The sequence below is a fragment of the Camelus dromedarius genome, chromosome 15 (assembly GCF_036321535.1).
Source record: "Camelus dromedarius isolate mCamDro1 chromosome 15, mCamDro1.pat, whole genome shotgun sequence".
NCBI classification, from domain to species: domain Eukaryota; kingdom Metazoa; phylum Chordata; class Mammalia; order Artiodactyla; family Camelidae; genus Camelus; species Camelus dromedarius.
In genome coordinates this window covers 57,543,743-57,684,815 of record NC_087450.1, presented here as the reverse complement: position 1 = coordinate 57,684,815, position 141,073 = coordinate 57,543,743, and the positions used below count along the sequence as shown (strand labels likewise).

At 51.4% G+C, this 141,073-nt stretch overlaps 2 protein-coding genes and 1 non-coding gene across 6 annotated transcripts; 1 reads left to right on the top strand and 2 right to left on the bottom strand.

Moving 5' to 3' along the window:
• The first annotated feature begins 27,040 nt into the window (after nt 1-27,040).
• HPCAL1 (hippocalcin like 1) lies at nt 27,041-123,431 on the top strand. Of its 4 annotated transcripts, XM_010982694.3 has the most exons (5): nt 27,042-27,333; nt 101,190-101,275; nt 117,125-117,520; nt 119,706-119,811; nt 122,561-123,431. In XM_010982694.3, exons 3-5 carry the CDS (start codon nt 117,143-117,145, stop codon nt 122,656-122,658), a joined length of 582 nt encoding a protein of 193 aa, XP_010980996.1. In that variant the 5' UTR covers nt 27,042-27,333; nt 101,190-101,275; nt 117,125-117,142; the 3' UTR covers nt 122,659-123,431. The 4 variants fall into 4 exon arrangements, with proteins under 4 accessions (XP_064350804.1, XP_010980996.1, XP_064350806.1 ...); XM_064494734.1 differs by lacking the exon at nt 101,190-101,275 and having other exon boundaries at nt 27,041-27,333; XM_064494736.1 differs by lacking the exons at nt 27,042-27,333; nt 101,190-101,275 and adding an exon at nt 103,175-103,315.
• An 8,088-nt stretch (nt 123,432-131,519) lies between these two features.
• ODC1 (ornithine decarboxylase 1) lies at nt 131,520-138,418 on the bottom strand. The gene is made up of 12 exons (XM_031466566.2): nt 138,274-138,418; nt 135,754-135,896; nt 135,529-135,662; nt 135,082-135,255; nt 134,745-134,917; nt 134,360-134,494; nt 134,152-134,233; nt 133,892-133,975; nt 132,989-133,151; nt 132,801-132,913; nt 132,499-132,713; nt 131,520-132,001 (listed from the first exon to the last, which is right to left on the bottom strand). The coding sequence occupies exons 3-12, from the start codon at nt 135,628-135,630 to the stop codon at nt 131,857-131,859; spliced, it is 1,386 nt and encodes a 461-aa protein (XP_031322426.1). The 5' UTR covers nt 135,631-135,662; nt 135,754-135,896; nt 138,274-138,418; the 3' UTR covers nt 131,520-131,856.
• On the bottom strand, nt 136,795-136,928 carry LOC116157596 (small nucleolar RNA SNORA42/SNORA80 family). Its single transcript, XR_004141722.1, has one exon. It is a non-coding gene; the product is annotated as a small nucleolar RNA SNORA42/SNORA80 family (small nucleolar RNA).
• Nucleotides 138,419-141,073: the final 2,655 nt, after the last annotated feature.

The following is a 141,073-nucleotide window of genomic DNA, read 5'->3' as shown; positions in this document are numbered from 1 at the left end:
TGGAGACATCACGGGAGGAGCTGTGACTGACCGGCCAAGTGATCTTGGGCACATCCTTTCTTCTTTCACGGCCTCAGCCCACCAGCTGTGAAATGAGAGGGCTGGAGTCTGCTCCAGGGTCTGGAGCCTTCCACTGGAGCAGCAGGGGCTGGGGGGTGCTCACCCGGGTTTCTAAGGGTTTCTCCAGGAGGACGGTGCCCAGAGACCAAGCCCACAAGGGCTGCCTGGCTCTACCAGGCAGATGGGCCAAGGGTGTTAACCAGGCCAGCCCACCCCACCTGGTACCAATCCCCTTCCTCGGGCCAGCAAGGAGCCTTATCAGGCCAGCCCTACCCAAGACACCCCATGCCAGATCTTGTAAACCTGGCATCCCAGGCTGAGTGTGAAGTGTGTGTTCGTGTGTGTGTGTGTGTGTGTGTGTGTGTGTGTGTGAGTGCGCGCGTGGGTGTATCTGGCTCTATTTACACTAGAAGGACTTATCTAATTGGCTCCTCCTTGACCTCAGGAAAAGGGCAGAGCCAGCCCCTCCCAACAGCTCATCAGCCACACACCCGGGAGGAGGGCTCACCCTGAGACCTGGCAGGATGGTTGGGTGAAGGGAGGTGCTTCTTCAAAGCCCTGAATGCCAGGCAGGGGGTGCGGGCTCTAGGTGTTGTGACCATGATCTCTACAAGAAAGAGGTTTTGAGCCCGCACCCTACTGTGTACTGTTAATTCATTCACATTGTGCACAAGTGTTCTTGTACTGATGTGTGAAGGAAATTATGAAACAGCTCCCAGACAGAAACTTTAAATGAATGAATCAAACTGTACTGAGGAGTGGCACTTTCTAACAACCAATAAGTTGTCCCCCCACAGCCCCAGTGGGTCCATCCTCTGCTTAGACCTTTGGAGGGATCCATCCTTTTAGGACCCCTGAGCCCAATCTGTTTGGTGATTCGGGCTTTGCCTCTCCGGCAGTGCAGGGTCAGTCCTTACCTGGCCTGTTGTCCCCTGAGGGCTGTCCCCTGAGGTTGGCAGTCTGCCAGGAATTCCCCATCCTGAAGGACCCCCGGAGTCAGGTTTTAATGGTCTGGCTCCACTTTAGAGGTAGGGGGCCTGGAACACAGAGAATGCGCTAATTTAGGGGAAATTGACCAGACCCGTGGTACTCTGAACCCATTCCTGTGTGTGTGTGTGTGTGTGTGTGCGTGCACTACCTCTGCTTCTTGTGAGCATTTCCTTCCATTGTGAGGCTTACATCAGGAGAAGGAGCACATATGACCCGCCTTCTCCTTCCCAAGAATTGGAGTCAAACATCCAACTGCAGCAAAGCTGGGAAGAGGAGACCACTGCCTGATGGGGAAGGTTCTTTCAAAGGGGGATGTCGTCCCACAGGGCCAGACCCTGCACACCCACACCCCCGCACCCCCACCCCCAGGACTGCACACACAGGCAGGGGAGGGACTTGCCAGCTCTGCTTTTCTCTTCTTCCTTCAGACCGTCTGGCCGATTCATATTTTCCAAAAGGCCTAGTGACCTCACCATCTCTTTATCACTGCTGTGGTTGTAGCTGAGTCAAAAATTTTTTTCCAACTTCCTTTTACTCTTTCCAGCTGATTTAACTTTCCACATTCAAGGCCAAATTACACACCAGTGACTCCCTCCAGGTAGCTGTGACAACACTGCTTCAGGCCTTGGGGTGTGGGCTGGACCCTGCTGGGGGACCTCCCAATCCTCCCTTCCTAGAGGCTGGAGCTGAGCGCTGAGGAGAAGGCAAGGTGCGGGGAAGGGACCCAGGTACCCCTCATTCCACACTGAAGGGCTGTGATCTCCTCCCCTCCCACTGCTCACTCAGAGCCCCCCACCCCACCCTCTCTCTGCCAGGAAAACTCCTGTTCACCCGTCAGGACTCAGCTGAGGCAGTGCCTGCTCTCGAAGCCCAGTGGGATCTCCCCGTTTAGAGTGGATATCCTTCCTTTCCTGTTAGGGTTGAACTGTGTCCCCTCCAAACTTCTACAGTGAAGTCCCAACCCCCAGTAACTCAGAATGACTGAATTTGGAGAAAGGGCCTGAAAGAGGTCATCAGGGCGAAATGAGGTCATGTGAATGGGCCCTGATCCGACATGACTAGTATCCTTATAAGCAGAGGAGATGAAGACACAGAGAACTCAGAAGAACGGCCATGTGAGGACACGGGGAGAAGACGGCCACCTGCAAGCCGAGGAGGGAGGCCTCAGGAGAAGTCATGTCTGTGGACACCTCCCTCCCAGCCTCCCAGCCTCCAGCACTGAGAGAGAAGACATTTCTGTCATCAAGCCCTGCAACCTGTGGCATTTGCTACAGCAGCTGCAGTGGACTAGTGCGCCCCCCCACCCCACGCAATGCCCTCCGCCAGCAAGCTCCTTGTTGAAAAGCTCTCTTTACCTGGATGTCTCCTCCACTGGACGGTGACTTCCCTGGAGAAGAATTCATCTCCACATCAGTGCCTGGATGTTTGGGTGTTCCGGGAATGCTTATTGGAGTGAATTAAGCTTCTCTTAAACCAGATGTACACACTTTGGACAGCTCCTAGGTTCACAGAGGAGGTGAATAGTGGGCCTGGGCACACAGACTCTTCAACCCTCTCGAGGGTTCTGGGCCCTGACGGCACACTAGGCCCCATGTAACTGATGCTCTGTGGTCCCATTAGTGCCTCCTACTCTTGGCCGCGGGCCCTCCCAGGTACGCCCTTGGCATGGGGCTGCTCCCGCTGCTGGCACCTGTCCACCTGTCAGTCTAGCCTATTCTCAAACCCACTTACATTAGTTATGCTTGTCATTAAAATGACATTGTGTATTAGATACACGTAAAATGATAAAAAGTGAATTTATTTATTTTTTGTTTGTTTTGTTTTGGTGGGAGGAGTTAATTAGGTTTATTTATTGATTTATTCTTAGAGGAGGCACTGGGGATTGACCCCAGGACCTCGTGCACGCTAAGCATGCGCTCTACCACTTGAGCTACACCCTTCCCCAAAATGTGAATTTAAAGAGGTGTTTCAACAAGTTTCTACTGTGTAGCACAGGGAACTATATTCAATATCTTGTAGTAGCCTATAATAAAAAAGAATATGAAAATGAATACATGTATGTACACGTATGACTGAAACATGACGCAGTACACCAGAAACTGACACAACATTGTAAACTGACTATACTTCAGTTTAAAAAAATTTTTTTTAATTAAAGAGCTGCCTCTCTGAATGCTAAATTAAATGCTTTGGAAAAGATTGATTATAGGTAAATTGCTTTAAATATGTTGCTGTTGAACGAAGCTGGGTGCCATAGCCAGTCTCCATGAGGGACCCCCGCGATTCTCACCTTTCGGTGTTCACCCTTGTGAAGCCCTCTCCCTCAGTGACTCAGGACGGCTCTGTGGGGCCGAGAGAACACAGTGTAAACGACACTGAGTGTCCTCCTGCTCTGGAGGAAGCTGTCATACCTTAAGGACACGCAAGCCTCTTGGAGAGGCCCACGCAGAGGGGAGCTGAGGCTTCCCATCACCTGCCGGCACCAGCCCGGTGAGGGAGCAGATGTGGAAGTGGACCCTGCAGTGACCCCCATCCTTCACCTGTCATCCGGCTGCAGCCTTATGAGAAACCCTGAGCAGACCTGTGTGGACGAAAAAAATGTCACCTGCCATCCCAGTAAACAAGGAATGTTGCTTTCCATTAAGTTATTAGCCACGGCAGCCCCCACTCCCCCATCGGTGCACCCTCATGGAAATTCAGGATGGAGAAAAACAGGAGACTAGTCCCAGATAGTTAAGATGAGTATCAAAGGAATAATTTCTATGAGCCCAGACTCTTGCATCTTCCCATACATAGAAAAGCATTAAAATCATTAACCTGAGATGTCTGTTTTTCACAATTAGCAGCAATCTTTTAATTACGTGGGTTTTTGTTTTATTTTGGCTTGTTTTTGTTTTTTCCAGCAAAAACTATATATCCTGGTCCCTATCTTACCTCTTTGGAACAGTCCCTCAGAGCAATCTGAGAGGCCGCCTCCCAGGCTATGGTCCTCAGTAGGGTCTTTAAATAAAATGTGACTTGAAACTTTTGGTTGTGTGTGGTTTTTAATTTTTTTTTTTCAGCCAACACCTGTACTGGCCGGTTTTTTCCTGAATTCCTGGCTACAGACACTGAGAGAATGAACGATCTCATTGCTTCCAGGCACTGAGTACTGAAGGGATTTGTTACACAGCAACGGATAACCGGCACGCAGGGTAAGGCCTTCCTAAAAGAACCACAGAAAAAAGAATAACAATCTAAAAGGAGCCTGCACTCGGGTTGTTTCACAAGTGTGTTTTTTTTTTCTTGTGTGTGTATATATATATATTTTGTATTGAAGTATAGTCAGCTTATAATGTTGTTTCAATTTCAAGTGCTTTTATTTTATTTTATTTTTAACTTTTTAGGTTTTTTTGTGGGGGTGGGTAATTAGATTTATACAATTTTTTAGAGGAGGTACTGGGCATTGAACCCAGGACCTCATGCATGCTAAGCATGTGCTCTACCACTTGAGCTATACCCTCTCCCTGTTTTATTTTTTTAAAGTATTCTTTAAAAAAATTTTTTTTCTGAGGGGAGGTAATTAGGTTTATTTACTTATTTATTTTTAATGGAGGCACTGGGGATTGAACCTAGGACCTGTGCATGCTAGGCATGCGCTCTACCACTAAGCTGTTCCCTCCCCCTCACAAGTGCTTTTAAATGCTCTTCAGATTTTAAAGAAGTAGGAAATAGGAGTCAAGGAGTATGATGTGGGCGCTGCTGATGTAAGACTAGCTGGTGCTCCAGCCACGTGACCTGCACTCAGCGAAGGCTTTGCTCCGACACCAAAGTTGACTGATGGATGTAGTTGTATATAATTTAAGTTAAAGATTAAAATTTTAACATGTTTTGAGTTTTTAAAAATAATTTTCCACTTCAACCAAATTTTTGATGAACTAAGTCAACACCAGTCCAGAAAGCCTGGGGAAAGAGGGTTTGTAAGGGATTCTCTGTATACAAGTGGATGGTCCTTTGTGCAGTGACCTGGAAGGCTGAATGTCAATCAAACTGTAAAACAGTTAAATTCTATTTTAAATGTCTCATTAGATAGCCTTACAGAGAAAGGGCCCATAATGATTTCTTCAACTTAATCTGGTTTCAGGTCCTGAAATAGCTTAAAAGGGTAAATTCCTAACACAGGTGGGCCAGACCAGAAATAAGAGAATTCCCATGGCGAGCTGTTTTCTGCGGGTGCTGCGGCCCCTGCCTGCCCTTCAGCTCTCCTGTTGGCTTGAAGAGAACAGCAAGTTTCTTTTCTTCAGTTTTCACAAACTGAAAGGGGATTGAGAAAAGGCCTGGCTGCTCCCCCAGCCCTGGAAGGTGGCTGTCACTGGTTTCACAGGCTCAAAGCTTGTCTCTGTTTCCCTCTCACATCGTCCCTGGTGCTTCTCCTCACCAGGCTCAATCACCTCCTCCTGGCTGTCCCCCTGGATTGCCCCTCACCCAGCCCTGTTCTTGTATAACCAGCCTCGTGGATGCCCATGGCTCACCATGACCTTCTCTCCCCTCTGCAGCCTTCACCCTCCAGTGCTCAGACAATGGTGCTCCTGTCCACCCAACACCTGAGCCAGGAGCCTGAGTTTCTCGCCTCTTCTCTCCCCTGCTCCCCTCACCCACAAATCCCACGTAGTCCTTCAGATCCCCCACCCGCTCCCTCCTCTCTCTTTCTGCTCTCAGGGCCCGAGGACCCACAAATAGTGACTGCCTCGGGGGCAGGAGACCTGGATCCCCGTCCCGGTTCTGCTGAGCACCGACTCTGGGACCTCAGGCTGACTGCTTCCTCTTTCAGACCTTCAATTTCCCTATATTTAAAAATGCTTTCACACCTTCATGCCTTCAGCGAACACTTGTGTACCAGGCATTGTTCTAAGGCATTGTCCCCGCCTGACGAAGCTCACCGCTGGTCAGGGAGGTGGATGTTAATCAGATAAGCACACACCTGGTTAACTGGTCACAATTGCCAGGGATGCTATTGACAGGTGAAAGGGGGGTTCTTACCTGCTGGAATGAGGTTCTGGGCAGGCTGCCTGACAAGTGACATCCAAGTTGGGACCTTAAGAAGGAGCAAGGGCCGGGAAAGAGGAGCCTGGGGGGCCAGAGTATTTCAGCAGAGACCGCAGTGCCTGTGGACAACCTGGGGCTGAGTGTGGGGTTTTGGAGGAACAGGAAGGGATGAGGCTGGTGAGGTCACGGTGGGCATCAGGCAATGCCCCGTTGGTCAGACTCCTGAGAGCAGTGAGGGGCTTTGAGGGGAGCAGCGAGGGGCTTTGAGGGGAGCAGCACGATCTATTCACGATCGAAGAGCTGATCTGTTCTGCGGGTGGTGAGGAAAGAGTGGTCACCAGAACGAGAGAGAAGCTCTTCCTGAAGGCCAAGTGTGAGATGCTGGCAGTGGTCAGGGAGATGGAGAGGAGCAGACAGATGTCAGGAATATTCTGGAAGTAGGACCATGGGGACTTGGTGGTGGGTTGGATGGAGGAGGAGGGAGAAAGGGTTGGGTCACAGGTGAGGTCCACTTTCTGGCAGGAGTCCTCGGGCGGCCAGCTTGACCCAAGAACAAATGGAAGGCATGTGAGAAGAGGTCATGAGTCCTTTCAAATCATCAGGCATTTAAGAAAGAAAGGGAAGAGGAAGAGGGCAGCAAATGGAGAGGAGCATGGAATTCTGGGAAGGATGTGTTGTTACTATTTTTTCAGGTGGGGGACAGCAGAGGGTGCGTAACCACTACAGCTGGGTTTTCCTGTGAGCTTGTAATGGACTGAATGCCTGTGAGACAGGAGGGAAGGGGGCAGGGCACAACCACTGAAGGAGTGACACAGCCATTGAGGACAGGTTAACAGGTTGGAACCAAAATGGCGGGAGATTCGACTTCCAGGAGACCTTGAGCCCCATGGAACACCCACAGGCGCCATGACAGTTCCATGCTGACCATAAAAGGTCAAAAAGTAGATGGGGGCCCAATTCCTGGAAATCTCCACCCCTTTCCCCAAATAGTTGGAATAATCCTCTTACTCATTAGCATATCAAATTACTGAGCCCACAAAAACGAACAGCCCTGCACCTCGTGGTCGCAGTCTCTCTTGCCTTCTGAGATGGTCCCCATTCTGTGTGAGTGTGTATTTACTTTTACTTTGAACTAAACACCCCCACACCTCTCTGTCTCTGTCCCTCTCGCCTTTGGAGATGGCCCACATTCGCCTATGGAAGGTGTATCTCCCAAGCTGCCTTCCCTTCTGGGTGAGAGACCCCACTCTGTCTATGGAGTGTGTATCTTTTTAAATAAACTTGCTTTCACTTAAAAAAAAAAAAACTCTACTGTCTATTGTGCTGTGGTGGTTTGTTACAGCAGCCCAAACTGACTACGTCAGCGACGGACCACAGAGTCTCAGACTCACGAGAGGTTGTTCCATCAGGCAAGCGGTTTAGAGGTGGGCTGTGCAGGGTGGGAGTGGCAGCGGCCCCCTCACATCTGCCCTCGTGCCAGGAAAGCCCCCTGGACACTTCCCACACCCAGCTCAGCAGTGTCACCACCTCCTGATGCCCTCCCGCCCTCGGACACAAGACCAGGAAGAGCACGTGCCTTGGCCGCAGCCCTCCTGAGTTCTAAACTCAGGGCACCAGGCAAAGAGTCAAGAGCTGCCTCTCTGCTGGGGCAGTGGAAGCCCAGGGCCGTGAGGATGACACAACACCGGGAGTGAGAGCCCCTCTTCCCCAGGGAGCAGCCGGGAGGCAGCAGGGCTCCCCAGGCTCCCGGGCACCTTACGACAGCCCGAGAGAGGAAGGAAGGAGTCACGCCTGCCCACTTTGTCACCTCCTGTTGGTCCAGTTCACCCCCAGGGGGCTCCCCTGACCGGGGTGTTGGAGGGAGGGGGGCATTCTCTGGTCCCTTGGGAAGCTTCAGGGACAGCTTCCTCACTGCAACCACATCTTCCAGCACCTTGATCTCAGGCTTCCTGTCCCCAGAATTGTGAGGAGTTAATGTCTGCTGTTTAAGTCACCCAGTCTGTAGTTTTTTTTTTTTAATTGACGTGTAGTCGGTTTACTATGTGTTAATTTCTGGTGTACAGCATAGTGATTCAGGTATACATACATATACATATTCCTTCTCAGAGTCTTTTTCATTACAGGCTATTCCAAGGTATTGAATATAGTTCCCTGTGCTGCACAGTAGGACTTTGCTGTTTATCAACTTTGTATATAGTAGTGCGTATCCACAAATCCCAAACTCCCAATTTATGCCGCCACCTCCCCTCTTTCCCCCTGTAACCATAATTTTGTTTTCTATGACTGTGAGTTTCTGTTTTGTAAATAAGTTCGTTTGTGTCATTTTTTTCAGTTCCACATATAAGTGATCATATGGTATTTTTCTTTCTCTTTCTGGCTTATGTCACATAGTATGACAATCTCCAGGTCCATCCATGTTGCTGCAGATGGCATTATTTTATTTTTTTATTGCTGAGTATTATTCCATTGTGTATATATTTATATACACACTTTATCCAGTCATCTGTCAATGGATGTTTAGGTTGCTTCCATGTGTTGGCTATTGTAAATAGTGCTGCTATGAACATTGGGGTGCATGAATCTTTTCAAATTAGAGTTTCCTCTGGATATATGCCCAGGAGTGGGATTGCTGCATCATATAGTACGTCTATCTTTAGTTTTTTAAGGGATATACATACTGCTTTCCGTAATGGCTGCACCAAACTACATTCCCATCAACAGTGTAGCAAGGTTCCCTTTTCTCTACCCTCTCCAGCATTTATTGTTTGTGGATGTTTTAATGATGGCCATTCTGACTGGTGTGAGGTGATACCTCACTGTAATTTTAATTTGCATTTCTACTAATTAGCAATATTGAGCATTTTTTCATGTGCCTATTGGCCATTTGTATGTCTTCATTGGAGAAATGTTTGTTTAGGTCTTCTGCTCATTTTTTCATTGGGTTGTTTGTTTCTTTGTTATTGAGTTGTATGAGCTGTTTGTATATTTTGTAAATTAAGACCTTGTCAGTTGCATCGTCTGCAAATATTTTCTCCCAGTCCATAGGCTGTCTTTTCATTTTGTTTATAGTTTCCTTTGCTATGTGTAGTATTTTATTACAGCAACTTGTGATTTTGTGATTTTTAAATAAGAAATATATATTTGATCTTCCTCCTCCCACCCCACCCCACCCCACCCCCACTTCCTGCCACAGAGCTCTTAAAACCCTTGGAATTTCCTAACTGGTAAGAGAGATAAAGGTGTCTTTTGTTATTCATAACAAGCCACTTTCAGCCACCAGAGTTTATGCTAATGAGGCGACTTTTTGGAAAACCCCCAGGGAAGGGGCTAGTTGACCTGGAAAACAACTGAGTGATTGGAGGGTTGGAAATTTCTGTCCCACCCCCCTGACCTGAGGGGAGTTGGGGTGGAGACTGAGCTCAGTCACTGATGGGCAATGATTTAATCAGGCGTGCCTGTGTAATGGAGATCTGTAACAATCCCCAAAGTGCAGGGTTTGGAGAGCTTCGGAAGGGAGGTGCTGGGCGTGTGGCGCACCTAGCCAGGGCGTGGAAGCTCCTCCCCGCCTCCCACACACCTTGCCCTAGGCATCTGGTACATCTGTCTCTTCCTGAGTTCTGTCCTTGTAAGATGAGCTGATAATTTAGTAACTAACTAAACTGTTTTCCTGAGTTCTGTGAGCTGCTTAAGCAAATTAGTCAAACCCGAGGAGAGGTCACGGGACCCTCCAATCTCTAGCTGGTTGGTCAGAAGCACAGGTGACAACCTGGACTTGGGGTTGGCATCTGAAGGGGGTGGGGGGTAGTCTTGTGGGATGGAACACTTACCCTGTGGGATCTGCCACTCTCTCCAGGTAGATGGGGTTGGAACTGAATTGTAGGGCACCCAGCTGGGCTCGTAGAATTGCTCGATGTGGCGAAACCAGCGTACCTGGGGCTCAGAGTTTTCTGTGAGTAGGCAGAACCCAGGAGGAGTTTTCCTAGCGCAGCTAGGATTAGGCTAACACATGGGGTTTGTGCCCCAAAACCAAGAGCAGCAATTCGAATTTACCTCTGCCTCCTGCATAGCCCCTGACTAGATGCCTGGCCCCAAAGCCCACAGCGTAAGCGTCCCAAGGAGGTGAGTGTTGGCCAGCAGCTTCCTGCAGGGTTGGAGTGGCAGGGTTGGAGTGGCAGGGTTGAAGTGGCAGGGGAGGAGGGAGCTATCTGTGTGCATTGAGGGCTCATGGCCTCTTTTCTCTGTGGGGTCTCAACCAGCACACCCAGTGGGGGAGGCTCTCGGGCCCAGATGGGTTTGGCAGAGGAGCTGGGAGAGGTTGGGAAAGATGGGGGTGTCATGGCTGTGGCCTTGAAGGCAACAGGGCCTTGGGCTGCCCTCCAAGGGCTAGCATGTCCACCCCTCTACGCTGCCCTTTCCTCATCGATGCAGGGATTCCAGGGTGCTACCAAGCTCCACCAGCTATCATCCACCCACCCCTGCTGGCCCCGCAGGCCCCATCTATGGCTGCTGGTGTCCTGAGCATCATGGGGAGGCTTCCAGCCTTTGGAGCGGGGCTTGTTCAGTGAGGGTCCACTCCATGGCTGGCTGCGGGATCGCCCCAATTTGGCCCCCCAAGTGGTCCTTCTCAAGGCCCACCCACATCCCCTTCCAAGCAGCCCCTCACCCCCACTCACCCCTCCAAAATGGGACCTCTCTGGTGGGATCAGCTCCCAGCTTGAGGAGCTGGGGGCGAGGCAGCCCTCTCTCCTCTTTCACCCTCACCTTCTCTATTCTTCCGCCCCCAAAGCGCTATCTCTTTTTCCTTCATGTTAGATCCTTTCTGCAAAGGCCAGGCTAGCTTAACTTCCAGATACTTCCTAGATGTAAAGGAAAATATTTGCATTTTCTCCTGGGAGGTGTGTTCAGTGCTGGAATGTGTTGGAATCTTTTCCTGCAACAGAGAAAATGAAGAGGAAAAAAACCTTAGTTTCCAGATCAAACCAAGTTGTCCATTTATTTCCTGGCTCACCTCATGCAGACATTGTCTGGGCCCCAACCATAAGTCTGGGATGAAGAGGGGAATTTGAGGGTTCCTGCCCTCAGCGCTCCTTGGGCGGAATGAGAGCAAAGACGCTAGTCTTTGAGCAGGAATAGCGCTGGCTAGAAGGGTGCTCGGAGCCCCAGTGACTCTGGAACCAGGGCAGTGGCTGGCTGTGCAGGGAAGTGGGGAAGGCTCCCCAGGCAAGCTCCATGGGACTTTGAGGTGTGGAAGCAGAGTAGGGGCGCGGGGGGTGCTTCAGCACTTAGGGAGAAGGGAGAGCTTGGAGATATAAGACGCCACCTAGGCATCCCCTTCAGGAAGACCCGGGGCTCCCACATCTCTGGAGCTCCGATACGTGGGGCTGTAAACGAGATGCCCCCCAGTGCTCCAGACCCTCTGCTGTCAGGGTGCAGGGACCCGAGGTCTCGTCGGAGGCCGCAGATGCCAGATTGGTTACAAAGCCACACCGTGTCCTCTGGCAGGCGCTAAGGGACGCTACTCAGCCAGCCCAAAACAAGTGCAGCTCTGGAGGGAACTGGCACCCAGTGGATGATGCCTCCCCAGCCCACCGCCTCCCCCAGAACCTCCGCCTGGCAGACACACCCAGGGCGGCCCTGGGACCCGGGTCTCCAGGTCCAGCATCCTTCTCGCCCTCAGTGTGAGTGTCCTGAGCTGGGGTTTGGAAAATACTGCCACCGACCCCATGCCAGCATGTCCCCCAGACGTCTGCGGGGAAGCAGCTCGTGTGTGATCTTCATGCCCTGCCCCATCCCAGCTGCGCTAACATCTAGAAGCTTCTGTTATACAGAGCACTTCCCACCAACAGACTCACTCACTCCCCCACGACACACCCACATGAGCGGGCACCCAGAGGAGTGAAAGCTGCCTCAGGGCCCGCAGCACAGCAGGGATGTGTTGCTGTCTGAAGCTCAGGCGGGACCCTGCGGTCCATTGCTTTTCCTCCACCACCACCATGGTGCTTCTCTTGTGAGAAGGAAAACTTGCAGAGTGCCTCCGTGGGCCATTTAAGGGGACCCTGCAAGGACCTCACAGGGCAGAAAGGAGAGAGGGCACAGAGAGCCACTTGCTGGCTTAAGTGCTGTCACAGAGAGGCGTGCAAAGTGCTTCAGGCCCGACCTCCTCCTGTGGGGACCTTGAGCCAAGGGGAGGTGTCTGGAGCAGGAGGGGCTGCCTCGAGAGGTGACAACAGGAACAATTCTGAGAGGGAAGGGAGGGCAGCACCTGCAGACAGCGGACAGGACGTTTGGGGAGGTGGGGGTCACTTTATTTAATTCTTGAATCAGCTTTGGGAGGAATAGGCTGAGTTCCTATTCCTGCTTCTCAGAGATAAGGAAACCCAGGCTCAGAGAGGTTGTGCGACATGCCCAAGGCCACACAGCTGTGAATGGATTATTGGAAGCCCAAGTCCGAAAGTCTGACCCCTGGTCCGAAGGGAATGGCATCTCAGAAAGGCAGGCCCCAGGCCCTGGCAGGCGCCAAGCTCCTGCTGGCTGGCTGCTTGGGGAAGTGGTGGCTCTCAGCAGGAAGCCGGCTTCCAGTGCTGAGTCACTCTGGCCCCTGGCTGGTGTGGGCAGGAGGAAGGTGGTTGCCCAGGCTGTGATGACCACTCAGCCCTTTGCTCCCTAGGGCTCTCAGCGGCCCCACATGTCCTGTCCAGCTGCAGAAGAGGCAATCCACTGACCCTGCAGGGCCTGGCGGGGCCCCGACCATCCCTCATCCGTGGTGTGTTGACTGGGCTGGGGCTGCCCAGGGCGAGGTGGAGCCCCCCTCAGTGTGCTGTCAGATGGGGAGGTGCCGGCAGGCAACAAACCCATCCTCTTGGAGCCCGGTCCTTGTGCTGTGCGGAAGGAATACAGGCCCTGGTGGGGCAGGACCAAGGATCTGGGGGAGCCGGTGCTGGCTGCCAGAGGGTGCTTAGGGAGGTGACATTTGAAATTTGAGATGAGTTCTGAGGGGTGAAGGTGCTTGATAAGCGGAGACAGGTGAGAAGGGCCCTCCCAGCAGGGGCACGTGTGGGGCAGGCAGGCCGGCAGGAGACAGAAGGAATTGCAGGGTGGCGGGTGCAGCCTGGCCGGCAGGGGAGGCCGGGGCGAGGGGAGGCCCACTTCTGCTGTCAGAGCTGCCAGCTTGCGGCAGGCCCTGATTTCTCAGCAGACTCCACTGTGATCAGGTTCTCGGCGGGCTCTTGGGCAGGGAAGGCTGGCCGGGCTGGTAGAAGGGTCCTGCCTTAGGAGCAGCTGGTGGTGAGGACACCTGAAAGGCCTCAGTGTCTTATGTCTTCATGTCAGAAGATGGAGGTCTTGGGTGTAAATCCTGTGGGAAGGTTCCTACCCCAGACATTCCTACCCAAATGTACAGCTCTGATGGGGGGACCCTTCCAGAGAGCAGGCCTTTTGTGGGAGAGAGGGGGCGCTGGCCTCACCTGACTCCCCGCAGGCAGGGCCTGGCCCTCACTTGCCTCTGCCCTCAGCGTGAGCAGCCAGGCCTGGGGCTGCAGAGGGCTAGTGGGCACCGTGTCCTGCTCCCTCTGAACTGATGCCTTCTCTGGCAAACCAGGACAGCCGGGGCCTCCCAAGAAGACGGTCAAGGTGGGAACAGCATCTACCTAAGCCCACGCCCCTCCAGCCCACCCACACACTTGCAGTCTCAACCCTGAAAAGAGAAACCACAAAGCCAAGTGCTTTACTACCTGCAGAGCGCTTTGAGGCTCCCTTTCTTACTGGTGCCCTGTCCACCCTCGACCTGAAGACAGTGATGGGGGGAGCTTCTGCCCCAGTGGCTTCCAGGCAAAGCAAAGGAGGGAGGGGCAGCCCAGTGTGGGTGGGACCAAAAGAGGGTGGGTTGAGGTCCCCAAACCAAGGTTCTGGAGCTGCCAGAAGCTCACAGTGTGGTCCAGGTGTGACCTTGCCTCCCTCTACCTGCAACTGACGCATAGCCGGGATATTTCAAACCCTGACCCTCTGGAGCCTCCTGGAAGCCTCTAGACCACAGTGCCTGAGAGGTTCAGGATAGCTTGGGGGTTCTGTAGACAGTGGGTCTGAACTCAGGGATGGTGGGCATAGAAGGGAGCATCTTCACCCCAAGTCAGGACAGGATGCTGCCTGTTCAGCCCAGGTGGGCTCTGAGGATAAACCCAGGCCTGCCAAGAATCTCAGACCCCAAACATCTTTCCCTGGGAGATAAAATGCACTGACGTTTCTTCTCTGTCTTACTCGCCAAGAAGGGGAAGGGCTCAGGCAGGGGGACTGGGTCTTGGGGCTCGGTTCTTCTAGTGTAGAAGGAAGACACAGAGAATAGTCATGGACCCCCAGATCATTAACCCAGCCAGTGTTTGTGACAGCCTGCCTCTGTTTCTGCCTGAAAACAAGTCCCTGCTGTCAGGGAGCTCACATTTTGTGGTGAAGACAGGCACATAGTCAGTTTTTAACGGTGGGAGCAGACACTGGAGGAGCACGGAGTGGCTCAGAGGGCAACTTCAGCAGCCCGAGGTCAGGGCGAGGAGGGTGAGGCACTCACTGCCTCCACTAAAGGAACCAAAACGCCATCATCAAGACAAATTTTATTTTAATGCAGTGTTTTGAAAACTCAAAATTAATGTAAAAAAAAATCCACTATGAACAACACATCAAAAACTTAAATGGAGACTGGCTCTTTGTGCAATGGAACAAGGGTTTCCAATCTGCCCAAGTTCTCGGTCACATGGCTTGATTGCCCTGAATGGGTTTGATGGGCACAGAGGGGTGACCATGACCTGTGAACAGAGTAAGTGACTCAGGGCCGCCATGAAGTCATGGCTTTTGATTGTAGAGCTTCTGCTCACCTTTCCTCTTGGTTCAGGTATGGGAGGTATTTTGGTAAGCGGACAGAGGAACGCACACTTTTCTTTCAGCCTAAGTCTCAAGTGTGGCTTGGGGAGTCCGAGGGGCTCTTAAGGCTAAAGGGCTTCCCGCTGGAGGAGAGCATGGAGTGTCCCAGGCAATTCAAAAGCCTGGAAGCAGGAGTGCTGTTCAGTGGACTCGCCAAGGGGATACAGGAAAATGAAATCCTTTTTGTGTGTGTGTGTATGTAGTTACAGCTCTACTGAGATACTGTTCACATACTGTGCAATTCACCCATTTCAAGTGCACAGTTATGGTCTTATGTTTACTCACAGAGTTATGCAACTATCACCATGACCAATTTTATTTTATTTTCTTCTTTTTATTGAAGTATAGTCAGTTTACAACGTTTTGTCAATTTCTGGTGTACAGAATATTTGTTTCAGTCATATATATATATTTTCCTTTTTACATTCTTTTTCATTATAGGTTACTACAAAACATTGAATATAGTTGCCTGTGCTTTACAGTGTAAACTTGATGTTTATCTATTTTATATATAATAGTTTTATATATATATATAGCAATGAACCTTAGACTAGGCAACTTTTTTTGCTCAAGGGCAAATCTTGAACTTCCATTTCATCTCTTCCCCCCCCACCCCGCCTTTCCCCTCCCAGTACCCATGAGTTTGTTTTCTATGACCATGACCAATTTTAGAATGTCTTTATCACCCCAAAAAGAAACTCGTTAGCAGACAACCCCCTCCTGGCCCCCAGATTCACTCCAATCACTGCCTAGGAAATCATGAGTCTACGAAGAAAATAAAATGATTTTTACATTGGATGTTAGACCTTAGCAGATCCTACACCTGTCTCAATAGTGTAGATATGGATATGTGCTAACGTTTTGATCCAGCACCTTCACTGGGAAAGCCCTAAGACCACCTTAGTCAGTGTTCCAGCTTGAGGCTGTCCCTTTAAAGTATACAAAGTGTAGTTTATTTCAATTACTTTTTCATGGAAATATTTCTAAGATATTGTGAGATTTGCCCCAAAAGTTATTCTCCTCCTGTTCCTTAACAGGATCCCAAATTTATTTGGAACTGCAAAGATCTCATTTAAGGACTACACATTTTCGAGCTTCCTTATTGGAAGGTGTAGCTATATAAATAAGTTCTGGCTAATCAGATGTGAGCAGAAGTGTTGTGCAGCACATACTTTCTCTTTAGAAAGGGGGGATATGGCTCTTTTCCTTTTTTCATCCTTTTGCCTAGAAAAAGTATATAAGTGCTGGAGCTTTTGCAGCCTTTCTGGACCATGAGGCAATTTTGAGACTAAAGATGATACAAGAAGGAGAAATATATGAAAAGAAGACTGAATCTCTGTCGCCTGGGACAATTTTAATCCCAGACTTCCTGTCTCTGGGCTACTTAAAAAAAAAAGTTTTAAAATCAACTTTGAGTTATAATTTATATTAAAAGCACCCATTTTAAGTGTATAGTTCAATGAGGTTTGGCAAATGTATATATCCAAGCAACCACCATCCCAATAAAGATACAAAACATTCCTGTCACCAGCCAAAGTTTCCTTGTACCTTTTTGTAGTCAATCTCCGCACTCCCCCTCCCCACCATATACTTGCCCTATTTACATTCCATCCTATAGATTAGTTTTGCCCTGGGCTACTTTTATATGAGAAAGAACTAAACATCTATTTTGCTGAAGCCAATATGTTGGGGGCCTTTATTATTTGTAGCTGTTTCTAATGCAGAACTAAATATAGACATATTACACATACTCAAATAGAGGCTCCTAAACACACTGTAATATGTTTTTGATAACTTGAGACTGTTGTTAGATGTCCTGTGTCTTTGATTGTTCCCCGGGAAACAGATTTGGAGATGAGATTTCCAGGCAGGAGCTTTATTAGGGAGTGTCCTTGGGGACACACCTCTGCAGTACGTAAGAGACACAGAATGAGGCAGCTACAACAGAGCCTCAGCCATCCTCACAGGGAGCTTTGAGGCTGGGTAGACCTTCCAAGATGTCCTGGGTTGGGTCGCCAACTTAGCAGTTACTGAATGTGGGCTGTCCCTGGGGAGCAATGAACCTTAGACCAGGGAACTCTTTTCGGTCAAGGGCAATTCCCAGGGAGGGATCAGGCCATTAGTAGCCAATACTCCCAGCAGCTGAAGTGTGCGTGTCTTGGGTCTGATGGCGAACCTGGGAGGCTCATCAGAGCAGCCATGACTCCATGAGCTCTGGGTGGTGTCCTCAGGGCTACTCATCGGTATGGGAATAGTTTGTATCTGCCCGGCAAGACCTCGTGTTCCTCATGGGGCAGATGCCTGGCTCTGTGGGCCCTGAAGCTCTCAAAACAGCAGAGGCCGGCTCTTGGGGGCGGGGCCGTGATTGTCAAAGAAGCCGCGCCCCTCCAAAGCTGTCTGCTCAGTTTCTGCTGAACCTTCTGTGTGCTCCTCCTGGATTCTTTCTGGACAGCATCCCCCTCCCCACCCACCCTGCATACCTGAGAGGCTGAGAGGTGTCAGACACCTTCTCCTCTGTCTCTCAAGCTGCTCTTCCCAGGGGCTGTCTTGGCACACCTTGGCTTGGGCAGCGCCTCCCCTTTTCCTGGCCCTTCCTTAATTTTGAGCTTTATGGTGACTTCACTGACCCTGATTGAAAGACACGAAATTTCACATCCTTCTGAGCCACTCACATTCCTCCGCTGTGAGAACGGTCCACTATTTCTAATATTCTGCCTTATTTTACCAACTAAGGCTGCAGCTTCTACAGAATTCAGTACCTAGGCTTTCTAACAACTGTCTCCTCTGCGCCAAGAGATTTGGCTTGAAGGCTGCATTCCAAAAGGCTGAGGTTCCTGGCACTTTGACTTTTAGATTAGCTGGGCATTACCATAAATCAGAATGGAGACAACAATAGATTAAAACGAGGGTCAAGGGATACTCTTCGGGTTACTTTTTAATGAGAACCATTTTAAAATACAAGTAAGTACAGAGAACATCAGATACATATGCATCCACAGCACGGTGGCTATCAGGACATAGTGGCTTCACAGTTTTAGAAATAATGCATGTCAGGTCTAGGTGAAGCCCCCTTCCATCACTCCAGTCTTTTCCCCACCTGCCCTGTCCCAGAGCAATCCTTAACACGAATTAGTGGCTGTTCTCTTTCAGCCCATTTTGATACTTTTGCTATATTTGTACATATTTATGCAAATGTACATTGTATTGTATGTTTTAAATAAACCTCAACAGTGTCATACCATACAGTTTCCATTCCTTGCCTTTTTAAAAAAATCATTGCTATTTTGGAGATCTAGCCATGTTAATTCAGATCTATCTAACATCAACAAAAGAAAGGACAAAAATCACATGATCATCTCAATAGATGCAGAAAAAGCACTTGATAAAATTCAACACCCATTTAGGAAAAAAACCTCTTATCAAAATGGGTATAGAGGGAACATATCTCAACATAGTAAAAGCTATTTATGACAAAGCCACAGACAGCATAATACTCAAAAGTGAAAAACTGAAATCCTTCCCACTGAAGTCTGGAACAAGAGGAAGATGCCCACTCTCACCACTTCTATTCAATATAGTTTTGGAAGTACTAGCCACAACAATCAGGCAAGAAAAAGAAATAAAAGGGATCCAAATTGGAAGAGAAAAGGTAAAATTGTCACTATATGCAGATGACATGATACTATACATAGAAAACCCTAAAAACTCCACACAAAACTAGAGTTGCTAAAAGAATTCAGCAAGGTAGCAAGATACAAGATTAATATACAGAAATCAGTTGCATTTCTTTACACTAACAATGAAATATCAGAAAAAGAGAGTAAAGAAACAATCCCTTTAAAAATCACATCCAAAACAATAAAATAGTTAGAAATAAATCTGACCAAGGAGGTGAAAGACTTATACACAGAGAACTACAAAAGGCTGATTAAGGAAATTAAAGCTGACTTAAAGAAATGGAAAGATATCCCATGCTCTTGGATTGGAATATATCCAGTTAACTTGATTTTTTAAAAAAAGTTTTTATTGAAGAGTACTTGACTTACCGTGTTAGTTTCAGGTGTACAGCAAAGTGATTCAGTTATACATATACATACACACATATATTCTTTTTTAGATTCTTTTCCATTATATGTTATTACAAGAAATTGAATATGGTTCCCTGTGCTATCCAGTAGGTTAGTTACTTATTTTAACTGCTGTTTATAGGAGTCCATTGTATGAATAGAACTTGATTTATTTACTCCTTTCTTGAATGCTGTACATTGAGGCTGCTTTCAATTTTCACTCCTATGCTGCAGTGATGTCTTGCACGTGGCTTTTTGGCTTCTGCACGGAGGTTTTCTTGGGGTAATAACCGGGGTGAGGGTGCAATTGTTGGGCTAAAGGATATTCATCTCCTCATCTGTACTAGATATCACCAAATTGTCCTCCAAAGTGATTATTTCAATTTAGTCCCCCCTTCCCTCTGTATATGTGGGTCCCCCTTATTTACCCACATCCTCTTCATTACTTGTGCTGGTGAGGAGGAAAAACTCCCTTGTGGTTGTTTTATTTTGTCTCATCTGCCGATGAGGTGAACATCTTTCATGTTCATTGGCCACCTGGATTCTTTCTTCTGTGAAACTCCTTTTTCACGCTATAAAAGGATTTTGCCCTCTCAAGTTTCTTTTAAGGTCTTGTTCTTGCAATACTAAAAAAAAAAGTGTAGTCCCACAAATCAGGAGAGGCTGGGGAGAAAAAAATCTTACATAGGAGTCTAATCCAGGGCCCAGCTCCCAATCTGGTGTTATTACCTATACGACTTGGGGGCAGATAGCTTCCTCTCTGGTTTTTAAAGGTTCATTGATTTATTTTTCAAGTGTACAATCAGTGGCTGTCAGTATGTTCACAAGGCTGCACAACCATCATCTCTATCTAATTCTGAAAAGAAACGCCCTCCCCACTAGCAGTCTCTCTCCTTCTATTTTCCTCAATTCCCAGACTCTGTCAACCACCAATCTACTGTCAGCCTCTATGGATTCGCTTATTCTGTACATTTCATATAGCTTCTTTCACTCGGTGAGATGTTTTCAAGGTTCAATATGCTGTCACATGTAGAAGCACTTCATCTCTTTTTAGGGCTGAATAATGTTCCATTGTATGGACAGACCAGATTTTGTTTCTCTGTTCCTCAGCAGATGGACTTTGGAGTTGTTTCTACTTTGTAGCTGTTAAGCATGGTGCTACTGTCAACATTCCTGCACAAGTTTTGAGGGAGACACCTATTGTCAATTCTCTCAGGCATATACCTGGGAGTAGAATTTCCAGGTCATATGGTAACTCTATTTTTAACTTTTTGAAGAACTGCCAAATCTTCTCCATAGCCATCACAGTAGTTTTATATTCCTCCCTGCAGTGGACAGATCCACATTCCCAGCAATACTGTTATTGTCCATCTTTTTTATTATAGCAACGCTAGTGGGTGTGGAGTAATCCTACTGAGGTTTTTGATTTGTAATCCCCTGATGACTAATACTGCTGATCATCTTTTCTTGGTGTGTGCTTATTGGCCATGTGTATATTTTCTTTGGAGAAATGTCTACTCAAGACCTTTTCCATTTTTAAATTGGGTTGCCTTTTTATCATTGAGTTCTAAGAGTTCTTTATGTATCCTAAATAGAAGTTCCTTATCAGATATTTCATTCGCAAATAGTTTGTTCCATGTGTGAGTTGTCTTTTCATGTTCTTGACAGTGTCCTTTGAAGTACAAACGTTTTTAGTTTTGATGCAGTCTGACTTGTCGACTTTTTCTTTGGTTGCTTGTGTTTTGATGTCATATCTAAGAAACCATTGCCTGATCCATAGTCAAAAAGATTTATGCTTATGATTCCTTCTGAGAGTTTTATAGTTTTAGCTCTTACATTTAGGCCTTTGATCCATTTTGAGTTAACTTTTTGTAAATGGTGTGAGGTAGGGGCCCAACTTCATTCTTTTATAAGTGACTGTCCAGTTGTTCCAGCACCACTTGTCAAAAAGACACATCTTTCTCCCATTGAATTTTCACAGCACCCTTGTCCAAAACCATAAATGTGAGGGTTTATTTCTGGACTTCTGATTTTATTCCATTAGTCTATGTATCTATCCTTACGCCAGTACCACACTGTCTTGATTACTGCAGCTTAGAGGTAATGACATAGTTCCCAGATGTAAATTAGAAAGCACATTTCCTGGTTGCCTCAGAGGAGTGTCTAGGCCAGTGGTTTTCAAAGTGTGGTCTCTAGTTAGAGATGCAAATTCTGGGGGAAAGGAGTAGCTCAGAGGTAGAGCACATGCTTAGCATGCTCATGGGCCTGAGTTCAATCCCCAATACCTCCATTAAACAGACAAAAAACTCAAAACAAGAGAAGGAAATGCAAATTCTCAGGTAACACCCCTTTGTGAATCAGAATCTCTGTGGGGTGGGACCTGGCAGTCTATGTTTCTACAAACTCTTTTCGGGATTCTGATATGCATTAACGTTTGGCATCCACTGGTCTATATCTGCACCATCCACATGATAACCACCAGCCACACACTGCACTTGAATTGCAGCCAGTCCAAACTGAGATGTACTGTTAAGTATAGAACACACACTGAATTTCAAAGACTTAGTGTAAAAAAAAGAACGCAAAATATGTCATTCATAATTTTTAGATTGATTACAGGTTGAAGTAATATTTTCTATAGATTGCATTAAAGAAAATGTATCATTAAGATTAATTTCATCTGTGCCTCTTTACTTTTAAAAATGTGCCTACATATGTGGGTTGTGCTTTCTTTTTGTTGGAATTTGGACAGTGTTGGGGGGAAGAAGAAATGAGAGACACGCAGGGCTGTGGGGGTGTCATTCCACCCTAGGTTAGTTGTCGAACTGTTTCAGGCAGACACTCTCAGATCGTCCTGTTCAGGGCATGTACCAATTTCTCAGGCACCAGGAACTCTATTTCCCAGTAAAGAATCCATTGGGAGCAGAGCTGGAAAAACAAGCAGCCTTTTCTGGTTCAAAATGGTTTGAAACAGAGGTCCAAGCCGTTGTTTGTTTGGCTTTGGGTTTTGTGCTTTCTAGGGAGTGCTATGCAGCCAAACAGACTCTGGGCTGCTCCCGCATCCTTCACTGACATGGAAAAGGTGTTAGGCCGGGTGGGCAGAGCCCTGGGCTGGGGCTTCGGCCTTACCAGTGGCTGCTGCCCTGGTGCCCCCTCCAGCACGGGGTAACCCCGTTATCCGTGGGCCATCTAGTGCATGGATACAGCCCTCTTCCATTCCGCTCTGCAAACCAATGACGAGCGTCTGCCCTGGGGGCCCTGGTGCAAATCTCCCACCTCTCTTTGTGGAGCAACGGCTTCAAGATCAACACTCCAAAGTCCCCAGCCTGCATGGCAACAGGGAACAAAGCCATTTCCTATTTTCTGGGGCATTTGACCCCCTCTCCCTGCAACCACTTGAGGGCAGAGCACCTGTGAGGAAAGGAGCTCAGAGAGGGCAGGCGTCTTGATCAGGTGGCACAGCTAAAATATGTCAGAGCCAGGACTGGAACCCAGGTCTCCTGGCAGACTCACCGGGGTGGGTTTCTTTCTGTGTTGGTACTGAGTCAGCCAGCCTCCCATGATGTGGAGGAGGCCGATGAAGGTGACATACTGACCTTTTACTGAGTCTCTCCCATACTATGGGCCCTGTACATACATGGCCTCTTTTAGTCCAAGGGAGATATTAATATCCACACTTTACAGATTAGGGAATTAGAACCCTGGATTAGGGGTCTGGTAGTGTTGCTGAAGAGAATGTTCTAGGCTTGCTAAAGGAGAGAGAAGGAAGAGGGAGGAGTGAAGGAGGGAAAACTTAGTTTTTTTTTTGAGAACACCCAGTGTTGCTCATTTAAGCATCTCCACCACCCCATGAAGCAGGTTAAGAGGTTCAGTGAGTTTCAGGGACCTCTCCACGGTCCTGATGCGAGTGACTGCAGGAGCTGGAAGTTGCCTCCAGGTCTGCCTGACCTGGAATCCTGCCCAATTTCCTCTGCACCTCAGAGCGGGAAGCTTTGGTGATGATGGGCGAGGTACCGGGCTCCTGAGCCCTCACCGGCAGCCAGGCTCCCTGCCACACCCTCACCCTGCTCCCTGGAAGCCAGGCTTGGAGAGGGGTCAGGGAGCAGGGGCCAGAGGGCAATGCACTGCTCAGGGAACAATTCAGTCCATAGCAGGGCGGTTTCTCTAGGAGGAGGGACACTCTAGTTTGTCTTGATCCCCTGGAGCTTGTAAGGATGCAGGGGAAAGGGGAATCCATCAGAATGTGCCCTGAGTCACATTCTCTGGGTGACAGCCTCTGCTTCAGGGGCCGTCACGAACACTTTGGACCTCAGGGATAAGCAAGATGGCCTAGTAATTCACTGTCCCCACCCCTGATCATCTACTGACCAGGGGCAGGAGCCAGTGATTCTTATTGCTGGTGCTGTCAGCGAGTTTTCCGCTTGTTTCCTCGGCCTTGAGCTTCTGGGGTCAGGAGGAGGGCGGGCAGCCTGAGGATCCATCTCTGGTCTAAGGGAGCATCGCCCATTCTATTCCTGGCAGCCACACTGTAATTGCAAATAAAACAGTGAAAGAACCAAAGAGGACGTGGAGACAACTGGCCTCCACTTCCTCAAACATTCAAGAGCAGAAGTTTGTGAGGCAGAACCTCATTTCTTTGAAGGACCTCCCTAGTAGGGTACCCACTCAAGTTCATCACAATACTACAAATCATTGTTTGTTTGTTTGTTTGTCTTTTTAAGCAGTATTTTTTCCAGTGCCTGTGTGGACCCAGCATAGTGACATTAAGTCTGGCTTTAAACCTGGCTGTCACTGATTCTATTGTGCAAACTTGGACATTGCATTTCTTTAAGCAGAGGTGTCCTCATCTGTAAAATGTGGAAATAAGCTCAATAATGTTAGCGATAACATATGTAAAAGTGTTTCAAAAACATCCGTAAAACTAAGTCAGATATTATCAAGAATAATCAGTCATTCCTGCCTTTAAGTGTTTACAGCCATCATATGGAAGACAAACTGTATGGCACCTGTGAGGTGTTGAATTGTTCCCCCATAAAAACTTTGAAGTCCTAGCCCCCGACACCTGTGAAGATGATGTTATTTAGAAATAAGGTCTTAGTGGCTGATAAAGTGAGGTCATTAGGGTGAACTCTAATCCAATGTGACTGGTATCCTTATAAAAAGGGAAAATTTGGACACAGAGACAGATACACACAGAGGGAAGATGAGGTGAAGATACAGGGAGAAGACAGCCACCTAAAAGCCAAGAAACCCCCAAGGCTGCAGAAGTTGTGGGAGCAGCCTGAATCAGATTCTCCCCCTTAGCCCTCAGAAAGAACCAGCTCTGCTGACACCTTGATCTTGGACACTCAGCGTCCAGAACTCTGAGACAATAAATGTCTATCTTTTAAGCACCCCAGTTTGTGGCATTTTGTTATGGCAGCCCCAGGACACTAATGTCACACCTTACCCTAGATTTGCTTTCTTATGTTACATGTTTGAGTTTATTAAATCCGCAAGTATTTGTTGAGTGACTCGTATGTGCTCTCCTCCCACTAAGCTGCATAAGGGGTACTGAGGGAGCAGCAGACACAGAAAGGAAGGTTCCAGGTTGTATCTCACCTCAGGGAGAACACGTCTTCCTTAGAAGTTCAGAGAGGGAAGAAGTCTACCTGAGCTGAGGGATGGAGGGCCAGCGGGAGCTAAACTGAGCCTGGAGGGACAGGAAGGTTCCAGATTGGTGGGCAGACAGGGGAAGCGATGCTGGGTGAGAGAAGAGCCCAGGCAAAGGCAGGAGGTCCACAGGAGAGGTGGGGCCCGGGGACCCGCCCCCTTGGCTTTTGTGCTTTCCCAGGCTTTCCAGTCCTCCACTCTGCCTCTCCCCAGTGTCTACCATGCTGTCCCCTCCTCCTTATCTTTCCAGGCTTAGCAAGATTGTCACCTGCTCTGTGAGCCTCTTCTGAGCCGGTTTTCCATGTGAGCACGGCTGGTCATAGCTCAGCCCTTGATGACAGCGACTCTTGTGCTTTTGTGGGCGTCTGTGGCCCTGTGACGGAGCTTCGGAGAAATATTCTGATTTTGTAGCAGAGACTTTGCCATGAGCTTACCAAAGTGACTGTTTTCTCCTGAGCACACAGGAAGACGAATTCCCAGACCCCTTGCATTCAGGTGGGACCCTGGGGCTAATGCTGGTCAGTGAATGTGGCGGATGTGATGTGTGCCTCACGCTGCCCTGGCTCCTAGGATCCCTGAGACTCCCAGCTGGCGCTCCCTTCCTCTCTCCTTTCTGGCTGGTAGTGGGGGTGGGGTGGGCAGTGGAAGCTTCAGAGGCCCTGAAAGGAGGGTGGTGGAATCTCTAGATGGAAGAGGCTGGGGTTCCTGAATGCCTGTACGGAGTCCTCCCTATACCCTCCGACCTGCATTGAACTGCACCTGAGTGCGGAGTGGGATCGTTAAGTGTGACCACAGCAGACCATAATCTGCCCTGACTAACCCAGGCTGATAGGCCTGGGCTGGGCTTCTGACTGAGGGCACCTCACCTGTACCACAACCCTCTACGTGGAAATGCTACCAGATGCCTGTGCGATGACCTTGGCTACTGTCTCTGCTGCGAAGGAAAGATGGAACCCCTGGGTACCAGAGCTGGTCCATATGACATCACACCAACACAGTCCTGTCTTGCTCACAGTCATTGGAACATTTAACACTTGATGCAGGGCTGCCGAGGAGACTAACTCCTTCTCGGTTTAGTTTTGTCACTTGCCTGAGGGAGGGGTCTGGGCTCAGACCACCTTGCCTGCCAGCCCCCAGCCAATTCCCCCCAAAGCCGCCCTCCTCCATTCTCTCTGCAGCATCCTGTGTAGTGGGAGTTCACTCACTGCTTTTGTGGAGGAGGATTTGACGGAGGATTTGAGTTTTCCCCTGGAGACGCTAGAAAGACAGTTTGTCGCAGCCTAACACTAACGCCCAGCTCCACATTTATGGCTGTTTCTGTGGTTACCTTTCTTCGGGGATGTTTGGGGTGGGTGGTGATGGTAGTGGTGGGGGTGTGTACATATTTGCTCTTCTAGGACCCAGATTTTCTGGGGCTGCTGGCAGGGGCCCTGGGAAGCACAGACCGATTCTTGTCTGCTAGCTGCCCATGCAAGTGCCATCACAGGGGGATTGAAAGAAGTCGGCAGGATACACTGGCCCGCCTCCCGCTGAGACCCAGGACACGGTTCCCAGGGACTGAGATGTCAACAAAGTCCCTTCCTCAGCAGAGACTAAACTCCCACGGCACGTTATGGAGGGAAGGGCCCAAAGAAGCCCGTTCCTCCTCCCATCCATTATACAGGTGGGGAAACTGAAGGCCAAGGGAGGCTGAGGGATTTGTCAAAATGGCCTAGAGTTAGCAAGAGCCACCAGAGGTGGAACCCAGGCCGCCCTCCTTTCGGCCCGGGCTCCTCTCCGGAACGAGGTGCAGGAAGGCTGGTGAGATCTGCTCATGGGACGGGCCGTGCAGACATCAGAGGGGCTTAGCAGGCGGCCTGGGGCGACTCCGGCCTCTTCCTCTTCTGGGCCACCCGGGCCGCACTTCCTGCGGAGGACTCGGGAGGCGGGGAAGAGGGTGCGGGGCCGGCCCTTCCCGGGCACCGCCTCCAGGCCTCTCCCACACCCTCAGACCAGAGGCCAAAGGTTAGAAGAGGCGGAACCGGTGCTTGGCACCGCCCCTGCCCCGAAATCCCCTCGGGGCAGGGACCGGGACCGGGTCTAGGCCTCCGCTGGGCGGAGAGGCGCGAGAGAGGAGCAAGGAGCCAGGGTGGAAACTGCCGATGCCGGGCGCAGTGAGAGCCAGAAAGGGGCGTGGTTAGGGATGGGGGCGTGGCCGGAGCGGGGGGTCTGCAGGCGGAGCTAAATTTGGGGGCGTGGTCGACGCGGGGGCGGGTCCACAGGAAATGTAAGCGCCCGCCCCGGCGGTGCACCCCGCCTCCAGCCCCCGCCTCCGGGCCCCGCCTTCGCGTCCCTTCCTTCCCCCGGCTGGCAGGCGGGCCGCGGCGACTGCAGGCGGCGGACTGGCGGACCAGCGGACAGGCGGGCGCCTCCACCTCGCTCCCTCCCTCACTGACGGCTTCCTTTTGTCTTTCTGGGAGGCGATGAGCACAGGGCCGGCGCGGCGGCTGCGGGCGCACGGAGGCCAGCGCTCCTAGCCACCCTTCCCGGACTCGACGCGCTAGTCCCTGGCAGCGGCCCGCGCTCGCCCCAGCGCCGGCGGCGCGGAACTTGGGCTCGGGGAGCCGGCGGATCACGTCCTGCTCCGGAGCAGGTAGGGAAGGGGCGGGCTACTGGGCTTGTGCACCGGCGTGCGCTGCGATCGGGCTCTCTGCGTGTGTATGTGCGTGTATGTTGAGGGGGATACTGTGTTTCCCTGCGCGATGGAGTTGTGAGTGACCGAGTACGTGGTATGTCTCTGGAATGGCGTGTCCTCGTGGGGATCCGTGTGTGCAGTTGAATGTACACATTTTGGGTTGCGTTTGTGGAATTGTGTGTCGGGGCGCAGTTGCTGGTGGGGACTGGTAAGGGGAGGGTGTCGTGTGTGAACGGCTCTGCGTGGGGTGCGGGTGGCAGGGTGGGCGTGGGCGGTCCAGCCCTGAGCGCGGAGCCCCAGGTCCCAGCCGGCCGGCGCAGTGCGGAGCTCCAGAGCCTGGGAGGACAGCTAGGATCCGAGGGGGCTAGCTCGGGTTTCAGGGGCAGCTCGGGATAGCCCCTCCGGGAGACAGGTCAGTGCGGCCCAAGTGAGTCTCCTGTGCGCTCTGGCCAGGGGAGGGGGCCCGCGCGGCAGCCATCTGCTCCCTCTTCCCCAGGCCGAGGGGCGACGGACAGAGCCCTGCTGCGGAGTTAGGAGCCTTGGCATCACCGTGACCGCACTGCGACCTGGACCCGACACGCCACCTTCCCGGGCCGCGGTTTTCCTCTCTATCAGATGGGGACAGTTCCTCCCTTGGGGTCTGTCGTGACAGTTAAAAATGAGAACCACTAAAGATAGCTCTGGGCCCAGTGCCTGGCACATAGTAGGTGTTATGTTAATTGGATTAGCGTCTTTGTTTTTTAAAATGTTTTTTTCCTTTATCGTGAGCGGAACTCTTGCGCCACACCACACCCTCGCCCTTCGCGCGTGTTTTGTGTTTCTCTCACCGCCCTAACTTAACCGCGAAGCACCGAGATTCAAGAAAGTTTAGGCTGCCGAGTGCGTCTCCTCCGCGGCACCTCCCGGGCGCCGCCGCCACGAATGTGTAGGAGCGCGCAGCGCTGGCCGCCGGCCCTGCTCCAGCCCTGAAGGCTCCCGCGCCCGAGCCGGGGTCCCTCTCCTGGCCGAAGGCAGAGGCTGCGGGAGGCGGGAGCCCTTTTGTTCAACAAGTGCCTAGTCCCCGGGGTGTGCAGCTCTGCTGAGAGCCACGGTGTGAAAGTGACACTCCCCACAGAGACAAACCTCGGGCTCCCAGGGCACCCCGCCGGACCTGGTCACGCTGAAGGCTGCCCCCTTTTCTCACGGCCACCACCGATTACCCTCTAGGAGCATGTTTGCTAGGATAGCACGTCCTGCCTTGGGCCTTGAGATTTAACACCCTCCCCTCCTACCCCCGCCTCCCCACAGTCATCCTCCACCCCCTTGATCAGCCTTACATCAGGAGACTAGTCCCACGCCTTAATTTTTAAAATATTTAGTTTCAAACCTACTACTCATTGAACTGCAGTGAATGTGCACACAGCTCTAACCACGATTCACTCTCAGGCAGAGCCCTGCCAGCTGCACCATAGCGCTTGGCCCCAGCAGGGCCAGCTGGCCAGGGCTGCCCTGTTGCCGTCTGCCACAGCTAGTGATTCCTTCCCTCCCTCTCTGATTTCTTCCTCTCGGGACTCTTCCCATTTCCGGGGCTGGGGTGTGGGGGCCGGGGCGGTGTAGGGGCCGGGGCGGGGTTGGGGGGGTGAGGGGGACCTTCACCAAGGGAGCAGCTGACCTCATGGTACATGAGGTTCTCAAAATGAAGCTCTGGCATGGAATGGACAGGGATGTTAGGAACATTGAGGGGCTGCGTTTGGGTCTGGGGTGCCTTTCCAAGTATGAGGTATTCCAGGTGGGTATTCTCAAGGAAGCTGGAATCCTGTGCAGGCTTTGATGACACAGGAGCAGAGAAACCTCCGGTTTGGATCCTTTGGTTTGTCTTCAGCCAGGACCAAAGCCCTGAGATCTCAACAGTGATGGCAGGGGAACCGAATAAGCTAATTTGTCATCCTGATTTGGTGTTAGGGGCACATTTAGAATGCAACCTGCTTTTCCTGTTTCATAAAATGATTTTATATCCCAGAGGAATAAAGGGCTTTTGATCTGAATCCTATTCTCTTCCCCGTAATCAGATTCAATAATGATATTAAAAAAAATCAGTCTGGCTTTCTCTGCTGAGAAGACAGACCAAAAGCTGTTTTATCCCCCTAGTTAAAACCAGCCCTTTGTCTCAAGGAAACCAATGTTTCGGCCCTAGATCGATTTATGTTTCACTTTTGAAAGCGCCTGTAATTACCAAACTCTTGAGGTTTTATTGGATAATATGCCAGAGGGAAGGGCCAGGGGCTCTGCCTCCCGCTTGCCATGGGACGTGATGCCACATTCCAGCGTTGCCTGCTCCCTTTGGGTTCCGATTTTGTAACATGGAAAATAGACGTCAACGTTCGACAGTAACTTGGGAAACTTGGCTTTGGGAATCAGATGCCAAGAATAAGAATAAGTCAAAACCCCAGGAGAACAGAGATTTGCCCCAACTGTAGCCACTAACCCATTCATTTCCAGCGAGCCCTTCGAGAAAGAGAGACCCTAAGAGAAATAAAAAGCTTGGACAAATTCCTCTAGAATTTATCCTCATGTCCCTTTCTGGCCACAGGGCTGTGCAGAATTAGGGATACAAGCGACAGATGAGCGAGGAGTGGGCTCTCCTTGGCACACACTCCCCAGTCTGGGCCTCGTACTCACCAAGCCCCATTTCTACCTAGAGCTGCTGTGGAGTGTCATCTGGGGAAGAGGTAGTGCCATCATCTGGGGCTCACACCTCCTTCCATCAGGGATCCGCATGCACAGTTCCAAGGGTCACCATTCACATAAAATACCAAGGTGGGTGTTTGTGCATCGAGGTAGTCTGTCTCCTGTAACTCAGCAGGACTTCCCCCCAAACTTAATTCTAAGACCATGCGTTGCCACTTGTAAGTGGTGATGTGCCAAGGTCTGATCATCCAGGATAGTAATAAGGAGCCCCAGAATTTTTTGGCATCAAAAAGTAAGCTCTTTGGCAGCTGAAATTTTCTCTAGGTTGGGGATCGGGTTTGTGTGAGAACTTAACACTCCAGCAAGCCCTAAACCATGCTTGTTTGCTTGAGATAATGCTTCCAACGTATGAGTTGCCAGCCCAGGCTTGATGGGGGATTATGTGTATTTTGCTAGTTTGTCAGCCCTGATGTCATTGTGCTTGGGGTAGAGGGCACTTGTAGACTCTAATTATGCTCTGCTCTGATATTTACCGTTCTCCCACATTCTCACTGGGTTTCTTCCACGCGTTCATGCACACACGCAAGGCTGTGCATCCCTGCTTCTCACTCTTGTCCTCTTCCCTTTGAGTTGAATTTCTAATTAAGGGATGACGGAGAGTAATTGTATATGGAGATAGCAGAGTGGGCTTAGGGGCTCTTGGTGCCACTTGCCCCACAGAAAAGGACGTTTCAAATCACTTTCTACCAAAAAAAAAAAATCCGCTGGAATATAGTGGTGTGGGTTTAATGTAACTTCAGGTAATCAATACAGTTTGTCAGGTGGAACACTTCTTAGGCACTGAGCAAGGTGCACGTCTAGAGAATTAAAAAAAAATCTCCTGAAAAGCACAGTAAATCCTTTAAGAGAGCCCTATCTTGGTCATGTCGTTTCAAGTAAAACTGAATGTTAGAGGCAGGTCTGCATATCTTTGTGTTTATGAGGTGTGATTAACTAAAGACACTATCTGAGAGACCTCAGGCTCCTTCCCCTGCCTGCATCAGGGCAGCAAAGATGCTTTCTTTTACCGTTTCTTTTTTTTTTTTTTAATAAGCCCAGTGCATCCCCTGCGTTTGCTAATCCAGCGGCTGTGTTTTCCGGGTGTTTTGTTTCTTTTTAGAATTTGATATACAGCCCAGATTGGCAGGAAGCCAGGAGACTGGGGTGGGGGTTCTGGCATCAGCCCCACCTGCTTCATTAGATGAGAAGTCTTCTTGGAGGACCTAGTGATGGATCTCTGACCCTTGGCTAAGAAACATTCAGGATTGTTCAATTCTTATTCCTTGGATAAAGCAGCCATGATCCTGAAGACAGGAAAAAAGCTTTTGAAGGTGTGTAATTCCCCTCTCAGAAGTCCTCACCGATTGCCAGAATACCCTGTTGCCCTAGCCGAAGTCTTCCCTTGCTCTGTGTCCCCTTCAGCAAGGGAGACCTACCCTTGGTCAGGCACCTGCTCTCATGTCTGTGTGACGGCAGTGGCTCTCCCACAGCTCAGACCCAGTGCAGTTCGTTGTGTGGGCTCCACATCACTACACATCAAAGCAGAGCCCAGAGAGCCCCCTCCGCCTCACAGGGTTTCTGGCCCTTCCCCCTTCTTTCTCCATCAGTCCTCTGTGGCCCTGGTATTCCTCCTTATCTCCACGCCACCTCTTCCTGACGCCCAGCAAAGCCCCATCCCTTAGCCTAGAGCTTGGCTTCCAGTTCCTTCTCTGCTGTCATCCTGTTGTCAGGTCAGTGTTTAAAACAGCTTTCATCATCTCCTTTTCCACCCCCGCCACCCGCTGGTTCATTCTCTTCCTCAGTAAGTTCTTCTGGAACACCTGCTGTGGCCTTGCTCCAAGCTGGGCCCTTAATGCTGGACACAGGCTTCATCCCCGCCCCCTCGAGCTTGGTCTTGGGCTGGTGGTGGGGAACCATTAAACAAGTTGACACTTGCCCAGGAGGGCAGCTCTCACCCTGGGCTAGAGCCCCCTGGGCTAGAGCTGGCCTCCAGGAGAAGCATGTCTAAGCTTCTAAGCCGGCCTGGGAGGGGGTGCGGGCCTCTGGAGGGAGGCGGGGGCGTGGAGCGGCTGGAGGGTGAGACCAGGCGGGTGGACACAGCGTCTGTCTGCTCTCCCACCCAGACTTAATTCACTAAACTACTCAATCTGTAAAAAAACTTTTTTTAATTAACAGCTTTATTGGGGTATAATTTACATATCATAAAGTGTACCCATTTAAAGTGTACTGTTCGATACTTTTCAGTAAGCTTACAGAGTTGCGCAGCCGTCACCGCAGTCCCGCTTTAGAGCGGTTTATCCCCTTGCTGGGAAGCTCCCGTAACTGTCACTCCCTGTTGCCCCTTGGGCTGAGGAAGTAGCCAGTGCTAGCGCGTGTGTGCGTGTGTGCGTGTGTGCGGCGAGCTCTGACACAGCCCATAGGCCTTACTGGCCTCTCGCAGCACCTGGGATACACCCGGAGCACACTGGCTGCACTAACTAAAGTTGCCTCCCTTGTGTTTCTCCGGTGAGCTCCTGAGTATCCAGTCAAATGCTGGAATTTCAAGTACAGGTTATGTAATTGTGTTGTGAGGCCTCGCTCCGAATCTTATTTCAGCGGGAACACTTCAGGCACATGGGATCAAAGCCATCTTTTTAAATGAAAATGTCGCAGATGCCCAGAGCCAAATAAGTAGCCGAAAGCCATGGACAGAAAGTAGAGGCACCAAGAAGTAAACCACGTGGCTTTCTCTTCCACCACTATTTGACTGTAAGGATGTGCCCCTCTGTGACTTTTCCTGCCGTTGGCCCCCAAGCAGGCCCCCCTTTTTGGGGCATGAGTGGTTCACGACACAGCTTCATTTGCCCCTGTACCTGGCTCACAGCTGACCAGGTAGGAGCAACAGTTTAAGCGTGTGACCTGCAGAGAGGCAAATAGATGAAGGCCCTGAGGGAGGGAGGGGGTGAGCGCACTTCTAGGCCTCGTGTGTTTCCGAAGCCTCTTGCGTCATTTTTGTTCTTTGAGGAAAGAACAGAGGAGGAGAACTCATTTTACAAGCATGCCACCTGAGACTTGGAAATTGTATACCTAGTGTGTACTGGTTGCTCTGGGCCGGGTGTGCAGACCACTAGATCATGAATAGGCTCTCTCCCATGGATGCAGAGAACTTTCTCGGTGGACAGTGAGAGCATCTTGTATCTTTCTGAAGGTTCATGGTTGTTAGAACCTGTTTTGCAGAATTTCCCAGAGGAAAGACCAAGGCTGGGGCCAGGCAGCCTGGGGTTCCGGGAGGTCTCTGCTCTGTTGTTTATTGGCTGAGTGATGCTTGCTGAGCCTGAGTTTGCGCATGCGCACAAAGGGGTTCCAGGCCCCCTCAGTCTCATGAAACCTGGATGTGGAGGACCCGGTTAAGTCTGGCTGGTCACATGTGGGCGGAAATGGAGGCGGCTGCAGTGTTTCTTCCACCACTGAGCATTTCTTTTCAGATTTACGTTGTTGCGCATATTTCAACCCAGACTGTACTAGCACGGCACGTAACATGAGAGCCTGTGAACGTGTGTGTGCCAAGGGTCCTGGAAGGGACCCGGTGAGGGTCATGACTTGGAGTTTGGGGAGCTGCCATGTCGGATGCCCCAGCTTCCTCTTCCGCAGAGCATCTCTCAGGCTCCCTGACGCAGCCACAGTGACCCTGAACTTGGGGGAGGTCTGCACAAAGAGATCTGCAGGTTATTCCTCGGACACAGGGGGGCCCAGACCTCTCAGTCCCCTCCCACCTCGGGCGCTTGGAAAGCATTTATTGAATTTGGATGCGTGCGTGCCCGTGGGCTGAGGGGGACTCGTGGGAACGTTGGCAGAATGATGGTTCTGAGCAGCCGTATGTGTTCATCACAGCGCCGTTTTCCCTCCAGCAGTAGAATGCTCAGGTCTCTGCTTCCTTCCTGTGCAGTTAACAGACGTTTCCAGAAAACAGAATTGACGAGAGCTCCCCACCCTTCCCTGTCACTCCCGTCCTTTCTCTTTGCTGTGCTGTAATCCACTTTTAGAGGGACAAGAGAATCTCTCAAAATCAATCACTTGGGTTTAAAGACAGTCATTACCAATGTCATGCAATTTTCCGTATTTCCATGTGGGTGTCCAGAAAAGCCGAGGGACTGGGCTGTCTCCCCCTCACTCAGCTCTCGCTGGATCGTGGGGCGGCGGTGGCAGGAGTGAGGCTTTATTAAAAATCCTTCAGTCATGTGGTGCCAATACCATGCCTGGTGACTCAGCCTGGGCAGTCGGGCTCACTTCCAGGGGTGGGAGATGGGGCACACTCAGTGGCTGCTCTGATTTGTTTGGGTGTCTTGCTTCTTCCTGGTAAATAAAGGTAGAAACAGGCTTCAGACAGATGCTAAGGTACGGCTTTCCTTTATGCCGGAACTTTGGCATTTCTTATTCTCTGGGGATTGCTTTTTCTTCTTTCTTTCTAAAGACGGTATAAAGAATTGCTGCTTTTATTAGCCTGTGTTCTTGGTGATATGCTCTTAGCTGACTGAAAAACAATATGGCCTGGCTGATTGTTCTCAGAGCTAGCTATAAAGTCAATGCTTATGCGCTGGCGTATTATTTTTGCCATTGTTGGTGGGAGTGGGGTGGGAGAGGGGACGTATAGCACAGGTAAAGAATTCCAGGTTCTCTGGGCCAGGGGCCCTCAAGCTGTGTAAAGATTTCCCTGTTTCTCTGACTCCTTCCCTCTATGTGTTGTCCGGGACTAGTTGCTGGCTTCCCAGTACAACCACATCATCCTCATCTTCATCCTCATTCTCACCATTATCATCATCATCACTATCGTCATCACCACCACCATCGTTATCCTCACCAACACCCATCACTGTTACCATTATTGTCAGCATCATCAGCATCACTGCCGTCACTATAGCCGTCATCATGATCATCATCATTGTCATTCAGTCTCAGCACTGCTTCCCAAGCTTTGGGCCACTGCATCACATAACCCGTTTCTGTTGAATTAGCTGTTCTTTTCGGGGGATGCCCTCGACTGTTGGGGGCACTGAGGAGGAGTTACAACAGGATGGTGGTAGGCATAGAGAACCCAAATGCGGGTGGGTGATGGAATGTTACTCTGAAGGTAGCCTCATGACAATAACTAATCTGAAAGATTCTTGGAAACATCCCACCTGTGATGGTTAATTTCATGGGTCAGCCTGACAATTTTATGCCGAGGTAGCTGTTAAAACATCATGTATGGGTGTGTCTATGAGGGTGTCTCTGGTAGAAATGCGCATTTTATTGGCCTCAGTAGACCGAGTAAAGAAGATCACCCTCACCAACGTGGGTGGGTGTCACCCAGTCCAGTGAGGGCCCAAATAGAGCAAAAAGGTGAAGGAAGAAGCTCTTGAGCTGGGACATCCATCTTCTCCTGTCCTTGGACATCAGTGCTCCTGGTTCTTAAGCCTTTGGACGTGGACTGGGACTTACACCACTGGTCTTCTTGGTTCTCTAGTTTGTACATGGCAGATTGTGGGACTTCTTGGTCTCCAAAATTGCGTGAGCTAATCCCTGTAATACATTTATCTATCTATATATTTATAGTCGTCTCCCTTTATCCATGGTTCCACTTTTTATGGTTTCAGTTACCTGCGGTCAGCCATGGTCCAAAAATATTAAATGGAAAATTCTAGAAATAAACATGTGTAAGTTTTAAATCCGGTGCCATCCTGAGAAGCATGATGAAATCTTGTGCTGTCCCACTCCGTTCCCCCGGGATCCCTTTACCCATTGACATCATCTGCTCGTGACATCCAACCACCAGCATCTCGATGGTGCAGTGAGTGATCCAGGATGAGCTGAGGCAGACGCCCCTCCTTCTGATGTGTCACTGGAAGGTCAGCAGCAGCCTAATACTACGTCACAGTGCCTGCGTCACTCACCACACTCTGTCTCCTCACGTGGGAGTTGTATCATCTCACATCATTGCAAGGGAGAAGGGTGAGTACAGTACAATATTTTGAGATAGAGAGAGCATACTCACGCTTACTACAGCATTTCATTATAACTGTTCTATTTCATTAGGAGTGATTGTTGTTAATCTCTTCCTGTGCCTAATTTGTAAATTAGGCTTTATCATGGGTGTGTGTATAGGAAAAAAACAGCAAAATAAGGTTCAGTACTGCCTGCAGTTTCAGGCATCCACTGGGGGTCTTGGGATGTATCCCCCTCGGAGAAGGGAGGACTACATAAGATGGAAGCTGTATGCATCTCTTGTATTGCAGCTGCCTGTCTATCTGGGGAACCCTGGCCCATTCACCACCTGTCTGTTCAGGCCCAAGAGAGAGCCAGTGTCACGTGTTCTGCTAAGCTCCCCTTCGCCCCTCCAGGGAGGACAAATTGGGCTCTCAGCTGGGTTCTCCAGGCCCTTTGCTGCTGCGGCTCTCCAGGGCCTGACCTGGCAGGTTGGGGACCAAGCCTGTCCACTTCTCCCAGGGCAGTGGGCATCTTTGCATGCCTGGGACACAGTAGATGTCCAGATGTATGGCCCAACCACCATCCTCTTCTTTCAACTATAGGATGGTGGGTGAGTTGAATTATTTAAAACGTGACACCTCAGCTAAGGGGCTTGCTTGGCAAGCCTGAGCGTGTGATTGGGCAGTTCAGGGCTCTAGTACTGTTTTCTGTGCTGTTGCTGATGGCAAGTGTTTTACACACTCATCGCAGTTGCAGGACAGAGGGCAGGATGTAGGTCAGTGTTAGAGTGCATGCCTAGCATGCACAAGGTCCTGGGTTCAATCTCTAGTACCTCCATTAAAAAAAAAAAAAAATATATATATATATATATATATATATAAAATAAGTAAATAAACCTAATTACCTGCCCCTCCCTGGCAAAAAACAGTTGCGGGACAGTGGTCAGGAAGCCATCTTGGCTTTATGGCTTGCAGAAGTCATTAATGCCTAGCTTTCCCTCTCCAGCTCTCAGTTTCCTCCTTTGTCAGGTGCAGCACGGGACTGGATAACCTCTTCTCTCTCAACTCCGCCACTCAGGAAAAATGCTCAAAAGCGTAAACTTGAGTTGTAGGGCGTATCCAACATAAAGCGCAGAGAGACTTCTCACGGTGAAACTGACTGCAGCAAAAAATGAGCCCCTCAGGAAACACAGACACCTTAGCAAATGCCGTCTGAAGAGCTGGCATCACAGTTCAGAAGAAACCGGTAATACTGAGGAACAGACTTGTAGAGCACAGACTGGAAGGAAGGGGTCGGGCCAGGGGGTCCTGAAGGTAGGGAGATGAACTCTGTGTATTTCACCCACCCATCTGTCCATTCAGTGCCTTCCTCTAACTTCCTGTGCTGGGAATGGTGCTGTGTCTTAAGGAAGCTGAGACTGAGAAGGAGAGTGATTTCAGTGGGATATTCGCTGTGGGAGCACGGAAGAAGGTTGGCAGTTGAGCTGATATCTTAGGCTTTAGATTCAGGGCTTTACTTAGAAATCGTTAACGATTCCTTTAAGAGAAAACTCGGGCAAGAAGCACCAGAGCTTAGGATGTGGACGGTACTCTCTTCTGTGTGATGGTGCACTTCTGTTCTTTCCAGGAGGTTATACCTCTCACGATCTAAGAAACTGTGGACTCAACTTCTTGTTTTGACTAATTGTGAATTAGAGAAAAGTCAGAATCAGGGAGTACTGTAGAAGATAAATAACTGTATTCTTTTCAGACAAAAGTATACATATCGATGCAAACTCCTGACCAGCTTTTACCTCAAGCTGGTCTTTCTAATGAATTACTAAGCGTTCTTTGAAGTTAGCATTTGTGGTAGTAAGCTAGTAGGTATTTGCTAAAGGGGTTAAAAATAAGCAGTTTAAACATCTCCTAAATATGGACCTGGGAAGTAAGATGTAGAGCCATATAGACAGTTTCATTTCATTTACTTTTGGGAGGAAAAAAAGTCAGAGAAAATAGATGGGGCGGAAATATACCAGACTGTTAACAGCAGTCGAATCTCATGGGATCTGAGTGTTATTTCTTTTATGCTTTTAAAATATTTTCTCTACATTCTAAATTTTCATCAATGAGCATGTATTAGTTTTGCAATTAGGGGAAAAAAAGTGTTTTAAAAAGGAACCCCAAGAATGCATTCCTCTGATAACCTTGTTTATTCTCTTAATTTGCTTACCAAATTATCTTTATAGTCAGACTGGCTGGAACCCACAAATTCCATACTTGGGATGATTTGAATTAATGCAAGTTCATCATACTACATTATCAGAATTTGTTAGTCTCATCTAAAGTCAATACTGAGTAATTCTATTAACTTGGATATAAAGAAAAATATTCTGACTCTTCCAAGAAATTCACCATTTCCACATGGCAAGGATCAGAATTTGTTTGTGATCTAGAACGTGTTTCTCCTTTTTTGCTTGCTTGAATTTGGGTGTGCACTTTGCTTCTTGACCTGGAAGGAGACTTCGAGGCTCCTGCCATGTTGATGTTGGGTTTTTTGATGAGATGGTTTGATGTCCTCACACCACCTGTCCCGACTTTCCCTTCTCCGTTCTCATCACCAAATGTTCGCACAGTGGCCCTCTTCCAGGAATGATCTCCTTCCTGTTTGTCTATCAGCCTGATGTTTTTCAGCTCCCTTTTTGAAAATAACTTTTTGGTTTCACGGTCCCTAACCTTCCGTCCTGACTCCCCCGAGTGAAACTGCTGGTCTTCAGCTCCTGTGAATTGGAGGATTCCTGGGGGTGATCCTTCCCCACCGCCTGTGCTGTTCCTGCCTTGGGACCGTGGGTTGATGTTGGGCCGACTTGGGTTGACTTTGGGTTGATCGTGGGCTCACGCTGGGTTGACTGTCCCTGCTTACTGGCTGGTGAGCAGGGCCATCTCAGCCCTGGTCAGGGCCATGCCTGGTTTTTGGTGGCATCCCTCCAGAGGCTTCTTAGGCTGTCATCCCTGTCATTTTGCAGAGGGTTAATCTGTCTGAGCCCAGGATATTGAGTCAGCAATGGAAAGTTATGAAGGCGAAGCCAGCCATCAGAGAAATTGGCTAATATGAAAGATTAATTTCAGAGCAAATGAAGGATGCCTGGGGGCTGGGCTGTCTCTCCAGGCAAATAATATTGCTATAAAATGTGAGAAGCCAGAGGTTGCCTTTGCTACTGGCTCAGTGCCTGCTTATAGTTTCTTGGATTAAATTCTTTAAAAATCGTATGTTTATAGTCTGATGTCCATATTTATGATGTTAGAAAGAAAATATAATTGTCAGCAAAATTACATACACATCAGGTAAATATTTTGGGATCTTCACCATGAGGAAACCGTATTTAAAAAAAAAAATTAGTATGGCACCCGTGTTCAGAAATTGTTATTTTTGAAAGCTGGGTCCTTAGGTTTTTGTAAGATTCCACATGGAGGCAGGAAGTAAGCTCTCCTATCACTGGAAACAGGTAGGTTACCATGGAGACCAGGTGTGTCCCACTGGTTTCCTGGGTATCCCAGTTGTCCTGGGGATGGAAAGAATAAACCTCACTTTCTGTGATATTTCTGAAATTGTGTATGTGAATTAAGTTTTTCTAAACAAAGGGCCTACGTTTTGTTGACTTACACAGAGATTTCTGACGTAATTTTGCCCTCCGTTCTGTTTGCTTAGTCATTAACGCTGTGGAGCCCTAACTTTCCTGCCAAAACACTTAAAATACATCAAAGGAACACCTATCCCCAAACAACAACCAGAACAAAGTCTTTTAATAAAGCCAGGAATGCTTTCTTTAGTGTGAATGAAGATTACCCTGTACAATTCTACAAATTAGTTCAATAATTGTATATCGTATGCCAAGCCCGGCTCTGGGCCTGGGGATACAAAGATGACCAGGATGTTGTGGAGCTGATATTGTGGTTGTGACCCAAGACAGCAGGAAGCCGAGGAGGGGCCTTGGGCTGACCTGCCCTGGCTTGCACCGTCGTCGGCCCCTGCCAAACAGTGTGGCCTTGAACCCGTCTCACTGCCCTGGGGGGTGAGTGGGCCTGCCTGTTGGAGGGATGACAACTGTAACCGATTTGTCTGACCTGTTCTTACTCACAGGCCTTCTCCAGAATGTAGAGCAGTGCTTTATCAATCTGCTTATCATAATTTTACACACTAGAAAAAATCCTGTTCATGCCCATTCGTGTGTCCTCTGCCTAATAATTTCAGAGGGCAACCTGTTGCTGTTAACTGCTCCGAATGCTCTTTGTACTTCCTGGGTCTTGCTCAAACACCGGGCAGTTTCCTTTCTCCTTTCATCCAGTTCAGTTTCAGCATCCTCCGCCCCCATGGAGACAGAGCCTCCCCCAGCACCAGCAGCTGGAGGCCCCGGTGGGCGTCCCTGCCTCTCTCTCCCACCGTGTGCTTCTCTGCAGTCACTTCATCAGCAAAAGGCACGTCCACTCATTTCCTTCCCTTCCTCGGGTTGGTAGTAATAAGCAAAGGCCTCCTGCAGCCCCACCGCTGGACAGCCTGCGTTGCACAAGCTTGTTAACTCGTGGGGACCTTGAGTGGGCTTGTCACAGCCTGAAGAGGCTGCATGTGGGCATGGAACAGAGTCAGTAGCTGTGTTGGATGTCAGTGATACTGAGCAAGTGGCAAACTTCAGCCTCTGTGTTCACCGTGATTTGACTGGAGAGCATAGTCTTACAACCATAGAGGATGCTGTGGACTGAACAAGAGAACAACCCTCAGGCTCCAGGTGCCCTGGGCTTAGGGACTTCTTGCCTTGTTGAACTCCAGTTTTAAGGTTGCTGCAGACTGGAGATATCGCTTCCTGATATTGCACTGACTTCCTTACAACTAATGGACAGTGAACAGACCATTCTTTTTAAAGGAAAAAAGGCACATCTATCACTCTGTCCCTATCCTGCTCTCTCTGAGGCTCAAACAGCACCCACCTTTCTCTTCTCCATGCAGGTCCCTTGGGTCTCCTAAGCATCTGTTTCCTCATCTGTGAGATGGGAATTACAATACCTCCCTCCCAGTATTGTAAAAATGGCCATTAGACTTCTTGTGAATTATAACATGCTTTATAAATGTAAGGACCATCATCATCAGCATTGTGATCATCACCATCATCATCATTATCATCATCACCATCATCATTATCATCACCAGCATCATGATCATCATCATCATCATCATCACCATTATCACCATTGTCATCACCATCATCACCATTGTCATCACCATCATCATCATTATCATCACCACCATCGTCACCATCACCATCATCATCACCATCACCACCAACAATCTTTTTCTTCACATCCAGCTGCCCCTGACACATGATTGTCTAAAACAATAGGGTCTTTGTGGCTCCCTTTGTGGAATCTGAGTCCCCAGTCTTCTGCCCTTTTCCTTTATCTGGTCTGGGGTCAACCTGTCATTTTCATTTTCCTCCTGCAAGATGTTAGCCCACAGAAGAGGCCCAGTGAAAGTATTGTCCAAGCCTCACAAAGGACGTGGAAATTCGTGTGTGCTCCTCCGTCTTCCTGGGACATCAGCTCCGCTCCATCTTTCCATCTGCCAGGCAGGGGAGTCATTGTGTGTGTGCTGGGACCTTACCACTTAAATTAAAGACACTTGTGTGGATACGGACAGTCAGCTTGGCTCAAATTGGAGCATATATTTAGCAAGCAGCTCCCGTTAAACCTGCTTCTGGATTACAACCAGCTATGTGGTCACCTTTGTCAGGGACAGAGGGGCAGGGTAGGGTGGGGACTTGGTGTCAAACTCTCAGGGAAGTTTTTCCCATCTGGCTTTTGCCTTGCTAAGGGAGGCAGTCCTGGCGGCTCCCCATTGTGGGCCCTGGGTCTTGGATTATGATGCTCAGCACATCATTTGAGGAGAGGACCACTAGCCACATGCTAACCCTCCTGCCTGGGGTACTCTCTTGCTCCTTGCACCCTCCCAGAGCACCCTGACAGCTCCCAGCCTTGCTCAGGAATCACCTCCTCCAAGAAGCCTCCTGGGCCTGCTCAGGTGCCTCACTCTTCCTGAAGTGCTGCTACTCCGGCTCCCATGGCCCTGCCACCTGCAAGGTTCTGGTCCTGGCTGGTCACCTCCCAAACGTGTGTCTCATCTTTCCTCCAGGGCAGGGGCTTCAGAAAGCGGGGGCCGGGTACTGAGTAGTTTCCCTTTAAGCAGAGACTGGGCCTGGGAAGAACCCCTAGGTAGGGGAAAGGTGCCTTCTTACTAGCTGGCCCTCATTCATTCATTCATTCATTCACATAGCTCCTTCTGTGTGCCAGATTCCGCACAGGAGAATATCCAGCAGAAGTCCTGACCTCTCAGAGCTGATGTTCCCAGCTGGGAGCGACAAGCAGTAAACGAAATAAGTCAATATGTCGTATAATGTAGCAATACTTAGAAGGTGATAGGACTGTGGGAAAAATAAATGAGTGCAGGGGTGGAGGTACTGGACAGAGGGTGAGTGAGAAATGAAATTGTAAGTAGAGTGGTTGAGAAGGCCTCATAAGAAGCTGACATTTGAGCAAAGACTGGATAGAAACGAGGGAGCTGGGCGGGATGGCTGGACAGGGAACAGCAAGTGCAAAGGCCCCTCTGCTCAGAGGCTGGACAGCTAAAGGCTCCACCTTCCAGCCAGGAGAATCCAGTGAGTTTGGACCAGTGAGATGTCACTTCAGGGCTGCTGGCATGCTCTCCTGTCCCTGCTCCCTTCCTGAATAAAAAGCCAAAGTCCCAAGACAGAAATCTTTTGGCCCACCCATCTTCTTCCTGCCTGGAAAGCAGAGGTAATTTGTGGAAGTAGGGCAGCCATCCTGTGATCATGAGGCCGAAATCCATGTGCTAAGGATGGTGGAGCAGAAAAGACTCTAGGCCCTTGGGTGGCGTTCTTGAGCTGCTGCCCAGGCCATGAACACAAAGAAAACCTTTTCGTGTCCAAGCCGCTGCTTGTTGGGTCTTAGGTTGTTTGACAGAATGTCTAAAACAGAATATACTGGAGACATTCTAGCCCTGCTCAGCTTTCCTTTCCCTCTGTCCTACCCAGTTGGTCTCTAAGTTAGTCTTGAAGATTTAGATTCCCCAGATCGGTCCCAGTCTCTCCAACTTTGCTGTTCCCGTGTGGCATTCACTTCACCTGCTTGCGTTATTGTCAGTTTCCAGCCCGTCCCCTCCCCCAGCCTCCCCCCAGCTCCCCCTCAGACCCATTCCCCGCACCAGCCCCAGCCCAGCACCAGCCTTCTCTAATGTGTGTTGGTCACATTGCTCCATGCTTTCAAACCCTTGCTTGCAGAGCGAAGTCTGAACGCTAAGTGTGGACTGAAAAGCCCTCCTTGTGACCCTCGACCCTGCCTGATTTCTGGTCCAATCCTTCATCCCCCATGCTACATCTTGAACTCCCATCGACTAGCAGTTCCTTGTCATCCCTTCACTCCTCTGGGCCTTTGCACATGCTGTTCCGGCTGCTGGGGATCCCCCCGCCCCCAGCAAGCACTCACACATCCTTCAAGAATCAAGCAGGGCTTTTCGTGCTAGTTGATCCCCTTTCCTGTGCACCTGACTCTATTGTCCATGTTAGAGCATCTCTCAGGGGAGATGACATTTAAAAAATACATCTTTCTTCCCAGGAGATGGATTCCCATGAGAGCAGAGACCAAACATGGTTCTGTTCACCTCTCTGGTCCATGTTGGGCTTTGCATCAGGCCTGGAACCAGCCCTTGTAGTAGATGGATGTTCAGTGGATTGTTGCGGGGAGGGGTGGGTGACTGAGGCAGTTACAGGTGTTGCCCTCCCAGGTGAGGTCCTGCCCCTCCCACCTGTGTCCACATCCTTACAGACCCGGAAGTGCCTTCTCCAGGCGTGAGCCCCACCTCACTTACAATGATAATGAAAATAGTAAACACTCAAGTGACTGGCACTGTGCTAAGTGCTGTACACACTTTACCTCAGGCACTGAGAACTGGCCCACATTCATTCATTTCAGCAGGTGGTTATTGAGGGCCTACTGTGTGCCAGGAATTCTAGGCACAAGGAATACATCAATGGGGGAAAAAAAACACCTCCCCCTGCCAAAAACAAAACAACCCTCTGTCCTCGTGGAGCTAATGCACACTTCCATTCTTGCTACTTTTGCACACCTTGCACTAATAACACCAATAGCATTTTAATCATTAATTTTTAAATGGGATGCAGGAGCAGTCTAAAGGATGAATTTCAACATGCAAAAGGTCCTGCTGTCCTCTCAGAAAAAAAAGAGGGGAATTAAGCCAAATGTGCTTCCAGCAAGTCAGTGAAGACTTTTTCCAAACACAAAAATTTTAAATTACTAGCTTTCATCTTGCTGTTTTAAGGGTCCCACTATTAAGAACTCATTCACCCTGTTGTTATTAAGGGTGAAACCTAGACGTCTAGTTATATAAAAGCCAATTAAAATAAATTAAATGAAATACTGTTTCATTGTAATGTTAATTTTGAGAGCTGGATCAATCAAAGGTTGTGGAAATGCCAAAGTTGTTAAGACTCTGGTTGCCATGGCGACAGCGCTCCATCTCCAGTGGTCTGTATGGCAGTGACTGCATTTCTCTGGGCAGGGCTGGAGCTCTCTGCAGTCAGGTCTGGGTTCAGCCAGGCTACCCGTCCCGTGACTTTGGGAAGAAAGTCACCTCCCCTTTTCCTTGCTTTAGGGACGGCCTATCTACATCTGTGAGTGTAACAGAGCGATTCCTTCCGCAGTTCTCAGGAACTGCTGCATTAAGGTTCAGGATTTCTCGTTAGCCCTGCTGGTTTTCAGCCTGCATTTGGGGGAAACGTGAATAAGAGAATCAAGGGAAGGGGCAGAAACCGCTCCCTCTCCTTCCTCACCTTTCTTAACTGACCTTTGATGAAAATGGAGTTCTTTATCATCATGGCCAATGGCCAGTGAATAACTGGCTAAGGATGGTTGTTTGTTCTGTTTTGAGTGTGTGTTTATGGAGGGTGGTGGAGGGTGGGGGCAGTTGTTGGGATGAACTCAGTGCTTTTAACCCTTTGGCTGCCGGAGTCACATTTTCTCAGGGATTTTCCTCTGGGCCTGCCATTGTTTCACAGATGAGCACATTGGGATTCAGAGGACAGCCTGTCCAAGCTCTGGGGCTCTCAGGCAGCCGGGCCAGGATTGGTAGGGGCTCCCGGGTGCTGGGCCAGGATGGGCGGTCTCCATGGAGCCCCAGAGGCCCCTGCTTCTCTGCCTTGCCCTGTACCAGCTTCTGTAAAGGGCTGCTCAGAGTGGGTCCCAGCCACCCTCCCTTGCCAGCATCCGACTGACGAGGCCTCAGTCCCCAGTCCTGGGCCCAGAGCTACTGTGATGTTTCTCTGGGGGATGTCCTGCAGTGAAACCTCCTCACAGTGTGTGATTTTAGGACATCATGAGCCAGAACTGCTCTCCTGTCCTGGAGGAGAGCCCAGGAGTGTCTGCTCGGTGGCACCGGCCTGACTCACCATGCCTGCCCTGCGGTCCTGCTCTCTCTGCTTCATCGGCACGAATTAGTACCTTGATACTGTGGTCTGGTCCTTGAGATCCGACTGGCCTTTTCCCATCTTTGGGGGGCAGTTGTTGGGAAATGATGAAGTGGATGGGGATTTTTAAAAACTCTGTGCAGGAGACAGGTTGTCGCACAGACATTTAATTGGCTGCATAGCGGCTGAAAGTGCGGCCCGGCAGAAGGCAGAGGAGTGAGGCTGAAGGCTGGACGTTTGCCACGGGCCTGCAGTCGCAAGACTCCACCTCGGTGCTGGCACCGATGGCCTGCTGGGTGCTCCCCGAATACGTCTTGGATGGAATACAGGGAGAGGCAGCAGGGCGCACTGGACAGCCTCGCTCCCGGGCTTGCTTGGGGGTGTGGAGGTGAGTTAGCTTAGCCGTATTCTCTCGGGGTTGCTCCTCTAGTAAGTGCAGAGGGGCTCTCCCTGCATCATGGCCGTTGGGGCCACGAGTGAAGGCTGTCCTGCTGGCCCCAGCTTGTCGCTGGGAAGGTAGGAGGTTTCAGTGTGGGTTGAAGGAGCCTGGCATGTCATCCTCGTCATTCTTGGGCTCTTAAAGCAGATAGGGGGAACTCTGGTTGATCCTGCTTTTGAAACTTGACCAGCCCCTCTTTGGGGGTGGGGGTTGGGGTCCGGTGGCGCGGGCGGAACGCCTGGGCTGGGAATTCGCAGCTGGTGTGTGCGGGCCTGCCTGCCTTCCCGCCTCCGCGCCCCAAGCCTCAGTGTCTTCTCCTGTGAAGTAGAGGAGGCTGCCCGCTCTGGCCAGCTCACTGGTTAGGGTGAGACTCAAAGGGGAGAATGGGAGAGAGGCTGGCCTGAAGCCTGTTGAGCCCCACGTGAGGGACTCACTGTCCTTCTCAGCAGCAGCGCTGATACATTTATAAGACATGTGGTTTCTCCCCTTGGGGAGAATTGGGGCTGTGTGGCTTGACACATTCTGCCTTTTATAGACCACTTGCCCCTTTTCACCGCTCCCCAGGCACTTTGAAATTGGCCAGGGCTTTCTAACAGATGCTCCAGGCCCCAGACTGGGCCACCGGCTATCATGGCCTCTTGCCCTAGATCCACCCTGTGTTCCAGCTGGGCTGGACCTTTCCATCCCCCAAATGCATCTGCGAGTCCTTCCAGCCTCTAGCTATTTGTCTTTGCTGTCCCTTTGGCTCAGCCCCAGGCGTCGACTCCTCTGAGAAGCTCTCCTTTACCAAGCTGGAGCGGACCCTTTGTCTGGGTGGCCAGGGAACACTGGGCTGACAGCTGCTTTAACGTGTGGACCCCACACCTTAGAGGGAGAGAATGTGACAGCCTGTCCACTGCAGCATCCTCCAAGGGGATGAGCCTGTCCGGGCTGTGAGCCGGGGCCCGTCTTCCCTGTAGCCCAGGGCCCCGTGCAGCAGCATGTGGACAGGGACTCCTGTTGCCTCAGTTCACCTAGAATCTGGCTCCACCTTCCCCACTACTCCTGGGATTGGCAGCCATGGCTAAGGGTTGGAGAAATACCTTATATTGTTCTGGATTGTGTTAGATAGAATTTCAAAACGTGCATTTCGTGCACGGCAGTTCTGTTACCCCAAAATGTGGAAAGCAGCTCCCCGGGCAGCTCTTATGGGTGAGCTGTGGGAATAAAGTGCCCGTACCTTCTCTTGAGCCCCCGCAGTGGCCAGTGGCGGGTTAGATCTCGGCTCTTCGCTTCTTGGCCCTGTTAGCCCCGAGCAAGTCCCTTAACTGCTCTGAGCCTCCGTTTCCTCACGTGTAAGTGACACTGACCGGGAAGGCTGTCATGGGGATTAAATTAGCGAGTGCATGTTAAAGTGCTATTATGCTCAATTAGTTTTTTTTTTCTGATTTATTTTTAAGACTGGATAGGAACCAATTTACCAGAGTCATCTGTGGGTGTAAGTATTCTCACCTTTAGCCAAGACTTAATTTTGGCCAAGAGCGTTGTCTTATTCTGGTAGAGAATGGCATTATTCAGAGCCGAACTGTGCGGGACTTTATTTTCTGGGTAGCATTCTCTGCAGATGGCGTTAACGCTAATGACTTACTATATATGTATTCACAAGTGGGTGATTTATGGTTAACACCAGACCCGTAACTTTTCATTTCCTGGTTGATGTATCAGAAGCTTCATTCGTAATGGCCTGTTAGATTTAGTAAGTGTAAAAAGACTTCAGTTGAGGCCATTTCTGTCCGCGAGCTGTTCTGTTCTTGTGGTTCTGAGGCAGTGGCCTGGTGTGTTGGGTGGGACAGCCAAGGGCGTGGGCACTTGATTCCCTGTGTGGTCTCCTTTGTCTCCCCCAGCCCTCTTCATGGTAGGCAGGTGCTGGCAAGGATCCCATTTTACAGAGGAGGACACTGAGGCCCAGAGAGGTTAAGTCATTTCTCTGAGGGGGTCACAGCTCTGCACGGGAACTCAGGTGTGTCTGACTCCAGCCTGGAACAGCGCCTAGCACGGACCAGGTGCTCAGTAAGATTTGTTCACCATGATCTGGCTGACTCTCCCACCTGAACACTCACTACCCTGGATGTGCTGGCCTATAAGGGGTTGTCGGGGAAAATTATTAAATGCAACTTCCTGGCCACCTCCCACCTTTCCTGTGTCAGGGACACTAGGGGTGAGCCTCCGAATGCCTGTGAGCTGCCCTGGAGGGACTTATGCAGCCAGAAGTTAGAAACCCACAGCTCCAGCTTTGTGGAATCCATCTCCTTAAGAGTCTTGTGGTAGACATCATAACTGCCCCCTGCAAGGGTTCCACATTTTAATCCCTGGAGCTTGTGATTAAGATTGAGGACCTTGACCTGGGGAGAGTGTCCTGCATGGTCAGGGTGGACCCAGTGCCACCATGGGTGAATTCTTAAAAGGGAGGAGACTTTCCCAGCTGTAGCCAGCCCGATGGCAATGTGACTTAAGACAGGGCAGAGATGCAATGCGGCGCCGCTGCTGGCTTTCCAGATGGAGGAAGGGGCCACGAGCCAAGAGATGTGGGTGGCTGGTAGAAGCTGGAAAAGGCAAGGAAACAGATTCTCCCTTAGAGCCTCCAGAACAGATGCAGCCCTGCGACACCTGCATCTCCGTGAGACCTGTATCTCCAGGTGGGGCCAGGCAGGCGTGGTGCCCAGCTGCAGGAACTCCAAGTTGAAAGATTCCTGTAGCAAAGTGCGTTTAAAGTGATGCTGGTCCTGTCAATGAGGCCTCAGATTTGCCATGTTTTGTCTAAAAAAGTAGCAGCAATAGGCCCCTGGTCTGCGCGGGCTGCGGCCACATGGAGCAGAGCGCGGCTCTAAGACTCTGGCTCCAGGATCAGCCGAGCTCTGCAGGTCTTCAGCCCTCAGAACATTTCCTGTTATTTAAAACTTGGTCCTTTTGATTTTTTTGTTTTCTTTTAAACTGAAGACTTTGTGTAGTTTCTGTGGTGAGCGAGAGGTGTTTTCCTGTTCCGAGTGGCTCTGTGATCTCCCAGTGTGTGATGAGGGCCTCGTGATGGTGTCAGGGAGCCCTCGATGGTCCACCTTCTGATGAGGAGGAAAGGTGATAAACCCTGAACTTTGGGGTAGATGGTTACCACTTACAGAATGCTTTCACAGGCAGATTCTTGTTGGGTCCTTGAAGGATAGGGATTGGGAGCATTAGCTTTGGAGGGGGTGGGGGACAGTGCTGTCCCTCCCACCCCTTGCAAGGTCAGTTACTAACCACACCGCTCCGTTTTCCCTCTGACGGAGACGCTTCAACCACAGGGAAATCTCACAGCTCTGGAGGCTGAAAGTCTGAGATTCGGGTGTCAGCAGGGTTGGTTCCTTCTGAGGCCTCTCTCCTCGGCTTGTAGACGACCACCTCCATACTGTGTCCTCCCATGGTCATCCCTCTGTGTGAGTCTGTGTCCTGATCTCCTCTTCTTCTAAGGACACCAAGTCAGATTGGATTTGGTCCACCCATGTGACCTCATTTTAATTTAATCACCCCTTTAAAGAGCCTGTCTCCAAATACAGTCACATTCTGAGGTCCTGGGGGTTAGGATGTCAGCATATGAGTCTGGGAGGCATAACTCAGGCAGTCACACATGGGAATGCTAGCGTTCACCTGTTCACCTGATAAGGCTGGGAAGGGATTAATTTAAATGGTGATGTATTTAAGTGCTTGGCACCCTCAGGAGGAAAAGGAAAAGGAAAAGGACTCTTTCTTCAGTGCCTCTTCCAGGTGGGGTCTAGGTTCTTGCTAGACCTTCCCTCACTTCATGTGCACAGGCTGCTCTCCATGCCTGTTTCTCAAAGCCTGGACCCTGACCATCTACCTGAGAATGCAGATTCATAGGCCCCATGCCGCCTTGTGGAGTCAGAAGCTACTGGGTTGGGACCTGGGAATTTTCATTTTAAATCAGTATTGCAAGCACAGGAACTGTATTTTGAGAACTGCTGCTCATAGCCCTGTTGATTCTGCCTCCCTAGTGCAGTCCCATCCACGGCCCTCTTGTCCACTGTCCTGACATGATCGTGGCCCATTCCCCGCCCCTCCCGGGGACCAGGCCGTCCCACTTCCCTGCTCGGCTCCGTTTCCATCCATGCCTCCCGTCTCTTCTTCCAGCTGCAGGAGTGACTTTCCTAAGCCACACACGATTGCTCCGCCCTCCCCATGTGCACTTTGGGGACTTGCCAGGAGTCTGCAGAGAGCAGCTCCAGCTCTGGGGGCTGCCCTGCATGCAGGTTTGTCCTGCTTGGGCTCCCGCCCACCTCGCTGCCACTCCCCAGGTGCCCCGGCCCCAGCCTTCGGGAGATGCTGCCTCTCCTGCCTCCTAGGCTTTGCACATGCCCTGCCTGCCACTCGAGGACCACACCTGTCAACCTTTCTCCTGTGTTTCCTCCGGTTTGAGTTCTCAAGCACAGGGCTAGGCCTCCTTCATGTCCTTTAGGGCACAGAGCATGGTCCTCGAACCCGGGAGACACTCAAGGAATCTTTGTTGGCTGCATGGATGAAGGAAGTGATTTTCCAGGGTAAGACGCGAACTCCCAGTAACTTTTTCAAGTCTGCATCGCTGCCGGTGGGAAAGCTGGGCCGGCCATCCTTCCTGGTGGGTGTGTTCTCGGGGCGCGGGAGGCCATTCACTCCGTGTGTTCGCGTGTTCTGTGCCTTGGCCGCCTCCTCACTTGTTCCAGGTGCCATGTCGTCTCGGGTTGCTCCTTCCTCCCCATCTCACGAGGTGTTTCTGATCATCTTGGATTTGGAAATAACTAAGCCACCATCACTTGCTCGGCCACACTGGCCACACCTGGCGGAGCTTGCTGCCTGTGTTGGTGACATGCCCTTAGCACGGCTTAGGGAGGGAGCCCTGTGTCAGCTGCGGTCATCTCCCTCGGAGCCCTGAGTACCTGTCCTCATCTCACCAGGAGCCCCATGTCACCTGTTGTCATTTCACCAGGAGCCCTGTATCACCTGTTGTTATCTCAGGAGAGAGCCCTGTGTCACCTGTCGTCATGACAGTTGGGAGGCTCATGTCACCTGTTGTTACCTTGTGGGGAGCCCTGTGTCACCTGTCCTCATCTCACGCTCTTCGACTGCTGGCCGCGCTGTAACCTGGCGTGTGCCTGCACTCGCTCCAAGGGTCCTGGTCGGGCTGAGCCGTCGCTGCTGACCACTCTGCGGAGGAGCCGCAGGGGGATGCAGGGGCACGGGGGTCGCTGAGCCCTGGTGAGCTGCTCCTCCTGCCCCGCCGCCCCTCACTCGCATCTTCATTTTATCGAGATGCTGGGTAAGATTTCATTTTTAAATCCTTAGTCAAAATGTTTGAGAACACTAACCGAGACAGTCTATAAGGCCCTTCCAGCACCAGCCTCCTTTGGCTTGTAAAGCTCGTCCCTTCAGCTCTGCGGGTGTATTTGCTGGATGTCACTAAGGTCAGAATGCCTGTCCCCCTGTCCCTCAGGGCACCCAGAGTGGATGAGGAAGGATGGCCGGGAGGAAAGGCAGCTTGGGATGTGGCAGATGGGCCCCTCATGTGTGAGGCGGGGGACGAGCACCTGTCCTGGCCTGGAGCGTCCATGGGGGCCCCCGCTGGTCGCTTTACAGACATGTTCCAGGCCACATGGCTGACTCTTGGGCCACAGCTGCCCCCTCCCTGCCTGGCGGATGTGGCCTACACTTTAGGGGGCTGAACACAGCTTTGGGGAGCAGGGTCCCCAGCCGACGGGAGATGGCAGGGGCTCCAGTGGGAGAGAAGGACTCTGCAGACAGCCTGTCACGGAAACTAAGAGACAGTAGCCGCCGGAGAGCGGTGGGCAGGCTTTCTGAAAAAGGGCTTGAGGCTTTTAGCCTTGTGGAACTTGGCATGCAGTTTTGAGTGTTAATTTGTGCCATGGTGCGTGGAGCAGGCTGCTGTGTGTGGATTTTCCTTGTCCTGCCACTAGCATCAAACCTGGAGTGGGTCCTGCCTCCCAGGGCTCACGAAGGTCCCTCCGCTCCGACACGAGGGCAGAATCGCTTGTTTTATGGTCTCCCAGAGACGGTGGGTCCTTAGCACTCTTATCTCATCCGCCTCCCTTCCTACTTCTGTGAAAGATGACAGGGCGGTTCCAAGGGGAAGTGACTTGCCCGAGGTCACCCAGTTGGAAGCAGCGCTGGCCTGGAGCCTGCGTCCTCCCACTGTGTTCCCCGTGCTTCCCCAGCCCATCTCCCTTCCCTCCGGTTCCCGCTCACCTCCTAAGCATTTCCCATCTCATTCCATTGAAGACCTCATTACAGATGAATTCATCATGTCCTCTGACTTTTTCTTTTTTAATGTTTCTGCTTAAGTCCCTGAACCTGACAGGTTTCCGTCTTCTCTGGAACTGCCCTCTTCCTCTCCAGTCACTGTCCCAGCTCCACCACCCAGTGGTTCTGGAGAAGTCCATCTTGACCCTCGCCAACCCTTCTTTGGGCAGCTTCTGCCCAGAGTGGGTAGGATGCAGGGGTCTCGTGTCCCCAAACTCCCTGCCAGGCCACAGGCTGTTACACATTACCCTGACACTTGCTAAATGGTAAGGAGGCTTTATTCAAAACTATGGAAAAAGGGGTTGACCCTGTTAAAACAAGGGAGAGTACAGAAAGGACCAGAGGGGACTCATAGCCAAGGAGCGGGGTCAGGGGTCAGTGGATGGAAAGTTACTAAGAGGACACATCAAAGGTTGGGGGGGTTCTTGCTAAGCTGTCCTAACAGGATTGCTGCTACAGGCAGGTCAAAGGCTTCAACATCAAAGGCGGAGGATGAGGAACAGGATCAGAGATGGGGGATCAGATATCAAGGGTTGGGGGAATTCTCCATGAGCTGGAAGATGCAGGCCGAAGTCAGGGGGACCCAAAGTCGGGGGGCCCCCGGCAGAGGCCTGGTGGGGAGAAGGGCTCCTTGGGGCAGGACTGAGCAGTAACTGGATGGGTGGGGTGCTTAGGGCTGGGTATGAGCTGGGGCCTGCTGGGTTTGGTCTCTTGGGCAGAGGTGGACAAAGCTACTTCTCCTTTTAAAGTTGATTTGTTCCCCTCTGATAAAAGCAGTGTGTTTTCACTGAAGAGTCTCGGGAAGCACAGAGGAGCATAAATCAAGTGGTCATAATTAATTGTGGATGCTTGTGTCTGTGCTCGGGGGTTTGGCGTTTCTCACTCTGATCCCTGCTCTCTGTAAACCCTCTAAGGGAGGTTCAGCCTGCGCTGGAGGTCAAGGGAGCCAACATGTTGGTCTCAGCAGCCTCCTGCCTTCAGCACAGGTAGCGGGAAGCCGATCCCTCCAGGGGTGGGTGCTGGCTGCAGCCTGCCGGGTAGGTCCCCAGGGTCCTGACGCCAGGTGTGCCTTCACCTGGCCACGCCCAGGGGCGGGGCATCGCCTCGCACGAGTTTCCAGAGCTTGTCTTTGCGAGGAGGCAGGGGTATACCTTCCTCCGCCCTAAGCCTTTCCTGTAAACTGGAATTCCTTCATGCTCACAAAGCTGACACGTTCCAGTGTTAAACCGTGGCCATTTTGCTTTTGAGCTTGACTTAAGTTTTGAAGAAATTATTTGTTTTTTTACACAAAAATTCTGCATCTTGGATGAGATTGGAAAACATGGAAAAGCAAAGAAGGAAAAAAAATCCCCCATAACCACCCTGCCGCCCATGTAACTCTTGATAGCGTGCTCTTGTGTGCCCCTCAGGAGTTGTTCTTGTCTACGTGAAGGTGTCCATGACGTCTGGAAACATCGGCAGGTAGACACGTCATCAAGAACGTCTTCAGTCTGTGAAGGAACAGAAGAATGTCCTGTGTCCAGACTTTATACATGCGCAGTAGTTACTTGTAATAGAAATGTGTATATTTAGCCACAGTAAGATCATAGTTTCATTCATTTTGATTAATGGTTCTGTAAAGCTCTGTAAACATGACAGATGGGCATCAAATAGTATCTCATGGTGGTTTTACATTGTACTTTCCTGAGTTCTAGTGAGGTGGAACACCTGTTCAATATATCTATTAGCCTTTTTGGTTTCCTCTGCTGTGAATTGTGTGTTCATTTCCTTTGCCCAATTTTTCATTGGGTAGATTATGTTTTTCTTATTGACTTATAGATATTTTTATTTTTTGGAAATCTTATATCATCCTTTGTCAGTAGTACTATTTTATTTTCTGCTTTTTAAAGTTAACACATTGAGAATGTTTTTCTATGCCAGTGTATACTTCATTTTATTGGCCTTCCATTGTGGAGATAGATAGATAAATAGATAGAAAGAAAGAAAGAAAGAATTTAGCTGGCTATTAATGTTGTTTGCAGTTTTGCATTAGTAGGAACACAGCTGTGTGTCAGTCAGCTAAGTTACATTCTGGTAACAAATGACCCCCCAAATCTCTGTGGTTTACAGCATCATAAGTTTTTCTCTTGCTCAGGTTACGAAACGCTCCCCTGGTGGCTGTGGCTCTGCTTGATGCCCTTGTCCTGCGGGGACTGGGACTGACAGAGCAGCCCCATGTGAGACATTGCTGGTCTCGTGGCAAAGAAGAAAAGATGGTGGAGCACCATGGTTCTTTAAGCTTCTGCTCAGAAGCAGGAATTGACATGTGCCACATGTCAGTTCTCCTCGCATTTCATTGGCTAAAGCAAACCGTGTGGCCAGGGCTGATGTCAGTAGGATGGGAAGTATCCCCCACTCCCCCCACAGTGGGGGGAGGGCCAGTGACTGTTTTGAGCAATGCAGTTTACCACATGTTATGATGACTATTTCTCTACCTCCCTCCCCCAGCTTGGGTGGTTATGCCTCAGGGTAAATTCTTTGAAGTAGATTTGCTAAGTTAGGAATATGCACATTTGTAAAGGTTTTGTTGTTTATTCTGTTAGCTGGGTTTTAACTGTTGCTGAGTGTCTGCTGTGAAATTACAAGGAATTATTAGTCCTGATGACCATTTTTAAAGGAAAAACATATCATTACATGGAAATACTTCACTGCATCCTCTTCCCCCATGACCGTAACCATTTGTGTAGTTGATAGTTGTCACATTGCTTTCATATTTTATTTACTTCTCACAGCCACCTTGGAAGGTTTGGTGTCTCATCGCTATTCTATGGACAAGATGCCTGAGGCTCAGAGAAGTTGAGATGTTTGCTCAGGGCTGCACAGCTAGTAATGAGGAGAAGCCCTGACTCCAGCCCAGTCCTGGGCTCTTTCTTTGCCTTTCTGGCCTTTGGAAGCTGTGACTAAAATCTCGCCACCTACCCCCTTGTTCCCCACTTCACAACCTGCCTCTTCATCACCCCCATTCTCCAGCTCAGCCTCCTTTTCCAGTTGCGCCCAGTGGCTGGGGATGCAGTCCTCTGGGAAGGAAGCACCTGACCCCATCCCGGGCTTAGAAACGCCCCGTTGGTGTCCCTGGTGGCGCTGCAGAGCGTGCCCTCTGAGGACGAGCCGCCACTGCTGCGCTGGCTTAATCTGTATCGCTGACCATCTTTGGATTTGGGGAGGGGATTTACTATATTTAGAAAAAGTTAAGGGAGCATCATAAATCCTGTTAGTGGGCGGAACTGAAGAGATGGGATTCTTTATTGAGGAGGCTGACTTTTTCTTAGGAGTGGTGCATTTGAGACCAAAAAGACTGGGTTAAGTGATGGTTAAATGCTGAAAACTCATGGTGGGGGGGTCACCATAAATGGCAAGACTCCTTCTTCAGTCCCTCATGGAACCACAGCTTCCTGGCTGGTCTCCAGAACAGAGGAAAAACTGAGCTTGGAATAGTACCTTGTGCTTCTTATTTCTTTGAGATGGAGGTGACATTCTGTTATCTTTCAGGTTATTCATTTTCTTGGACCCTACAGTTCACTCATGAGTAAGATGTTAAAGTCTTTTCTGCCTCCTTTGTGTGGTTGCAGGGAGCAGCCGGAGAGATTTCACAGTTTAGAGCGAAATCTAAATGTGTATAATATAAATGGATACCCTCTCCGAGATGACTGAAATCAAAAAGCTGGACAATTGCAAGTGTTGGTGAAGATGCGGAGAAATAGAAGCATTGCTGGTGGGAGTGTAAAATGGTGTGGCTGCTTGGGAAAACAATTTGGCATTCCTCCAACAATTAAGAGTTACCATATGACATAGCAATTCCATTCCCAGAGAATGGAAAATGCATGTTCACACAAAACTTGTACACAATTGTTCATAACAGTATTAATCATAACAGCCCAAATGTGGAGCAACTCAAATGCCCATCAGTTGATAAATGGATAAACAAAACATGGTATATCCTTGCAGTGGAATATTGCCCAGCCATAAAAAGGAATGAAGCACTGATACGTGCTTCAACATGGATGAATCTTGAAAACATTACACTCAATGAAAGAAGCCAGATGCAAAAGGCCAATGATTGTGTGATTCTGTTTATATGAAATGGCCAGAATAAGCAAATCTAAAGAGACGGAAAATAGATTCATGGTTGCCAGGGATAGGAGTGAGGAGACATGGGAAGTGACTGCCAGAAGGTGGGTTTTCTTTTAGGGAACAATGGAAATGTTCTGAGTTAGAAGGTGGTGATGGCTGTACAACTTTATGAATATACTGGAAATCACGGAATTGTATACTTTAAAAACAAAACAAAGCAAATAATAATGGACAGTATTTTAACAAACTATTAAGGCAACATAAGGGAACATGGTGTGAAATTTTGGAACCAGACAGGCTTGGATATTAGTTGTGTGATTTTTAAAAATAGATTGCTTAATCTTTTTGAGCCTCAGGCTTCCCATCTGTAAAGTGGGGCTAATTCCCACATTGTAGGGTTGGAGCGCAGACTCAGCGAGGTGATGCACTCACAGGTGCTTATGGAGTGGTGGCTATGATTCGTTGGCCACCTTCTCTGTGCCCAGCTCGGTGTGCCAGCCACTGTAGCGTGGTCGTGGTGGCTCATGATTTAATGATGGGAGGGAATGCAAGCTAATGTCTACTGAGTGCTTACTACATGCCAGTGCCTGATGTCTAAGTGCTTTACTGAGCAACCGCATAGCACCCTGAGATAGCTACGGTGGACTGAGGGTATTTCCCAGGAAACCTCGGGTGGGGGCGGTGGGCGCCGCACAGAGGGGACGAGATGCGCAGCGAGTTGGGCATCTGAAGCTGGGTAATGGGTGCCCACTGTTCATTACACTGGTCTCTGTGTTTTGTGTATATTGGACTTTTTCTACAATAAAACGTTTAAAAGCCAACAATGCCATGAGGAAGGCGCTGCAGTTCATTTTACAGATGGGGAAGTCGGGGGACAGAGCGTGCAAGGTTACACAGCAAGACTGAGAGACAGCTCACTACAGTCTTCTGGACACTGGGGCTTAGCAACCAGATGGGTGACACAGGTCCCTGGGGCCAGTGGGTCTCCCGGGGTAACTTGAGACAAGTTCTTCCTACTGCCAGATTCGCAGGGGGCCTGGGGTTCCTGCTTCACCTGACCGCAGCTGATACCCACCTTCTTCCCCATCGCGAGAGATCCGGGCTTGACTGGTGGGAGATTAAAGGCTGTGGATTAAAGAGGGGAGACATTTTCCTTCTGCCCCTCAATGCAGGGATTCTTGGACAACCTGGGCTTCATGACATCGGATGAAGTTCTTTCACATGATTATGTGGATCTGGTAAGGTCTGTGGGCATGTGACATCACTTTGTTTCTCATATTGTGACCTTTCAAAAATTTGGGAATCAAATTGGGGCGGGGTGGCGGTGGGGGCATGTGCTTTCTTTTCCCACCCCATCTCCTCTCCCTCCACTCCCTCCATCTCCGCTCCCTTCACACGCAGAGTGGCAATAAGACAGACCTGAGTATGAAATTTAGCCCCCTGACCTTGGAGAAATGGTTTAACCTCTCTGAGCCCAGTTTCTTCACCTGAGCAGGAAAGCTATTGATGCGTCCTTTACTGAGTACTGGAGCTCCTGGGTGTGGTCACCAGGCTGCTCCAACCACGGAAGGCATAACTACTATGTTATAGGTCCTGTTGCTAAGAACTGCACCGCAATCTTGATAATGTTTTAAAGGATAATGTTTTCCAAGGATTGGCAGAGAAATGTTCTAGTTATTAACGTTTCTTTACTGGTGGGTAATTCAAAATGTCACTTAAAATAGAAGAGGTGCTGACTTTGAGAGACCACCTATAAACGGCTGTGGGAAAGCCCCCTGAGGGGGTGACAGCACCTGTTTGTCTCACCGGGATGCAGGCTCACAGGGAGTGAACTGGCTGGGCCACTAGGTCTGTAAGTGACAGAACTGGACTCCAACCCCAAGCTTGTCACCCCCAAAGCTTTGCTTTGATGCTTTCACTTCAGGTATCAGAGGAGTCTCCTTTGGGACCTAGTCTGATCCCTAAAGAGCCTTTGAGAAGAAACTGCAGCTTGCAGGCCCTGCAGCCTTATGGGGCCCTGGCTCCCTGGCCGGCTCCAAAGCCCAGAGCCCCTTCCCTCCACGGTCCCGAGTCCCTGTCGTGTTGACTTCCCTCTGGGTAAGAAAGAGCTCTTATAATCATGATGATTTTATTAAATTAACCCTCAAACTTCTCTTCTTTGGGCTAAATCATCCCCTTTCCCCCTCTCCTCTCAGAACATCTGTCATAAATTCTAGACGCTGTATTGGACATGCAGTAAATTCCAAATAAATTACATGACAGCCCACCAAGCTAAGCTCCACAGAATGCACCTAGAGGGAGGTTTTCAGCAGAGTTATACTTTCAATTGGCTGTCCTGGGCAATGTTTGTTACAGCCTAGGCGGATGACCCAAAAGTCTAGATGTAAAATGGAAATTGTGGCAGAAATTGAACTCCAGGGTTGCTTCTCTGTCAGGCTCGGCTGTGACGGCAGGGTTGGGGCTGGGTCTTTAAGCAAAACTCTCCCTAGAGGCAAGGAAGCTGCCCCGAGACTTGGAAACCTAAACTGGAGCTGTTGGCTCGGACCAATTCGGGAAGTGATTCCAGGGCTGCGTAACTGTGTTGTAGGAGCGCCCGAGGCGGGTGGGGGAGCTCAGCGGGAGCAGAAGCTGGCAGGCCAGTGCTTCCGGAGGGGTGTGACTGTGTTAAAGCAACGCCTTTTTGATTACCCTCTGGGAAATTCAGATATTTTGAAAATATCCAGAAGTTGGGAGTTTAAGGGGCTCTTCATCTCAGAGTGGCGCTCTTTCATTTAGATAGAGATTTCGTAACACTTCAGATAGATTTTTTTTATTGCTCGTGAGTAATCAGTGACTCGCCACTGGAAGAGCTTGAGGGTGGGAGCCCTGCACCACTCAGCTCCAAGGGGCCCCCTGCCTCTGCGCAGGCGCCGGGGAGGCACAGCCCTGCCTTCTGTGTGCAAGGCCGGGTAGCTCTGGGCCCTGGGATAAGGTGGTAAAGCGCTGCAGTCCCTCGCCTCCAGCCTGATGGGGAGGATGGACCTAAATAATACAACCCACGGGGACCACTGCCCAGAGGGCTCCGGGAGGGACTGATTGACCCAGCAGGGCGGGGGTGCTGGGAGGAGTCTCAGGGTTGAGAGAGGTCTTGTTTGCCTGGGCTTTTAAGAATGCTAGACTTTTGGCGTGGGAAGAAATTGAGGTGAGTGCCTTCCAGGCATAAGGAACAGCATGTGCTAAGGCACCTGGGCCGTGAAAAGCCAGATGTGTTTAAGCTCTTTCTGTGCCTCCAGTGCTCACTCTAGTTGAGTTTTGTTCTGTCACAGGGCAAGGAGAGGCACAATCTGTTCCTGGGCTGGGCCAGCAGCCCTCCGGAGACTGGCCAGAACGTTCCAGTCTGGCCTCTGAGGATTCTGTCTGCCTGTCTGCCCCGTGGCCTGAATCCAAGGCTGTGGTGTGTAAGTGGCTGTTTGCATCTCCCCCTGCAGGGTCCCCTGTTCCCCTCATGAGCAGATGGACGCTCTAGCCAGGGCATGGCTGAGCCACGCAGTGGAAACACAGGCTTTGCCCGTGTGGGAGAGGAGGGAGGAGGAGGACCGTTCCTTCTTCTAACTAAGGCTGGCAGAATTTTAAAAAGGGGAAACATTTGGTCCTTTTCATTCCTCTTTGCACCCCCTTCATCCTGCCAAAGACTGTTCTCCCCTAAGGCACCCACGGAGGCCTGTCCCTTCCCCCTGAAACACACCACATTTATTACTTACCCCGTCTTCCTCTGCCCCTCTGCTAAGGTCTAAGAAGGTCCATGCTCAGAGTGGCAGCTCCCTTCGGGGGCAAGATGAATGCAACCTGCTGGTAATTCACACTAATGTGTGAAGGACTGATGGCACTGTATCTCCCACGAGACTCCTGGGGGTGTGTGTGGGTGGGGGCGATGTTTGGATGGTGGGCCACCCGGGGGGCAGGAGAGCCAGTCTAGCATCTGCCCACAGACTTTCACTTAAGCTATTCCTGCTGCTCCCAGGGTTGTCCTTTCTTTCTCTTCTGCATTTGGAGGCTTCTTGAGGTCTGTAGCACTCTCAGGGTGAGGAGTGGCTTTGGGTGGGGCCTCTGGCACATAGGTTTACAAGCTGCAGACCCTGGATGGAACATGGCCAAGGCCGGCTCAGAGTGACCCGCCAGAACCAACTAAAACTAAGTTTGAAGGCCAGAAACAAAACACATCCTCGTGGAGGAGGAGGGGTATTTAGATTGGCCACTGATGCCACGTAAAATCCTTCTGCTGTCCTCCTGGTGGGGGTGGTGGTGGCTGAGGGGTTAAGGGAAAGAGGAGTGACCAGAGAAGAAAGAAAAGAAGGCTCAGTCTGGAGGCTGGACAAATGGCCCGGCCACACTCTCTCCAAGCAAGTAATTTGGGAGCAAGCCTCAGGCAGGTCCGCGCCCCAGGAGGACCCGCGCTTCTCCCCGGGTTTTTGAGAATTAGCGCACCAGCTCTTTGACGTGCAGGCCCAGCAGCGCATCGAGTCTGCATGGAGCCCTGACCTGTTGCTTTTTACCTGGGCTATTGAGCTATTGAAGGACCAGGGATGCAGGGTTCCTTATTAAAAACAAAACACAAAACAAGAAAAGCAGGACAAGCACGCAGAAGCCTGAGAGCTTTGGTGCCCTCATCAGCCCTGCGGCTTTGATCTTGGAGGACGAGGAAGACATGGTCTTTGATGTGTGCTCTCCCCACGGGCATCACCGCGAGCCGTCTGTGAAGGCGGTGCTGCTGTTCGGAGCCAAGGATTAATTATGTAACAGAGCCCGGAGCCCAGATACCCGGGGCAGGCGGCCGCACCAAGAAGGGACCCCCGGAAGGCTCCTGCCTGAGTGCCCCCAGGTGCCTTGGGATTAGCCTAAGGCTCGGTTATTTGGGAAGCACGAATGAAGGCCCATCTGTCACTCGGACGCATTGAACGGTGTTTCTTAAATTGTACGGTTACTGCCTTTATGGAGTCCAGAATAGCTTCTTGGATATCACTCTGCAGGTCCCTGAAATGGAGCCCGGTGCAGAGAAATTAAGAAAAGCTATCGGGCATCTGCAGCCGCTATTATACCATCTGGTGGCTCAGAAATATTTTATAATCAAGTGAGTAAGACAGGCTTCTCTCACAAACATGCTACGGTTCACGGCGCCCCCTCCACCCTCCCCTCCTGATGCGATCTCTCACCCCCCACCCCCGTTTCTCTGTCTCTCTCCTGTCTTTGGGAAACACCAGAGGAGTCTTCTCCCAGCAGTAAGAGACCATCTACTAGCTGGGTAACCTTGGGCAGCTCGGATTTTTCCAAGGATAGTGCTGGTATGTGAATCAAAATGGGATTGATGTATGAGCGTGTCCTGCTTTGATGCTACGTGCTACTTCTCTTAGAAAGACGTTAAAATTGTATACTTGGTGGGGGAAGGAATAAATGAGGAATTTGGGATTAACAGATATATACTACTACATATAAAAGAGATAAACAATGTGGTCCTACTTTATAGCAGAGGGAACTATATTCAATATCTTGTAATAACCTATAATAGAAAAGAATCTGAAAAAGAATAGATATATATGTATAATTGAATTACTTTGCTGTACACCTGAAACCTTGTGAATCAACTATACGTCAATAAAATTTAAGTAAAATTTAGCATTTAAAAAAGAAAACGAAAAAAATTGTACACTTTAACTTTTTCTGAATATAATTATGTTACACACATGTTCCCTGTAGAATATTCAGAAAATATAAAGAAACTAGAAAACAAATTATTAATGCGTAATACCCCCTCCCTTCAAAGGGGCAACCACTGAGAACATGTGGCCACTTTGGGGAAGATTTTCTAAGTCGCTTGAGCACACAGATGGTCTGTATACGCAAACCAGGAGTAATTGTGGGCATAAATGGAGTGTGCGTCTGTGGGCACGTTGGAGTGTGCTCCCGAGGAGGTGTGTGTGTGTGTGTCCACGTATGTGAGTGTGTGCTCACATGCATGCTCACGTGTGTGCAATGCTTTGGGGTCCTCAGACCTCCTTTGTTCCCTGGCAGGGCACTGGCTCTGTTCCATTTGTGTCTTTCTTTGAGAGGAAGTCGGGGTGCTTGTGGTGCAGGGGGACGTGGAAGGTACACGGCTGGCTTCCCCTAGTGTTTGCTTTCAGCAGTGCTGCAGACCAGGTGGTCAGGCCCTGCAGGAGGCTCTGGGATGTGGAGGAGGAATCCCCGTCCTGGGATGCCCCGACCGACTTGTCCTTGACCACATTTCTGCCCGCCTCATTAGCAGCTGCTTTTGGAGTCCCCGAGGCTCCCTTTGTGTGCCTGGCGCCACCCTCCTGCCCCAACTCCGCCCCTTGTGGCTTTTCTCCTCTTTAGATCGGACGGCAGTCCTGTCTTCCAGAGACAGTTAGCAAGACAAACTCCAGATACTCTTGAGGGTGTCTGTGTCTGAAGTCGTGAGCTGGTCGGTGTACACGATCAGTTAAGCGTGTCCCCCCATTGACTGGGCGACAGAGCTGAGGACCCCAGACCAGAGACAGGTGTTTACTTACGTTGATTGGGTGCCAGGAGAGCATTTAGCGTGGTCACCGTCGAGCAGAACTGAAAGTACTGTATTTTCAGCAAGATAGTACAAACCGAGAACGGGACGGACAGTCTGTCAGTTTCTGTCTTCTTCCCCTTTTGTTTTCTGTATCTATTAAAGCCCCAGACTCCCTACACAGACTCTGGCCCTCCTCCTCCCTCCACCTTCGCTCTCCCTGTCCGCCAACCCACCCGCTGCCCAGACTCCTTTCTAAGGGGTTTGTATTTATTTGCCTGCAAGGGGAGGTGGGATGCAAACCATCTTCATCCTCAAAGGCAAACAGTGCTCATAGATAAGCCCAAGTATTGCATGACTGGAATTCACTTTCGGAAGTCCCTGGAACCCCTGCCCCGGTGCGGGCCGCTGGCGGAAGCTGGTTACATGAGTTCAGCCTGCTGTGCCGGCCAGCCTCATGAGAGGGAGTGTATCTGAACACCTGGGCTCTGTGGTCCGAGCGGTGGGCCCTGATCTTTAGAAGGACTTGCTTACGTGGTCATTGGTTTGGTCTTTGAAGCAGCCCCTCTGAGTGCCTTTTCGGTGCCAGGCTCGGCCGCGGCAGAACCACATGGGCCCCGGTGTGCAGGGCATCCAGGGAAAGCTTCCTTGCAGGCTGGCGGCTGGCTTGGACCACAGTGGTTTCATGTTAGGGAAAAAAATGTGCCTCCCAGTGCCTGATAATGAGCATTCCTGATAATTCCTGATAATAAGCTCCAGCCGCAGGTGTCAGTGGGGGAGTGAGGCGGGGAGGAAAACAGTTTTCAAATGGCCACACCTACCACACCTCGTCTGGAAGTGCCTCCTTCTACTCTAGGGTCCCAGGATCTGATTTGGGGGTGTCAGTCCCTTCCTTCAAGCCCAGTTCAGACACTCTGAGTCCTTCTTCCAGCCCCTTGTCCCCTACAGGTTTAAACACACCTCGGCTACCGTCTCTTTCCAGGGGAGGTTGGGAATTCCTGGAGGCCTCCTTCAGATCCCTGGATCCACTCTGGTCCTGGAGCAGGGGCCGAATCCGCTTGTCTTCAGCTCCCCAGTCCCTTCATTCCTATGTCTTTGTTGATTCAGACAGCGTCCTGGCTTAACAGACTGTCTTTCAAACGTAAGAAAAAGTAACGAGAATGTGGAGAGGGGGTATGCCCAGAAGGGTGGAAGGCACGTTTCAGTAGCCTCTGCCGTTCCAGAAGCCCTGGTCTGCAGGAGAAGGCCCAGGGTCCTGATAAGCCACTCTTAAGCGTGTCATTCATTTTTTTCATTCTGTTCTTAGATGCCTACTATAAACCCAGCATAGTGTTGGGCACATAGAAGCAAGACCAGCAGTGGAGGAATTTAGGTACAGTGAGACGGGAACTCTTAACCCACTTATTTTGCATCTATCAAAGCAGAAGCATTGTGTTGCTTTAGAAATACTCTGAGTTCTGGCCTTCTCCCAGGAAATCCAGACTTGTTGGGCGCAAGGTTGCTCAAAGCCTGTTTGATTCAGCCGCCTTGCCTTATTTCTAAAAGCAAGCCCGCCTCTTCAGCAGCTGACTCAAAATGCTTAGCGGAGGGGCTTAGCTTAGTTTCGACCAGATTCAGGGATCGATTTCGGTATTTCATGGCTCTCAGTGGAAGTAGCAGCGCCCTCGAGGCGGCCGGTCCTGATTAGTTTGCGTTCCATGCTGTTCCCTTTCCGAGTCTTTCCCGTTCACCTGTGCAGCATGGGGGCGCTTTGTTGGCTCCCGGGACAGCGCTGGCCAGGACAGTGTGGCATTCCTGAATTTCTTCCCATTGTTAGCGGGAAGTATTGGGATCTGAATCTTAAAAAGAAAAATTCATCACACGTTTTCTCTACTAGAAAAAGCAACTCAAACACATTAGAACATCTTGAAAATACTAAATGATGAAAAGGAGAGAGGAAAAATGGACATCATGTCACACCTGCCCAGTTAACCATTGTGTATTTGGGTCCAGAAAAAGCCCTTTACTGCTACCATCAACCCTGGCAGTGTGTTGCTTATTTGAAAAAGATGATTAAAGAGGAGATCCTAAAAATGAAAAAAACTTAATACAGGCATACCTTGAGCATTTTATTTTAACAGAAAACATTTCATTTTAACATAAAGCATGTGTTCATTCTCCTGTCTTCTGATTTGAGGCCCAGGCCTTTCCTGGATTACGGATCCACTGGATGGTGTCCACATTATCTTTTAAATTTTTGTTTTATTTATTTATTTAATTTTTTAGTTTTTGGTTTTTTGTGGAGGAGAAGTAATTAGGTTTTTATTTATTTTAATGGAGGTACTGGGGATTGAACCCAGGATCTTGTGCATGCTAGGCATGCCCTCTACCACTAAGCTATATCCTACCCTTATTTTTTTTTTAAACTATTTTTGGGGTGGGGATTAGGTTTGCTTGCTTGCTTGCTTGCTTGTTTGTTTGTTTATTTATTTATTTATTTATTTATTTATTTATTTATTTATTTATTTATTTATTTATTTATAGAGAAGGTACTAGGGATTGAACCCAGGACCTTGTGCATGCTAAGCACGTGCTCTACCACTGAGCTATACCCTCCCCCTACATTACCTTTTTTGTAGTACCCTTTACTGCATTTTCTGTGATTTTTGGTTTCTGTTTCTATCAGGTAAAGAAGGAACTGAGTGCCCAGTACATGCAGGTTTTTACACATGCCTGATATTATACAGCTATTTTGTCTGTGCCTGATTTAACAGCCATCTTCCCCAAATTCAACTCTTATTTCATAAAAACAATTCCTTTTTAACTCCTATTCCAAGGTTTACATACAATTTAATTAAGTGATGTAATTACGTAAGTACAGCTGGTGGAAGAAGGTCTGAGGACAAACACGACTGAGTCCTGGTGAGCTGAGTGCAGCTCGCCCCGAGGGCCCGGCAGGCAAGGCTGTGTGGCATAAAAGAGCAGTACAGAAAAATGAAGTGCATTTCTCTACTCTTGCAGCGAACAATCTGAAAGTTAAATTAAGAAAATAATTCCATGTACAATAGCATCAAAGAGCATAGAACGCTTAGGAATAAATTTAACAAAAGAAGTGCAAGACTTACACTCTGAAAACAAAATAGTATTTTGAAACAAATTAAAGACCTAATTAAATGGGAGGACATCCAGGGCGGGAGGGTATAGCTCAGGGGTAGACTGCGCGCTTAGCATGCATGAGGTCCTGGGTTCAATCTCCATTAAAACAAACAAACAAACAAATAAACCTAATTCCCCCCCAAAATTAAAAAAATAAAAATAAATGGAAAGATATCTCATGTTCATGGACTGCAGGACTTAATATTGTTAAGATGGCACTGCGCCCAAATTTAATCTGCAAATCAGCACAACCCCCTATAAAAATTGCAGTTGGATTCGTTGCAGAAATTGACAAGTAGATTCTAAAATTCATCTGGAAACTTAAGAGACCCAGAATAACCAAAACAGTCTTGAAAAGAAGAACTAAGTAGAAGGACTCACACTTCCTGATTTCAAAAGTTATTACAAAGCACGAATAATTCAGTCAGTGTGGTACTAGCACAAGGATAGACATACAGATCAATGGAATAGAACTGAAAGTCCAGAAATAAGTCCTCACATTTACAGTCAATTGATTTTCAATGATAGCAGATAATTCAATAGGGAAAGAATAGTCTTTTTAACAAATGGTGCTGGAACAACTGGATAGCCATGTGTAAAAGAATGAAGTCGGGTCCCTACCTCACACCATTTGTAAATATTAACCCAAAATGGATCAAAGACCTAAATGTAAGAGCTAAAATAATAAAACTCTTAGGAGAAAAATAGGTGTAAATCTTCTTGACCTTGAATTTAGGCAATTATTTCTTGTATTATATAAGCATAGCTTTAGATAAATTGAAATTATGAAAACTTCTGTGCTTCAAAAGTTTGCTATCAAGAAAATGAAAAAAAGACAACCCAAAAATGGAAACAAATATTTGCAAATCATTATATTCTATATCTGGTATGTATATAGAGAGCTCTCACAACTCAATAATAAAAGACAAACCAATTTAAAAGTGGGCAAAGGCTTTGAACAGACATCTCTCCAGAGAAGATACGCAAAGGGCCAACAAGCATGTAAAAAGATGCTTAAGATCGTTCATCATCAGAGAAATGCAAATCAAAACCACAATGAGATAGTACTTCACACCCACTAAGATTTCTAGCATCAAAAAGATCAATACAAGTGTTGGCAAGGATTTGAAGAAACTGGTACCCTCTTACACTGCTGGTAGGAATGAAAATGGTGTAGTTGTTTTGGAAAACAATCAGGTGGTTCCTCACAAGGTTAAACAGAGAGTTACCATAGGATGCAGCAATTCCACTCCCCGGTATATATACACATGAAAACTTGTACCTAAGTGTGGAAGCAACCCAAATGTCCATCAGCTGGTGAATGGATAAACAGAAGTGATGTGTCCATACAATGGAATATTATTTGGCAGTAAAGAGGGTAAAGTACTGCTCATGCTACAACACGCATGGAGCTTAAAAACAACATGCTGCATGAATGAAGTGAGTCACAAGACACCACGTATTGTGTGGTTCCATTCATGTGGAATGTCCAGAGTGGCAAATGTAAAGAGATGAAAGTTGATTCACGGTTGCTTAGGGCTGGCGTTGGGAGGATGGTGGGAATGGGGAGTGACTGCTGATGGTGCAGGATTTGCTCTGTGGGGGATGAAAATGTTCTAAAATTGATTGTTGTGGTGGTGGTGGCGGCGGCACCACTCTGTGCAACTCTTTTGAGCTGTACGTTTCAAATTTGGTGTATGGCATGTAAATTATATCTCAAAAATCTGTTATTTTAAAAACAAAAAAAAAACAGAACACCCAGGAGCACTGCTGCTTATCCACATCCACCTCTGACTGTCCCCTTCCCCTTTTCCCCATCTCAAGTTTCTAGTGGGTTCTGCATCCTGTTCCTTTTGAGGTGTTTGGGACCCTCCTCTTGTCCCTCCCTAAACCCTTTAATCCTCTTTTTAGAATGTAGACTATACCTTGGCACTCACCCACATACCACTAAAACTTTTCCACTCTTGTCTTGAATCTCTTCCTTTTTCTCTTTCTTAATGGGCTGATTTCCCCGTAGGTTTGTGTCTGGATCTAAATTAATGACCCTGGAAGCAACTGACTTCAATCCCCCATGAGCTAGTTCCATTGGCACAGGTTGTGTGTGCTGGGGTTAAGACCAGACCTGTCTCTTCCTCGATAGCCCTCTGGGCAGCCGTGTGGGGCTCGGGACGGTGAGGTCAGGGTGGCACCCACGGCGAGGTGGGTCCTCTGCACCCTTTTGCCTCCACCTGAGTCTGCAGCCACCTCTGCTTGGCCCTCAGGGCTGGCAGGGGGCTGGGGGCCCTCACCCAGGTGCTTCTCGTGGGTAAGAGGATCCAGGAGGCACGAGACTGGGCATGAAGAGAAGCCTGAGGGAAAGTCAGTTTTTTTTTTAAAATTTTTTATTGAAGTGTAGTTGATTTACAATGTTAGAGTCAGGGATATAGTAAAGTGATTCGGTTACACACATATACATACATATATTTTCTTTTCAGATTCTTTTCCATTATGTGTTATGGAAAGTCAGTTATTAGGACCCAAGGAGGGAGCAGTGGCTCCCAGACTTTAGGATTCTGTGAACTGGTTTAAAAAAAAATTTTTTTTAAGTTAGGGTCAAGATAGGGTTGCTCACTTTAAATTTTGTCAAATAAGGATGTAAAACATTTCATCTACTGTTACTATTCTTTTATAATAGAAGGGGCATTTTGTTTTATTATTATTTAAATTGAAATACAGTTGATTTACAATATTGTGTTAGTTCCAGGTGTACAGCAAAGTGATTCAGTTATATACATCCAACCATACGTACATATATGTATATATATTATATATATTCTTCAGACTCTTTCCCAGTGTAGGTTACTACAAGATATTGAATGTAGTTCCCTGCGCTCTACAGTAAGTCCTTGTTGTTTATCTGTTTTGCATGTAGCTGTGTTTGTCTGTTAATCCCGTCCTCCTAGTTTATCCCTCCCTGCCCTTCCCCTTTGGTGATCATCAGTTTACTTTTTATGTCTGAGAGTCTTTTTCTGTTTTGTAAATCGGTTCATTTGTATCATCTTTTAGATTCCACATGTAAGTGATATCATAGGATGTTTGCCTCTGACTTTGGAGGGAGCATTTTAATAGGAACACTTACAAGGAAAAACGTAGTCTCTGAAGAGAAGACAGTCCCCTGAGTGGACCTCTTTGACTGCAGAGAACCCCGCGCACTGTCCTTATTCTTGTCTTTGCCAGCATAGGCGTGTGGGGACCCTGGTGTGGGGACCCTGGGCAGGCAGCGGTCTAGAGAAGGCGGGGTTGAGATGGTCAGCCTTCCAAGTAGGCCCAGATTCTGGGATGTTTTCTTTCAATTAACTTTTTCTTGTAGAAAATTTCAAACATACATAAATGCAGCAGGAAGGGTAAAACGAATGGTCGAAGTTTAAAGGACGTGGGGGTACCTAGGATGTTTTGGGCCTGAAGGCAAAGACATGGATGGGTTCCATCACCTGCTGGACATTCAGGGTCAACACTTGCAGTTACCTACAGCTTTGCTCGATGAGACCACCGCCCTGGAACTACGGGCCAAATCTGGCCCCCTGCTTGTTTTTGCAAATAAAGCTTTATTGAAATAGGTACCTTCATTCGTCGTTTACACCATTGTCTTTGGCTGCTCTTGCTGGGCAGGCAGAGTTGGGGAGTTGGGACAGAGACCCTGTGGCTTGTGAAGCCCAGAGTATACACTCTCTAGCCCTTTACAGGAGAAGCTGGCCGACCCCCAGCCTGGAATGCGGGATGCTGGAACCCAGGTGGAAAGGGACTTTTTGAGAGAGTGTTGATTCTAAACGCCCCTCAATGCTTGGATCCTTTTTCTATAGTTTTGTGAAGTGATCCCTCATCTGCTCTGGGCTTGATTCCTCCAGCGATGGGGTGCTCACTCCACCAGTGGCAGTGTGTTCCAACCTTGCTCAGGTCTATTGCTGACTCACTCCTCAGCTGCCTCTCCCTGAAGCTTCAACCCACAGATCTTTGTTTTTAGCCTCTTTGGGCCCAGAGGAAATCCGCTCCCTCTTCCCCAGGCTCAGCCCTCATCCCCTCCCTCCTCCTTCGTTCCACAATGTCTGCTGAGGGCCTCTGCCCGTCAGGCCGTTCAGAGCCCTCTCGGGAGCCTCCCGGTGCCTTCGCTCTCCCCTGAGCTGTAAGTGCCACTTCACTCTGCGGCTCGCTTGAACAGAACCTCTCACCTCTTCTCAGAATCTCTGGGCTGAAGCCAGGGCCCACGCTGCCAAGTTAAGCCAGGTTCAGGGTCAGCCACCTTCCAAGTTCACTCGCCAGGGTGTCCCGGAGGCAGTCCTGTCCTTGTACGGAGGAGAGGACCGAGGCTCCCAGGGTCAGTGCACAGCCAGAGGCCGAGGCGCCAGGACTCAGAGCCAGGTCTCTTGGCTACAAATCTTACATTCTTTCCACTGTCCCACACTGTCAAGGCAGGGACTGGGGTTCTCACTATTTAAAACTGCTTTTTGCTTCTTTCTGGGTTCTTGCCTAGGCTCCAGGGAAGGAAGATATAGTTGGGGGTTATTGTACAAGTGCCCCAGATTTTCCAAGAGACTGATCCTAAATATGCAGCACCTTGGAGGTCCTAGTGTGAGAATTTGTGATGCAACCTTTGCTTTCAAACTGTTCCCCTCCTGATAGGTCCAAGTCCACTGAGTCTCCTTCATGTACCAGGTGCTGCGTTAGGTGCAGGCTGGGGGAGACGAAGATGAGGAAGGCAGCATCCTTGTGCCCTGGGAGCTCACAGACTAGCGAAGGTCAGGAGGCAAAGCGGGCAGGTGCACCCAGCCTTCTGAAAGCCCCTGGGAGCAAAAGACAGGAGCTTCCTGAGGTGGGCGGTGGCGGCAAAGAGAGGGGACATTTGAACTGGGCTTTGACGGGTGCATAAGAGTTTTCCAGGACAGCCACACAATCAACTGATTACTAAAAAGAAAATGAGGAGCAACAGTGGTGTTTAGTCATGACCGCTTTTCCTGGAGACTGTGTGTGTTAGTTTAATGCAGTGACACCCTAGAAATGGCTGGGAAAATCACTAACTGTCTGACTGCCTTTGTTTGCTTTACTGCCCAGGGCTCAAGGAGATTGAGAAGGTAGTTTTACAAAGGCAGCAGAAGAGTAAACTCCACAAAGACATATACATTTTTTCTAAACAGATAAAGAAAGACCTTATTAAAGGTTCTCTTGGCTCCGTGTGGGGGCCCACGAGGCATTGCTATGAGGAGCTCAGAAATTGGTACCTGTTTTCTCTTATTTGGAGATGGGGCCCCTGGCTGACGTCGTGGGAAAGTGTGTTCTCTTCCCTGAGAACAGTAGTCATGAAACAGTAATTTACCTCTGGACTTGGACAGAGTGGGATGGTACTGATTTGTGTGCCTTTTGGCAAAACATACTTGTTCGTCACTGGCAAAAGAACCAGCCGGAAGGCATTCCGAGCGAAGCCTAAGTCTGTGGTCACCAATGAGGCCCTGCCCTGCTCCTATATGGGGGAGGGAGATGACGGAGGTGGGTCCAGGGGGAGAGGCAGGGAGAAATAAGGTGGGAGAGACACACACACAGATCTGCAGAGAGAAGGAGGCAGGGAGACCGAGGGGAGGGAAGAGGTGGAGGGAGAGGGAGACACAGACAAGTGAGAGAAAGAGACACGCACACTGGGAGAGAGACACGGTTAGAGACAGAGAGACTCAGAGAGGAGAGAGACACAGAGACACGGTGGGCAGAGATGGAGAGAGAAGGAGAGAAAGAGAGATGCACAGAGAGAGAGACATGCAGAGACAAGGTGAGGAGAGAGACACGTGTCCAGAGGAGGGGAAGGTGAGGGAGGGGAGAGGCAGGTCGTTCACTGGTTCTTCCGCCCCCTGCCCTGGCCTTTCCCCTCCTGGGGAAGCACCAGTTGGTTTCTGAGACCGGCCCTGGGCTGGGACCTCAAGACCCGGGCGGTTTGCTTTGCCAGCTGCGTTGGTGCCTCGTGCCTGTGAGGAGACCGTGCCCCCCATGGGAGGAGTCTGGCTGGGGACGCCCCCTCCACCACCTGCTGTCTGCTGCGACACAGAACCCCACGTGGGACTCCACGGGGCTTGGGAATGGAGGGGTTGGGCCAAGAAGATCTCAGCTCTGACCTGCTGGGTTCTGTGGGATCGGACCCCATTTCTTACATCACACGAGGTGAAGGGTACCCCTCTCCCTCTGCCACTACTAAGTCCTCATCCTGCCTGAACCCTGGGGCAGGCGCTGCGGGGGAGGACGCACACTGCGCACCCACTGGGAGCCGCACGGCTGTCCCGTGCCAGCCGGCTGGTGGGAGGGTCAGAACCGGAGCTGTCGGCTCCTCTGACACCCACAGCCCTGGCCAGGCCCTAGTCCCTACTCGTCTGTGGTGTCTCCACTCACTCATTCATTGGCTCTTCTGAGTCCAGCAATAACCCTGTGAGCCAGGTGCTTTTACTGTCTCTGTTTTATACATAAATTGATGCCCAGCAGGGCTGGGTAACCTGCAGGATACACAGCTCCCAAGCCCATGGTGGGGGACCCTTCTAGCCTGGGACTCTGGGGGGTGGTTTTGAATTAGGCCTCGAAGGACAGGTGGAGGAGAAGCTTGAGGCAGGACAGGTCCACCAGGCTGTGGTGGGTGGGGCCTGCTCTGTGCCAGGTGCCTAGATATGGGCGTCACATGCACTGTCCCCTTCGTCCTGCAGCCACTCAGAAAGGCTGAGTAACTGGGTAGGAGGGGAATCCAGGTCTGTCTGTCCCCACAGCATGCCCGTGCCCCGTAGCCACGCCACCCTGGGGCTTGGCTGGCAGGAAGGAGCATCCCAGCGTTGGTGGCACTAAGTGAGTGGCCGATGTACTGAGACGCCCTCACTTTTATTCTCCAGGTGCCTCCCGTGGAGGCCTGGCCCTGCCCCCGGCCTCCCCCAGGCGTCAGCCCAACCACCTCCCCCTGGTCCAGCTCCCGCCCTGGGCTCCTGTGTGGTTCTCAGGCCCAGCCACGTTTGGGGGCTCGCACCTTCACTGGCTACCCATGCCCCAAATCCTGCTCATAAATCCTCGTCTTTAAAGCTATTTAAATTAGTGATGCTCTCCGCCTGTGGGTTGGAGCAGGCAATCCTACTACGAGCCCACACCATCCATTCAGGCAACTGCGTTCTTATATAAAAGGTCTGGGTGGCCGAGTGGGATGGAGGAGGAATGGGGGTTCATGTGAGACCAGGCAGCCTGGGGGCAGTGAGGAAGGTGAGGGGGAGAGAGAGCCGGGCAGGTGATGGCCACGTGACAGCCACGTGATGAAGTTCACATGCCCCGGCCTAGCCCAGGGTCAGTGTGCATACACCATCTCAGCTTTCCTTCTTTCCCACGCGAGCATTTTCATTATTATTTTTCAGTGTTTCCTTATCTTCCTCCATCTACGCTGTGAGCTGTGTGCGGCCAGGCCCAAGTTTCACACCTTCTGTGGTGCTGGTGCAGGCAGAGAGGTGGCAGCAGGTGCCGATGAACGACCCCAGGTGGATGCGGGAGGGAGCGGACCCTTGTGGGTCTGCCCTGATTGGCTTCGCACCATCGCTGGTGATGCCTCTGCTCCTTAGGAGCGTATTAGAAAGAGCAGAAATGCCTCTCGCCTCATTATTAGATTTACCCTAACTGAGCATAGAACCAGAATACTCTTTCAGACATCACGACCTTCGTGCCCTCCCCACGAGCTGTTTGCAGAACAATGTCATTTACTCCTGTTGTTTTCCCCACCTGCAGTTTAGAGAAGAAAATCAAGAAATCGTGTTTCTCTTCCCCGCGCAGTCCCATCTCCAGCAGTAATAACAACGAAGCTGTCTTCCTGTTATGAAATCGCGGCAACTTCTTTAGGCAGAAAGAATGTTTTCTTACCAGGGAAGAGAAAGCATAAGGTATAGCAGGGTTCACGCCTTCCCAGGGGTACCTGTCCCCCCAAGGCTCTAGCTGTGACCTTGAGCTGTACCCCCTGCCCATCCCCTTCCCCCCAAGCCTGCTGCTTTTCCTGCTCACAGAAATCTTCCTCCTGGTTCACAATGAGCTGCTGGCTAAACATGGCCCTTATTGTGATGACTCTGGTCCCACTCTGTAAACGGAGGACAGGTGTAATGTCAGGTTGTCAAGATAGCTGGGTCAAGCTCTACTTTTTTAGTAGAAAGTCTGGGGAGGGCAATAAGAATAAATTGGTAGTGTGACTGTCAGAAGAGCCTCTTCCTACTTCAGAAACTCCTGGTGACTATGATAGTGGCCTTATGGTGGGCAGAGGCGCAGGCAGGCCAGCGAGGGGCTGCCAGCACCCTCGAGACGGAGTCGAGCCTCAGAGGTTATCTGGGCACCTCTGGCTTGTGCTTTTGCAGGCGTCCGTGGGGCTCCTTTTTACCTGGTTTCTCCCACATCTGTTTTCCTTTATAGTCCCTGCAAGTAGGAAATTGCAGGCCAGCAGTTAAGAAGCTGACACTATGATGTAAGTCAGAGAAAGACAAATATCATATAATATCACTTGTATGTACAATCTTAAAAAAAATGATACAAATGAACTTACTTACAAAACAGAAACAGACTCATAGACATAGAAAACAAACTTACAGCTACCAAAGGGGAAGAGAGGTTAAGGAATAAATTAGGTGTCTGGGATTAACAGATACAAACTACTATATATAAAAGAGATAAACAACAGGGACCCATTTTACAGCCCAGGGAACCATATTTAATATCTGGTAATAACCTATCATGGAAAAGAATCTGAAAAAAGAATGTATATATAATTGAATCACTTTGCTCTACAGCAGAAACTAACACAACATTGTAAATCAATTATACTTCAATTTAAAAAGTAATTAAAAAAAAAAGAAGCTTAAACGAGGTGCCATTGTTCCTAGACTTACCCCCACTCCCTCCCCGTCCTCAAGGCCTGTGTGGCAGCGCTGAGGTCAGAGAGTTGGCTCTGAGAGCCCATCTCCTACCCTCTGCCTGAAGGGACCCCTGAGCCACGGCGAGTGAGGCCTCCGTCTCTCTGGCTCTCTCTGCAGGTGGAGCCTTCGAGCTAGAGCACTGGTCCTCGAAGGCAAAGTAGGCATGTCTCTGAACCATAAACACGCCTGCCTTCCAGGCCTGCTGGGTGGTGGGTGGTTGGCGGCCTCACCCTCCAAACCCATACAAACCACAGCCCCCACCTCCCTCCCTCCCAGGATCCTGACTTTAGTCACATCATGGTCCTGATGGGCGGCTGCAGTCAGGCCGGCTCCTCTCCATCCTGAGTCAGTGACGCCTTAGCAGAGTCCAGTGCTCCCAGCAGTGGTGGATGATTTTATTCCCACGTTCAGGAACGTGTTAATGCACACGGGAAAACCCCTTTCAAAGAAGGCTAGTTACCCTTTCTTCCCATAGCTCGAGAGACCCTGAATTTGCTTTTTACATCCTTCTGCACGCCCTCGAGTTTGGCCTGAGGGCTGAACAGCACCATCACTCACTGGGTCTTTGTTTAGTCATCCATTCCTCAGCTGACTTGCCACCCAATCTCCTGTTGGGGGTGTTGGTCACTAGTCTCATGAGGGCAGTAAGACCCCCAAGAGCACATTGATGGAGTCACGGCCTGAACGGGTGTGGGGGGTTGCCGACTCCCCTCTGGGTACGGGGTGCCAGGGAGGCGTGCCTGGTAGGGGGCTGCCAGAGAGGAGAGCGCTGGGCGGGGCAGGGCGGGGCAGGGGCTATTCCAGGCACACCAAGCCTCCTCCAGGAGCCTGAGAAGTTCCATAGGCTCCCAGGAAGGGTGAGCTGAGGGTTTGGAGACTATGTGACCTTCCTGTTTTATGCAAAATGGAAAGCAAAACCAAAAAATAAAGCCAAATCTTATCAAGGTTCCCTTTGGAAAGCAAATCCCATGTGACAGGAAACCAGCCATCTTCATAGTCTGAGGGCTGGGCCCTGTGCACGGCCCAGAACAGTTCATCGGTCCAGAATGGTTTGTTGGGAGCCTCGCCTCTCCCCTCTGTGTCCCTCCTCTCCTCCCTCCCACCACCTCTCTCCTTTCATCACACTTTTCATTACTTAGCCAACAGCCTTCTGTTGGGAGATCTCTCCTGGACCCTGTGTGTGCTGGTCATCTGTAAGGTGCTGGGACTGTGTAGGGTTGAGATGGCCAGATGCCCTTTTGCTGGGGGCCTCTATTTCTATAAATATTAAATCGGATTGGGTGAGGCAAACCTGGAAACCCCGGTGTGTGTGTGGCCCCTCCAGGGCATCAGATGGTGGTCCCAGGCTCCCAGGCGGGGTCGTCCGGCTCAGTGAGTGGTGTTCAGGGGTGGGTGGCTGGGTGGATCAGAGAGTGAACAGGCTGGTTTCACTTCTGTCCATCTAACGGGGAAAGTGTACAACATAACTCACATTTTGCTCTGTCTCTGAAATCTGAATCCATTACCCTAATTGTCTTCAACTTATGGGAAGAGAGAACTCCAACAAAGGATCCTGGCCTGCCCCAGCTGTCTGGGTCTTATGTCTCTCTCCTCATTGGTTTTGTGAAACCAGTTGTGTCTGGGGACTTGAGATGGTCAATTCATCAATTACTTAGCAGCTGATTTCCTAAGCTGTGTACGTAACGCTTAGCATTATGCTGACAGCCCTTCCTATGTTATAAACGTCGCTCTATTACATCGGAACGTTAGCATCTCTTATGGCAACTGTTTTCTTTTGATATCACATTAATCACATTTCCATAGCTCTTGAAAGCTTGCCAAGTGCTTTCATGTACATCAGCTAATTTGATTCTCACAATATCCCTGGGAACTGGGGTTATCATCGCTCTTTCATAATGAGGAAACGGAGACTCAGAGAGGTTAAGTGATGTGCCCAAGGCCACACAGCGGATGTGTAGTCCAGCAGGGCTCAGTGCTGGATCAGCTTGACTCTGCTATCCCTGAATTTGGGTTGCCCAACTAGCCAGTCTCTATTGAGCGCTTGCCGTATGCAGCACTATGGGGGAGAGTGGAGCAGAGGCAGTCATAGGCAGTAGTAAGAACTTGAGTAGTAGCATTGGTAGGGGGAGGGTGGCAGCCACAGGCTGGGGAGGCCTCAGGGAGGCGAGAAGAGCCTGCGGCAGGTGTGTGGGCGGCAGGTGTGTGGGCGGCACTTCAACCGACAGGTGGGGATGGCACCTGTGGGAGGGTAGTGTAACCGCAGGCAGAGCTTCCACTGCCTCTGGGTCCTGCTCCCCTGAGAGATCAGGCTGGAGTTTTCTGGGGGTTGTTTCTGCGGAGAGACATCTGGGGAGCGCAGGAAGAACAGAGAAGGAACATTTCTGTTCATCCCTCTACTTTCTCATTTAGACTTCTCCAGGAAGGAAAGGTGAGCCGTGGGGATGAAAGGAGGCCGAGGCCATCACAATGTGCTATTGTGAGGCTCTGCCAGTTAGCAGCCTGGCGGGGGCACAGAGCAGTCCCTGTGTTTATCTGCAGACACGGGATCCCATTTCTGCTGCTGTAGGGGTGGGGATGGGGATGGGGGCAGGCCCTGAGGCTGCACAAAATGCATGCTTGTTTATGGGAGGACAGACGTGCCACCTGTCTTGGCCTTTCCCCGGCCCTAACGCTGAAGGGGGACTCTGTCCACACTTGTGGTCCTCTGTCAGATAGAAGTGCCCATAAAGGGACTGCTTTGAATGGTGGCTTTAGCCCGACCATCCCCTGTATTAGAAAATGAGATCAGGCAATTCCAGAGCAGAGAAGGATCTTAGAAGACAGCATGGCTGGGGGAATCTCCAGCCCAGAGAGGGAAGGTGGTTTTCTCAGAGCCACACAGCCTTGCAGCACCATTTCTCACTCTAGCCCAAGCTGTCTCTCTCTTTTTTCTAAGTGGACTTGAAGATGAGAGGGTTTTTTTCCCCCAAACAAATACAGTAAAGAGCAGAGCAGCAGAGTAGCCATTCTTCTAAGGTCACTGTGACTCCACGACAGGGAGGGAGATTATTTCTGGCTCTGAGAGCCCAGCACTGGGAAGTGAGCAGCATGCCCTCCAGTGCGGCTGGCTGGAGGCTCACCCTCCATCACCTCCAATTCCGCTGCCCCCAGACTTGGACGTGTCAGCGCGTGCTCACTGCCATGACCTCCCTGTGTGGGATTTCAGTTCTATGAGAGGTGCTGGTGTGTTGCTGTGTTTCTGGAAGGTGTGACCCACCTTCCGTGAGAACCACCAGCGAGCTGGCAGGCTGAGGTGAGACTCGTGGGTCCTCCCAGACCTACTGATCAGAATCTCCAGGGCAGGGCCAAGAATTGCATTTTAAACCAGCTCCATAAGGGGTGCCCAGGTTGGCCAAAATGTGAGCCCCCCGGCCCGAAGCCAGGACGTGGTTCAGATCTCGAGCTGGCGCTGTGGCTGCACACCCTTGGGTGAGTTGTTTCTCATCCCTGAGCCGTGGGTCTTAGGCTGTGAGGCGGAGATGCTACACCTGCCATTTTAGGTCACGGTCGCCTTAGTGTGTAGAAAGCGTTCGGTGCCCAGGGAATGGTGGCCTTCAGTGGACCTGCTGAGTGGTGGGCAGGGCAGGGTGTGATTGGGGCGCAGAGTGGGTGCAGGCGCTGGGTGATGGAATGTTTCCGCTGGGAAGCCACCTGGCCATGATCGACCTCCCGGCGGAGGGTGGGCCTTTGGGAGTGGGGAAGAGGCCACACTCGAGGCCACAGTCTAGGGAAGAGCCTGCAGTGACACTTGGAGATGGTGCCTCCTCCCTTTGCTGGGCGCATGGGCTCCCAGAACGTGGGGTCCCGGAGGTCACTCAGCTTGGGCTTCCTGCTTGGGGACGTGGTGGCAGAGCTTGCCCTTCACCCAGGCTTTCCCAGGAGCCCGTGGCGACGCTTCTGAGTGGTGGCAACATCCTTCGCCCTCCGGTGCAGCTGCAGGTGTCTGGGAAGGAGGGGCTTGGGGAGGAGCCCCCAGGAGCATCTGCTAATGTTGGAAGGAAATTCTCCTGGGTTTCATGGAATCTTCCTTCCCCTCCCCTAACTTCCTCCTTGCCTAAGTGTCCCTGCTCCTCCTGTCAGGCCTTTTCCCCTTCTCTGAGGGGGACCAGGCTCAGAGTGTTGCGTGCACATTTCTCCAGCAGCACACCTCCCACAGACTTGTCAATATTTACTCTCGGTCACCACGTGCCTCCGCCTGGCCCCCGTGGCATCCTCGGCTGGCCCCCTGCCCAGCGCTGGGTGCCGGGGCTCTGGGTCACAGGTGTGTGTTTTGGGCTTGAACGATGGGTGTTTACTGAGCTTCCCCGCCGCCTGCACCAGCCGCTCCAAATGACATTTCAGGAATTGAATTACGACATTTCAGTACTTGCAGAATTCAGGAACAGACAATTTGATTATATTTGTTGGAAGTCATTGCCACAACTGGCTTCGTTTTCTTAGCCAGCATCTGTCCTGAGCAGGGAGAGACAGCAGACGAATGGCTAGATTTTCCCTGAAGCGTGTCTCCCAAGCTGGTGGCAGCCTGCGGCCTTTTCCCTGCTGTGTCCGCCTGGCATGTGGTTGCCCCACCTGTCCCACACCAACCACCTAGAGACACTGCTTTGGGGTGGCGGCTGCAGCAGAGGGATGTTACCCCAGCTCCGCGGGGCCAGGGAGAGGGGGCCGTCCCTCTGTGCCCTGAAAAGTCATGTAATGCCTGTGGCCTGATTTCTGTGCCCCATCTTGCCTCTTAGGGCTTGATTCCTTGGGGCTCACATGTCCCACGGACCCCAGCAGCCCTCGTGGCTAGATGCTCCGTCCCCCACCCCTTGGGACATTCTGTCTGGACTTTTCCAGCCTCACAGTGTCAGGAGGACCTGTAGAGGTCTGAGGGTGCCCTTCTCAGCGCTGCAGGGGCATCTGTCTGCCCTTCTGCCTTCTGTCCAGGAGTCTGGGGACCGGGTGAGTGTAGACGCTTGCCCTGTGCACCTGTCTGTGTTCTGCGTGGAGCTGAGCTGGGCCCTGGCCAGCCCACTCCAGAGTGTAAATAATCCAGAGGCATCTGCTGCTGCAGGGAGGTGGGAGCCGTGGATTCCCTCCCAGCGATGAGACCGGAAGCAGATGGAGGCCCCAGGGTGCCTCCTGCCCCTGTTCTGTTCAGGAAGAAGTGAGTTTTCCTAGCGCACTTCAGAGGAGAGAGTCACCCATCCAGGACCGCTGCCGGCTCCTGCCTCTCCTGCCCCTCAGCTCTGATGGGCCCTCCTCTCTGTGCCGTCGACGGGGGGACGGCGACGGGACCCTCTTGTTAGGGTGATCTTAGGTGGAGGGTCAGGCTGCATGAGATGTGGGTCTGTGGCTGGTACTTTTTATGTCTTTGACGTGAGGCCCCCGCCCAGGACTGGGCCTGGAACCGCCTCAGAAATGAGCATGGAGCCAACACAGGGCAGGGAGCAGGTTGATAAAACATGTTTGGTTTGTGGTCATTTTATCAAGTAGTGCCCGTGGACCTCCTGGTTGCTTTCCAGTTCAGTTCCTTTGGCCAGGGAGCCAGTTCCTGAGCTGCAGGACCGGCTTCTGCCCCCAGGGGCTCACCGGGCAGAGGGAGGTGTTCTCATGGTGGCTCTGATAGGACTACCGTGGCAGCCGGTTAGGTGGGAGTGCTGGGACGGGATCCCTGGAGGAGGTGGCAGGTAAGCCAGCCAACTCTGTTGGAAACTGTCACCTACTGGATTCCCTCTTCATCGAATGACGTATGTTGTGTTTGGATCCACCAGGGCAAGCTGTGTGTGCTCTCAAAAGAAGCAAGAATCCAACCGGACCAGAATTTGTTTTGCTTTAAGAAATTCCACTTAGGATTTTGAAAAAGGGAAAGGCTCTGGCCTCCCTCAGCCACCCCCAGTGTGTCCTTGAAACCGTTCCACTCCTTGAAATGTGCTTCTGAGCATTCTGGAAAAACCAACTTTCTCCTTCTCTCTATAGCCCTTATCTCGCCGTGCAGGCGCGTACCTGGTCCACTTATCTACAAGAAACTACTGGGTTAGGCCCCAGGGGTGGTGGGGACTCAGGTATTGGGTTTGGCATCCTGCCCAGTGCAGCCCGAGCTTGTCCTTGGCAGGGCCCCAGGGGAGATGGCTAAATCAATCTAGGAGCCCTTTTCTTCTTTCTCTGCTGAACCCCCACCTGACCCCCAGCGCCTCCAGCTTTATTTTCTTCCAGCCCAGTTCCCAGCAGTCCTGGGTGGGGAGGGTGTGGGGGAGAGGATGGAGGCAGCACACATGTGTTTGCACCTGTCACGCCCACAGCTGCATGCCCAGAACTTGGTGTGTGTGTGTGTGTGCGCGAGCATGTGTGCGTTTAGGGGACTTTGGGGTTAGGATTCCAGCCTGGCTTGGTGTTGGCCTGTTTTGCGACTTTGTCCCCATCTGTGGAAGCTCTAGGTCCTTGTGTGCAGAACTGGACTGCCTCTCTGAGGAACGGTTTGTTCGATGCTGGCAGGAAGAGGAAGTGCTGGCCACAGGGCGTGTTGAATTTTGTCTGACCGAGCGGGGTCCTGGCCCGGGTTTGGCCCGGTTCCTGTTCAGGAAGCTGCCGTGAGGGGCGCGGAGACAGCAGCCCCCAGGCCCGGCTGCCCTCCCCTCGGTTCTCTCTTCCTGAAAAGACTGTTTCCCATCCTTGGTTTCCTTTGCCTGCTGAGTTTGAAGATGAAGGAATGCGCCTGGATGGCGGTCCTTCCCCTGACCCACAAGCACGAGGTCCGCATGGCCCACAGACTGGGGCTGCGGTGAATGGATGTCAGCTTTCACCAGTTGCTTCGGATTTCACTTTTGCTTCATCTGTGTTTCTGATCATTCTCCAACTCGGGCTGAAGATCTGAAAGTTTGCTTTTCCGTGGTGTGAGCCTCACGGCAGGGCCGTGTGGCACCAGGGCTGTGTGGCCGAGGTCAGGAAGGACCATCTTCCGAAAGGCTCTTCCTCAGGCACAGTTTATTCCACCTGAGTGTGTGTTGAGCACCCACTCCCTGCCCTCCATCAATTATTAAGCCCCTATTGTGTTCCAGGCACTGTGTTCGATGTGGGGTTGATGGGTAAGGCTTGATGTCTGGGGAGCCCCCAGTTGGTGAGGGGGCAGGCAGGGGAGCACACAGGTATGACCCAGTGTCAGTGGCACTGCCAACAGGGCAGGGGGACCCCACAACTGCCTGGCCTGGAAGCCGAGGCTGAACCTGGAAAAGGAGGCCGGCATCCCCATCGCCTCTGCAAGCCCCTGGGGCCTCTCTCCCCACCCCTCCTTCCCTCAGTGCCCTCCCAAGTGAGCAGGTCAGTGCCGCAAGGGTCCCTGCCTCCCTGTCCCCTCGCTAGCCTTACCCCGCAGGGAGGACGGTCTTGAACAGGTGTGACAAGTTCTCAGAGCTACAGCCGCGTGCCAGGCCAGTGAGGCCAGCAGGACGCTCCAGGAAGGAGAAGGGCTTGTGGGCCAGCAAGGCCGGGGCCCGGGGAGGTGGCGGGCAAGGCTCCTGGGCCAGAATGGGAGTCAGGCGAGAAACTGAGACCCCGAGCATAGGGCTTGTTCAGGGAGGGGCAGAGCCAGGCCTTCCGGCAAGTCCTCTGTCTAAAACGCCATGCTGCTTCTCCATGAATAAGACATGAGGTAGGTGGAGGCCTCGACGGATCATCATTATCATCTGACTTGTTAATAGAAAAATTAAAATTTAAAGTGATCTAAAGTGACAAGTGACAGGGATGTTCCTAGAAACCGGATATTGGGTGGCGGAGCAGAGCTCGGTACTGATGATATCGGACACAAAGTGCCCTGGAGTGGGTGGGTTTTACTGGTTCAGAATCCTAAGCCAAGGAGAAAGGTCCCTGCATTCTGGGGGTGCCGCGGTCCCTGGGTCTTCAGTGCCCTGAGCCCCGGGCTCAGGATGGGTCACACCCCGCAGCTTTGTTTCTGGGTGGAGCCTCTGTGGCCCTGGGGCAGCTCCTTCCTGCGGAGACCAGAGCTGACCCTCTCGGACCTGAGGTCCCCTTCTCACTCAGATCCCCCACCAGCTTGGGAAGCAGACTCTCCCCTCCCACCTGACCCTCAGCTTTTGGAACCAGGAAGGCCTCTCAGGCCAGGCACGTCCAAGCACCTAGGAAGCTGGGAGCCCTGACCCGGCCCAGCAGCACCAGCCCATGGATTTGGGGCACTCCCACTCCTAACCACAGGGTGCCCGGGGACTCCTAGTACAGACCCCCCCCCCCCCCGCATCCTGCCACTCCTGCAGGGTTGACTTTCTAACGCATTTTAGCCTCGAGGTCCGTGATTTCCCCTGAGGCTTCTAAAAAATCCAGCTGGATGAGTCCTCGTGTGTCCCTGCTCCCCTGACTGGCTGTCCCAGAGCTTGGGGTGACCTGGCTGGGCTAGCCAGCCCGCCCCGTCCCCACCATTCACCTCCCTCCCTTCCTTCTGGGTGCCCTAGATCTTCCCCTGAGCCGCTGGGCCACGTCCTCCAGGTCAGTGGGGCAGAACGCCAGAGCCCAGGGGACAGAGGACTGCATAAAACACTTATTTTAATTAGAAGAGTTATGTAACAATATATCAGAAAGTTGGCAGAATACAGGGCCAAAACAATCTCTGCCAGTGGCCTCCCAACACAGGCACTCTCTCCTTGTGTGTTCCCTTTTGGCCTTGCTTATTTTCTGTGCAGTGTTGGCACCTACCTTCCAGGGTTGCCTGTCACTCCCCACCTGACAGTTCTTGCAGGGTTTACGGATGACAGTGGGGAGCTGTTTCTCTTCGTGTTCTCAGGGAACACAGGATGCAGAGACGGGGCCCTGTCCTGCCTTCAAGGTGCTGACCATCCAGACGGGAGGCACAGCTTAACTGAGCCAGCCTTCACAGCGTCCTGTGCCTGCCAGACCCGTGCTGGGTGCTGGTGAGGCGTGGCTCCTGGGAGCGTGCAGGGAGACAGACACGGAGGTATCTAGTTCAAAGACAAAACATGACAAGGGACCAAGTGAGACAGGAGCAGGGTCTGGAGTAAGGGGATGTTGGCTGGGAAGGGAGAAAATGCATTTGGCTACAGTTGGTTCTGCGACCGCCTCTTGGAAGGGCCTGGGAGCTGAGCTGGGACAGAGAGGAGGCAGGCAGACCTTCTTCCCCTGTGGTATGGAGATGGTGTCCTAACCCCGTCCTCCCTGGCGTGGACCAGTTCACAGTGACCTTGTCTGTCTGCATGCGACTGGTTGACGGCCTGGCTCCTCTGCTCTGAGGCAGGATGCCCAAGGGATGGGACTTGGGCCTGTTCACCGCCCAGAATAAATGCTTTACAGCACTGTTTGGACAGACAGGGAGGGCAGAGATAGGCTGATGTCTGCGCAGTAGAAGACTCCCATGGGCTCATCCCAGAAGAGTGGTCTTTACAGGAGGGTCTGAGCCCAGAGGGAGGTCTGGGGTCTCTTCCCTTGTTGTCTTTTGAGGAGAAAATTAGAAAATCATTAAGAACAAAACAATGTGAGGAGGGGAGAGAAAATTCCTACCCGTAACCCTGGCACAAGAGGTGACACTTTGGTGTACGTCCAGCCCCAGGACACCCCTGCTCAGATCCGTGTTCCTGTAGGTGTGACTTCGTATGTGGGATCATTCCTCATCTGCTGTTTGAAAGCCTGCTTTTTTCACTTAGCAACACTTGGTTCTCTGCAGAATTCACCAGTCAGCACCGTATTGACAAGCAACCTCTCCTGCCCGGACACCCTGCTACTCGTCCTGGGACAGGGGTCTGGGGGGTGCATCTCTGGGGCTTTTCTCAAATGAGAGTCCTGTGTCACAGCTGTCCGGGGGAGGCAAAGTGGGCAGGAGGAATGGGAAGGGCCCCCATTCCTATTTCATATTGTTTAGGAAACTCAAGATTAAGCTGCCAGACGAGACGCAGAAGTAAGAACACAAATTACAACTCTATCGTTCTTGGTGGTTATTACATTAACTGTATCATTATTTGTTGGGATGCACATGAATTCTGAAATCAGAATCGACCTGGATTTAAGCTCCAGATTGCCCTCTTAGCAGCCTGGTGACCTTGGACGAGTTAGCTGCCACGTGTACGGCAGGGACGGTACCTCCCTCTGAGAGTTGGAGGAGAAAATGAAACCCAAGAAAAATCTCCACGACAGCGTATTATACATACGGGGCACTCAGCAGATGCTGGCTCCCCTTCTGCCCTTCTTTTGTATCTGGTAAAACACGAAGGAATCAACCGGAAGACTATCAATCTAGTAAAATAATCAGGAGAGTAGTTGGAGAGAGGATAGTCTTATTAGCCATGACCACTTATTAACGTATAATAATTTTCCCATTCTTGTGCTGAAAATGTTATGTCGATGGTTAACATGACCATATACATTTGTCAAAACCCACTAATTGTAAACCTCAAACGAGTGAATTTTATGATATGTAAATTATACCTTAAAGATTTGACTTGACATAAAAAGACTCCATTCTTTTTTTTTTTTTTTAAAGTATAGTCAGTTTACAATTTTGTGTCAGTTTCTGGTGTACAGCATAATGTTTCAGTCATACATGTACATACATGTACTTGTTTTCGTACTCTTTTTTTATTATAGGATGCTACAAGATATTGAATATAGTTCCCTCTGCTATACAGAAGAAACTTGTGTATCTATTTTATATATATAACAGTATCTGCAAATCTCAAACTCTCAATTTATCCCTTCCCACCCTAAAAAGACCCCATTCTTAATGCTGACAAAGCATGTGAAAATACCCAGGTCTAGCATTAAGGAGAAATATGCCCAACCTAGATGAAGGAAAAAATTACATTTAACTATTCTGTTATTTTTGTCCTTTATTACAAAAGTTATACATCATACACATAGCTCATCATGCAGCAGGCATCTATTGAGTGCCTGCTGTGTGCCAGACGCTGTTTTAGGCCGTGAGGATCCACCTGAAAAATAAAGTGACAAACCTCCCACGTCAAGAGGAGACCAATAATAAATGTGATAAGTGAGTAAATCATATCACATGTCGGGTGCTGGATGCCCTGAGAAGGCACTGAGCGGACTGATGGGGAAGCAGGTGTGTAGGAGCGAGGGTCTCGCAGTTTTAGGTCAGTGGGTGACGGCAGACCTCATTAAGATGGTGATGGGTGAGCAAAGTGTGGGAACCCCTGCCGAGGAGAGTGGTCCAGGGCGAGCCAGTGCAAGACCCACGGGGGAGTGGGTCTGTCAGATGGGAGGAGTGGCAGGGGGAGCAACTGGAGCACCCTCTAATGCTGAACGGGAAAATACAGCCTCCCAGCCCCAGCCAGGCAGGCCAGTCCTGGACCACACTGTCTTCCTTAGAGCTCCTACCCCATGTGTGTCACGAAATGCAATAACACTACATTTTATTAAATGGAGGTACTGGGGATTAAACCCAGGACCTCGTGCATGCTAAGCATGTGCTCTACCACTGAGTTTTAACCCCACCCCGAGACTACATTTTTTTTTTCACATACTGCATTGTGACCCAATGTAATAACTTACTGAAATCGTTATTCTATTTTAGTAAAATCATCCTTTGTGGCCCAACTCTGCAGGCTGTGTTACTATTTCATTCCTTAGCGTGCACTGCAATTGATTAAACTAACTAATGCCCTGCTTTTCAGCGCTTGGTCCTTCTAGAAGGCACCATGGAGAGGTGTGGGGGGAACCAGGCAGCGGGAGCTGTGTCCACCCCGAATGGCCGAGTTGGGGGTGGCTGTGCTGAGCCACAACTAAAGCCCGGCACCTTGTGTGTCCAGACTTGCTGGACACTCAGGATTTATTCTGTTTTCCCATTGCTCAAGATGCAGAGACGCTTCACCTGGCGAGGTGTGGGGGTAGCATTGGATAATGTCACGGCCAGTTTGTTTCCCAGACTGTGGGATCCAGAATAGTTACGTGGCTTCACCCACTGCGGCTACTGGGCTGGTACCCAAGTGCCGGCCACACAGGACGCCCCTCCTACCAGGGCACACCTCCCTCTACTCCTCCCGGCCTGCCTCCAAGCCCACCTGCGGGCCCTCTTTCCTGGAAGCTTCCCTTCCTCTCTGCTCACATCATCCCTCCCATGACCTGTGCGTTGAACTTGGAAAGTATCCCCAGCAGACGAGCATCTTGAGGGCAGCGCCCAGGGCTCAGGGTACCCACTGAAACACAGGACCTGAGAAACAGAAGTGGCTATTCGGGAGTTATGTTCTGAAGAACTGTCGGCCCAGTGTGGAAAGTAAACAGGTAAACATACATGAACACTCAAAGTCTGCAGCCACCCGCTGACCTGAGTGTGGTGTCAGCTGTCCCTGCCTGGGTGATGGGAGGATGGTTGCGGGGCCTTTTCCCTGGCCACGCCTGCATTTTCAGCCACCACGTTATATGACGTGGCATGTGTGTATCAGATGGGCTGAGGGTACAAAACTGGAGAACTGTTAAATTCCAGCAGCTCTGGTAGGTTGAAAGGATGAGCTGAACGTAAGATGAATTTCAGCCGAGTTAAAGGCATTGTGGTTAAGTACAGATTCACTCATTCATGAGTGTGCTGTTTGAGGAAAAAAATGAAAAGATGTGGGAGGCTTGTGCGCACGCTCGGATCCTGGCTTTCCCTGGTTGGTCTACGCCCTGCAGCCCCCGAGCTGGAATCCGGAGTAGGCCTGGCTGTGGGTCCTTTGGACCAAGCTTCCAGGAGCCCCTCTTGTAAGGGAAGGTGGGCTCCTTGCCCCAGGTCCACCTGGAGGTCCAGACAGGATCCGCAAATCACTGCAGCACAGCACAGCACAGTTTTAACTGCACAGATGCTCACCAGCACTGCAGAGGCGTAGGAAGAGCTGGTTGTGAGTCGTGGCCTGCCTTTCCTTTTGCCACAGTAACTTTGTATTTTAAAAAATCTAGCCCTCAGTCAGTAAGTGTAGGAGGTTGACTTTGTCCAGAGACACCAGGCTCCTGTGCTGTGGGGATGGTGAGAAGGTGTGTGGGCAGGTGGGTGGAGGTCAGCCTGCTGATTTTGGAGAGCCAGAGAGTATGCGGGGGAGCTGCTGTGGGCCGGGCAGGGGTAGGGGTGTGTTTGCTGGTTGCGTCTTTAATACGACTGCCCCCTGGACTTTTTCCACTCAGGCCAGCCCAGCTGGACACAAGTCTCCCAGCCGCCAGTGAAGGTCTCCCTGCCGTGATCCACTCGGTCCCCTTTTCACCAGGGAGCTGGGGTGCTGACCATAGCCGCCTACTGACCTGTGGTGCGTCAGCTGCCGCTGCCCAGGCAAGGGAGTGTCTCGGGAAGTCCTTGGCAAGGCCTCTCCCTAGACCCCACCCCTCCACATTTCCTCTATCTCTGCATGGCTAACTCTTATTCAACCTTTGGGTCACTGTTAAGATGCTTCCTCCTCCAAGAAGCCTTCCCAGATCCTAAGCTAGGGCTGCCGGCCTCACTGTGGCCCCTGCTCAAATCCTGCACTCATGTCATGGCACATGGCACTCTGCCCTGTCATCTCCTGGGGTGCGTAAGTGAGCTCCTTGAAAGCAAGAATTGTTCATGCTCTCTGTTGCATCTGTAACACCAAGACAGTGCTGGGCGCCTAGTAACTGTTCAGTTAAATGTGTTTTGAATGAGTGAAAGAATGCATAAATGGGACTCCCATTCCCTGTCAAAGACCAGCTCATCATTCCTACGAGAAGGGTCAGACGTGGGAACCACTGGGCATCTTGGTTGGCCTAGGTTACCTGGGTCAGTGCGGTGCAGGACAGAGGCAGCCCCCAGGTCCTCATGGGGGCTCATGCTATCCTGAGGGCTGGACTTCCTGAAACACTGCTCCCTGCCCCTGAGTGGGGTGAGTGTAAAACGTGGGTGTGGTCTCCAGAGCAAGCCAGTTACACAGGCTGCCCATCCTCCTGCTCCTGCGGGCCACCCAGCAGGCCCTCGGCGCTCTTCCTGAACACTTCCTGGAGCCCCTCCCTGTTTAAAAGGATCCTGGGGAGCGGGGGCTTCCTTGTGCAAGACTCTAGAGCAGTGGGCGTCCTCCATGACCTTTGACCTGGTATTTGGAGATAAGGGTGTGGTTCCATCAGCCCACCCCAGGCACTAGATTCTGAAACCAGTGGAGAGGTGAACTCAAGCGATGACCACCAGGGACTGTGTCTACGTCAGGGTCTCACCCTCGGCACTGTGGACATCTTGGGGGGCATAATTCTTTGTTGGGGGGTGTGCATCCTGTGCACTGTAGGGTGTTTACCATCATCCTTGGCCTCCACCCGTTAGGTGCCAGTAGATGACATCCCCCCCCCCCCCCCCCGCGTTAAATAACCAGAAATGCCTCCAGACATCACCAAATGTCCCCCGGGGGCAAAATTGCCCCTGGTTGAGAATTACTAAATTATATGTATGTGTACGAATACACACACAGAGACACCGCCCCCCCCCACACACCCCTTTTTGCTGGTGGTTCTGGATGACAAACTTGTTCTATGACCAGAATCAGTTTCCTGCTGCTTGCCCCCACCCTTAAAAATGCTTCCCAGTCATGGGCAGACAGCTGAGCAGCTGCCGACCTCCACTGTTGGGGCAGCGTAGGGGAGACGGGGGACCAGGTTGGAAGGTCATTTCTTCAGCCGGATCAGATGAGCCACTCCTCCCCTTCAGGAGCAAAGTGAGAAGTGTCCTTGCAGAAGACCCCTCGTGCAAGGACCGAGACTGAGGGACAAAGCCTGCCAACTCACGTCACACGGGACAAGTCTGCAAATAGAAAGCTGTCAGCTAAACGAGTTACAGGGACCTCTCTCAGGCGATCACTGCTTCACCCCATGCTGACCATGCAGTTTGGCGCCAGCCTGTGTACCACGCGGGTGAGACCCCGTCCCCTCCACGTTCCTCCCCTGTGGGTACAGGCGCTAAGCTGCAGCCCCAGACAAGTGCGGTAAAAATGAGTGGCTGGGAGCTGAGGCTTCCCTCTGGAAGGGCCTGTGAGCTGGATCTGAACGGAGAGTAGTTGTCTGGGGGCCGAGAACACATTCTTCGCAGAGGAAATAACAGTGGTGGGTCAGGGCTTGGCAGTCAAAAAAACCCCTCAGACTTTTCCTCCCAACTGTGAAGTGAGCTGAGAGACTGAAATCAAAGACAAAAACAGACACGGGGCCATGTAGAGGCCCAGCGGTGAGCCACCTCTGCCCCGCGCTAGTGCCGGGCAGTTGCTTTGCAAATGTTTTTTCTTGTCATCTTTCCAAGAGCCCAGCAGAGCACCTGGGGCCCTGAGAGGCCCAGAGCCTGACCTAGGGCTGTGCAGGGCTGCCAGGCCAGCCAAGCCGCGATTGATCCGGGGTGACTCCGGGACGCCAGCGCTTCCTCCTGGCGGCCTCAGCTCCAGTGCTTACGGGAAATGCGGTGCCCAGGCTGAGCCCCAGAGGGTGTCCAGGGCAGGGCCTGGGAATCTGCGTTCAAGCAAGTGGCCGGCTCCAGGCTGGGGTCCTGACGGGCAGTGGTGGGATGAGCTGGAGGGAGCTCTCGGGAGGCTGTGGGTGGAAGGCGGCTCCCGGGAACCTAGTCCTCTGTGCAGACGCTCCGCACAGGAGCCTCGCGCCTCCCAGGCCAGCCGGTGGGGGCTGTGATTTTCCACACGACGCTGGGCCGATTTCATTTATGGACGCGGAATGGAGAGCAGCGTGGGCAGCTCCCGGCGACAGCGGTCCACCCGGGGCGGTGGTGGGATCGCTGCCTGCTTGGCTGAGCGGCAGTGTCACTAAAGGGATCCGCAGAGCCTCCCAGGCGCTTGCGGTGTGGCGGCTGCCGCAGGAACCCGGCGGCTGCTCGTTTTTGGGGAATGAATAATTTATTTGTGTTTTCAGATGATTTATACCTTCATCACAGATGCGGCGGCTCTGCTGGCTCACTCTTGGCTACTGAATAAGTGGCTTCGGAGGAGCATTGGCCTTAATCCTCCACGGCCGTGACCCCCTGTTTGCAGGCTGGTTTGTAGGCTGCGTTTCAGGGGAGCCCAGATCCTCTCTGGGTGCTTTCCTTTCTTTCTCTTTGTGGCCAAGTTATGCTTTTCCTGCTGGTGACCTGCTTCAGGAAGCATAGCCTGGAGCACTGCTGGCCTGGGGGTCTAGGGTAGACCAGCAACTAGGACGTTAATGCAACTGTGCAGTAGCGTTCTATCGCGGGTGGGGGTGGGTTTGTTTCCAATTTCTGTGTTTGACCAGCTGAATGCCACTTAGGATCACAAACACCTTAAGAAGCCCCGATTTTCACGAGTGCCAGTGCTCAGGTTGCTCACGTTCTCCCCAGTGGTCTCCCCCCAATACCAGCCTTGGCACTGCGGTCCTTCCCGCCCAGGCTGCCGTGCTGACCTTCCTCCTCGTCCACTGCTCGAGAGCCTACCATGGCTCCCTATTGCCGAAAGCAACCTGAACCCCAGTGTTCAAAGCCCTCCATCGTCTGACTGTGTCATTCCTCTGCAGCCTCATCTCGAATCTCCTCTTCCTCTGAGCAGCCTGCTTGCTGACTCATACATTAAGCATTGATTGAAAGTTCGCCATGCTCCAGGCGCCGTGTGTGGGAGACTTGGGAGCAAGACCCCGCCCTGCGAGTGCCCAGTCTAGAAGGGCCAGGAGCCCCAGTATACAGGTTACAGGCAGTCCTCACAGACCCTCAGGGCTCCAGGGATGGGGGAGGCTGCATGGGAGCGAGTCTCAGAATTTTCAGCATCTTCGTCCTCACACACTTGGTGGGATTGAGGCCCCCACAGGACCTGATCTGGGGCTTGATTGTCGGGCCCTCAAATGCTAAGTGCTGGGGCTGTGGGACCACGAGGGGCTTCAGTCAGGGCAGAAGGGGAGCATCTGGAGCCTGGCCTTTGGAGGCTGCTCTGCAAGCAGCCTCGCCGGGAGCCCCTCTGCCCACTCTTCCTGCCTCTGCACAGACGCCACCTCAGGCCCCACCCTCTGCCCTTCCGCGAGTCTTGCCTAATTACACTTAAATACTTAATTAGTGCCACTTTCCTTGCTCCTTTATCGCTCCTGGAGGGCTTGGTTTAGTCTCTGGCAGCCCTCACTGGGTGGGCCCAGGAGGTCCAGCTGGCACGGCACTACCTGGCTGTGTGAACTTGGGAAGATGGCTTAACCTCTCTGAGCCTCTATTGCCCATCTGTAGGTGGGGTGATGATCCTGAGAGTGGGATGGAGTGTGAATGTGCCTGGAGGTCCTGAGGTGGAGCCTTAAAGGCTAGGAGCTTAAAGAGCTTCCATGTGAATTCACCACCTCCTGCGGCCCCCGCAGTCCCCCCAGGAGCTCACGGTGGGGAGCAGCCCTGAAGGACTGGTGACTTGCCCAGGGCCACGTGGTGACGTGTCAGAGCCCAGATCCGACATGCTTTGGGCCACCTCCATGTGGAGGGTGCTTCCTACTCTGCGTTCCTGGTGCTCTAGTACCTGCTCCCAGGATGTCCAGGGTGAGCCCAGGGATGACCTTGTCTGGGAGCAGCCCTCCTGTCCTTTGCTGCCTGGCTGTGGCCCCACTGGTTGTAAAGGGAGGGGACATTGTGCCCACCCAGGCTCTCGTGAAGTTGGCTGGGTCATAGGTGGAGACTTGCTGCCATTCAAGGGGTACATGACTCTTGTCTTCTCCTGCCTGTGGGCTATCAATGAAAGGGCAATTTTAAAAATTATTATTAATAGGCTTTATTTTTTTAGAGCAGTTTCAGGTTCACAGCAGAATTGAGCAGAAAATACAGAGTTCGCACATAGCCCTCCCCACCCACGCACATATACTCCTCCACCGTCAACATCCCTCATCAGTGTGGCTTGTTTGGTACAATCGATGAACCAACATGGACACATTATTATCAACCAAAGTCCATAGTTTACATTAGGGTTCACTCTTGATGCTGTACATTCTATGGATTTTGACAAATGCTTAATGACATGTTGCCACCACTATAGTGTCAAACAGAATAACGGAAATTGCTGAAAAGTGCAATTTTGACAGCTTGTTCCAAACCCTTCCCCTCTCTCCTCCAACATCGCTATTCATAAAACTCTCAGAAAGTTTAAGAGAGGCCTGTGGCTCAGTTCATGGGGCAGGCGACCAGCAGGGGATGGGTGACTTGCAGCCTGAGCACTGGGAGGGGCACTTGTTTGGGTGTCTGAATCTTCCTTCACATCTCTGCCCAGCACTGAAAGCACCTCCATCCGTCCAGGCTGGTACCTGGCTCTCCGATCCTGGGTAAGTCCCTTCTCTGGGCACTGTTTGCTCAACTGCAAAATGAAGGAAGATTGGACAAGGTGGGTGTTCTTTTTCTTTCTCTTTGTCATTATTCTTTGCAGCCAAACCTTTTCCCTCCCAAGTGAAATCGTGGGTGGAGGTCCATGTACACGGCAGGTGAGGTGGCCTCACAGGGGTGGGGGGAGGTCTGACTGCTTCTCGGCACTCGCGAGGGACCCCCCCCCCAGGGGACTGGGGTTTCTGGGGTCCCCTCAGCTGCAAAAGTGTGAGCTTGTTCTCTGGCCGAGACAGACAGCTGACAGTGGGCGTGTCTGGGCAGAATGTGCCCCCAAATAGAAATTGCTGGATCGGGTTTGGATCTCTTGCTCCCCGCCTCCCCAGAGCCCGCCGGTGTTTCCCCTATGGCTGCCTCATTGTTCTCTGTTGGCAAAGGTTTGCTTTTTCTTCCTCTCTCCGGAACAGGAGGCGCCTCAGACGCCGCCGGAGAATAACGCCAGGGCAGGGTTTTTATGGCCCCTGGTCCCGGGCTCTTTGGCATCATGAGCCGATGAGGGGGAAGCAGTGACCTGAGCTCTGGAGGTTCCAAGGATTTATTAATGGGCAATGAGCCATTTTATTTTCTTTCCTGCCCACGGAGAATCAAGAATGAACAAGCTTAGATTTTATGTCTCGAGGAAATGCAGCACCTTTAGAAGTGACCTCCCACCTGAGGGGGAGAGGTCTGGAAGGTTGCAAGGAGGTCCCACTTTTTGCTGCCCTCCAGGTCCAGGGGCTCTTATAGTGCCTTTCTCCAGTGCCTGGTGTTTTTGTAGCACTGCTTTTCAAAGTTCTTCTACAGCAATTGTGCTCAAAACAAAAATGTGAACTCCTTGCCTGTCCTCTGAGCCCCTGCTCACTGCTGACCTCATCTCTTAACCCCCTACCTCTGGCCTTGTTTGTGATGCTTCAGCCATACCTATCTTCTTGCTGCTTCCAAGCATGCTCTTACCTCAGGGCCTTTGCACTTGCTGTTCCCTCTGCCCAGAGCCTTCTTCATAAGTCTGTCCCTTCCTCCTCATTTGTGTCCCTGACTCAGGACTTCCCTGAGCATCCAGGCTAGAGTATCACCCCAACCCCTTGTCCCCCTGGTGATCTTTGTCAAACCACTTCTCTTTGTTGGTTTCCTAGCAGTCTGTGCTTGCTTTCCCCATTGGTGCCTTGTTACTGGAAAGGAAGCCCCTTGAGAGCAGGGAGCCTGTCAATGCTCAGTATGTCCAATGCCTGGCACATAGTAGCTCATCAGTAAGTTTCAGCCAGTAAATCAGTGGCTGGTGTTCCAGGGAGTGCAGGCTGGGTGCTGGGTACCCGTGGGTCTTCGCTTCGTGAAAACTCACATCTCTAGCCTCTCTAGACTGTCGTGAGGAAATTAGGGCTCCAGAGGGAAGTCAGGGCTTGAGCCCAGCCTGCTCAACTTCAGAATTTTCTCTTCCCACCAGTTCACATGGGGACCTGTCTTAGGAGACGTCGTCCATGACCTATGGGACTAGTTAGCACCAGTCCTCAGTCGGGGTGGGGCTCCCGGGAAGCCCCAGATCAGCCAGGTGGGCCAGGATGGATGCAGGAACGACAGTGGGTACCTTGCTTCCTTTAACTTTTTTACTGAAATTTCACGTGCGTGCGTTAAGTGGACAGCTTGGTCAATTTTCACAAAATGAGCAAACCTTTGTCACCAGCACCCAGCAGTCCCCTGATGACCGTTTCTGGTCCTCCCCCCCACCAAGGTAGCCTCTGTCTTGATGTGCATCACCATGCATCAGTTTTATAAATAGGACTCACACAGCATGTACGCCAAAGCGTCTGGCCGCTCTGCTCAGCATCACGCTGGGAGCTTCATCCGTGTCGTGTGACCTCGAGGTTCGTTCTGATTGCTCTGTGGTCCTCCACTCTGCCGCCGGACTACAGTGTGTTATCCATCGATTGCAAGTGGACACGGGGACAGTTTCCAGCAGAGGCTTTTACAAATCGTGCAGGTGTGTGCCTTCTTGCACGTACTGTATCATTGGTGGATGTCTTTCTGCCAGGAATGTGTCAAGGAGTTGAATTTTTGGTTCACGGAGTGTGTGTGGTCATCTTTAGTAAATACACCAGTTTTTCAAAATGGCTGGAGATTGTGGGTTCCTTTTGTTTTGTAACGAGAGCTCAGATCCCCTGCTGATGAGAGTGGACCTGGGAGCTATAACAAGACATCGTGAACACTCCCTGGAAGTAGGGAATGCCGTCCCAGGGCCCCAGGTGACTGGAGGGCTGGTGCTGGGTGCTGGTCACGGCCACGCAGGGCTCAGGGTCCAGCTCACTGTCGCGTTGGTGACCTTTCCAGCCCCACCCCCTTTTGTGAAACTGGCAGCCTGTGTGGTCTCACCTGCACTTTTTGGCTTCCATGGAACGTTCTGTGGCTGTTTCACACCCCCGGGGGCGTCTTCAGAACATGCAGCCCCTTCTAACTTGAACTGAGCAGCAGAAGAAAGTGCCTCTACGTTATGCCAAACGTCTGTGTGAAAGAATTCTGCGAGCAACTGCCTTTACTACCTGGGGACTGTGATAGAATCAGGAATTAGTCATCCTAAAACCACAATCACCTCTGAAATGGTCATAATCCAAATCCATCCATCTTTGACTTCAGCCCCACTATATTTTTCTCCCTCTGGGACTTTGCTTCCTAATTAAGTTGGATTTCAGGATATATTAAAATAATTTGTCATCTCTTGAGCACACACCCGCCCCCAGTGTGAGCGGGCAGATCAGAGTCAGGGCGGGAGGCCTGTGCCTGGGCACCAGGAGCTGTCGAGCCCTGGCAGGAAGACATAGCTGCTTTTCCCAGAGACTGGCCATCAAGGACGGTGGGCACTGAGCCCTGCAGGCCTGGGCCACTGGAGGAGGACCTGGCTCCAGGAATGGCCTTGAAACCATTGCTTCTTAGGTGGTGATTTGTAGTGAGTGCCCTGGGGTCGCAGCCTGGGCGGTTTCAGGAACTGAGTGCTTTTAGCCTGGACAGAGTATATATCCTGAGGGACCATGTCCTACTGCCTACACCACCCCCTCCTCCCCGCAGACTGGGTCAGCCCCTTGAATGCAGAGCCATCCCTGGACCTTGTGTTTGACGGCCCATCCCTGATATCTGGCACATTCCTGAGGGTACCCCATTGAGCTGTGGGCTCCTCAAAAGCAGGATCATTGTCCTTGCATCTAATAGACATTGCGGGCACTTAGTATGTGTGGAGTGCATGCTAGGGACAGTGGCTGCGGGTGGGGGTCTCCAAGGCAGTTTTTCAGCTCGAACTGGATTTGAGGCTGCCGAGTTCTCGTGGTCAGCTGCAGTGACAAGTGCTGAGGCGTATTGGGTCCCCTGGAAGCTCTGTGTTTTGCCCCCCTGCTCCTGTGAGCCTGCCTGTTCTCCACACTTCTGTCTTCTGGGGTAGAGAAGTACAAAGCACCTGTTCCTAGTTTGTTGAGTGTTTTTATCATGAAAGGATGTTAGATTTTGTCAAATGCTTTTTCTGCATCTAGTGAGACGAGCATGCAATTTTTGCTTTTTATTTTACTGAATGTACATTAATCGATTTTCAGATGGTAAACCAACCTTGCATTCCTGAGATAAATCCCACTTGCTACGATGTGTAATTCTTTTTATTCTTTATGTTGCTGGATTTGATCTGCTAGCATTTTGTTGAGTTTTGTTTTTGTTTCTGTTCCTTTTCATCTGTGTCCATTAGGGACATTGTAGTTTTCTTCTCTTGTGAAGACTTTGTCTGCTTTTGGTATCAGGGTAGTTACTAGCCTCATAGAACCAGTTGGGAAGTGTTCCTCCTCTTCTGTTTTTTGGAAGAGCTTGTAAAGAATTGGTATTAATTCTTTAAATGTTTGTAGAACTCAGCAGTGAAGCCATCTGGGCCTGGGCTTTTCCTTGGGAGTGATTTGTGTTACTAATTCCATCTGTTGCCTTCTTATGGGTATTTCAGATTGTCTATTTCCTCTCAAGTCAGTTTCGGTAGTTTGTGTCTTTCTAATTGGCTTAGATTCTTTACAAGAATATTTTCAAGGCCTCTTTCCACTCTTTTAGTCATTGTTGACATTTATTGCATTCTTCCTCGTGTGCCGAGCCCTTCCTTCCTATGTGCTGAGTATTTTGTGTGTGTGCACATTAGCTCATTTCATCTTTACTAGAACTTGATGAACTCGGTAGGATTACTATCATCTCAGTTTTTACATCCTGGAAAACTGAGGCAGAGAGAAGTTAACTAATGGGTCAGTGTCACATAACTAGGAGACAGCAGAGCTAGGATTTGAGCCAAGCAGTCCAGCCATGTAGTCTTCTCTGCTCTCCTGAGGCGCTCTGTGCTAGGAGCTAGGAGTACAAGAATGAGTCAAACCTGGTCACTGCCTGAGTCACTCCCTAGAAACCCCAAACCTAAGAGGGAGGTGCCTTCGGCCTAACGGGAACCAAGGGCTGGGAGATCAGGAAGCGCCCCACGGAGAAAGTGATGTGTGAAGCGGGCTTTGGAGGAGGGTCCAATGCAGGGGGGCATGTGGGTGAGTCAGTGAGTGTGCCCCTTCCCCGGGGCTTTTGTCTTCAACCTCTTCTCTGTCCCAAGTGCTCAGCGAAAGAAAGGGTGTCGCAGAGAACCTTGCCTGGGGACTGACGCCCCGGCTGGCAGGAGGAATTTGGAACAGTAGAATTGTGCCCAGAGGTCTGTTTGAATCTCCCAGGCCTCTGCAGTTTGCTCTCTGGGAGAGGAAGAGGCAGGACCATTTGTAAGATGATTATGAGACAGAAATCAGGAGCGACCAGACATAACTCAACGTAATTATTTCTGCATAATGACTTCTGCTCCTTGATTCCGTCTCGAGCAATGACTGTAATTTTTATCTGTCACAGGAAAGCTGGTGGCCGGGGAGCCCCTGTGGCTTAGCGATAGAGCCAGGAGGAAATTTGCAATTCGAGTTAATGGAGTGTTCCCAAGCAGCCTGGGAGCCAGAGCTTTCCAGGCCTCTGGAGTGATGGCCCCTCCTGCTAGGAAAGGCCCAGCCTCCCAGGGGATCCAGCCCATCTGCCTTGTGTCAGATGGGGAAACTGAGACTGGCGGGGATCACAGGACATGCCCCAGTCACCGGGCCACTCGGCAGAGCTTTCCCCCGGGGGGTTGGGGTGTGTCTTGGTGAGACAGGAAGGTGTCCGTGAGGACTAGGAATGCTGTTGCCCATCCCTAAGCTGATCCCTGAGCATGTCACTCAGGCAGGGCTGCCCCCAGGAGGCTGGAAGTGGTGGGGCCTTTGTGGCCGGACAGCAGACTGACCTGTAGCCCCTTGGCATTAAGCGTGCAGTGCAGCTGGAGGGTGTGTCCTGGAGGGCAGGCTAGAGGCACACGTCTCCAGCTCCGGAAAAGCAAAAGTGCCCCCCCTCAAGCCAGGGGGGTGCTTGCTCACTACATTCCCACACCTCCTATAAGCCCTTGTAATTAGCGAGGGTGTCTGGAAAGAGCAGAGGCGGGTGTAAGGGTTTGCATTTGGGACGCCCCACTTAGCCACATGTGACCCTGGCAAGTGTCCCTGGGTCTGTTTGCTCCTCTGTAAACTGGGGGTTAGAATGGACTCTCCCCAACAGGGCCCTCAGGAGGGTGGGATGATGCAATGACGACCAGACACAGTGCTTCTAGCCCATTCTGCTGCCCAACTCTGTTACTGGCTTTCACAAGGATGACCTTGTGAAGAGCCCTCGACCCTGTCTGGGCCTTGATTTCCCTGAACGTCAAAGCAGGGCTCACAGAGTCATGAGATAATTTAGCTGAGATCATTGACATGAAAGCACCTTTAAAAAACTGGGCTGAGGCAAGTGGAGAGGGATTTTGGGGCAGAGAAACTGCTCTGTAGGGTACTAGCATGATGGATACAGGGCATACTCATTTTCCAAACCCACAGAAAGCACAACCCCGAGAATGAACTCTACTGTGAACTACGGGTTTGGGGTGATGACATGTGTCAATGTAGGCTCACCAACTGTAACAAACCCACACTGTAGCCAAGTCACTGGTGGGGATGCTGAACTTGGGGAAGGCCGTGTCCAGGGAGGGGCCAGGCGATATGTGGGAACTCTGCTTTCTGCTCAGTTTTGCTGTGAACATAAAACTGCTCTAAAAAATAAAATCTATTAAAACTTATTAATAAAATATATAAAATAGGTAAGTGACCTCCAGTGAGAATTTCTGAGGGGAAGATGCGTGGCTTTTCTACCGCACGTCTTGAATCCTAGCAGTGAGTTTAAATAGCGTGATTGGCATACGAAGCTCCACACTGATGAAGCAGGGGAGAATTTCAGCTCTGAGCAGAGTGCCCTCTGCTTCGAGGAATGTCCGTGTGATGCATTTTGGGGCACTCATTTGTCAAACATGGATTATTTATTGAGCGCCTGCTGCATACAGGCTCTGGGCCAGGCACCAGCTGCACCTCGTAGAGCTCACAGTCACCTCATTCTGCGGGAGCGAGGGGAGCCCCGCTGGCCCCCACACCGTGAGGGACTGGGTTTTCCGGGATGGGTGAACTCTCTGGTTCCTGTCCTCAGGACCACTCAGTGAGTGCATATAAACTCATCATGGCTGCAGAGGGAGAGAACCTTGTATTATAAGAAAATAACTGGGAAATGTGTACAGATTAGGAAGAAAAACAGGCTTTCAGGTAAAAAAAAAGATAGCGTTTAAGGGAGACTGAAGGTTGGGAAGAAGCTGGCCAGTGCAGGAAGGCAGTGTAGCCCGGGGGCGTGAGAGCCCAGGACTGTCTGGTTCCATCCTGGCTCTGCCACTTAGAAGATACATGACCTTGAGCAAGTAGTTAGTTTCTCTGAGCCTCGGTTTCCCTGTCTGTAAAATAGGGTTAATAATTATGCTTATCTCAGGTAGACATAAATTTGGAGTTTGGGATTAACATATACACACTACTATATATAAAATAGACAAACAAGGACCTACTACTGTAGAGCACAGGGAACTATATTCAATATCTTGTAATAACCTATAATGGACAAGTATCTGACAAAGACATGTATATATGTATATAAAACTGAATCACTTTGCTGTACACCTGAAACTAACACAACATTGTAAATTAACTATACTTCAATTTAAAAAATGGTTAAAAATAATGATAATTATGCCTACTTCATAGGGCTATTGGGAGGATTAAATTGGATGACGGAAATGAATGCATAGAAAGCTTTTAGCAGGGCACCAGCCGTGCAGGGATGGAGCTGTAAGGATGTTATAATTACATACCATGTACAAGGTGCTGCCAGTTCAGAAAGGGAAGGGGTGAGGGAGGAGGCTAGCTGGCAGCTGGCACGGGGGTGTTTGGAATGTTTGTGCCTGAAGCTGTTGGAGATGCCTGTTCTCACAGTGACCGTGGGGCTCTGAGTCATTGGCTGGGGGTCAATGACATCTTCTGACCTTTCGTTGCATGCGGGGGCCAGGGCTTGGCTGTGGGAGCTCCTGTGGGCCTGCTCTGTGCGGGTCATGGTAGGTCCAACCCACTGGGCCCTTCCAGTGACCCTGTTATGTGAGGCCTCGGGCGGCGCAGTGATGAACAGGGTGGCTCGGTAATGCTGCCGGGGCCACCTGCCACACGTGGCTTTGACCCTGGCTTGTGATAGCCAGTGACCGCATCCAAGGGGTGGCCAGCATCTCCCCGGGTGGCCTCTCTGGTCAGGACTGCGGAGGGCTTCCTTCCTCCCGGTGTTGGAGGTGCACATGCTCATGTCCCCCACCCTAAACAGTGGGACAGACTGTTTTCTGTACTTAGCATGGGGCTTACAGAAGCGGTGGTCCCCCCAGTGGTACATGGAAGCAACCAGAGAGAAAGTCAGTGACCTCCGGGCCCGGGTGTCCCCTCCCCACGTGACTGGTTTGTCCTCTCTTCCAGGGCATGGTCTAGCAGCCCAGGCAAGGACGGAGAACCAGCCTCGGAGGTTCTGATCCCTTCCCTTCACTGCCTCCCCTTGGCCTTGGGTAAGTCACTCTGGGAGGCCACGTGGGCCTGGGAGTAAGTGAAAACGAGGGGGCTGGGGGACCTTTACCACTCTGTGGGGTCCTGCCCATGTCAGGACTTGACATAGCTTAGCGGGAAGAAGGGGGAAGACAAGGAATTTGGGGAACAGCCTGCCCAGCACCCGCATGAGACGGGTCAGGAAACGGGCCCGGAGATGAAAAGAACCCACCCAGGTCCTGTGGGAATCTCGGTTCTTGCCCTGAACTGGCTGGGCTTGTGGGTAAATCATTTGACCTGGGGCGCTTTGGTTGTGAGATGCATCAGAAGTATGAGGGGCAGACTTTGAAGGGGACATTAAGGCCCCCTCCTCAAAAGGCTGACCACAGGAGCCCCTTCCCCACCCACAGCCCCCTCACCCTCCTGCCCTCCAGCATGGCAAGGCCCTAACCAGGCGTGAACTCAAACCAGGGGCCTGGCACCCGGCTGCTCTCGGGTCAGACCAGGGGCAAAGTGCGCCATCACCAGCATGACCTGCATGCCCTTCGTCTGTTTGAATCCACTGCCCTCCCGGCCTCATCTCCAGCCGCTGCCAGCCCTGGCCGCGAGGGAGGCTCTGGTGAAAGCAGTGCGCCTGCGCCACCCGCAGGTGCATCCAGCCCCCAGGCCTCTGCTCAGCCTGTGCCCTCCACCTGCGCCACCTTCCCCTTCGCATCATCTGGTACATTCCATCCTTTCCCAAGCCTCCCTGGCCCGAGGCGGAGCCAAGTGCCCATCCCCTTGTCCCCCGGAGGCGCTCTGCATGGCTCCCCTGGGACCCCCCTTCCCTGCTAGCTGCATTGAACCAGCCTGGCCGCAGGGCTGGGAAGCAAGCTGGCTCTGCTGTAGGTCTGTCCCTCTTCTTGAGCTGAGTGTTTGGTTCTGTTCCCAAGTGAGGAACCAGGCAGTGGGTGAGAGAAAGGCCTCTGACCTTGGATCTGTGCACTCGGATCCCACTGGGCCACTTAGCCTTCCCCAGGTCTCAGCCATAAGATGGTTTATCACACCTCCCTCCTTGGGCTTGTTGCAAGATTAGAGCTAAGAATAGTGTTGGGCAAGGTTCCTGGGGCGGGGGTTGCCCTTTGGCTCCTCCTTCTCCTCCCCCACCCTCCCACCCCCTGTTGTCCAGCGGTTACTACAACGACTGTCGTTTGTCATCAGCCCTGCCCTGCCTACCCTCAGTGCTGTGAGCATTGATTGAGGCCAGGGATGTGGGCTCTGTTGCCAGGGGAGTTGGGGTCAGGGCTCGGGGACGCGGCTGTTCCGATGGCCTGCCCACCGTGGCCGGCCCAGGTGTTAAGGGGCAGCAAGGAGGTCAGTGTCACTGGAGGGGAGGAGCCAGTGGGGGGACGGGAGCCGGGCAGACAGATGGGAGGGTGCAGATGATGCGGCAGGAGCGGGCACTCGCAGTGCCAGCCCAGCGACACAGGTGCAGGTGAGGAGCAGCAAGCTCAGGGCGGCTGGGGTCGCACTCTGCGATGGGCCTCCCCGCCACTTCAGAGATGCCTTTGCTCAGAGACTTAGCCATGCTTCTGGAAGATGTGAGATCAACAGGAGTTCTGCAGGCAAAGGAGGCAGGAGAGCATGACCCCGGGCTAACCTCTCCTCTGGGTGCGGTCCACCTGGCTGTCCCGAAGTGGCCTGCAGAGTGGAAGCTGCTGTGGTTTTGAGGTGGGGCACGCACCAGGAAGGGGGAAATCCTCCCTCGGTTGTACGTTGAGGGTTATTTTTAGAGTGACTAGCGATGACTCTGCAGTATCACTTCCTGTGGGCGTCCCCTTCCACCCTCAACCGCAGGGGCAGATCCTGCGTGACGAACATTGTAGGCAAATGCGTGCTCACATGTGCGTGCGCTCACACACACACAGACACACACACACTGCGGTGTGCACCTCTTGGCTTGGTGTTCTCATCTGCTATGCAGTCAGTGGAGGGACAGGGACCAGCATCCTGGCCTGTCTACTGGACAGCCAGCCCCAGGCAAGGGAATCCCTGCCCTCAGCATCCCTGAGCTTCTGCTCCAGGTAGGTTTCTGCACGAGGTGCTGTGTGGGTCCCGAGTGAGGTCCAGCCCTGGGCTCACACCTGGTTGGAGAGAAGAAAGGTAGAGGTGGAAGGAAGGGCACCTTAACCACCAGTCAGTCTTTGCTCAGCGCCCAAGGGATGGGGCAGAGAGGGAGGCTCCATCATGAATGAAGGAAGGACCAAGCGATGTCCCTGAGATTTCACTGCCTATTGGCACCTGGACGGGGCCCCTGAGCTGGGTCTCAGCCCACTCGGGTTCTCCCGCTCTGCGTCGCCGGCCTCCCGGGCCGAGCCCACACTTCTCCTTCTCACTTCGCTTCCCGAGGCATCGGGCATGTTCCAGGCACACGGCCACGATTTCTGGGACAGCCCAGATTTCGCATTTTTCCGTCCTGTGGACCCCTTGACATTTCTTGGGTTTGTCAGACCCCAGGTGCACATTTTTAGCTTGGAAGCCTTCCGGGGACATGCTGAGCAAACTGTAGCTGTGCTGGCTGTTCCTCGGACCTCAGAGGGTCTCCAGGACGTCTCCAGGCTCTTCCACTGGAGTCAGAGGACATCTGGGTCAGAAAGCCTCTGATGGACAATTCTGAGAGCTGGCGGGGGGTTGGCGAGGAACGTGGGCTCTCGGGCACTCTGGACAGTTCTCTGCGGCCACAGATGCACGGAACTGGGGGACCCGCGAGGCAGCTGGGGCTGCCGGGGCGCCCGTGTCTGCCGCCTTCTCTCCATTGCACCCACCCCAACTTCCCCTCACCGAGCACACGTCCCTCCTGTGTGTCAGGTGCCGTGCTAACTGGCTGTGGGATTATTCCTAGCCTCGTCCTGGTGACTGAAACCCAACTCTTTGTCTTTGGGGAAAAGGGCCAGGGAAGAACCTGGGCCTGGAATGCCGCCTTCCTTCCCTCCCCCTTCTCCCCGTCCCTGCCCTGCTCCCCCACCACCCCATCCCCACCATCACTGTGCTGGGCTCAGAGCAGAACTAACTCACAGTAGAGAAAGAAAGAGTAATTCACACCTTCCTCTCCAGCCACACTGTCAGCACATTGAGGCACCTTGTACTTTTGTGTGTCCCCAACACAGCGCAGTGACTGCCACTCAGTAGGTGCTCAGTTAACGCGTGTTGGTCGACACTGGCTGTGTGAGTTTGTGTGTTGGCCCCAAGCCTCCCTGCAGAATCTATGGCTTCTGGTGCTGTGATTTGAAGAATAAAAATGGCAAAGGGCAGTGCTGATGAGCTGTCTTCACTCTGACGATAAATACACTCTGATGATAGCTCAAGGCTGTAGCCCTGGGGCCACTAAGGGGCAGCTGGCACGTCACTATGTGTGCACTGAGCGTCTCAGCCAGACTGATGCCACTTTTAGGGAGAATGACTTACTGTGTTTATTTCTCTCCAAAGACATTAAACATGGATCAAATAGCAGATGAGATGATTCACTGGAAGTTTTCTTCCAAGCTTCAAAAAACACACACAGAACTGGGGATTGGTGTGCGAGTGTCCGTAAGTGAAGCCAGGAGGCATCCGGCTGGAGCCTGCCCTCCGGGGGCCCTGCCGTAGGCGGCACCTCCCGGGCTGCACCTTGCCCTGAGGTCGGGGTTGTGTGTCAACTGGCACAAAACCCCAGGGGGCCACACGAGTGCTTAAAAACACCTCTTCTGTCTGACGTTTAGAATGCCATTTCTTCTCAGTTTCGCCCAGGATATCTCAGAATGTGATCAAACCTCGTTGATTTGGGGCCCAGGGATTGAGAATTGAGCTGCCACTCAGGCAGGAACCTGGTAGAAATGAGCTTTCTACCACCCGCTGGGAAAAGAGGGACTGGGTCGGCCCACCAGGATCCTGGGAAAAGGGACACACACTCCAGCCAAGTGGGAGAACTTCTCAGGTGCTGTTGGGGCCTCCACCGGGGGTAGACTCCAAGACGTTTTCCAGGGTGGGCCGTGCCTCGGGGCCACAGTGTCCAAATTCATATTTTTTAGATGAGGAGAGTAAAGCTGTGAGGTTTGTGGCTTACCCACAGTCGTCCAGGCCTTCCGACTCCAGCTGTGCTAATAACAACGGACTCCGATCTGCTCTTTGCAGACACCCCTCATCTACCTCACCGCGTGAGACAGTCCATTCCTTACCCTTTGCCTGAAAAAGAAGTCAGAGGCCCTCTTTCAGGTATTTTTTGTCTCAGACTTTACAAATTTGAACTGCCCTTCGAGTAATTAGTCTGAATTCCTAGGGTTTGGTGGTGTTTTTCCTTCTTTCCCCTGCCACACCTCCTCCCAACCCCTTACATTTGTTAATCTATCCATTCATTCCTTATCGTCCCCTACTGTTCCATGTTGTTCCATGCTGTTCTCTGCTGTTCAGTACTGTTGTACTGTTAGTCAAGTTATTGTTCAGGAAGGTGCCTGGAGAGGTAACAGGCCCGAAACTGTGCAGCAGGGATGGGGTACTTGTGGGGGGTTGGTCTCCCCAGAAGCTTGGGCCTATGAATTCTGGAGTCAAGATGCTGCCCAGGCTCCCTGCACCACCAGGAAAGATCCTGCCCACCCCCCAGCCATGTTCCTTCAGCCACACCTCACCACACATTTTCCCACCCTCACACCTCCTCGCACACTGACTCCTCCTGGAATGATACTCCGACCTTCTCCAGTGGACAGGTGTTCCCCCGGATGGCAGCTCCGGGGGCCTTGCCACTCCCGCCCCCACCCCAGCAGAGCTCACAGGTCACACCATCAGGGCCTGGTGCGTAAAATATCTATACATTTAGTAAGTGTATGTAATAGCTGTGGAATGAAGGGAGGAATGGTAAATATGGCCCGTGCTGATTTCTCTAAGATAACTGGCTTCCCAGGAGTGAATCTGAGGCATTCCATACACTGTTGTGTTAGGAAAGCCTTCACCCTGAGAGCACCCCCTCCCTGGTGCCGCCGCCACCTCCACCTCCACCTCCACCTCCACCACCACCACCAGGCCTGATTTCTCTCCCACTGGGAGCCAGAGAGCAGATGAAGGCTTTCTGTCGGTGGTGGAGGACCACACCAGTGTGGAGGAAGGGGAGTAGAGTGTGTGTATGTGTGTAGTGTGGTATGTGGTGTCTGATCTGTGTGTGTGTGTGAGTACTGGACCAGGGGTTTAATACCGCTGTGCTGGGCGTGCTGGGGAGAGGGCCTGCGGGCAGTGCAGGAAGCCCCGTGGCAGCCTCCAGCCTCCCAGCCTGCCTCTGTTTGATATTGTGATTAAGCTCATAAGTGCATCATGCATTTCTTTTATCACAGAAACTGTGATATTATGTCCGTGTATTTGTCTGATGCTTTGAATTTGTCAGAGTCCTTTTACAGCCTTCATTTCCCTTTATCCTCCCAATTACACTGTGAAACCAACAGGTTGGGACCCATTTATAGCCAAGGAAGTCAAGAATTAGCCAAGACCTAAAGGCTAGAGAAGGGGGTCCTGGGAGAGACCCAGGCTGGCCACTTGCTGCCCAGTGGGAGTCCCTTCTGTACACGGCCCCCATCCAGACTGCAGCTCCCAAAGCTGGCTTCCATCCCATTTACAGAGAAGCAAACAGAGGTTCTCTGGAGCCTTGAGACAGGGACTGCCTGACTCCAGGACCTGGCCCAGCAAATTCTCTTACCCCCTACCTCCACCTCCTGAGAGCTGCCCCTCCAGCTGGGTGCTGGTCTGGTCGTCTTGGTTTCCCTCCTGCTGGGAGGATGCTGCCCGGCTGAAGGACCGTGGCTCACATCCTGGCCATGAACAGCAGAGTGGAACCGCAGACTCGCTCTGCCGTCATCTGCCCGCAGGTCTGTCTCACATGGGCTCGGATTACTTGAGTCACTCCACAGCAGGGGACAAGTAGCCAGGAGGAACTTACTCCAAGATGTGCAAGGTCTAGTGTCCCAAACTTCTACGTGTGATAAGCACAGTTGAGCTGGGGACCCCTCCACCGGCTCTGTCCCCCCAGGGCTGACCCAATGGGGACCAGATCTAGGGAGCTGCAGGAGGGAAGGGCTTCTGAAATCTCAGACTGGCTCCTGCCTTCATCAGCAGCGTCCGGCCTACTGTGGCCTCTCAAGTTTCCTTCAGAAGAGCAGTTAGCTTGTGGTCACCTCCAGTCCCTGAGAAGCAGATGCTGTGTGATTCACGTGTTTGTTTATTTCAGCCTTGGAGTTTTTAATTGTTCAATGAAACGGTGATAGAGTCCTGAGCCCTGGACTAGATGCATTCTGGGTGTTTTCCTAGGCATGGACATTTGCTGGGGAGGTTGGGGGGCATTGCAAGCCCCTGCCTTCCAGCTCTTCTGGTTTCTCCCCTTGACCATCTCCTCTGCAACTGACATTGTGTTCCCAGCATTCTTCCACAATCATGCTCACACTCACGTCCTGGCCTCTGTGGCCTTGGGTGGGTCTCTGGGCCTCCTCGTCCCAGCACACGCTGTTCCCTTTGTCCGCCCACCTGGAGGACTCCTGGGGCCCATAAGACTGGCGCAGGCCTCCCCTGTCAGACCTGTCAGCCATCTCACGGGGGACAGGCCAGCTCCCCTCCGGCACTCCTGGTCTCTTGTAAGTAAGCCTCATTTGGCACGTTACCAGTATTGTCAGTGTGCTGGGGGCACTGGGGGCACCTGGGAAGGGTCTGTGCATCTTGTCCACCCACATGTTCCCATGCCCGGCACAGAATGGGCTGGGAAACCTTTGTGGGCACAAGGGACAAACTTCTCTCCGTACTCCAGCCTGGTGTTTGGGGCTGTGCCTGCGTAAGCCTGAAATTTGCCTTCACAGCAAGGCACTAAGGCTCTGGCGGGGTGGGAGGGGGCAAAGCAAGCCCCCGGCTCTGCGCTCAGGCCCACCCCCTGCCAGGTGCGCTGGCCCTGCTCCTCGCCTGGCAGCCGGCACCCTCTGTGGAAACGTGGAACTCATGTACGGCTGGACGTGTGTGACGATTTCAGCGTTAAGAAACATCACACGGTCTTGTTTTGGTCCTGCCTCGAGCCCTTTTCCTGTTGCATCAGCAGATTCCGTAGAGAGACGCTCATCCTCTCAGGCATTTCCTCTTCCTCTTCCTGCCTTGTTCTTCCCTAGAGGCGCATTTATATCCCATCCACCAACCTGCCTTCCTCCATGGGGGAAGCAGCTCAAAGTGCTGGTCCCCTGAAGCTTCGGGTAGCAGTGACCCTGGCTCGAGGGTGAGGCTGCACCACTGAAGCGAGAGATCCCAGCCGGAGGGCAGAGTTGGCTGGGGACATCGCTGGGGGTGTGTGCCCCGGGGGAAGGAAGAGATGGCTCCAGTTTGGTGAATGGACCCCTGAGTCTGACACCAACCCCAGGCCCTCTATTCTGCTCCAGCTGTTCCTGTTCCAGTAAATGGAACTTTCTAGAATACCAAGTCTGAATTACAGACTATCCCTTCTTGGAGCTTCAGACCTGAGCAAGAGAGCGCTTTGCCATCCTGATCCCTGACATTCCTTCCTGTATCCCTGATACCAGAAGGGTCACAAAATATTAGAGCAAGAGGGTCCTAGAAGAAACCCATTCTCTTACTCATCTGTCCATTCGTTCAGGCTCTGTGCTAGGCCCTTGGACACACAACCATTATTTCAAATATTTTGACTGAGCACCAGTTGTGTGCCAGGCCCTGTTCCGGGCTCTTTGGGGAAACAGTGGTGAACAAAAGCAGAGTCAACCATATAGCAATACAGTGCCAGTAGTAGGAACTGCCATGCAAAGGCGGCAGGGTAAGGACCAATCCTGTTTGAGATGGGCTCCTTGGAGGCGGTGCCCCCAAGAAGACTGGAGCAAAGACATGAACATTGAGGGAGTGCACCTTGCAGATACTGAGGGGAAGGAAAGGCAGACCAGGCGGAGGGAACTGCAAACGCAGAGGCCCTGGGGCTAGAACACGTGTAGTATTATACACTGGCATGAGTGTAGTATTCTCTTTCCTCAAGGAGCTCACAGTCTGATGAGGGGAAAATGTAAATGACGTAATAAAAGTTGAGGTCATAATAGAAACAGGGTAAAAGATGCTATTGGAATGCAAAGGGAAGTGCAATTGTAGAGGGGTTGGGAAGTGCAACCCTGAGTAGGTGACATTTGAGTTGGGCTTTGGGGGATGAGCAGGAGTTTGTTGGGCAGCTGAATTGGGCAGCTCCACAGATGAACCGGTGATCTCAGAGGTACAAGGCATGCAGGAAGAGCTACCCACAGTTCCTCTTCCTGTTGCGTTAGCCGTTTCTGCAAGGGAAAGAACCCCCTCTTGATGATTTTCCTTTTCTCCACTTCTTCCTTTCCCTCAGCCTCATTTAGGGCAGGTCAGTGGCAAGAGAGTAGAAAGGAGGATGGCTCAACATGGGAAGGGGAGTCTCTGCCTTGCTTGGCCAGCCTGCCTCTTTCCTTCCTTCTTCCTTACTCTTTTTCTCTCCTCCCTCCTTTCTTCCAAACTTTCTTTTATACATTTGTAAAGTTTTGAGGAGTCACAGGTTTAAGCTGCTGGGGTAGGTACAGAAGTCGGGAGGGCTTTCGGTTGGATTTCTCAGCCAAAGTCACTGGCCTGGAGCCCATCCAACTGGTGAAGCTGTGACGCAACAGGTTTTCAGGAAGGTCCCTGAGGTTGGTGGGCTGAATTTGGTTCTGGGCACAACCCATAACTGTTGGCTCAAGAAGTGTGACTCACCCCCTCTCCCCATTCTCTCATGGGGCTTTCGTGTTCACCCTTGGAAGAGGAGGAGGAACACCCCTACCTGCAGCCTTACACCTTAGCCAGGGCCAGACCTGGGTCTTCACCGCAGCCTGCCTTCAGCAAAGTTCTTGAAGCTGTTGAAAACAGAAACTTCTGGGACTCACACAGAATTATGAAATGCAAACACCATTATCTTTCGAGGGCACCAAGAAGTGAAATAAACACAGGCCACCTCTCTCAGCTAGGTCACAGTTAGCAGTGGGCCTGTAAACAAGGCGCTAATGAACTTGAAGAGTCCCTGTTTGGTGACCCCAAATCGGTGCCCCAAGGATCTTCCCACCACTGGAAATAAAGTGCAAGCCATCTACATATGTAATTTTAACTTTTCTGGTAGCCACATCAAAAGAGTAAAAATAAACAGATGAGATTAATAGCACCAACATGATTAATTTAATCTGCTATATCTCAAATGGCATCATTTATCATTTCGTATGTAATCAGGATAGAAAAATTGTTCATGAGATATTTATTCCTGTATTAAGTCGTCAAAATCCAACGTAAATTTTACTCCTAGAGCCTATATATGAATTTAAACTGGCCACATTTTAAGTACTCAATGGTCACATGTGGCTGGTGGTTACTGTACTGGACAAATCCAGCTTGTAGATGGAAAAACCGAGCCACCGGGAGATAGAGGGGCATGGCAGGGGCGGGGTCAGGAAGCTGGGAGGCGGGGTCTCCCGCTCAGGTCCTGAGGAGCCTGCCCGACCGCGCCCTCTAGCGTCCACCCAGCTGCACTGCAGCCTGAGCGCCCCCCCCCCCCCCCCCCCCCCGCCAAACTGCTCTCTGCACTGGGTTCTGGCAGCTGTCACAGACCTCCTGGGACAGGACTGGCCCCTCCGCGGAGCAGCTGCGCTAGAAGCCAAAGCTGCAGGCGGCTTGCTTCCTACCTTCTTGCTTGGAGGATAGAAGGACACAAATGCAGTCAGTCTCTTTTCTCCCTAGGACCGTGGCTCAGCCCCAGGAGGAGCTTTTGTCCGTGGGTCACCAGGAAAAAGAACAGGGACTAGGGCTGCATGAGAAACAACACAAACCGCCTGTTTTCCTTCCACCCGCAGTGTCCTGTTCTGCCCCAGACAGAACAAGTGCTCATCTCAAATGAGCCCTCCAGTCCCTTGAAGTGCAAATTCACGGCAGCAGCCCCTTCAGCTTCATCCTGAGCTTTGGCCATTTATTAAGGAGTTGGTTCCTCCCACCTCTTCCATCATCTTCCTTCCAAGTGTTTCTAAGTCTGGTTGGCCCAGCCAGCTTTGGAGTTCCGACTTGATGAAAGCATTTTAGAGCAATGGGATGAAATGTCTTCCCACGCCGGCAGCCGGTGTTGAGCTGTGATTAATGAGACGTTTGAGCACTTGGTTCCAGAAGCCTCGCTGGCAGCTGATAGAACCATGCCATTAAAAAGGCTTTAATTTGCAGGCAACATGGACTTCAGGTTAAATATTGTCATAGGGTTCCCTAGCTACATGTTTACTTTTTTTTCCCTTTACAATTTAGCACATTAAGAACAATAACAGAGTAACTGAGACTCAGAGAGATGGATATTAGCCCTGCATTAACTCCCCCATTTTTCCATTACTGAGAATTAAAATGTCATCTTCGATGCTCTCAGAAGGCTTTTGCTTGTCTGATCCAACTCCTGCTTGGTGGTGAAGCTTTCTGAGCCCAGTAAGAGATTTTCTCTGACCTTGAATCAGTTGCTCTCCCCTGGCACTTCTTCATTGTATCTTTCACTGGAAATGAAAGCGAGATTTTTCTGGTAAATGAAGGCTGGGGTGTGTGCCTAATGATAGGGCCAGGGGACCATTTCTGCTGGGAGATGGGAGTGTTGGCTTTGTCTTTGCAGAAAGTCTTGCTTTTTGTCAGCCGTCTTCCCAGTCGGCCAGTCATCAATGAGATTGGTTCATTGGTTTAATTAGTAACAGAAGAGTCACTGGGCATGCGGTGTTCCACCATCCGTGTTCCCTGTGAGGCCACCTGCTTCGGGCTGAGAGCCTCCAGGAGGGAGCTAAAATGAGATTCTTTTAAAATATTTCATTGGAGCCTTTGGTAAGCCATGCAGGGCCCCCCGGAGAGTGACTGGGAGTGCACGTGGGGCTTTATTTGACATGCGTGGTCCACACTTCATGGCTTCATGAAAGTCACCGTGGGAAGGCCATCTTGTGAAACTGGGTGAGAAGTTTAATGGTGAGGAACAGAGGTGGACAGCAGCTGGGAGCACCTGGGTGGCCTCTGTCCCTGCCCACGGACCTGGCACTGAAAGGGCCCCCCAGGAAAGTCATAGCCCCACCTGCCAAGGACAAGCTTGTGCCCCACAGAAGCCTCAGTTCCTTTTGTCTAAGATGGAGGTGACAGAGATGACATTGCCTCCTCCCAGCCTGGTCCAGCTCGGCCCAAACCTGCAGCACCTGGAATCTGCCATGTGTCCCTTGGAGGTGGCCTGTGGGGTTGAGCCCCCAGTGACTTTTAAAGTCCTCCTTGTCATTCAGTTTGGATCTCATGTGCCATCTTCCAAGAAAGACTGCTCGGCCCTACATGGCTATGAATGGTACCTCCTTGGAGCTTGGAGCCCCTACTTTGGGTCACTTTTTATGCCCCATCCATGTGCCATAAGCAGCCTAGAGCCGTGAGAACCGGGGCCTGCGTCCCCAGGCATTTAGAGGGCCCGATGGACTGGAATATACCAGGTACCCCCCCACCCCATGCACCCAGCTTGGCACCAGGCCCTGAGGACATGCCGAGGGCAAGGATGGCCTGCACTCCTGAGCTGACACTTTTAGGGAGCAGAGCACTGGCTAGTGGACATGTGTGCACAAGCATTTGCACAATTAAATGACTCAGGACATGGTGCAGGATGTGATGAAACACACTGGATTTGCAGACAGTGAGTTTCCAGATTCTTCTGGGGAATGCTGTACCACCTCCCCTGACTCCATTGCCTTTCTTGGGACGGGTCGGCCCTTGTGATGAGAGATGGCTCCCCCATCTCAAATAGAGACACAGGATTCTTCGACCTGCGACCTGCACACCCAAGGATCCTAGACAATCAGACCAGGAATAACACTGTGGTCCTCTTAACGCCATCTGGCCCTCTCTGAAATACACCGCCCCTTTTGAAATTTGTAATAAATTATATATAACATAAAATTTACCACCTTAGTCATTTCTGTGTACAGTTCAGTCGTGTTAAGTACATTCACACTGTTGTGCAACCAGTTAATTCCAGAATGCTGTTCATCTGAATTCAGCTCGTGCTCTTTGGAACTTTCTACAAACATAGGCCCCCCAACTCTGGCTTCTTACCTGGTCCACCAGGTTGGCTTTGACATCCTCGGAGTTGTCTTGAACTTTTAGCGAAATTAGCGTTATCAGCTTTTAAAATGATCATGCTAGCTAGCCCTTTAATTCAGCTAACTGGGCGTGGTCAAGAAATCGAAGCAGCGGTGTGGTGGGTGCCCTGCTTCAGAGCCTTGGGGTCTCCTCAAAGGGGGTTGGAAAATCAGTGATAGGATCCTGCAGCGCCATCCTCAAAAGTGTGGCCTCCCATCAGCCATGAGTCTGACAGCCGAGGTTTTACTAACTTACCCTTCAAGATGGTGGCAGGAAGATGTGTTTTTCCAGCCTCATATTTCTTGATAGTTTTCCCCCAATGTAAAATGTATCATTTTTGTTTCTTAGGTGCCTCCTTCAATTTCTCACAATCTAGCTTTTCTTCTTTATACAGCTGGGAATGCCCGGTCCACCTGCCAGGGTTCAGGGTCGATCGTGGAGCTCCATGGTCAAGTTCAAGATGGACTCCTGGTCACAGCCCAGCTTCACTGGCTGTGGGACCGTGAGAAAGCTACTTAACACCCCACCCCAGGCCTCGGTTTCACCATTTGTGAAATGGTCTGCGCAGCGCCAGGCACGGCGTGAGTGCTTGGGGAATTGTGGCTGCGGGTAGTATGACAGCTGTGGGGTATTTGGATGCCGAAATGGACCAGTGTCAGCGACTTGCTTGCGTCCCACGTGCTCTGGCCTTAATAAGCTCTCTGAAGGCAGGACCCATGCCAGATACATCTGTCCCCCGAAGCAGCCAGGATGGTGGTGGATACATAATAAGGTCTTATTAAATACTTACTCAAGTTAATTCATGATTTCCAAAGATGATCAGCATTGCATTCTCTTTATTCTCTGTGACTGTACCTTATCAGTTTTTTTAAATAACAAAAACAGCTGCTGGTGATGGGGCAGCTTGCTTTTTCTTGGGGTCCCCCCACATGTGAGTGTTTTTAGGTCTTTTCTTGTTGGGAGAGGAAGAGTATTTTGGCTTCCCTGGAGAAAGAGCCTCCAGCTTGCGGGCCGAGCCTGGCCGGTGTGCTGGGAGGGTGGGGGCACCGGCAACGGGTGCTCTCTAGTTGGTGTGCAGACTGACCCTTCTCTTCCCCAGACACTCACCTTTCAGGTTGGTTCCGCACCCTCCTTCCGCTGGGCCTGTTGTTCCCCTGCCCAGAGTCTCTCCAGAGGCTCCCCTCTTTGGAGATGGAGGGGGACACTCACCTATCTGTGCTGGTGGTGGGACCTGAGGGTCTGTACTGGTCAGGGTCCGTCAGCTGCTAGGACAAATGGCCCCCACACCTCAGTGCTTAACACAATAAAGATGTATTTCCTGATCGTGTTACAAGGGGAGGTCTTTGCTCCATGCAGTCATTCAGGGACTTAAACTTCTTCCTTTTAGCAGGTCTGCCATCCCACGTCCTGCCTCCCCTGGGGTCCCAGGAAGGAATAAACCCTGATACCCTGAAGCATCCGCTGTGCACAGTGAATGACTTCTCGCCTGTGCACCTAGAGTGGTACTAGTTATGTACCGTCCTCGGAGGACCGAGGAAATGGGCACTCCAGTCATCTACTGTGGGGCGTGGTCAGATGAGGAGGCACGGTGGAGGGAGGCTACAGGGCTTGCTCCCTCGGGGGCCTCTGAGTCCTCCCCTGGTTATTGTGTGTCTAGCAGGCAGGAAAGGGCGTTGCCCAGGCCAGACCCAGAGGGGCCACGCATCACTCCATCCTGTGAGCCCCCAAAGCTTTCAAGAAGTGCCCCCTGCACTGCATCCCCCCCAAAAGGGAGCATCCAGGCTCTACTGGAATGCCAGCTTTGCCAGAAACCTCCCCAAAGTTAGCCAGACCTGAAAGCAGGTGTCTGCACGTGTTCGTGCACAACCACCATCACCACAGGGCAGACACGGGCTCTGCAGAAGCGGTCAGAGAAGGAGGTGCTGGGCCACCGGATTTTGCAGCCCCAGGTGTCTGCCTGTGGGCCACACAGGAAAGGGCTGGGAAAGCGAAAGCCGCCCCAGGCAGATCTCGGAGCCCTGCGGCTGTCACCTTTTAGAGGTTATGTTAATAGAACGTGTCCCGCTCCCTCATGTGGTCCCTTCCTTTCTGTAAACTTGTGTTATATCTGGTGGAGGAGGTGCTAGGAGTTTGGCATTTCTGTGGGCTGTGAAAGAACAAAAATCACAGACCCATTCTGAGGCCAGTTGATGTCTTGTTCTGAGCTGTGGCTGGTTTTCATGGAGGCGAGTGGATTCTGAAAGGACCAATCCTGAGCTCTCGGAGCCTCGAGCATCCCAGAAGGTGTCTTGTCTCCATGATGGAAAGTGCAGGAAGGCACGTTAGAGAGAGGATGGGCCACTGACTATCAGACAGACACAGAAACACACTCAAGTATATCTTCTCTTGTTTTCACAAATGGTAGCAAACTCTGTATTCTGTTCTGCACCTTTTCTTTTCACTTAAAAGCAGATCTTGAAGGTTGTTTCACATCAGTCCGCAATGACAGGCGCCTGCGTTGTTTGTTATTACAGATAACAGTGCACACAGGCTGTGTGTACAGATGGGAGCATCTTTAGATATGTTACTAGAAGTGGGGTTACTGCGTCCAAGGGAAAGTGCTTATAATTATGAAAGATGTTGCCAAACAGCCTTACCTGGAAGTTAGAAAAAGAACTTTTCTATAATTTAAATTTATATAAAATTTACGTAATTTAAAGTCATAAAGATAATAAGTAAAAATAATGATATGTATGGATAAAACTAATAAAACCTGGGAGAAGGAAAAGAAGAAAGAGGAAGCACCAGGGAAAATATGTGAACTACAGTGATTATCTCTCATAACGGAGATTCTGTGCATAATGTTTAGAATTCACAAATGTTAAGAAGCAGTTCAGAGTGGTTCCCTCTGGGAGTAGGGCGAGAAACCTTTTGTTTTTATTTTCTATTTTATATGCTCCCCAAATGATTAAGCCATGTGCACGTGTTACTGTGAAAATCAGAAAATAAAATGAAATGTTGAGATGGAAGCTGTATGAATGGCTGGCAGGAAAATCACACCAGGGTCAGTCTTACGTTCAGGTCTCATGGAAAACCTCCGTGGGGAGCACGCTTCTGTCCTCCCACAGGTGCCTGAGATTTCACTATGAACATTAGAGACATCACGTCTCTTGGTGCTAATTCTAGAACCACAAAGCGTTTCTCAGAAGCAAAATAAAGTTACTAAAAAGTCCTTAAAAGTTTCTGGGTGCCTGTTCTAAGGATAAAATCAGAACGTGGTGCCCAAAAGAGAAAAGAACTGCTCAGAACACGTGGGGTATGGGTTGGGGTGAGAGCAGGCGGCCTGACAGTTTTGCCTGGAGCTGATGAGGGTGATGAGAGGAAGGATTTTATCCTCAAATCTTGTACAGCCCCCGGTGGGCACTTGATGAACGCCTCATTCCGTTGATTTTAAGTTGCCATCCCCCCCTTCCATTTCCACATTCTGGAAGTCAGGATGTGTCTTGCAGTGAGGGCGCCCTGTCCTGACTCCACTGGAGCATCTGAGCCTTCCTAGTCGTACCTGGACTGACAGTTGCCTCCCTGCAGCGGGTCCTAGATGGCCTGAGACATCCCAGGCACCGAGATGGCCCAAAGTGGACCTCTCCAGCCCTTGGTAAAGAACAGCGGAACATGCTAGGGACCTTTCTCCACCCCAATCGTTGGCTGTGGGCTGTGGGGAGCCCTCTGCCACCCCAATGTCCCCAGCCGGGTCCCCTGTCTTGCAGGTGTCGCCGCCGGCCACCATGGGCAAGCAGAACAGCAAGCTGCGGCCCGAGGTGCTGCAGGACCTGCGTGAGAACACGGAGTTTACGGACCACGAGCTGCAGGAGTGGTACAAGGGCTTCCTCAAGGACTGCCCCACCGGCCACCTGACCGTAGATGAGTTCAAGAAGATCTACGCCAACTTCTTCCCCTACGGCGATGCCTCCAAGTTCGCCGAACACGTCTTCCGCACCTTCGACACCAACAGCGACGGCACCATCGACTTCCGGGAGTTCATCATCGCGCTGAGCGTGACCTCGCGGGGCAAGCTGGAGCAGAAGCTGAAGTGGGCCTTCAGCATGTACGACCTGGACGGCAATGGCTACATCAGCCGCAGCGAGATGCTGGAGATCGTGCAGGTGCGTCCCCCGCGGGGCCGGCGGGGCCGGCGGGGCGTAGGCGGCAGGTCCCCCGAGGCTGAGCCCCCTCCCGGCGTGTGCTCTCTCTGCTCATCTCGGGCTTCAGTCCTTCTCTGCTGGGTGGCAGCCCGCCCGTCTCTCGTGCACTTGTGAAAGTGAGTGGTTGGCCCCTGGCTGGTGGGTCCTCGCAAATAGTGGTAAGAGCTGGTGTTTACGGATCACTGGCCGTACATCAGGCCTGGCCTGAGGGCTTTGATGAGCTGTGACCTTCTCAACCCTTAAGCAGGGGTCATTCTCAGCATGTCACAAAATCTGGGGCTCAGAGCGGTGATTCCCTAAGAATTAACAGAGCTGAGAATTATAGGAATTGAGAGGACCCTTGACACTTGCAGAAGCCACCTAAGTTACCTTTTCGAGGCCCCTCATTCGAGAATGCAACAAACGTCTTGTCACGTCCCCAGGAACGTTCAGTTGAAAAGAAAACTGCAACGTTAGTGACCACAGAGAGCTCGGGCCCCACCCCAGGGTGTCCCCACCTCTGAACCCCTCCTCGCCTCCTGTCAGCTGCTCTGGCAGGTGAGGTCGTTTTCCAGAAAGAAACCGAGTTTTGTTCACTTCCCCAGATTCCTAGGCATGTGATAGAGACCACAGAGCCGCTGCTCCCTGGGGTCCCCTCCGAACCCCGACTCCCGGAGCCTCGGGGGATCAGTTCTAGAATTCCTTAGAGGAGGTGTTCTCTACACGGAAGGAACTTCAGGGCTGAACCACAGGCAAAGCGGCCTCACCAGCTCCTAAAGCAAGTGGCCTGAGGTGTGACCAACCTGCTGCCCGAACAGGTGGTTTTTACACAGTGAGGATAAGTCGCCGCCGGGAGCCCCGTGCTTCAGCTCTTGCTCCTGGCTCTTAGCCCCGGGCGGTGGTGGAAGTAACACATCTGCTTCCCGGGAATCTCCTATCCAGCCCCCATGCCGGCCCATACCCTTCTGCAAACAGGCATCCCTGTCACTGGCCAAGCAGACTGGCCTTAGAGACACGGCAGGCTCGTTCAGAACAGCGCGGGGTGCCAGGACTGTCCAGATGGGACCTGGCTGCTAGGCCACCAGGCCGTGTTCCCAAACCCTGAGTCCCTTCCCCTGGCGCCTGCGGATGGCTTGCTGGGTGGGACCTCTGGCTGCTACATCTTTGTCAAAACAGACTGGGAGCTGAGTATTTCACAGCCCACCAGAGGCCTGGGAGGGTCTTGACTCTGTCCCCTCTGTGCTCAGACCAGGGCCTCGCCCCGTCCCAGGAGCGGGTCCTGTCCCAAGAGGCCCTGAGATACACACTGCCATGCTGTGAGGCCTGGCCAGCCCCCCCCACAAATGGAGGAGGGCAACGAGGGGAGAGCGTAAGGGTATCAGAAGCCTCGCTTGGGTTTATCCTTCTTTGGTTTTGTTCTGTAAACCTGCTATTAACATTGAACAACTCTCAGACTTCCGCTGTTCTTGGTCTGCTGTTTCAGGAGTGAGAATACCAGTCGAGCCATTTCCGCACAGAATCCCCCAGTAGCACGGGCCCTCCCCCACCCCGGCCTTGCACGTTACTCTGATGAGCTGCTGGTCACTGGCCTCATCACAGCCCCCTGGACACATGCGCATACACCCACCACTGCACGGGGCACCTGCCCGGGCCAGGCCCCTTGGACAGAGACAGCCAGCAATGGTGCCAAGCCCTTGGATGGCAGTGCCCCTGAGAGAAGGTTTTCTGTCCTGCTGGAGAGAACTGCCACCCTGGCCCTGTCCTTGCTGGGGCTGGTGGGGTTCAGGGACTAAGTCTTTTTAGCTTTTACCGGAGGTACCGTGACCCCGTGGTTAAGTGTGCACAGCTCCGTGTGCAGCGTGGCAGGCTGTGCACACATATGCTCGTGTCATCATCCTCGGTGAGTTCTGGAGCATTTCCACTGTCGCAGTGGGTGGTTTGGCCTGTTCTTGAACTTCACGTAAATGAGCCTGGCGCCTTTCGCTCACCTGCCGTCTGTGATACGCATCCACACTGTTGGGAGGACCAGGGAACGTTCTAGCTGGGGAAGGGTGAGCATCCGGCCCTCTCGTCCGGCCGTGGGCTGTGCGGAAGCTCACACCTGTGCCCCGCTCGCCAGGGAACAGCCCAGAACCTCAGAGCACACACATCTTGCGCCCCTTTGCAGGCTATATACAAAATGGTGTCCTCCGTGATGAAGATGCCCGAGGACGAGTCCACTCCGGAGAAACGGACGGACAAGATCTTCAGGCAGATGGACACCAACAACGATGGTAGGAGCCCTGTGTGTCTCTGCCGCACCGCCGGGAGCAGAGATGTGTCAGGGACCCTTCCCTCCCCCTCTGCAGCTTCTCAGTCTTCGCCAGCACCCCCCTAGCCTTGCCCAGTCAGTGCAGCTGCAGAGGGGAGAGCCAGGGCTCAGAGGTGGGGACACCTGGGCCAGAGTCCTGCTCCCCTGAGCCATAGTCTCCTCGATTCTAGAATGGGGAGACATGGACCTCTCCTGGGGAGAAGAGGCAGGGGAAGCGAGTCCCTTTGCACCCCATCATTCTGACATGCCCCAGTGGCCCCTGGGGGCTCTGCTGGGATGTGTTGGCCTGCAGCAGCTGGGCCAGGGTCTCTGGGACCGCACTGCAGCAGCAGAAGTGGCTGGTTATATAGGGAGGATGTGCCCCGAGTTTCCTTCTCTGCATTAGCCGTGAGCTTCTGCAGGAGCCACGCCGGGGAGGGTAGCTATGAAACTTGATGGCTCCCCGCCTCTCACCGGCGTTGTCAAGTGCAGTCCCCGAGCCAGGTCTGCTTTGCTTTTGAACGATAAATAAACACAGCATTTAGAAAAGAAAAAAAAAAAAAAAAAAAGAAAATACCCCCTGGGCTGTGCTGGAAATTAAAAATAAGCTAATGCACAGAGAAGTGCTCTCTAAACCCTAAAGTGCAGCTTGAGGATGAGGCAGAGGAGAGCCAGCAGGGGGAGGTGTGCGGCGTGGCTGCAGGCGTGTCAGCGGCAAAGGAACAGGTTTCAAAACATGTTCCCACGTGAAACAAAGTGGCTCCTGCCTGGCGTTGCCTTTGGGCTGATTTAAAACGTGTCTTCCACCCTCCAGGGTAGTAAGGCACAGGCTTTGGGTTCAACAGACCTGCATGGAGTCTTGGCTCTCCCGAGCCTCACTTTACTCCTCAGTGAAATGGGGACAATAAGTTCAGTCTCTCACAGTTGCGAGGATTCGATGAGACCGTGCTTGTAGAGCTCATGGCACAGCGCCCTGCCCTCCACCCTCAACCTCCCTCCGCCCCGACCCTCGGAGGGCCGGCTCCAGGCACCTTCCCAGGTTGAACCCCGGGGTCCATCCATCCCTCGGGGAGGGGACAGAAGAGGCAATGCTGGAGGAGAGAAGAGTGAAGCAGGATGGTCCAGGAGTGGACGGCCCTGTCTCACCTTCCCTACCGCCCTGGGAAAGCCAAGCTCTGCCCCAAGTGCCCGATGGGGGTGGCCAACGGGTTTTCTCCAGTGCACAGCACAGGTGTCACCAAAGTGACGCTCTCCTGTGAACTGAAGCCGGCCAAGCACCAGGACCACCCTGACGGCTGCCGGACAGACTGTGCTCAGGGACCCCCAGCCCCTTGCCCGCCCTGCTTTCTGCCAGGAGGAAGGGGCTTGTGCTTTCAGAACCTCCTCACCCTGAGTGGTCATAGATCAGAGGGTGGGGGAGTGGCCAGTAAAAGTCCCCACCAGCCATATGTAGGGTGACAAAGCCCAGTAGCCCTCTGCATCATCGGAGGGTCCTGGAGACCTATTTTGCTGAAGGGGTGACTGCCCACTCCCTTCCCAGTCTATCCCTTAGCCTGGGGTTGTTTAGTCTTCTGTGGGGCCAGCCTGTCTGCCCCCCCTTGCTGGGGACCCACAGGAGGGGGCGTCCCTCTCGGCAGTGGGCAGGCGGGAGGCCCCTGCCTGGCAGGATGTATCCCATTGCACCTGGCTTCCCGGCCACAGCTCACTAGCTGGGTGCATCCTGCAGGCGAGGCATGGGCCGAACCCCTCAAACGCATCGTCCCCATCGGTCCTCCTGGTGGCCCTTTGAGATGGGTGTTCCCATGACCCCACCACACAAATGAGGACCCTGGGATGTAGGAAGGTGGGGCTCTTGCCCCTGGCTGCAGAGCTGGGAGCCTTCATGTGCTCGGCATGGAATCTGAGCTCCTTGGCTGCTGTCCTTCAGGGTAAATGGTGCTGTTTTATTTTACCGCTGCACAGCCTCGAACGCAGAGGCAAGAAGCAGTCTCCCCAGGGCACATGTTGGCAGAATGCAGGGTCTGCTTCAAACCCAAGTCCCTCCCGCATCTGCGTCCTGGTAGCCGTACTGCCAGGGAGGGCGCATGTGGGTCACCAGCATCGGTGCCTCTGGAACTCCCCTTTCTACAGCACCTTGGATTTAAAACCTGCTTCCCTGTCTCCCGGTCCCAGGAGTAACCGGGTCCTTGGAGTAGGAGGGACTGAGGGGGATGGAGGCACCAGTGGGCCTGTAGCCTGCCCGCCTCTTTCTAGTCCTCTTGCCCCTCAAAGGGCAGAGAAGAGTCCCCTAGCGGGAGCAGCAGGCCCGTGCCACCACCAGGGGATGGCCAAGCTGGACGGGTGGGAAACCATTCCCTGGGCAGTGACTTGCGGGGCTCAGATCTCCCCAGCCGTGGCCCTCTCAGCCCTGGATTAGATGCAAAGGCCATGTTCTTTCTGGACAAGTTACACTTTTCTTAAATAAAGCATAGGGCGATTTCTAAAAGAATTTAAATCATCCCGCAGCCGCAGCAGGCTGCCGCACTGGGACGTCCGGTGCTTTGCAGTGGACGGTGAAAGCAAAAAAGGGTTTTTGAAGTGAGTGGAGCCTGAACAGCGTCCAGCTTCAGGGGGGCTCAAGACTTGGACCAAAGGGGGCATCCCCAACCCGGGGGCTGTCCCTGTGCTCCCTGAAAGGCTGGTGAATGGTGGGCACTGGCTAACTCCCATTTCTCCTGTCCTCCACCCCGCAGGCAAACTGTCCCTGGAGGAATTCATTAAAGGTGCCAAGAGCGACCCGTCCATCGTCCGGTTGTTACAGTGTGACCCCAGCAGCGCAAGTCAGTTCTGAGGGATCGGCGTCTGGACAGTGCAGAGAAACACAGGCTTGTCTTGCCATTTAAGCTTTGCTTGCGGAAGTGGATGCCTCCTCAATCATTCCTGCTCTCCCGGGGCACATTGCCAAGCAGCACATTGCACCTGCCCGCCTGGCGGCCGCCTCCCTCCTCCACCTGGCCTCCTCCCGCCCCCTCCCTGGTCCCTCCAGGGCGACCCCGGGGATGTGTTTACATGCAAGGCTCCCAGTGTCCCCGCTTCTGCTTCTGGGGCAGCTCTCCGCCCGCAGGGAGCCCAGAGGACACGCAGAGGATCCTGGTGGGACTTTCTAAGATTGCACCAAGGCCAGCTGGTTTATTTTGTGATCACAGGTGACTCTGGAAAAGATGGGGACAAGAACGGAGGGAGAGTGGATGGGCAAGCCCTCCCTGTGCATGGCTCCACCCAGCTCGTCTGTTTTCTCTGACCAAAGCCGCTTGCACGTATATATACTGTGGTCGCCTTTCTTTGAATATATAAGTTATACATATGGTGAAGTGAAATGTAATGTGTAGGTCCCGTATTTAATGCCTGGATTGCCTTTGAAGCGTGATTCCCTCGTGGCCTGTGACCCCTCCGAGCCTGGTTATTTTGTGGTATTTATGCACTCAATCTGCCCGTTTCAAAAGGACATGCATGCGTGCCCAGGGTTGAGGAGCCGCGCCCACCCACGTTGCGAACGCAGGCATCCACGTAAGGTTCCTCTCCCTTGTTGATTGGCATTTCCTGTATTAAAATGATCAAAATAAACGGAATTCTCTGAGTTTTGTGTTGGCCCGTGGCCCTCAGTTTGCTCCAGTACAGGTGGGCTTGGCAGGTCCAGCTGCTGTTTGTAAACTTGGCCCTCCTATGTCCCTGCAGCCGTCACTGTGTCTACAAATCTTGTGCAGCCTGTTCTTCAATAGCTGCCTAATGCCAAGAAATAGTCGTGGAAATAAAAGATGACTGTTCTTGGCAGGTTTGACTGTCACGCTTCTGCCTGCCTCCCTCCCTTCCGCGTCCCGCCCCCCACCCCAGGGTTTAATCAGCAAGGCGGAAGGACAGCAAGTACCAAGTGAGGACAGAGGGGCACGGCTGTGAGCACAGGCCTGGTTTCTCAGCCTGCGGCCACGGAGATGCTTCTGGTCCCAGCTGCAGAAAACCCAGCAGAAGGTGCTTCAACCATGGGAGTGTTTGCAGCACATGCCGCAAAGCATTGCAGGCTTGGCTGACAGAGCAGCTGAAGAGCATCACGGAGGTCAGCCAGGTTCCTTCCGCTTCCCACCGCCCCGCCCCCAGCCCCGCAGGCAGCTTTTGTGCTCACATTTGTCTACCGGGGGTCCCCACAAGGCTGTCACTGTGCAGCTGGCATGGGAGCCTTCCACAGGCAGGAAGAGAAGCAGCCCTGGCTTTTCTTCCTTGAAAGGGAGGAGAACTTTCCAGAGTTCTGCCATGCCCTTCCCCACCAGCCGTACTTCTTATTGGCTGAAACCCAGACCAGTGCCTTGGTAGGAGCCAGGACGGGTGAGCGGGACTGGGGTTCGGGGTCCAGTGTCTGTCATACCTGCTGCGGGACCTCCGAGCCTCACCTGTAGAAGGGCCGTAACCGGGAGGCAGGTGAGCAAGGTAAGCGTGTAGCTCGGAACCTGACCCACTGCAGGCGTCAGGGACCACGGCCGTTTTGTCAATTTTAGTGATTTTATTGTATCTCTTCTGGCTCCACGTCTGAACGGAAACGGTTATCCTGTCTGTAAGTGCCTTTCGAGCCAGTGGCATTACCTGAGGCTGGTTCATGGTGAAGCCCTGGGCGTACCACAGGCCAACCGGAGGTAGGGGAGGGGCCCCCCCCCCAGTGACCGGGAGGTGGACCCAGCTTGCTACAGGGAGATTAGATGATGCCTTGACAACTCTGCCTGGCCTGGAGGAATCTCCCCTCCCAGAGAAGGGCTTGCATTTTAGAGTGGGACTGGAATTGGCAGAGGTTAAATCAGAAGTGCTTGTTGGGGTTGGGGGGCTGTGGTGCTACAAATGGGGGACATTGCTCAGTGGACATAGATGAGTGATTGCTATAGCAGGGTTCACCCCAGAAGCAGCCAACAGGATCTCTCTCTCCCTCTGTCTACATATGCATCTGTACAGGGCCGGAGGGAGAGTAAGAGAAAGATTTATGATAAGGAATTGGCTCACAGGATTATGGGAGCTGAAAAATCCCAAGATCTGCAGGCTGGAGACCCAGGGGAGCCGATGACAAAAGTTCCCGTCTGAGTCCGAAGGCAGGAGAGTGACATCCCAGCCCTAGACTGTCAGGCAGAGAAGAAAATCCCCCCCCGGCTCAGCCTTTTGTTCTATTCAGCCCTTCAACCCTTTGCACACTGAGGAGGGCTGTCTGCTTTACTCAGCCTGCTAATTATTAATTAATGTTAATAAATATTCATTTCATGCAGAAACACCCTCGCAAACACACTCAGAGTAATATTTAACCAAATATCAGGGCACCCCACCACCCAGTCAAGCTGACATAAAATTAACCTTCCCAAGTACTTCCACCCAAATATGGAAGATGTAGATCTGGGGGCCCTAGTGGACCCTGCCCCCACAGGAGCTCACAGAAGTCTGTGGTTCCTTAGGGAGTCTGCTGCTGGGAGGGAAGGGAAAGTAGTCCCAGAGATGGTGTCCATGTCAGGAAGCCCAGCTCATCATCAGAGGAGGAACCCAGAGTCGACCTCAAAACTGTCTTTTCCAAGCCGTGCCCCCCCCCCCAGCCCCCGCACGAATACTGTCTTGGAGTAGATTCTTCTTCCAGGGCTGGTTGTTAAAGTGCCTCCTCCTGCCCCTCCCTGGAAATTCATGATAAAGGCCTGGGCTGGCTGCTGTTCGTCACTCCCCACCCTGCCTTCTCCTTGCCCTGGGGGAGCCCAGACCCTCTGTCATCCTGCATGGACACCTCAAGTTGGTTAAAGATCCATGGGAGTTTCCCGTGTACCCCTTGCACTCTAGGCAGCAGGCCTGATCCTGTGTCTAAAGCAGGACTTCAGGAAGACGGCTCTGGTCTAGTCTGCGTGTCTTCTGACTCCACCCAGGACCCTGCCCAGAAGACATAATATCCAATCTCAGCCCTTCTTCCTTCGTGTGGCCTGAGTCCCCTGCCCTGGGGTGGTGGCTCCATGGACCCTTCTAGCTGCTCTGACAGCCATGCTTAGGGTCCTGTGCTCACTGAGGAAACACAGCAGTGGGAAAAACTCCCCAAATCAGAGAATGTTTAGAATCGAAGGAGGAAAGCCCTGGGGTGGGAGTGTGGGATATACTATGTCCAAGACTGGTCATCTGGGCAGCCTATGACCAACCCCCATGAGGGCAGGACTGTTACCCCATTACTCTGAACCCTGGGCCTTCATTAATACAACCCGACCTAGGCATTTTCTGTTTGCATAGGCCTGCCTTCCCTATGGGAACCAGCGTTAAGGCCGCATACTAGTCCACATTTGTGGAGGGCTTCCTAGGACAGATACTGCTAAACCCCTTAAATGTTTTGTCTAATTGAAACCCGCCGTTAACCCCACAGTACAGCATTACTGCCCACATGGTACAAATGGATCAGCTGGGGTTTAGAGAATAACCTGCCCCAGATGTTTAGAAATGGGTGGCAGAAGCAGGATTTGAAATCAGGAGAAGCTCCCAAGGCCAGAGTTGCCTGTGGTCCTGCCAGGCCACCTGCCCTCCTGCGGTGCACGGAGGGCATTCTTGGGCGCATCCTCGTCAGGGAGCAGACTGTTCTCCTGTCTGTGAGCTGGGTGCAATGGCTGGAACACACGCACTCCATGCACGCACACCCACGTACCCTAACTGCCCGTTGCACAGACACTCCCCAGCGCTGCCCTGCTGCTCTCACTCTGGGCGGGTGAGCCCCGTTCACAAGGGCCATCGTGATGCGCCTGCACCACCCGCAGGCGATGAGGAAATGGGCCCTGGGAGGGAAGGGACGACCCGCAGACCAGTCCCCAATTCCGGGACTCCACTAACAACCGGCCAGGCCCCAGGAAGTCAGTGGCAGAATCAGAACAAGCCAGATCCTTTTACACCCAGACAGTGCCCCTTTTACCGTGTATGTGTGTGTGTGTGTGTGTGTGTGTTTGGAGAGGGAAGGGGCTTGCTGGGACTCTGGGGTCCAGTTTGGAACGTGCGTCTGTCCTACAGGGCGGGTCACGGATTCATACCCAGGCACATCCCGTGCAGAGACCCAGCGTCAAGGGGCTGATGTGTCTGGCCTGGGCCGGCGTCCAGGGCTTGAGGGGCGGTGGGCTGAGTCACCAGGTGTGCTGTGGGCTCTGCAGGAGCCCGTGGTAAGGGGCAGAGAACTCAAGCTGCAGGGACCCACCAGCTGTTCCCTGGGTGTGAGGCAGGAGGATCCCGGGCTGGGCTGGGGATGGGTGTCGCAAACTGTGCTCAGGAAGTTTCAGGGGGAGGAGCCTGGGCTGGGGCAGGGCTGTCTAGAGCCCCGCTTCAAAGCCCAGATACCCAGTGAGGCTGACCCTGGATCTCCCTCTAAGCCAGGCCGTGCTCATGTCCCTGCAGCCCTCCTGTCACAGTCAGGTCTCTGTCAGCGTTTGTTGAGTGACTGAGGGACCTGACTACTATCACAGTGCCAGACCAGCGGAGGAGCCTCAAGCACTAGGTGCTGCTGCCCCCTGGTGGTCATGGCTGGGAGGGCCGTCCTGGGCTTGGGTGTGTGGATCCCCTAGCCTGGTTTCAGAGCCTCTTGGGCCAGCTGTCAGTAGGAGGTTTCTGTCTCCATCCCATTTGACAGACGAGAAGCCTAGACCCAGAGGAGCACCTGACTATCCATGAGCCACACGGCACACAGAAGCTGAGGCCGGGCTCCTAGGACCCAGGATTTGGAAGCCTTGTCAATCGGTTGCCACATAAAATACAGGCGCCCAGTTAAATCTGAATTTCAGATACTGAAGTTATTGGTTAGCAGTCTTTCAGTACTCATATGTCTCATGAAATGCCTTACATTTTTATTTGCTAAATCTGGCAAGCGTACTTATCAATCCATGGAGCTAAGCCCGCACAGCCCCCAGGGCAGGTCAGAAGCTGCTGGGGTCAGGCCAGCTCACAGGCTACCACCCTCAGGGCACATACTGTCATGTTCCTCCACGTTCCAGAGTCAGTAGTGAGGATGGAAGGAATTCGCCTCCTCCCCAAAATAGCAGAAAGCATTTCTCAGGTGTTTTCACTCAGTGCTTTAAATTCTGAGCTTCAGCGACGTCCCTCCTGACAGCCAGGCAGGTGCACGAGCCCTGCTTCTAGGGGAAGAGGGCGCGGGGGGCCTGCCGCCAGCAGGGCCAAGTCGGCTGGGTCAGTGCCGCCCCAGGCTGGGGCTTGGCCACAGCTCCGGGTGCGGCCTCCGCGGACTTAGAGTCCCAGGAGCTCCAGGCCACCCCGGATGCTACCTCTCGGGTAGGGAATGAGGCTGGGAGAGAGTGAGGATAAGGACTCATGTCCCCGCCAACACCCCTGCCCTTGGTGGGACAGAGAGGCTCTTTTCAGCCTCAGTTCTTTTTCTCCAGTAAGTGGCCAGGAGCAGAGGCTGGCAGGGGAAGATGTGGTCCTTCTCTTAAACTTGCTGGCTGAGCTCACTCGAGTCAGCTGCCTCTCTGGGCTTCATGGCATCTGTGATAAAGGAGTCTGGGAGATCTCAGCAAAGCCTTTTCTTCCTATGACACCCTACCTTGAAATCTGATGTGTTAAAAAGCAAGTGAAGCAGAGAGGGTGGAGCTCCCAGACCCAGCATGGGGGGCCCACACTCAAGAAAGTATGGGGTGATGGCCAGAAAATGTGCCAGAGGAGGTGAGCAGCCAGCAGGTAGTTATGACCCAAGAAAACCTGATATGTAGGAATGGACTCTGCATAGAGACGTGAGGAAGCAGCCCCACCTTGTGGGGAGGAAGGGCTTCAGTCCTTGGTCCCAGTGGCTCTGCTGCCTCCACCAGTCTCCAGAGCTGGCTGGGCATGAGCCAGCCCCGCCAGCCCTGCGAAGTTGAAGAGCAGGCCTTGGCCAACCCCACCCAGGCCCCGGACCCTGCCCGCTGATCCCTGTTCAGCAACTCGTGGGCGCAGGAGTCACATGATTGACTTTGTCTCCGAGCCTGTTTCCTCCCCTGGGAGGCATATTTTATGATTGCTTTAAAAGCAGTTAATAGACACACATAAAAGTGCAGTCAGTCTCCACTCCCCTCTTTAGGCCTCAATTCTCCTGCTGGGTTTCTTGTCAGTTCTTCCAAAATTTTCTTTGCATGTGCAGGTCCTCACATGCACAGAGTTTGGTTTGCTTTTTACAGGTAGTACGCAGCGTGCCGCACCCCGCTTTTTCTCCAACTTGGAGATGGTCCCACATCAGCCCCTGCAGGGCTGTGGGCCTCGAAGCAGCCACGTGTCCCCGTGATATATCTCATCAGTTCCTCTTGACGAACATACGGTTGTTTCTAATGTGTGCTGAATAAACGATGCCATGATGAATAGCCTCATAAGTGCGTTTGTCAGAAAATTCTTAGAATTGTCAGGGCAAAGGTAACACGCATTGTTTTTGATACTGCCAAGTTCTGTCCAGAGAGCTTATTCCTAGTCCCACTTTCCCACCTGCCGAGGGCGAGCCCGCCTGCCTTGGCTGTGAGGGAACCCTTTTCTCTTTGCCCACCTGACGGGTGATAGATTCTCAGCTTTAATATGCATTTGAGTTTTAAAGTTTGTTCATGTTCAAAGCTTTCTCGTCTGTGAACCTAAGTTCATGTCTCATCCAGTTTCTATTGAATTGTCCCTTTATTGATTGGAGCACTTTTAATATGAAAAAATCAGCCCTTTCTGTGTGTTAGCTTTTCCATTTGCCCCTTGCCTTTTTGACTTCAAATGTTTTCTTTCAATAGCTTTGTGGTCTCATCCGTCACAGTGAACTTTCATCTGGAATTTATTGTGGTAAAAGGTGCGTCAGTGACCCTTTTACCTTTCCCAGGTGGTTACCTGTCGCCCCACAGTCCCTGTCCCCAGTCTGGGGTGGGCCCAGCAAGCTGTATGAGATTCCCTACCAGATTTGGAGACCCCTGCCTTTACCGTGGACTGATAGCCCCTCCCACGGGGGCTGCCCGGAGACCCCAGAACCCGCAGGAGGAAGACTCACCCACTGCCTCAGTGTGGACCCCAGCTATAGACACTTCAAATCAAGGCCTAGAAATGTCATTTCTGTGAATAACCACAGTACCATCTTCAATGGAAACACAAAGGTATGCACTGCAAACTAGAACCCAAGAGGGTCCTGCTGGAGGACAGGGTTGACACACACCCAGCTGCCTGAGATCTCCATCCTCTTCTGCCGAATTCCCTTGCCCACTCCTGGATGCAGGGGCCAGGGAAGGTCATTTGTCCCAGGCTGGCCCACGTCACCATTCAGACTCCAGGGCTCACAAGTGGCTTCACCAAGGTGCCGGGGCCAGGTTCAGAGGCTGCGCTGTGGGTGGCACGGGGCTATTTCTGTCCCCACTGGCCCTGGCCAGTTGCTTGGATTGCACTCTACCTAAATAGGCTGAGAGCAGAGCAGCTTCCAAGCCCTTAGTATCATGTACTTCTTGATGGAAAACTTTTTCGAGCCAAGCTCAGTGCTGTCACTACAGCATCTCAACTCCTTCCCTCTGAAAGCAGGGACCTAACTTACCAGGTCTTAGGCTTGGCGTCCAGCTCACGTGTCTTGGCACTCAGTCACCAACCCCTTTATTTTGAACACTAGCAGCGGGCAGACTGAGGACCCGAAGGAAGTGGGCAGACTGTCCATGTGAGTGTTCTTTCCTCTCTTCCAGACTCCAGTCAGACCTATTTTCTTTGTGGCTTCTGAGAAACCCCATTCAGAGGCCTGGCAACGAAAGCCATACTCCCGCATCCAGGGAGGGACAGTGGGGCTGGTGACAAGCCAGGTCCCCGCCTGGCTAAGCAGCCAGGCGGTAACGTCAGCAGTCACAGCACTGCCGTGTGCAGGCAGGACCCACGTCGTCACTCCCCTCAGCACCTCTGGTGCATTAACAGCAGCATGACGGGCTTAATTCAGTCCCCGAGATGGAAGAAACTGCAGCATTCTGACTGTACCACGAGCTGTCCCCGCCCTGTGTCCCTCCAATGGAGCTGGCGAGACACTCGATACCACCTGCGGTGACATCTGGCTTTTACACGGCCTCCCCCCTCCCCCCTCCCCGGGCTACAGCAGGACTCACAACTCCCATTTTGGAAGTTTAGTACGAGAGGCTGCCATCCCTTTCTGGGGAGTCGGGGGACAGTGAGTAAGAGAACAGAAAAGGCCAGGGGTCAAGGCCCAAAGGTAAAGACCTACAACACAGACGGTAAGTGAACGTGCCAGAATAAGCTAACTGCCAAAAGCCGCGCTACCTCCCTAACTGGTTGGTAACTACGCAGCTTGTCCTGGGAGGGAAGTCGAGGCGGGGAGGGTCTGAGTGGTCTCGAGGCAGGGCTCCGAGGGCCCACTGACAAGGGGCTCCGGGCGCTCAGTGCACGTCCAGGGGCTGAGCTGTTAACAGCGGAGGCCGGCCACTGCCTCGGCCCTCCTCTCTCTCCCGCTGCACGTGGGCCAGGTCCGCTGTTCTCTGTGAGAACCTACAGCAGACTTCCTATGAGACCTATGTACTTGAAATACATATGTCAACAGGAAGGAGACATGTCCATGGGTTTTCAAAATATTAAGAACCATCAACTCAAGGCAATTTTCCCGGCCTGTGAGGGAAAAAACATTAATTTCCACTTACAAGACACTCGAGGTGAGCGTTCAGAATGGACACGTTGTAAAAACCTCCCATTGCCTCATTATTTCAAGATACTTTATTTTTTAAAACAGGTCACAACACTGAGCTTCTGGCCCATTCTGCCGATGCACAAGCTACAAACGCTTGCTTAGCAGTTGAGGGGCACGCTTTAGTAGCATGGTTTGAAAAGTGAATAAAAATCCATATAAAACAAATACTCAAATAGTTTCCATAGGAACACAGATAAGTGTGACCCCATCTCCTAGTCTTCCACGTGGGTGCACCTGCGCCACCCTACTCACACAGACATCTCAAAACTAGCAGTAATTATGTTAAATGGTCCCCCCAAATCCCTTAATTCAAGCTAAACTCGCAGTTTACAGCTACAAGACTGGTATCTACACATTAATACTAGCTGAAGCACAGGCCGCTGGGTGACGCTTCATTCCACTCTCCCAAGCACAGGACACAGGCAGAGTGCTAACATCCTGCTCCTCTACTTCGGGCGGGAAGTCACGGTTCTGGATTTGCTGCATCAGTTGCCTGTAAGAGATAGAAGCGGCATACTCAGAAACCCTGAGTCACCCCTGACTGGGCAGTTTCACACAAGAAGAGCTTATTCATGAGCCTATTTGCATCCTTGGTTACTATGTCATCAGGAAGCAATTTGATGTATTTCTAAAGCAGGTATTTCTTCAGAACCAGCTTTCCACCAGTAAGGAAACCACACGTTAATACACTAATTAAAACGTTCTATTTACACAGAAATATCCCAATGGTCTTTTCCAAAGTAACTATGCCTTAAAAACGTGGAAAGAACACAGGTAACTATCATTACAGGGATTTTCCTTCCATTGCATTTTCCAAAATTTCTAGAGTATATGTTCTTAATATGGGGAGAAACACAACAAAAAAACTGTCGTTAGTATTTAATCCTAAGCAAAGCAAATTCTCATTCACCTAGACAAAAGCAGGCATAAATCCTGGAAGGTTAATTACAACTCTCATCAGAACCACAAACACGCACTGCTGGCACTAACCATGTTGGCCCTGACATCACATAGTAGATGGTCGGCCTCTGGAACCCGTTGAAAGTGGAAGCAGCAGCGACAGTGTAAGCACCCATGTTCTCAAAGAGCATCCAGTCGCCCACATGCATCTCGGGCAAGTTACAGCGCTCAACAATGCGATCCAGGCCATCGCAGGTCGGCCCCCAGATGCTGGATGAGTAATACTTCTCATCTGGTTTGGGCCTCTATGATTGAAGAGAGAGAAACACCCCTGGTCACATGGGTCCTGACCAATCATCTTAACTGCTGAATACTGCGTGTTCAGAAGGTACCTTCTGCAGAAGGGGCTTCACATGTGCGTGATCGTAAAGGATGCAGTTGAACGATCCATATACTCCATCGTTTACGTAATACATGAACGTCTGTTCACTCGACTCGTCTTCATCTACAAAGGCAGTTACCACTTTCTGTACCAATTTTCAGTTACACACGACAACGATTCACCACCCCTTCTACGTACCATCAGAGCCTGTCTGCTCCTTTAATACGAGCTTTTTGGCAATAATATTAACTGCGAGCGTGAAAGCTGATGCAACATAGTATCTTCCTGGCTCAGCTATGATTCTCACTCCCGAGTCTGATGGAAAATACTTGTCCAGCGCTGGGTTGATTACACTGGTGATCTACCAGAGTGAGACAGAGAAGAGCACGTGGTCGTCAAGGGGAAAACACCCGGAGCACAGCGCTTTGCTGTGACAACAGAACACTGAGAGCAGCCGTCAGCGGAGGCTTATCTTCAAACAGACATCCTGAAAACCAGCCTGCACATCCTTGTGGTTTCACTTTGACTTCCCCTCCAGACACCCTCTGTATCTTCTTTAAGTTGTTATGGGTATGATTTTATTAAAGAATGGTCCAAATTTCTTACCATTTTCAAGGTGCCAAAATACTTTAATCTAGCAAATACATGCCAACAAGATAAAACTTTGTATTCTACCTGCCTCATATAATCTTGACAAATAAGAATGTGGATCTGTTTTATAAATGAGTGACATATAATGGCTTAACTTCTTAAATGACTAAACACTTTAAATGTTTTAAGGAAGGACAAATTCTAGCAAAGAACATCCCAAGAAATGATGTACTTTTAAAAGTTGGCATGTTCTTTCTCCAGAGCGACAGCTCTCAGTGTAATCAATTTTCCCAAGACTTTTGGGGGAAACTGGCTCATCTAAGTTTAGAAAACCAAAGGATATTAAATATACTTTTAAATAGCACGGAAGTCACCTCAAAATAGCACATCAAGACATTTATTTTCATGGTTGTATAGTCTTTTTGGGGATTAGTTAAAACACTTTAGTTTTGAAATAGTCCAAAAAGGAACTTGCTAAGAGCTAAAGATTATAGCTTTGTTATAAATTACCTCTTCAAATTTAAGCTTTACATCCTCAGATCCAGGAAAGCCACCGCCAATATCAAGCAGATACATGCTGAAACCAACCTCGGCCTAGAGTCAAGAAAATTAAGTCAATCAAGGAGCCAGATTCGTAACAAGTTATGAAAAATGAAGCCCATAATTAGGTTAAACCTCTGTAACATGAGATGACTTCTACAAAAGGTTAAGCAGGACTAGTTTTGTCATTTCTATCCCTCTCCTTACACTTGGGGTCTACACATACTCACCCCCATGTCAAAGACACAGCGGGCATCAGAGATGGCCTGCACGAAGGTCTCAGGATCAGTACAGCCACTCCCCACGTGGAAGCTGGGGCGAAAAGAAAGAAAATATATTATTTCTACTTCTAGAAATAACTATTCACAGTGGGAGAAAACCTGTTAAACTTGCATTGTCTAATCTTAACCTCTATCTGTGCTGTCACCAAGGTCTCACCTGACACCGATGACATCAATGTCTAGCTCCTTTGCCCTTTCCAGAAGAAGCCTGCTGGTTTTCAGTGTGGCACCAAATTTGACACTGAGGCGACAGACTGCTTTGGAATCATCAGTGGCGATCCGTAAAACCAACCTAGAAGAAGGAAAAGTGTATCAAATTTCTCATGACAGAAGACCACTTACAGCCAGGGTTAAAATAGAGAATCCTTAGCTCTGCCACCCTGTGGTTTGTGTTTAACATGGTTTTATGAATCAAGAGAGTTAAACTTTTTTCTACTGTCTCTGATGCAGCACAGAGATGACTGAAGTATGGAAATTTGACTCTGTTTGCCATTACACAGATCCCATATCTGACCCTGCCCTCACATGGAGAAGTAACTCACTTGGCCTTTGGATGTGCCCTGGCAACTTTCATCAACTCGACTTCACTATCAAAAGTCATCATCTGGACTCCATTATTGGCAGCGTACTTAATCTGAGACACTTGTTTACAAGGGTTTGCATAAATAATCTTCTCTGGAGGCACCCCGAGACTCTGCACCAACTGTATTTCAGTCTGAAAAAAGAAGAGGTATTACACTACATGCAGGTGATAAATGGAAGAAACAGAGAAACATAGGAAGTGGTCACAGTCCCCACTTGTTCACGAGCATCTACTGCCCCAGCAGCACAACCAGGGCCGTCCTACACAGTCACCAGAGTTCTGCAGCTTTTGCTCACCTTGCTGGCACAGTCAAATCCTGTCCCGATGGCAGCTAGAGTCTTCACTATGGTTCTGCTATCATTGCATTTAACTGCGTAAAAGGGAGTGACCCGAGGAAGAGCTTTTAACCATCTCAGATGTTTCTTTAGAATGTCTCCCAGGTCCGCGACATAGAAGGCATCCTTATCATCCTGCAGCAAGAGTGGTTACAGGAAACCCATCAGTAGCCTAACAACACGTCTGCCAAGCAGCCTTCCCTTCTCTCGCCCATCGTTCCCAATGAAGCCCACTCTAGTCAGTCACTGACGTGCACATCACTATTGTCACTGGATGATCTACAGCCAGTTAAATTCTAAATTCCCTAACAAGACACCTGCATTTCTGTAAGGCCCCACTGAAGTTTCCCACTCATTGGCTTAACATTCTCAAAGCTGCACTGCCAGCATGGACTTAAATATACTTACAGAAGAAGAAACTTCATTAATTTTTTGGTCCAGAATGTCCTTGGCAGTAAAGCCTTCATCCAGGAAATGGCAGTCGAACTCTTCATTACTAAAGCTGTTCATGGCTTCTTGATGTCGTTCTGAAACACAACAAACTGCAAACAGGAAGGACAAATTTACTCAGAAGTCTTAGCAACACTTAGTAATTCTTAACAAGATAAATCTGTAACAATCATGAATACTCACATGGAAAACTAAGAGAAGGAATTTAAAGAAATTATGCCTGCTTTTCACAAAGGCAATTCAGGAATCCCAAGTCCCACCGAAGATGCGTGTGCCCTGGATGAAGTGGTGGAAACGTTCTGATAAACACGGAATCTGCTGTCCACCTTAGGAACACATTAAATGGGAAGATCAGGTACTGACTGCAAATGTGTAAGCAACAGGGCTACTCAAGCACCCTCCAGATAGCTCACTCACTGGGTTTGGGAATCCCATTATTCCTAGGTTTGAGTCACATGATTTCATAAACCTTTATGGAATGAGGACACCACAGATTCAATACTAGATTTTTTCACACTAAATTTTCACATATAGTACTGTCCACCTCAAAAAAACTTCAAATGTTCCTGCTAAAAAATGGGGAATGTAGGTTTCAGGAGCTTTTCTGCACTTAGTTCACTGATGCAGAAAAAAAGTTTCGTGATAGCTTACTTTATTTCAGAGCTATTTTTCTTTAGAAGCTTAAAATACCATTACAGCAATTATTGAAAGTTGCTGTATAAATATCATGCTATTTCCTCCTTTCACTGAGTCTTACACAGAATAATTTTAACTGACTAATAGGCGTCATGTCATCACTCTCGACTTACCGGGTGCTCTTAAGTTTCCTGACAATTTTATGAGCCAATTTTCACGCTAGGCATGTGTCTGTTTAAAACTGCACTCTTCAAATCAACATACTACAGTTGCTGTATCAGATCAGAAATCAATTTTCTTAAAGCAGCGTTGCCTATCAAATTAGCAACTCTGGGGATCCCAACTGTCCTTACGTGCACTCTAACACTTGCTTAGCTACGAATGATAATCACCTGGGAATTATTTTTGGCTAACTTGCTGAATAACAAAAATAAGCAGGCGGTAATAAATTACAAATAAACAAAAATAAAGCTCATTTAACAATCATAGCCACTGTCCCTGGTCTTTATGAAACGTGACATTGGAAATGACAGTTACCTTAAAATCACTAATTTTAAATCTAATTTCTGCCCGCTGGGGCTTCTTTTCCACTGTGCAACCCGCTTCAGTGCCTGCAGCCTATGGGCAGAGGCCAGGCAATGGTTCGGGGCCACAGTTTCCTCTGGCATGGGACACTATGAAAGGCCCAGGGGGACAGGCCTGCCATAAATCCAAACCCATGCATGGTAGAACTATAAGACTTGATCTAATGTGACTTTCTGGTATTGTCAAGTTCCTACGTTGCCCAAATCACCCGTAGGGGAAGGGAAAGACTAAATGCCAGCAAACCCATTTTGTCTGTAACAGTCAAATAGGCTCACCAGTGACAGACTGGGTTATCCTGGGTCTTGTTACACATTTTTAAGGCAATATTTAGATTTAGGAAGTTTTTATTTCTCTGAAATACACTACTATTAAGTATTTTGCTGTCCTGTGCCTTTCAAAGCTTTATTTTAATAACTTGCAATATGGAGCTTTATTTTAATAATTTGAATTTCACCCAAGAACAGTTTTTGGTGTTCTGCATAGCTAAATGATTTAAAACAATGACTCAATTAGCACAAAATAGCACTTTTCTGCTATGAAATCCTTTACTGCCAATTGGGTAACGTTAGAAAAGACAGGTACTAACTCAGACAGCAACTGAAAATCGTACAAACTCAACTAAATTATACCTAGTTTTAGGTCTGACCCAAGTGAACACATTCTTTGTCCTCCCCAGACATTTCTAAGAGGTTCTGCTCCCCACACTTTCCCCCAATATTTAGCATTTTCATACACAGCTGGCCTCTTTTGAAAACCCTGGGGCTGGCTTCTATGTCCAAGTCTGTTTGCCTGAACTGGGATCTTAATAACCGAGGCTTTTCTTAAATCACTAAGTCATTCCAAGATTCCTTAAACAATTATAAGCCATGGCCGGCTGAGCAGTATCAGTTACTACAAGGTTATCTCAGCTCTAGCTACTCCAGTGGGTTTCTATACTGAGTCATTCCTTCTGTACACAGAACAAAAATAAAAGCTTAAAAAAAGAAAGAAAGAAAGAAAAGAAGGACATTATTCCAGGGCATCACGGCAGAATGGCACGTCTCTTCCTTATGAAAGTGAGCATGAGCGACGCGCGCCCGGAGACCTGCGCCGGCTCGCCTGGTACCTCTCCTGCACCTGCTACCGGGCTGCCACATGGGTTTAAGAAAAATAGCGGTTGAAAGAACGACCGAGGCTTCAACAGCTTCCGGCTGAGAAACCCTCATTGACATGGTTCGGGAGAGGCGAACCCCGGGCCGTTCCAGCCCAGGCCGCCCTAAGCCGTGCGTGCAAGGGGCTGGGGGTCGGGGCCCCGCTACACTGGGGTCACCAGGGCCGGGGACGCAGCAGCTTACCAAGGTCTGGGGCCACATGTCTTCGCAGCTCCAGGCGCGGGATCTGCCCCGGCCTCCGGCCGGAGCGCAGGGACACGTGGCCGTCCCCTCCCCCCCTGCCACCCCAAGCTCCCGCCGCCTCCCAAACGCCCGGACGCGCCCCTCTCACCTTAAAGCTCTCGGGCGCCGCGGGCCGACCCCATTAAGACAAAACGCCGCCGCCAAGCGCGTAGGGCCGCCGGCCGCCCCGCCGCTGTCCCCGCCGCCCCCGTCAGCCGCCCGCCGGGCCGCCCGCCGCCTCGCTCCCTCCCGCGGAGGACCGCCGGCCCGAGGTGGCGCCGGAGCGCTGGCACAGGGGCGGCGGAGGCTGAGGGGACTGACAAAGCCCTACGCGCCGTTGCTCCGCTACTTATAGCGCCGCGCGTGTCGTCATGGAGACGCACCAGCTCAAACCAGCCGCGATCGGTTCCGTCCGGGCGTCCTCCCAGGGAGAGGGCGGAGCGCGGCCGCCGCCAACCCGGGGCCGGGCGGAGGGGCGTGGGGAGCGGGCGGTTCGACGTCAGCGCATCCGAGAGCCACCCTGCCGGCCAGCCCGGCCCGGCCCGCCCACCCACCCGCCCGCCCCTCCCGGCCCAGCCGCAGGCCCGCGCACGCGCACACGCCGCGGGCCCCGGGCTCCACTGGCGCGGCCTCCGGCGCCAGCGCCTGGCCCTCTGCCTGTGGACGAGAGCCGCCGCCGCCGCTGCCGCAGCAGAATTGCAAAACCTGCCTCGGACCGCAGCTGAATTTCAGCATCTGCGCCATGCAAAACTGTTCTTCGACTTGGCATTAAATGCCTCGTGCCCTCGGGCGGAGAAAGGAAATCGTGGGCGCGAGCGGGCCACGTGGACCCCACCTGGCGGACTCTGGCCCCTGCTGCCCGGAGTCTCCATTCCTGTGGGAGGGACCTGGAAGTGATTCTGGCGCAGCACCACTCCACCAAGAAGGGAGCAAAGACGCAGAAGGGAGAAAGGTCACTTGGCAAGTTAGCGGCACTGCTTCGGGCTGCTCCCAATCTACTGCCCCTGTAAACCGTGGCTAACATCCAGGTGCCTTCCACCTAGATAGCAGACAGCAGACAGCAGAGGATACGCAAAGATACATGTTACGCTTATTAAGCCAGAGGCTCGTCTAAGGGCATTTGGGGAAGAGGTAGGAAGTAACAGATCCACAAACCACAAAGCGCTTTACTGTATCAGATGGCGCTTACCGATGACTTCTTTAAGGGCAGCTGGAATTGAAACCCTTTGAGGGTTTCCCAGCAAGCCAACAGCGTCTACGCAGTGGATACATATGATAAAAGCTGTGTCAGAAATTGGGAGTCCCCAAGAGTGCAGCTGAGGCTTCGATGGACAATGGCCTCTCAGGTGCAGTCCATCCCCCACCGCAGGGAGGGACTACAGAGATTTGAAACACATTTTCCCCTTGCATTTTTACCATTACTTCCCTTGTAGACCAAATCCAATTATGTCCCAACCTAGAGTGAGACTGACCTGAGTGCTGCCGGTCGGAGGAAGAACGTGAAACTAGCCACAGCCACACAGGTCAGTGCAGGAGACCCTGGAGGAGCTCAGTACTTACTGTAGCCTAACCTGGCCCCAACTTACTGTGTGATCTTGGGCCTCAGAAGAGGCTGGACTAGATGACCCAAAGATCTTGACAGAAACCTCCTTTTGTACTGATCCCCAGGCCTGGGGCATAGTCAGTGAGTACTTGTTTGAGGAATGCAGGAGTGAATGAAGGATCTGAGTCTCCCTGGAGCATGCATGGTTTCCACAGAATCAAGGAAAGGGAAAACAGCAAAGAGAAGTGAATCTTCGTATGAGAGAGGATATGACAAGCAGAGGTGCCTTTTCTCTTAGGCACCCTAATCAACTTTATTTTTACGTAGTCCTTGAGCAACCACTGGGTATGAGGTACCACTTAGGGAGAGGGGTGTTATCCCCACCCTAGCAAGTTTAATTCCTAGGAGGGAATGAAATTAACAATGAAGTGAAATGATCAATCCCATCAGAGAACATTACAGCCCCAGGCACTAAATGGGACAGCTTTGATTCCATGGTGAACACTCTGGTATTTGTCCCTGCTCTGTGAAGAAACATTTTGTTCCAGGGACACAGAGTTTTCCTCAAACTCCGGAAGTCTCCTGGGTCCAGTGCTGAGGCCAAGAGGGGAGTATTGTCTGCACTGCCCAGCTTTGCATGGCGTGTCAATCAGCCAGTCCTTGGGTGGTGAACACTGTCCCTACTCTTCGGCCTCCACCCAGCAGAGGGGACCGGATGTCTCAGCATGGGAGATCCTAGTAGGAACCTTGTGGGGAGGGAAGGAGAGCCTGCCCCTGTCCTGCCAGCAGCTTGCCGTCCCGTGACCTTGACCATCTCCTTGACCCTCTGTGAACTTCTCTTTCTCCAGCCATCAAGGGAAGTCTTGGGGTCTGATCTAGGATCCCCTTCCACTGAGTTCTGTGAATTGTATTTTAGAATTAAAAGTATTAGCTAGAACGAACCTACGACTTCTCGATTCTGGAAGCCAGGTGGTCTGTCCCTCTGCTACTCACATGTGCCACTCACACGGTGGTCACCCCCACACACTGCCTTCCCTGCTAGCCCACCCCAAATATGCAAACTGCCCACAGGCCACACTTCCCTCTGGGGAGGCCCGGCCTGGCCCAGATGACCCATCCGACCCAGATGAGGAAACAGAAGCAAGGGAAGGAGGCGGTGCTGCTTCCTCGAGGGCAGGCCCTGCTGACTGCAGGCAAACTCTTGGAGTTTTGGCGTTGGGTCTGGGAGGTAACAGACCTGAGTCATTAAACTCAGTTATTAATCTGGATTCAAAGAAGGTAAACCAATGATGACTAAACTTGGCCTTGTTCAAATGCTTGTCATTAATATCTTTCTGCATATTTTCAATAGACTTTATCTTCTCCC

Excerpts from the sequence above, each read along its gene's own strand:
- HPCAL1 (XM_064494734.1), top strand. The coding sequence starts at position 117,143 with ATGGGCAAGCAGAACAGCAAGCTGCGGCCCGAGGTGCTGCAGGACCTG. Across the intron at positions 117,521-119,705 it reads AGATGCTGGAGATCGTGCAG|GCTATATACAAAATGGTGTC; the intron begins GTGCGTCCCCCG and ends GCCCCTTTGCAG. Across the intron at positions 119,812-122,560 it reads GATGGACACCAACAACGATG|GCAAACTGTCCCTGGAGGAA; the intron begins GTAGGAGCCCTG and ends TCCACCCCGCAG.
- ODC1 (XM_031466566.2), bottom strand. The coding sequence starts at position 135,630 with ATGAACAGCTTTAGTAATGAAGAGTTCGACTGCCATTTCCTGGATGAA. Across the intron at positions 132,914-132,988 it reads GGAGCAGACAGGCTCTGATG|ATGAAGACGAGTCGAGTGAA; the intron begins GTACGTAGAAGG and ends CTGCCTTTGTAG. Across the intron at positions 132,002-132,498 it reads GTGATGTCAGGGCCAACATG|GCAACTGATGCAGCAAATCC; the intron begins GTTAGTGCCAGC and ends TATCTCTTACAG.